Source organism: Oryx dammah, unplaced genomic scaffold, assembly GCF_014754425.2.
Source record: "Oryx dammah isolate SB20612 unplaced genomic scaffold, SCBI_Odam_1.1 HiC_scaffold_16, whole genome shotgun sequence".
NCBI lineage: Eukaryota > Metazoa > Chordata > Mammalia > Artiodactyla > Bovidae > Oryx > Oryx dammah.
The window spans coordinates 41,382,340-41,524,454 of record NW_024070200.1 but is presented as its reverse complement, the minus strand read 5'-3'; the positions used below and the strand labels follow the sequence as shown (position 1 = coordinate 41,524,454).

At 51.3% G+C, this 142,115-nt stretch overlaps 3 protein-coding genes and 1 non-coding gene across 5 annotated transcripts in view; 3 read left to right on the top strand and 1 right to left on the bottom strand.

The window, feature by feature from the left end:
• Positions 1-36,688: 36,688 nt before the first annotated feature.
• KLF13 (Kruppel like factor 13) lies at positions 36,689-80,978 on the top strand. Of its 2 annotated transcripts, XR_005723983.1 has the most exons (3): positions 36,689-37,663; positions 75,215-75,831; positions 76,328-80,978. XR_005723983.1 is itself a non-coding variant. In XM_040257419.1 (2 exons), the coding sequence occupies exons 1-2, from the start codon at positions 37,069-37,071 to the stop codon at positions 75,502-75,504; spliced, it is 885 nt and encodes a 294-aa protein (XP_040113353.1). In that variant the 5' UTR covers positions 36,689-37,068; the 3' UTR covers positions 75,505-80,978. The 2 variants fall into 2 exon arrangements, 1 of the variants encoding a protein (XP_040113353.1); XM_040257419.1 differs by having other exon boundaries at positions 75,215-80,978.
• On the top strand, positions 67,725-68,428 carry LOC120875551 (ATP synthase subunit ATP5MPL, mitochondrial-like). Its single transcript, XM_040257435.1, has one exon. It carries the CDS (start codon positions 68,117-68,119, stop codon positions 68,294-68,296), a length of 180 nt encoding a protein of 59 aa, XP_040113369.1. The 5' UTR covers positions 67,725-68,116; the 3' UTR covers positions 68,297-68,428.
• Positions 80,979-130,870: 49,892 nt separating the features above from the next.
• Positions 130,871-130,977, bottom strand: LOC120875766. Its single transcript, XR_005724067.1, has one exon. It is a non-coding gene; the product is annotated as a U6 spliceosomal RNA (small nuclear RNA).
• Positions 130,978-139,228: 8,251 nt separating this feature from the next.
• The window catches only part of APBA2 (amyloid beta precursor protein binding family A member 2), a 361,135-nt gene continuing 358,248 nt past the window's right edge, over positions 139,229-142,115 (top strand). The window contains exon 1 of the mRNA XM_040257406.1: positions 139,229-139,461. The gene's annotated coding sequence lies outside the window, so the exon portion shown is untranslated. The remainder of the gene's footprint in view (positions 139,462-142,115) is intronic.

Below are 142,115 nucleotides of genomic sequence, written 5' to 3'. Positions count from 1 at the left end.
GCGTGGACAGCTCTCCTTATCCGAGTTCTGCCCTCCTCACTCCCGCATCCTCAGGACCCAGTCCTGCCAGGTCCCACCTGAGCCCAACTTTGGCAGAAAGCCCCTTCCGCCCCTTCTGACACCTGCTCCAAAACAGGTGAATCTGGAAGACCTCATGCTTAGCAGAGATAACCCAGGCACGAAAGGACAAACCGCAGCTGCTTCCACTTTATGCGAGGTCTCTAGAGCAGTCGAATTTATAGCAGAGAGTAGCCGGTGGTTTCCAGGGGCCAAGGGCGGGGGTGGGAGCTGGTGTTTGATGGGGGCAGGGGTTTAGGTTTTGCAAGATGAAAAGTGTTCTGGAGAGGGCGGTGGTGACAGTTTCACAACAGTGTGAACCTACATCACATGGCTGAATTACACACTTAAGGATGGTTCAGATGGTAACTTTGTGCTGTATGTGTTTTACCACAATGAAAAACAACAATTTAAAAGCTCTCCCCTCCCTCTCAGCAGGTCCACGCCTCCCCAGCCGGCTGGGCTGGGATTTAATGCCAGTCTGGCTGCCAGAGGGAGTGAGGGAGGGTGGAGGTGGGTCCCCAGGGAGCCACTGTCTGGTTAGACACCTGCCACACAGTATGAGCCTCAAGCAGGATGCAGGTGGGGGACCACTAGAGCCTGTAAGGGGAGCGGTCATCCACACAGTCCTTCAAGTTCATGGGATCTGAAGTTCCAAGTTCTCATCGGCATCTACCCAGACCTCCACCACGCCCCTCATCAGGGTCCCACCCTTTCAGGGCCCTGACCTTGTGGAAGTCTCCCTCCAAGGTCGAGAGCTCCACCACTTCTGGGAAAAAAAACCCAGCCTCATTTACCCTTCCTTTATCCTCCAAACCTCACCACCCACCAGAGATCAGGGTTCTTGAGATGCCCCAGGGAGGCCTGCTGGCCTTCACCTCTTGGGCTGAATTTGTCTGTCGTGTCTCTCTTCACAACCAGCAATCTCAGAGCAGCCAGCCTCCACCCCAATCCTAGGTCCCTGACACCTCCCCCAGGCAGTCGCCAGGTCCCTTGTCTATCCGCTGTGTCTGGGCTCAACCTCGGTGAAAAAGCTGAGCCCCTCTCAGCTATGTCACATTTCACCCACTGCCTATGCTCAGACCCTCTGTGCCAGCCAGTGGCAAGCAATTCCATGCAAGGGACGCACCCCAAAAATGTCAGGAAGGGAAGAGGGCAGGACAAGGCAGAGGGGGGAGGGACCCAGGATGTCACTGCCTCTGAGGCCTCAGCTGGCCTCTGGAGCCGCCCTAGAACAGAAGGGTGCCAGCTTCTGTACCCATGTGGCAGCAGGTCTTTGGTGGGGTGGAGGGCACACATGGTCTTGGGTGGTCTTTTTCACAGGGGGTGGGTGGAGGTAGGGGCTCTCCAGAAGGGATCTGAACAGAACTCTCCGCTGTCTGTTTCCAGGTCAGCACAGCTTTCCCTCTGGCTTGAGCTTGACTCTCCCTGCTGGTATGGCTGCCTCGGGCTGCCTGGGGTGAAGGCTTGACCCAGACCCCCCAGTTCTGCCCTGGTTCCCCAGGCAGGACTCCCAGCACTCTTAATCTTAGAAAGGCCCCATTAGACAGAGCCAGTTGGGTCTGTGCCACCCCTGCATGGGCCCAGAGCTCAGAAGGGGCACGCAAGTTTCTTCAGTCATCTTCTTGAAATCCTTAACAGTTTTATTCTTGAATTTGTGTTTTATGAGTGAAGTCAGTGGAGGATGTCAGGTGCTTATGCCCTGGGGGGCCCAGGTGGGGTTTGGGGAGGGTGAGGCACACACACCCCACACACAGATGTGCAGAGTCAGGGTGCCTATGAGGGTCTGCACTCCCCCCACAAGTGCAAAGTCCGAGGGAAACCAACATTAAAGAGAAAATGCTTAACCATGACAGGGTGACAGAGGGACCGTGGAAGAATGGAAAACACATTTTCCACCGCTTTTTGAACAAAGGGCCTGCTCTTGGTGGTGGTGGTTGTTTTTGTGTGTGTTCTGTTCTTTTTTTTTTTTTTTTTAACATTTCCACCTAGGTACCAATTACTTATTAGGTCGATACATTTTTGTTTTAAATTGGAGTATAGTTGCTTTACAATGTCGTGTTGGTTTCTGTTGTACAAGGAAGTGAATCAACTATGTGTATATACATATATCCTCTCCCTCCCTCCCATCCTTCCATTCCACCCTTCTAGGTCATCACAGAGCACGGAGCTGAGCTCCCTGTGTTATACAGCAGCTTCCCACTAGCAATCTATTTTATACATGGTAGTGCATGTATGTCAATCCTAATCTCCAATTCATCCCACTCTCACCTACCCACACCGTATCCACACGTCCATTCTCAGGGCCTGCACTTTGGTTTCTCACTGGTGATTTCTCGCTGGTCCCTGCTCTGAGCTCTGCACCCAGGTCTGGAAGCCCACACAGCCTTCCTCACCACCCAGGCTGGGTCTGCAAGCTACCAGAGGCAGCCAGCACAGCCCCCACACCTGGCCAGAGAACCTCACCTTCTTTCCAGGATGTTCTCTTCTTCATCAAGAAAATGTATGGAGCATGTTTATCCTCTGAGCCCTAAACTTATTAAAATGATTCCAGGACCCCATGCTCTTCAGCTGGGAATGTGGGGCTTAACTTGGGTTCACCAAGGATTTCTGCACTTTTCTGATATTAATAGTACAGATGACTGATCTGGGAAAACTGGCAGGGAACCCAGCCACATCCCACCCCGCCAGTCCCGTTCCTGCAGCTTCAATGGTGACCAGTTCATCACTGATGCACACGTGTACATCAACACCCATGTGCAAACCCCACCCCCACCCCAGCCCAGACGTACTGTCAGAGCCGTGAATGCCAGCTCACAAAAGGTCTATCACTGGTTCCCTGCTCTTGGAACAGTGTGTTTGGAGTTCATTGACTGTAGGTTTTCCTTCAGGGTGTGACAAATGAGATGTAGCCCCCAGTACCAGAAGTTCAAACAGGGTTGGATTGGGGGCTCAGCGGGTCCTGAGGATGCCCCACTCTCTTCCCCATGTACTCAGAACCCCTGGGGCCCCATGTTTGTTTGGGTGAGAGCTCTGTGTTTGTCAGGCGGTGCAACAGCTCTGAGCAGAGAAGGCAGTGCCAAGCGGGTAGCCAGCAACAGCTGGGCACATGCTCCAGATGACACACGCCAGGCGGGGGTGGGGGCGGAAAGCACTCCCCTGCTGCCGTCCTGTCCTGGGGGAGCCGCCTCCCTGACAATCCCTCCCGCGGCTCCCCCGGGAGGTGGGAGAACACAGGACGATTGTCATAGATCATGTGCTGGGGAGAGAGCCATGCAGACCTGAGGCGGGGGAAAGGGGGTGATGAAAACAGCCTTTGTCCTGCGCCCGTTCCCTGCACACTGGGCTTGTGTTTCTTGCTTTATGACAATTGGGTGAAACATTAGACCCAGGCATCAATTATTCAGATTTCACCGCGAGGTCAGAACAGCAGCCCTGTCCTGCCCCCTACTCAGAGCAATGGGATGGGAAAGCACAGGCGACTGGTTCCAGGAGGGAGGCTGTGGGGCTTCAGATACACTCAGGCTAAGGGCCTGAGCCCCTGCACCCCCAGGTCTCAGCTGGCCAGCCCTATTCCATCTAACCCTCTTCTGCCGACTCCAGTCAAACCGCAGGTCAGGCTTTTCTAGGCATTTGGGTGGCAGTGAACTCCAGAAAGCATGACTCCATCCTCAGACGCCAAGGGCTCAGGCCCCACCCCGACCCCTGCCCACCACCAGGAACCGGCTCACCTCTCCAGTTCCTCTATTTGCTCAGGACCCTCCGTGTCGAACCCCTCACTCTGCCCAACCTGTGTCATCCTTACCCTCTCCCAAAGTTTCAGGAATACAGGTGTCACCCACCCATCTCCTTTCTTCTTTTAAACTTTTTAATTTAATTTTTTTTGGCTGTGCCCTTTGGCAAGTGGGATCTTTGTTCCCCAACCAGAGACTGAACCCTTGCCCCCTGCAGTGGAGGCATGGAGTCTCAACCACTGGACCACCAGGGAAGTCCCCACCTGTCTCCTATCTAATACAAGTCTTTAAAGCCCTCAGTTTCCCTCAAAACACTATTTATCTGTCTCCTAAGATTTTTGATAGATTGTGTTTTCACTATCATGCTATCCAAATGACTTTAATCCTCTTATTTCTTCTTTTTCTGGTGGAAATTTTAGGAGTGTCCTGTGAAACTTACAAATTTGGGAACTATCCAAACTCTTTCAAGTCATTGATTTCTAGCTGAATTCCACTGTGGTCAGAGTACTGTAGTACTACCTTACTATTTCCAGCTTTTGTTAATGTATTGAGATCTGGTTCATGACCCAAAACACCATCTCTTTTGGTGAATGTCCCGTGAGCACACGAAAATAATGTGCCTTCTCCAGTCGAATGATTAAATGTCAATTAGGTCAAGTAGGTCGATAGTGTTGTTCATGTGTTCTGTATCTTTAATGCTTTTCTGTGCAGATGGTGATGAAATCTCCCACAAATAAGAGATTTGTCTGTCTCTCTTTTCAGTTCTCAGAGAAGGAAATGGCAACCCACTCCAGTGTTCTTGCCTGGAGAATCCCAGGGATGGGGGAGCCCGGTGGGCTGCCGTCTCTGGGGTCGCACAGAGTCAGACACGACTGAAGCGACTTAGCAGCAGCAGCAGGTTTCAGTTTTATATGTATTTGTCTAGTATAGTCTGAGTCACTCAGAATGTGCATATGCATTGAAGTCTGCCTTAGTCTGCTGGGGCTGCATCACAAAAAGCACAGACTTGGTGCCTTAAACAACAGACATTAAATCTGGAGGCTGGAAAGGCCAAGATCAAACTTCATCAGGGTTTGGTTTCTGGCAAAGACTCTGCTCAGTCGTGTCCAACTCCTTGTGACCCCATGGTCTGTAGCCCACCAGGCTCCTCTGTCCATGGGATTTCCCAGGCGGGGATCTGGAGTGGGCTGTCATTCCCCTTCTCCAGGCTATCTTCCTGACCCAGGAATCGAATCCATGTCTCCTGCAAGTCTCCTGCATTGCAGGAGGATTCTTTACTGCTGAGCTACTAGGGAAGCCCAAAGACTGTATCCTAGGTAGTCTTCCCTCCTGGCACACGAAGATAGAGAAAGAGAGAGTCCTGGTCTCCTCCCCTTCTTACAAGGTCCTATGGGATTAGGGCCCCATGGTTATGACCTCACTGAAACATTTTTTAAGGATATTTTTGATGGCAACAATTTTTAAGGTCTTTATTAAATTTATATTATTGGTCTTGCTTTAAATTTTGATTTTTTGGTCACAAGGCATATGAAATCTTAACTCCCCGACCAGGGATTGAACCCTCAGTCCTTGCATTGGAAGGAAAAGTTTTAACCACTGGACTGCCAGAGAAGTCCCACGACTTCATTGAAATTTAATTGCCTCCTAAAGACAATCTCCAGATACAGTCACACTGGGGGTTAAGGCTTCGATTTATCCGTAGTAGATGATTATATCTTTTTTGGTGAATGGATATTTTTATTAACATGAAATGCTCTTCCTTATTTCTAGTGCTATTTTTTTGTATTCCACTTTATCTCATATTAAGGAAACAATTCAAATTATCTATGATCAGTGTTTGCATAATATATATCTTTCCATGCTTTGACTCTTTGCCTTTCTGGGATTTATATTAAAAGTCTGTCTCTTATAGATAACACATTATTTGGGTGTTTTTAAAAATTCAATACAATATTCTCTGCCTTTTAACTTAGTTCATTTATTTTTTAAATTACTGATATGGCTGACTTTAAATTTTTCATCTTGCTATTTGCTTTCCTCTTGTCTACCTGTTCAGGGTTTTTTTTCTACTTTTTTAGATTTGTATTACTAAATATTCTATTTAATCTCCTGTGTTGGCTCATTCTTGTTGTGGTTTTATTGTTGTTTAGTCGTATGACTCTTTTACAACCCCATGGACTATAGCTCACCAGGCTCCTCTGTCCACGGGATTTCCCAAGCAACAATGCTGGAGTGGGTTGCCATTTTCTTTTCCAGGGGATCTCCCTACCCAGAGATTGAACCCGTGTCTCCTGCATTGCAGGCAGATTCTTTACCACTGATCCACCAGGGAAGCCCTTGTTGGCTAATTAGCTATGCCTAATATCTTTATCCTTTTACTAGTTGCTTTAGATTTATAGTGTCCATTGCTAACTTTCAAGTAACATTCTACTTGCTCAAGTAAGATGTAAACCTAAAGGACTTCCCTGGTGGTCCAGTAGTTAAGACTCCATCCTTCCAATGCAGGAGAAGCAGGTTTGATCTCTGGTCAGGAAACTAAGATCCCATGTGCCATGAGGCTCAAAAAGGAAAAAGAGAGAGAGAGAGAAAACTAAAAATCACAGACTTTCATCTCCCTCTTCCACCCTTTGTTATCAGATATATTACATTTACATAAGTAACAAATCCCATAATACATTGATATTATTGTTGTAAATTGTCATCTTCTGAAGAACTTTTTTCTATGTTCCCTGGCCCCCAGCGCTTTAAAGACATTCATTTGACTGTCCTCTACTGTGCCTTTATTCTGACGAGCATTGTTAACTTTGTTCTCCATACATAGTGTGTCTTTTATTCTTTGTTGATTTTAAGATTTTCTCATTACAGGTTTTTAGTGATTTGAATAGAATGACCTTTACTGTGACTTTCTTTGCACTGACTCTTCTCAGTTTTCATAGCACTCTTTAGCTTTGTGTGTTTATATTTTCCCTTCAGTGTCCTATTGTTGTCCAGTCCCGCCCATCCTCCTTCATGCAGGTAACGCCCATCCACAGATGAACGAGGACCATGTGCAGGTTTCCAAGTTTCTTTTCTGCCTAGATCCCTCCTACTCAGATCTCTACCCCACAAATTCCAGCTTCCTCAGCTTCCCCAAACTCCAACCTTTGTCTCTTCAGCTCAATGGGACTGCTGTTCTCTGCTGGGGTCTCCTTTCTGCCCTAGTGTCCAGTAAATGACTATAGGCAAGAAGCCAAGTAGATTATGTGACTCGTTTTATTTGTTTAGCATCTCTGAGGGATCACATTTCCTCTCTGCTTGTTGTTCAATGTATGCAAACACTGGTTTTATGGGTTCCCCCCTCCCCAGTTTTCACCTTGTTTGTAGCAGGAGGGCTAGCCTGCTACCACACGCTCTGTCATATCTAGAAATGAAAGTCCATTTATTTTCAGTGGAATGATGGAATTATCTCACTGCTTTGATGCCACGTAGACAAAGCTCTCAACAGTTTTTTTTGTTTTTTGTTTTTTATTTATTTATTTTTGGCTGCACTGGGTCTTTATCGCTGTGCATGGACTTTCTCTAGCTGCAGAGATCTGGGGCTACTCTTCACTGACTAAGTCAAAGCCTTTGACTGTGTGGATCACAACAAAGTGTAGAAAATTCTTAAAGAGATGGGTGTACCAGACCACCTTATCTGCCTTCTGAGAAATCTATATGCAGGTCAAGAAGCAACAGTTAGAACCGGTCATGGAACAACGAACAGACTGTTTCTAAATTGGGAAAGGAGTACAACAAGGCTGTGTATTTAACTTGCTTATTTAACTTATATGCAGAGTACATCACATGAAATGCGAGACTGCATGAAGCACAAACAGGAATCAAGATTGCTGAGGAATATCAATACCTCATATATGCAGATGACACCACCCTTACGGCAGAAAGTGAAGAGGAACAAAAAAGCTTCTTGATGAAAGTGGAAGAGGAGAGTGAAAAAGCTGGCTTAAAACTCAACAATCAAAAAATTAAGATCATGGCATACGGTCCCATCACTTCACTGCTCCAAAATCACTGCAGGTGGTGATTGCAGCCATGAAGTTAAAAGACACTTGCTCCTTGGAAGGAAAGCTATGACAAACCTAGACTGCCTATTAAAAAGCACAGACATTACTTTGCCAACAAAGGTCTGTCTAGTCAAAGCTATAGTTTTTCCAGTAGTCATGTATGGATGTGAGAGTTGGACTATAAAGAAAGCTGAATGCCAAAGAATTGATGCTTTTGGACTGTGGTGTTGGAGAAGACTCCTGAGAGTCCCTTGGGATGCAAGGAGATCAAACCAGTCAATTCAAAAGGAAATCAATCCTGAATATTCATTGGAAGGACTGATTCTGAAGCTGAAGCTCCAATACTTTGGCCACCTGATGCAAAGACCTGACTCATTAGAAAAGACCCTGATGCTGGGCAAGACTGAAGCAGGAGGAGAAGGGAATGACAGAAGATGAGATGGTTGGATGGCATCACCAGCTTGATGAACATGAGTTTGAGCAAGCTCTGGGAGTGGGACAGGGAAGCCTGGCGTGCTGCAGTCCATGGGGTCGCAAAGAGTTTGACACGACTGAGTAACTGAACTGAACTGAACTGAGGGTTACTCTCTAGTTGTGGTGCATGGGCTTCTCATTGTGGTGACTCCTCTTTTTGAGGAGCAGTGGCTCTAGGCACATGGGCTCAGCAGTTGTGACATGCGGGCTTACTTGCCCCCTGGCATGAGGGATATTCCTGGATCAGGGATCAAACCCATGTCTCTTGCATTGCAAGGTGGATTCTCAACTACTGGGATACCAGGGGAGCCCCCTCAACAGCTCTTTTAAATGTTACCTAATGAAGGAGACAGTGTCAGAAATTTAACTGAAGTAATTTTTGTGCAGTTGGATTCCACTGTAAGAGAAATTTCTGGCTTATCCACATGGAAGCGTCTTATGAAGACCCAGTGAAGCTTTTGGTTAGAAATAGTTTGCCATGCCCTAAACAACTGCTCTGTAATAATATTTGCAAAGGGGATGAGGAAAAAACTTGTATTCCTTATTGTTATTACAAAAGTAATACTTATTCATCTCAGAAAATTTAATGGTAATCAAAAATAAAAGAATCAGGACTTCTCTGATGGTACACTGGATAAGAATCTACTGCCAGTGCAGGGGACGTGGGTTTGATCCCTAGTCTGGGAAGATTTCACACGCCTAGGAACAACAAAGCCTGTGTGCCACAACTACTGAGTCAGCACTCTAAGCCGAGGGCTGAAGCCCACTGCTGAAGCCATGTGCCCTAGAGCCCATGATCCCCAACAAGAGAAGCCACCACAATGAGAAGCTCCAAACTGGAGAGTAGTCCCTGCTCTCTGCAATTAGCGAAAAGCCCATGTGCAGCAAGAAAGACCCCGCACAGACAAAAATAAATACAATTTCTAAAATAACAAAAGAATCATTCATAGTCCTCATCATTTAGCAAATGTCACCCTATTGTAATGAAGAAGCATGTGTACTCTTCATCTATATACCCATACAATTAGGTTTGGTTTTTGTTTTTTTGGCCACACTGTACATCATGTGGGATCTAGCCCCTGAGCAGAGATCGAACCCGCTCCCGCTTGCACTGGAAGGTAGAGTCTTAACTGGACCGCCGGGGAAATCCCATCCACACAAATAGTTTTATATTAAAGTTGACTTCCTTTGTATGAATTGTGCAAATATTTTTGAGGTTTTCTAGCAAGATGGATCTGATGGAAGAACTAGGGAGAAGTTTGTCAGCAATGCCAATTTGCCAGCAAGTTATCACACTGACTTGAAGTGGGTTGTGCCTGCATCTGGGTGGTGGCTGGATGCTTGTCAAGAGTGGAGGAGTTGACTGAAAAGCCACTAGGACTGAGGTCACTGGGGTGGCAGGGGAGTGTCTCTCCAGGGCGTGCGGCAAGGCACAGAGACACGATCCTTAATCATGTCAGCCCCACCCCCGTCCCCACCCTCCAGGAGGCAGGAGGGCAGACGGGGACACTTAGGGACCATCTGTCCCAGCAGTCTCTAGAACCCTCTGGATTCACTCATTTGTGATAAGTTTATAATCATTTTGCCTAAATAACAATGATATTAAGTAGGTGAAATTCGAATCAAAGACACAAATTCAAGAAAGCTATAGGGCACAGATAATTTTTTAAAGGCAAGTTGTAAGAAGACATAGGAAATAGCAGCTTACTCATGTTCTTGCCTGGGAAATCTCATGGACAGAGGAGCCTGGAGGGCTACAGTCCACGAGGTCACAAAAGAATCAGACACTGATTGAGCAATTGAGCATATGCACATAAGAAGACAGGATAATTCGACTTGGAAACTTTACACAAAGACTAGCTGCTGTGAATAAGTATAATCACTTAAACCTGATCTTCTTGGCAACCAGGGCAAAAAAAGGAAAATAAAGCATATTACAAAGTTCCTGCTATTTATCACAGTTCCACTGCTGCTTATCAGAAGGCTTGGGGCAGAAGGCTTTTCTGAATTCAGAACATGTGAATTTTAGACCGGGAATAACATGCATATGCTCTATGTTAAGTTACACCCTTATAAGATTTAAGACAGCAACCTATTATCAAGTGCATTTCTATATCTGTGGTGAAATGGGTAAATTCTCACTCTAAGACATTAACAGACCTTAACGCCTGACCAGGGCAGGTTTTCCCACCAAATGAGTTGGCCACTAATTTATGAGGAAAGTCTTGATTTTTCAGAAGTATTTAGACTTTGGAACGGTGCATAAGAGACTATGGGCCTGTGATAGAAGCTGTTAATTAAGCTCTAGAGAGAGAGAGGAATGTTTTCCTAGCTCAGAATTCTAATTCCGCATGGATCTTAAGGATGTTACCCAACAAAACAGGCGAGTTTGCCCAAGGGTGTTTTACAAGAAATGAATCCTTCCAGCAAATGCTACTGAACACCTTGGAGGTGTTTGGCCTTCAGCCTGCACTTGGGGGGCAGGGGTAGGGGAAGGCAGGGCATGGAATAGGTGAGAGATGACCTCCACCCTAAGGGATGCATTGGGGAGGGCGGTGGGGCTGATTCTGGGAGGGGGCAGAGCTACCCACAGAGTGTGCCCGGGTTGCAAGTGAACAAGACTCAAGCTGGAGAAAGTGGCCGGAGATGGACCATTTCATGGCAGGAAATACAGGGAGAGGCAGGAGTAGCAATGAGCACCATATGCCAAGCCCGGTCCTCCTCAAGTGTGGCTTCAGCCTCAGCTGGTAAGAGATGTGACATCCTGACATGGCAAGTTCTGTGAGGCTATTTTAGCAGAGAAGAAGCCTTCCCTGGGGACTCCCAGGAGATCTGTGCTCCTATCTTGCTGGCAGGACAGAAAGGGGCTGAGGGTAGGATGGCTGCCATGATCCTCAGGGCTGACCCCCGGGTCACCAGGGAGAGGAGGACCCAGATCAAAACTGGTCTCAACTGGATGGTAGGCAATCTCTGTGCTCTCAAGGGTTGGGGAGGACCAAGAAGGAGGTCACTTCTAAAACTTGAGGACAGTATGCAAAGGCCTGGGGTTAATGTGCCTGGAGGGCATGAGGCAGGTGCAGGAGCCGGCACCAGGCAGGAGCTGCTCCTTCCAAGTGCAGAAGAAGCCTGGTCTGGCCTCAGTGTCAGCACCAGGGGAGGAGGGCTGGGGAGTACAGCCCACAGCTCAGGCAGCAATGCCCAAGGGAGAGGATAGGCTTGCCAGGCAGAGAACCTAGCTAAGCCTGCCTGCTCTACGTCCTAACGTGGAGAGTGACCAGTCAAGCTGGATACACTTTTTTTTTGGTAGAGGTGGGGGTTATTTTTTAACTGTTTGGCCACTGAAATCTTAGTTCCCTGACCAGGGATAGAACCTGTGCCCCCTGCCATGGAAGTTCAGTTTTAACCACTGGACCACAGGGAAGTCCCCAGACACACTGTTGATGAAACACCTTCTACTCACTCACCTTGACGTAAAATTGCCTGGATGGCCAGGCCCAAAGGGAGCAAGCACCCTGGACACCCAGCTCAGCCCAGGGAAGCAGCCTGGCCTGGCCACACCTGCTTCTGATGGCCTGAGAAGCAGGTGGGGATGTCTGGCAGGGAACTTGAAGGCCCTGGTGCTGATTTCAAGGGGTGCAGGCTCTGGGTGGATGTGTCCACCGTAGAGAGGGGCCCAGCTGGAGAAGAACTCAGGAATAGGGTCCTCCTGGGGTTCTGGGTGTATGGGGCACTGACCTTCATACAATGTATGATAGAGCAAAGAACAAGAAGAGGAAGGGTGGGGGGCAGAGGAGGATGCCCCAGGCCAGAAGGAGGGCAGTAGCCTCTTTACCAAGACGAGGTCTTCAGAGACATAGCTGGGGGTGTATGCTTTTCACATTGGTTTGTATTCGTTTGTAAGTGCTTTTTCAACAGTGTAGTATTCCATGGTGAGAAGAGGTTTCAATACACCAACTGTCCACTCGTCATTCCAGAGTCTGGAAAGGGAAGGGCTGCTATGGCAGGCATACACATCCTGGGCTCTGGAGGAGCCTCTGCCTTTTGGTTGGGGTATTTGGGGTCCGCTTGCTTTTCAGATGGTGACCACTCCAAGCAGCTCTGGGGGCTCCCTGCAGGGGTCAGCAGACACAAGCAGAACTGTCTTGCTCTTTTCTGTTGTGTGGAAATCGCATTCCTGGGGAGTCACCTCTGAGGGGGCCCTGAGTTCAGGGGCTCTGTTTCCTTCCTGTCTGCTGAACATGGCACAGGCTGGAGGCCCCGGGTCGGAACCCCTGTGCCCTGGGAATGGGCAGGCTTTTGCCCACAATGGACCCTTGGTGATCCCCAGCCCCGCTCTGTGCCTCAGGTCAAGTCTCTAAGAGTGTTAGACTCAGAGTGCCTCTCATGGAGAAGATGTCAGGGTCAGAGGCCAAAGGACAAGGCCCAGATAAAGTCCAGGTCCAGGTGCTGGGCACACCACAGGAAGAATCCCTGTTCAAAGACTGGACAGAGGCCCTCTCACAAGCACAGCAACTCTGGGTTTTCTCCTGTCCCCATGGCCCCTGGCCAGGGCTCCTGTCTCCTGGGATCAGATGCAAGGAATCAGGGCCCGGACCTGGAGGAAGGCCATGGGGCACAGCCGGAGGGCCCACCACCCACCCTCCACAGTCACGTGCTTGCCCACCAGGCAGAGGCCCACAATGCGGCTTTGTGTGGCAGCTGGCTGGGTGCACAGGCCGTGCGTCTGGGGCAGCCCTGGCCAGCAGGCGGTGCCAGCCTGAAGGCCAGAGATGCCAGGCTGGGGAGGGAGGGTGTCTCCTGCTCAGTCCTCCAGGGTCCCAGGCCAGGTACTGTCCAGAAAACACCTGGGCTGGGCCTCACTGCTTCCCTGGACCCCCAGGATCCTGGGACCCCAGGGCAAGGGGGCAGGGGTCAAGGTTGCGTCCAGGGAATGGGCAACTGCAGCAGAAGCCTGGTCATCAGTCCCACTACTGGCAGGGCCTGCAGGGCGCCCTGGCACCACTAGGCCAGCTCAGCCTGCCTTGGGGGCTCCCGACAGAGCTTCCTGGTCTTAGGGAAAGAGAAAACCAGGGCAGCCTGGTCAATTTTTATAAAGCTAAATGTATCTGTTAAAAAAAATTTTTGTTGTTGTTGTTGTTGTTAGATGTAAGAACATTCTTTTTTAAAAAAATCATCATGGTAGATAGAGGCTGTTTTTGGCACAATAATTTTAATTGACAACATAAGAAGTTGGCAAGGACTTCCCTAGTGGTCCAGTGGTTAAGACTCTGCACTTTCACTGCTGAGGGCATGGGTTCGATCCCTGGTCAGGGAACTAAGATCCTACATGCTGTGCAATGCAGCCTAAAAGAAGAAGAAGAAAAAGACACTGGTGACTATTTTCATGCCTTGAAAAAAAATAATTTGGTTCACGGAGGCCCCAAATACTGACTCCACAGCACTGGCCAGACCTGGATCTCCAGAACTGGTACTGGGGGAGGGGTGGGGGTCTCTTGGGGCCCCCAATTTCCTCCCCTCTTGACCAGGGAGAGGGTTGACTGTTGGGGTTCCCCAGTGACTACTGAATCTCTGGGCAGAGCCAGGTGTAGACAAAAGGTGTACCCAGGGGAGATGGTGCCCACTCTGCTCCTGTCCCTGCCCTCACCGGCCTCCATCCTGTGTGGGGCAAGTCTGGGAGCCGGTCAGAGCCAGGGCCCAGATGTCCAGCCAGCCCAGCTCTCAGGAACATCCTGGCCAGGGGGACACCTTCTCAGTTCTCCCCTTAGAGGACAAAGGCAGTACTGGTGGGCTGCTCACATTGTTCCGCCTCCCCTGACTTGCTTGGCTTCCTCTTTAAGTGGAGCAGGGTTGCAGGGGCAATAGGGAGATGCCTTTAGGCTGAGAAACAGCCTGGATCTGAGAAAAACAGCTGTCCCTTGTCCAGTGGGTCCCGACTGTCCCCCTGCCTGCTGGGTCTGAATCTGCAGGGACTTAATAGGACCAAACCCACCACTCAAGACCTTATCAGAGCTGGAGAGGGTCCCACCAGAGCAGGCCCTCAGGAGGGCTGGTCAACAGTGCAGAGTTATCCATAGAAAGCCTGACAGAAAAACAGCTTTTCATTCACTGAAACGTTCAGGAAAGAAATGCAGGGGCATGTCTGTTCTGGTTCCACCTCTCAAATGACATACTCATACGTCAAACTTCATCTAAGAAGGAATACCCTCAGATGTTATTGGATTGCATTTGCAGCAAGCTTTTTAAAAAAATGCAAAAAAGGCCTTTCCACCTGGGCCTGAGTCTCCCAGAGATCTGAACTCATTTCAGTTCTGTGGATGCTTAGGAGACTGGCTGCTGAGACAGACTTCCCCAGCCCTGAGGGCCCCTCTCCCTAACATACACACACAGCACAGCGTAGCAACGCCCCTAGTCAGGGTGAGGTAAGTGGAGAACTGCCTCTGGGTTTGAGGCACCCCCACCCAGTCCAGACCATTCTCTGTGCCTGGCGAGGGGGTGGGGGCACTGTGGGGCTGAGGGAGCTGCCATGAGCCCTGAGCTGGGACCCCATGCCCAGCCCAGATCCCAGGAAGTCACAGCCTGGGAGGAAACCTGGGGAGCAAATGAACAGAAGACGCTCCAGCTTGAAAGTCACAGCGAGAGGAGTGGGCATAGAAGGCCCCAGAGCAGAAAAATATGCCCAGGTGTGCCATCCTTCCAGGCCAGGAGAAGAGTCCCTCATCCCTCACTGACCCAGCCAGGCTCCACCCCCCAGAGACTAGCCTCTGCAGAGCCGGGTTCCCTGGCTCCTCCCCGAGTGTGGAGAACCTGGGGGCCAGGGGAAGGGGGTGTAGCCAGCAGGTCAGAAGCAGACAGGGGTCCCCTCTCTGAGCCAATGTTCTCCTCTGTGCCATGGAGACCCCTGGAAGCAGTCACTGGGGTCTCTACTGGGAGGGAGGGGAGAGGTGTCATGCCCTCAGGACGTGAGTGGGAGGAGAGAAGAGAAAGAAAATGAAAGAGATTCCCCTAGCCTGGGTGGAGGAGATGGACCTCCAGTGCCTAGCTGAGCTGGGGTCTGAGCCCACTCTCTGGAATCTCAGATAGGGACTGGTATGGCCAAGCTGCTCAGGGTCACACTGCCCGGTGGCATTTAGAATGAAAGGAATATAATCTTTAAATAGGTTCAACTTAAAATAGAGTCTTATCTCTAAATGACAGATACTTCAATACACAGTGTCTCTGTCATTTGCTCACGGCAGATAGTCTCCTTTTGTTCAAGACCACGGGGATGTTTTGTGATTGCACATTGTAAAGGAAATCAATCCTGAATATTCACTGGAAGGACTGATCCTGAGGCTGAAACTCCAATGCTTTGGCCATCTCATGCAAAGAGCCAACCCATTGGAAAAGACTCCGATGCTGGGAAAGATTGAAGGCAGGAGAAGGAGGTGACAGAGGATGAGACGGTCGGATGGCATCACTGATTCAATGGACATGAGCTTGAGCAAACTCCGGGAGATGGTGAAGGAGACGAAGCCTGGCATGCTGCAGTTCTTGGGGGTCACAAAGAATCAAACACGATTGAGCAACTGAACAACAACAGTATAAAGGGACCACACCTGAAATATGACTGTGGGCAGCCCTGGTCCAGAGCCAAGCCCATGGCAATCACCCCCACTCCAGGAGTGTGTTATGCCAACAGCCCAGAGCCCTGTGCCTCACCAGGGCCCACCTGGCTGGGAGAGGGGCGTGGGGGTCTGACTCCACCTGGGGGAGGGTGCAGATTGGGGGACCTCAGGCTGCCCCAGTGGCCAAAGCCTGGTCATTCAAACCACTCTCTAGGACAGAAACCCCTTTGAGAAGATAAAACTTTTCCTGCACTGATTGGGGATCATGCAGTAGTACAGGTGTCTGTCCATGTCCCACCTTGGAGACGGGGGTCGGGAGGAGCAGCAGGGAGACTGTTATTCAAACCCACCCCCCACCAAAGGCATCCTGCGAAGCCACCCGCACAAGGTGACACTTGACCTAGGACGTGTGAATTTTCCCCATTTCTCATAATCACTGTAGGAGATGTTGCACACTGGGTGTGGCCCACTGTCCCACTACCCTGAAACAGAGCTGGAGATCCAAGACCCCACCTAATTCCAGCCCTGGTGCCTGTGTGAGTGAAGCACGGTTTCGAGGACGATGGGCACAGGGTGTGGGTGAAGGCAGACAGTCTTGAGAGGCTGATGGGCAGGCTGCAGGGTGAGACAGCCATGAAGAAAAGGGACTGGGAGGTGATGTCTGCAGCCAGCCTGTTCCAACCAGGCAAGGGTGGAGGGGACAAGGCACACCCCCCACCCCAGAGATGGAAAAGCTGCATTAGGAGGGAAGTAGACAGGATATCTCCCAAATCCTTGCCTGCTCCTGCCCTCTGTGTTGATCTACAGGGCTTCTCCATGGGGAAAGAGCCCTGTGTCTCCTGGAGACAAAGGAGAGGCTGCCCACTGGACTGGGGTCACCATGCCCAGGGGTCAGAGATCCCCTGCAGCCCTTCCCAGCAGGGTCAGGCCTGGGAGATGCTGAAAACTAGAATCAGACCCCCGTCCCCGCCCCCATGCCCCCATATGGCTCGCGATGTACCAGGGGAGGTTGACTTCAGGCCATGAAGCTAGACAGGAGTGGGGGTGGGGGAAGGGTCACCTCCTGGGGAGCCAGGGGCAGGGAGGCGGGTGAGGTGGTAGGATGACTTTGCAAACAGGTTCAAAACTGAAAGGACTAGGGTTGGGGTGGAGGCAAGGGGCTTGGGTTCAGGCAGCAGCCCCTGTGGGCGGCAGGGCCAGGAAGCCCCTGTACAAAGCCGTCTGCCTTCTTCCTCTCTAGTCCTTATTTATCTGGAAGAGGCTCTGGGGACGGGAACTCAGGGCTGCACATAGTCCTCTTTCATGAGGGCGACGGGGGACAGAACGTGGCTGAGCCCCTCCTTTGGGCCTGCAGTGGGAGGCTGACAGCCCTTGCATCCATGGAGCCCTGCATCTGCTCTCAGGCCCGCTCCCACTGTTTCCTGAGGTGCAGAGGCCTCATGGGTCAGATCCTCATTTACAGATGGGGAGTCACACTGCTGTGGCCACATGCACATCCAGGGTGACCCAGAGACAGCCCTGCTGAGGCCTGCAGCCTCTTCCTGGGCTCAGGGCCTGCCCGCCTTCTGAAAATTACAACTGCCCACTGTTGCCATGGCGACTGGTTGCATCAGCCTAGCACTGCAGAGCTGGGTGCGCCACTTTGCCCCCAAAACAGTCTGTTTCTGCTGGAGAGACTCTCAACCTCCAGGTGTGTGTGTGTGTGTGTGTGTGTGTGTGTGTGCTCACGCATGCACGCCTGTGTGTCCACTGTCCTGGCCCTACACACTACCCTTTCCTGGCTCAGCTGCCCAGCTCCCTGGGCCGGTCGGCCCTAGACCCCTGTGATGCTGGGCCTCCTCCTTTCCTAGGGCACTGACTTTGCTGTGCAGGGCGAGTGCTCCTACCAGCACACAAATGCATCCCGGTTCTTATTTCAATTGAAATAAAGTGAAAATGAAAGTCACTTAGTTGAGTCCAACTGTTTGGGACCCCATGGACTATACAGTACTGGAGTGGGTAGCGTCTTCCTTTCTTCCCAACCCAGGGATCGAACCCAGATCTCCCACATTGCAGGCCGATTCTTTACCAGCTGAGCTACAAGGGAAGCCCAAGAACACTGGAACGGAAGGGGACTCTTACAGGACTTCCCTGGTTAGGACTCTCGCACTTTCACTGCCCAAGCCCAGGTTCAATCCATGATGGGAAACTAAGGTCCGATAGCCATGCCCTGGCCCATCCCCGCCAAAAGAGGACTGTTACACGAGTGGACAGATCATAATCCATGTGACTGACCCCTGGAGGTGGACACTTGGATAATTTCCATTCTCTGACTGCTGCAAACAAATCTGCAAAGAACACTCTTGAATGTAGGTCATTTTGTTTACATGAGGACAATCGCAGGATAAATTCCTAGAAGTAGTATTACAGGAAAATGGGTGTTTGCACCTCTAAGTTTGATAAATATTGCCACATGTCTGTCCATCGTTATCAGCCACTGCATGCCTGTTGTGTGCTGGGCAATGAACTCAATATTTTATCTGGATTGTCCAATTTCATTTCACCAGGATCCTGTGATAGAAGCTATTCCTATCCTCATACAACAGGCTCAGAGAAATTTGGAAATTTGTGAACTCACCCTTCAGGCTAGTGTGTGGTGGGGCCAGAGGGTCCCCTGACTGTGTCGACCTGGGGTTCAGGCCCTTCCTTTCGGGCATGCAACCCCGGGGTAGGGAACTGGCCCTCCTCCCACTAGCTGTCTCCTCCTAGGACTGGCCATCCCACATCAGGACCTTGTAACATGCTGTACCTCTGCCCACAAGGCCGTCCACTCCTTATGCTGTCCGAAGGCTGGCCAGTGTGGCCTAAGCCCTGCCTGCAGCCTGGTCTAGTATTTCTGGCCAGTTGTGCGGTTCCCTTGCCTCCACTTCTTTTCTCTGGTCCTGGCACCTCCTGGCTGAACCCAGAGACCCTGAGGGCCAGGGCCCGGGTGGCTCAGGGACACGCTGGACAGTGGTCACTAAGCCTGGCCGGGAGGGTGGGGGGGAAGGGCAGGAACAACCTGCCTAGCACGGGAAGCTTTGCTCTATCTGCATCACAAAGGGGCAGGGCCAGGGGCAGGGGCAGGGGCAGAGGGGAGAGGGAGTGCGGGCTTCCCCAACTCACGACTGCCATCGCCACATCTGCATCACAAAAGTGGGGCCCAAAGTGCCCAGCGGCTTTGTTGAGAGCCCACAGCCGAGCCTGGGTGATTGTTCCCTAGCCCAGGTTGTCCCGAGCTGCACAGCCACCCTGGCTGACAAAAGCCACATTGTGGGGCGAGCGGCAGCTGCCAGCATCTGCTACCCGCGCCACCACCCAGGGGCCTCCCAGCTTCTCTGCGGGGCGAACACAGCCCGTGCGAGGGACACAACCAGGGTCAGACCTCAGGCCCAGGGCCAGGGGAGAGGCTGACCTTGCCTGATGAAGTGAGGTCCGGGTCGTCTGGTGACTCACAGTAACCTTAGACTCAAAGGAGGGAGGAACACTGCTCTGAGACACGCACCTGCCACACCCAGGCTGGAGTAGGGCAGTATCTGGAGCCCCACTCAAAGCAAACTTTTCAAATGGGGAAGCAGGTTCAAAGAGGTTCACTAGCCAGCCTAGCGTCACACAGCAGAGCCGGGGACCCAGTCCCTCAGTGGATGGTCCTCTCAGCTGCCCCCAAGGTTCCGGGCCCCTCCTCCTTTCCTGTCCTGACCTCTCAACCTTTTCTCTCCCTCACTCACCCTTCCCTCCCTAGGGAGTCAGCTGCCTGGACCAGGCTGTGGACTCCCCTCGGAGCCCCCTCCTACTCGACCCCTGCCTGTGTGGACCCCCTAGCACATGCCTCTCTGCCCCTGCCAAGCTCTCTAGTGCCCTACCATCAGCAGGCATCCCCTGCCTCCTGGAGCACTGTTCTCCAGCCAGGCTGAACTTCCCGGTCCCTCAAGCTCCTCTCTCTGGTCCTGGGCTGCCTCTGCCGTCACCCCCAACCTTCCATCCTTGGTGGACCCACCCAGCTGCTGCACACTTCTCATCTTCCCTGGGGGCTCCTCTGGCTCCCTGGAGCTCGACTGCCTTCTCCTTCTCAGGGCCTCCTGGCCTGGCTGTGAGCCTCTGTGCTTTGGCGCCCTTGGTGCTGAGCCAGGAAGCCACACCTCAGTGCCTACCCTCAGCCAACATTCGTGGAACAACTGTATCCAAAGAACATTGCCCCTACACTGTGGGCGGCTCTGGCTAATCCGGAGGGGCGAGGGGCGGGCCGGCCACTGAGGCAAACACACCCACATGCCCGGGAGAGTGCATGCGGCCTTGACAAGGACATGGGGCAGGGCATCCCCTCAGGGAAGTAAGAGCAGGCAAGGTGCTCCTGGGGCGTGGGCAGTGCCTAGAACTAGGAAACAGCTGAGTGGAAAGGGGCTCCCTCAAAACTCTGTTGGGGTTTGGCCAGTTTGCATAGACTCCAGAGGAGGGCCCCTCTTCTTCTCTTCCTGTCATTTCCTTCTAGGGATCCCCATAGTCCCAAACTGACCAGAAACCCAAGGAAGGTGGAGGGGGCCTGGGATCCCAGGGTCGGGGGGAGGTGGAAGACCCACTGGAGGAGTCCCAGAACAGGGCCCCTTGTGGAGGCCTGAGCCCAGCACAGCAGACTGGATGACAAAAAGATACGGCCACAAAGGAGATATTGCCCATTGGTCGGGGAAGTCATGGCTGAGCCCGGGTCTCAGGAGGAGAAATGGGGGCCAGAAAGGATCAGAGGCAAGAAAAGAGCTGGAGGCGGGGAAGCTGCAAGCCTGTGTGCAGGTGGGTTGGGCATGGGAGAAGGCTAGCAGGCTGGGGAGCAGTAGGAGGGAACTGGTCACCCCAAACCTCAGTGTCACAGTGGAAAGGCAGCATTTTGAGCCGCCTAGTCCCTGGGCCAAGAACTGAACTCTCGCCAGGGTGATCCCGTGTAACATCATTCATCTTAGCAGGAGAAGGCAGGCCGTGATGCCTAACTGAAGGAAGAAAGACCAGAGAGTCCCCCGTTCCACCCACAAGGAGGCCCTGAGGGGTTCCAGCCACCTTGGCCAAGTCCATGGAGAGCTTGAAAAACCCTCCAACAAACAGGGCCAGCAGCTCTCACCATGAAAACCCTGGAACATCTAGAGGCAGGTCAGAGGTATGGAATGAAAAACCCTCATCCTCTGTTCCCTTTCCACTAGGAAAACAAACATCATACATCAAAGTAGGCTCATTTGTTAGAGATCCAATTAAACCTTATAGGCACTGTGAATTTCAGTGACTTCCTGGACTGTCCCACCTGGTAAACACCCTAAGTCAGAAAGCAAGGTCTAAACAGGTTCTGGGAGGGTGGGGGTAGCAGCACAAGTGCCCCAGAGAATTGCTTCTTCAGTTTACCTAGAATTGGCATGGCTGGCTAAGGTGAAGCAGAAATCCTACAGGTCCTGAGGTTCTGCCTTCTTCTCCAGCCCCTTACCCAACTTCTAGCTCCAACTGTAGACCTAGAGCTTTGGCCAGTGCCTCTACAACAGAAGGCCAGCATTTAAGGATGGTGAAGGGGTGGGGAGAAGGCACTGGGTACCGATGGGCACACTAAGACACTTCTCCAGCCCTGTCATCTTTTCATGGGATACCCCTGTTTATTTAAGTGACAATTGCCTGGGTTCTGTTACTTATAACTCAAACCATCTCTAACTGATCAGTTGGGCTTGGAATCCAGACAGTGCCCTGGGTGTTCCTGAGCCTCTGTGCCTCTCTGGGTGGGTGGGCTTCCCTGTGCAGCGGAAAGTTACCCTGCCTCCAGGTGACTGCAGCCATGAAATTAAAAGACTCTTGCTCCTGGGAACAAAAGGAATTGATGCTTTCAAATTGTAGTGCTAGAAAAGACTCTTGAGAGTCCTTTGGACAGTAATGAGATCAAACCAGTCAATCTTAAAGGAAATCAGCCCTGAATATTCACTGGAAGGACTGATGCTGAAGCTGAAGCTGAAGCTCCACTACTTTGGCCACCTTATGTGAAGAGCCTACTCATTGGAAAAGACCCTGATGCTGGGAAAGATTGAAAACAAAAGGAGAAGGGGATGATAGAGGATAAAATGGTTGGATGGCATCATCAACTCAATGGACATGAGTTTGAGCAAGCTCCGGGAAATGGTGATGGACAGGAAAGCCTGGGATACTGCAGTCCATGGGGTTGCAAAGAGTTGCAACTGAACGACAGGCTGTTTCAGTCAACTCCAGCTACTATAACAAAATACTATAGGTAATTCAGACAACAAATATGAATTTCTCAAAGTTCTGGAGGCTGGATTTCCCAGGTGGTGCAGATTCAAGATCTGGTGGGAATTCTCTTTCTGGTTTGCTGCATCCTTATGTGGTGGAGAGAAAGAGATCTCTTATGTCTCCTCCCCTTCTTTTAAGGGCAGTAACCCCATCTTGGGAGCCCCACCCATGACCTTCTCTAAACCCAGTTACCTCCTACCTCTTAATACATTGAGGTTGGAGCTCCAACAGATGGATGTGGAGGAGACAGAAATATTCAGCCCGTACAACGGAGCCATTTCAGGGACCATATACAAGTGCATGGTGCTATCCATGGATGGATAAACACGGACCATTTGCTAGTGATCACTGCTCTCTTCCATGCATGATCCTCTTTTTTCTGAAGGGGACGCGTGTTCTTTTCTGTCTTTATGCATGCGTGTGTGCTCAGTCTCTTCGTCGTGTCTAACTCTTTTGTGACCCCCATGGACTGTAGCCTGCCAGGCTCCTCAGTCCATGGGATTTCCCAAACAAGAATACTAGAGTGGACTGCCATTTCCTTCTCCAAGTGATCTTCCTGACCCAGCAATCAAACCCATATCTCTTGTGTCTCCGGCATTGGCAGGCAAATTCTTTACCACTGTGCCACCTGGGGAGCTCATGTCTTTATAAGAAGAAATGAGATGGTGACCAGGTGGGTACAGGGGTACAGATGACTGGGGGCTGAGGGCAGCCCTGTAGCTTGAGATAGATGAGGGCAAAGTCCCAGGGCTTGAGATCAAGCCAATTAAAGGCAGAAAACCCCACACCTTTATCCAGACTCAACTCTGTCCGATTAGGGCTGGATGAGGATGACAGGGGGCAATGAGATATCCTGGTCCCTGGTGACTCCCTCACAGCACCCCCCACCCAATGGGCAGCCTCCATAGAAACACCTGCAGTAGCGTGTGTTTGGGAGGGAGTGCAGCTTTCTCAGTCTGGTTGATAAAGAAGAGATATGTGGCCAGAAAAGAGATTAAAATCCATTATAAACAATTTAAATATGGTTTGTATATTATGTAATCATCATTAAAGGGTGATGAACATTTTGAGGGCAACTATGGCTTCTTGGCTTCTCAAAGCCAAGAAATATTTAGGAGTAAGGTGTCAACACTGTACTTTCAAATGATTCAGGAAAAAATAGATACAGAAAGATATACAGAGAGAGAAAGAGAGGAAAGGATGGCAAAAACTCAACCATTGGTGAGTCTGCATAAAAGACGCTCATTTCACTTCTCTTTCAGGGAGAAAACTTTCAAAGTTAAGTTTTAGAGAGGAAAGCAAAAGGCATTTGACCTTCTGCAGTGCCCCCTGAGTTAGAGGAAGCCTGGGACACCTTGCCCTCTTGCCCTTTCTGCTATTACCAGGGACGTCTCTCACAGGCCAAGCATCACCCAGAGCGCTTCCTAACACTGAGGTATTTACAGTGTGATGGAGAAGGATGCTTAGGATTTTAGAATGAGGACGCCAGGTGGTAGAGGTGGTCCACCTGGGACTCCAACCCAGACCCCACTCCCCTCTGCTGGCTGCATGTCCCCACTAAGACATGGCGGGGCTAAGACTCCCTGGCTCCAGCTGCATGCTTCTCCCCATCCTCCCCCTGCAGCAGGCGGGTCTCAGATACTCAACTAGGGCAGCTGCTCTGCTGGCCAGGGCCCTGGGGACACCTGCTGTGTGAGCCACCCACCAGCAGGACTGTCCCTCTGTCCATCAGGCCTCCTCCTGGTGGATCTGTCCCTGGAGCCTCAGAGGGGCAGCAGAGGGTACTGAAGCCAAGCCACCTGGAGACAGTGGAGAGAGGAAGCCAGGGTGCAGGAGCTGATGCACACAGCAAATGGAGAGAGGTGGCCACAGTGCCCTCAGAAGGAAGAACCCAAAGGATGGACAGAGAGCATCTCTCTTGTCCAAAGGTCCTGCTGCTGTGCTTCTCCAGGCCAATCCTACAGAAAGCATCCAGGGCCCAGCGGGCTCTGCTTAAGCATCCTCTCCTGGCTGAGGGACCACATCCACTCCAAGTATTGCGGGAGAGAGGCCATGAGCTGAGGGGCAGGCTGAGTACACAGGAGAAAGCCCAGCCCAGACTGATTCCTCCCCCAGGGAAGCAGCCCAGAGGTTGGGGCAGGACAGGCATGGCTGTTCCCAGAGCCCTAGATTCCAGGCAGAGGTACACAGGTAGTGGAAGGCAACAAGTGTCCACATCTCTCCATCCTGGGGTTTGCTGGACACCGTATCTCCGTGGTCCCCTTAGATCCCATTGGTCCAGATGGAGTCAGAGGCACACCCAGGTCCGAGGGAAGCCGGGAAGACCAGAGACTTCATTTTCCCCTCTAATGCAGAGGCCCTGGGGAGACCCATCTGGGGTGCAGTGGGTCTCTGCCAGAGTCACTCTCAGCACGACCCTCTGGGAAATGGCTTTGGAACCATCTCTCAAACTGCTGGAATCTCTCTCCCTCTCCCGATAAACTCAGATTCCACACGGACCACCGGTTGTCGTGGAGATCTACCTCTCCTTGACACTGATGAAATGAGAGTTTATCTTTAAAGGGAAATAACACCTCTTTTTCTCGAAAAAAAGCTTTGGTTTCCTGGATGGAAGGAAGGAAGGGAAATTGGGCTGTAGCTTTTCAGGCCTCTGCCATGTCCTTCCTGGAGAAGGCAATGGCGACCCACTCTGGTACTCTTGCCTGGAGAATCCTATTGACAGAGGAGCCTGGTAGGCTGCAGTCCATGGGGTCACAAAGAGTCGGACATGACTGAGTGACTCCACTTTCACTTTTCACTTTCATGCATTGGAGAAGGAAATGGCAACCCACTCCAGTGTTCTTGCCTGGAGAATCCCAGGGACGGCGGAGCCTGGTGGGCTGCCGTCTATGGGGTCGCACAGAGTCAGACATGACTGAAGCAACTTAGCAGCAGCCATGTCCTTATGAGCTGCAGAAGAATGTGACACCATCCTGCTTCAGCATGGAAATGCCTTCACTATTGCTCCCAATGGCAGGTTTCATTTGTGGCCACCTCTCTCCACTTGCTGTGCACATCGTTTCATTTCCTGAAGAATTCCACAGCAATACCTCTTGGAGAACCTTGCCACTCACCCACCAAGAGATGTCCTCCCCTTGAAGCAGGGAGGCCTTGTGACTACCCTGGTACAGAGAGTCCTGTGGAAACACTGCTGTGTGACTTCTGGGTGCCAGGTTTGTTGTTTTTTTTTTGTTTGTTTTTTTTGTTTTTATGAGTGGGGGTTGCTCTGCCAGGTATTAGTTGTGGCATGTGGGAACTAGTTCCCTGACCAGGGATTGAACTCAGGTCCCCTGTATTGGAGCTTCCCTGGTGGCTCAGCAGTAAAGAATCTGCCTGCAGTGCAGGAGCCGCAGGAGATGCAGGTTTGATCCCTAGGTCCGGAAGATCCCTTGGAGGAGGGCATGGCAACACACTCCAGTGTTCTTGCCTGGAGAATCCCATGGACAGAGGAGCCTGGCAGGCTACAGTCCACAGGATTCCAAAGAGTTGGACACGACTAAAGTGACTTAGCTTGCATGCATGCATGCATGCACACACCCCTGCTTTGGGAGTGTGGTGTCTTAACCACTGGACCACCATGGAAGTCCCAACAATAAATGTTTATTGCTATCTCGAACAACTGAGTTGTGAGGCATTTGGTTATGCAGCAGTCGCTAAGAGAGTAAACAGTTACCAATGACTGTCACAACGAGTATGTACAGAAAACTGGTCTGTCATTGGAAAAGATGGCAGAAAGGAGCAAAGAAGTGATTCTTTTCATGGAGAGAATGGAGATTATTGGCAATGTTTAAGCTTCATGTATGGATGTGAGAGTTGGACTGTGAAGAAGGCTGAGAGCCGAAGAATTGATGCTTTTGAACTGGGGTGTTGGAGAAGATCTTGAGAGTCCCTTGGACTGTAAGGAGATCCAACCAGTCCATTCTGAAGGAGATCAACCCTGGGATTTCTTTGGAAGGAATGATGCTAAAGCTGAAACTCCAGTACTTTGGCCATCTCATGTGAAGAGTTGACTCATTGGAAAATACTCTGATGTTAGGAGGGATTGGGAGCAGGAGGAGAAGGGGATGACGGAAGATGAGATGGCTGGATGGCATCACTGACTCGATGGACGTGAGTCTGAGTGAACTCCGGGAGACAGTGATAGACAGGGAGGCCTGGCGTGCTACGATTCATGGGATCACAAAGAGTTGGACACGACTGAGCAACTGAACTGAACTGAAGCTTTTTAATCTTTTGAATATTTTTCAAATTTAATAGTATTATACTAAGGATGCCACTGAAGCCTGGGATTTTAGAGTGTGTGTCAGAGGGGCCAGGCTTGGGACAGTCATAGTTCTGGTCACCTTCCGGAGGAAGAAGTTGGGCTGCAAAGACCCCCAAATGGGTCAGGTGCCAGAGGTGTGGCATGGATGGGGGTCCACACAATCACCTCCACCTGGCTTGTCAGAGGAGGGTCTGAGGCAGGGAGCTCGCCACTGGGGTCTCTCCCTGATCTATGAGGGGAGTCTCAAATCAGTCCCTAAGTCAAACACAGAAGAGGTCAAGTCCCTTGAAAATCCCACAGCTCACACATAGAGTCCAGACCTCAGACCCAACCCCACTATCTTGGCTTTTCCTTCACCAAGATAGAAAGAAAACCTTTTCCTTCCTTCTTTCCTCCCTCCCTCCCTTCCTTTCTCTTTACTGTACAACATAGTGAATATAACCAACATTTTATACTATAAATGGAGTATCTTCAAAAATTGTCAATTATTATGTTGTGTACTTGTAACTTATATAATATTGTACATCAACACTACCTCGATTAAAAAAAAAAAAGAATGCAATTCACCTTGAGAATAAAAAAGTAACCAGATCACCACACACAGAGAAATACTTCAATGAATTTGATTTTTCTCATTATGGAATATTATGTTGCTTACAGGATCAAATTTTTATAAAATTTACAACAAGAACAAAAACCTTTTCCTTGAATGAGCATTAGGTCAGAGATTTCTTGGTTTACAGGGACTGTGTTTATTTCAGCTAACTTATTTCAGTTTCCCTGGTGGCTCAGATGGTAAAGAATCTGCCTGCAATGCAGGAGAATCACATTTGATCCCTGGGTTGGGAAGATCCTCTGGAGAAGGGAATGGCAACTCACTCTAGTATTTTTGCCTGGAGAAGGGAATGGCAACTCACTCTAGTATTTTTGCCTGGAGAATTCATGGACAGACCATGGGGTCGAAAAGAGTCTGACACAACTGAGCAACTAACACACTTTGCTCCATAACAACCCTGAATGTAATAGCTTACAGCAACAACCCTTGATTCCATGGATCAGGAATTTCAAAAGGGCTCGGAAGATATGGTTTGTTTCTGCACCACTGATGCTTGGGCCTCATGGCTGCTAAGCCCCTTCTACACTCACACGTTGGCTTCCAGGTCAGGGTGGTAGGATGTCTTACATGGAAGCTCAGGGAAGTCACACCACCTCCCTTTCATTGGGCTCGGTGGATTGAAGCAGTCACCAGTGTCAAAATGTTCATGGCCATTTTTTAAACTGCAACAACACTGCAACAATATTTTAAAGCACCTTGAGAACTTGCAACAATTTCTCCCTTGAAGAGAGCTCCCACAGGCGGCGTGGGTAAAGAGGCTGTAAGTAGAACTGTGTGCATCACTGGGATGGTTCAGATGATGAGCCTGGCTCCCTCCCCCTCAACCCACCCACCAGTCTGGGCTGCAGTCTCTGAGTCGGGTTCTCCCACCCCAGGAGTTACTGCTTCATAATGATGAGTGGGCTGATAAAGGTCTCTAAGGTGAGACTTCAAGGACACAGCAGAACCAGTCCCCATTCACTGAGGACTCGTCTGGGAGGGGCTGCACGCCCTAAGGCACTGCATATGGCATAGCATTGTCCAGTGGCTGGCCCAGAGCGGTGGGCATTCGTGTACCCTTGGAAAGGAATCTTTGGAGGGCCTGCCTCCCAGTGACCTGCCAGAGCCAAAGCACATCACTCAAAGGGCCTCCGTCAGCCGTTCCCAGTGGGAATTATCTCTGTTCTTCGAGGAACCGACTTCTGGTTGGAGATGGCAACCTCTTGGCTGCTCTCGAGTTACCTGAAATGTGATTAAAACAAATTCATGGGACTTCCCTGGTGGTCCAGTGGTTAAGACTCTACATTCCTGATGCAGAGGGCCCAAGTTCAATCTCTGGTAGGGGAACTAGATCCTGCATGCTGCAACTAAGATCCAGTACAGCCAAATAGATAAAAATCAATACATTAAAAAAAAAAAAAAACTAATTCATTTTCAACTTCTCCTTTCCTTTTCCTTGGGGGAAAATATTTCTTTGTCACCTTGAAACATCAACATCCCTGGTTGTGCAGTTCTCTGCTTTATACACGAAGGAAGTTTCATACTAAAGACCAAATCCAAATCCCAAACCAGAAAACTCCGGTTCAAAGACCCTCGAATAAAAACAATCAGCCCATACTACATTTGGAATATTTTAAATCAACCAGTTTAACTATAAAATCAGGTCTAAGAGCTACTGACTCTCTCAATGTATGGCTTCCCTGATGGCTCAGTGATAAAGAATCCGCCTGGCAATGCAGGAGATGTGGGTTCGATCCCTGGTATGGGAAGATCCCTCAGAGAAGGAAATGGCGACCCATTTGGATATTCTTGCCTGAAGGACCTCATAGGCAGAGGAGACTGGTGGACTACATTCCATGGGGTCGCAAAAGAGTCAGACATGACTGAGAGACTGAACAACTTCTCAATGTACTGTCCTACACAGGAAGCCCACAATCCAGGAAACTAGATATGCATGTGAGGATGTGAATGATGGATGGATATTAAAGGTGACCACACAACCCCAGTGCCCATACTAAAGAGACTGGGCACGACCCCACCCCACTTTCTAACTCCCTTCTGCACTAGCCAAAAAAAAAAAATACTGCTTCCCTGTATCCTGTCAACCATCCTTCAGTCCTTCCCTAAGACCTACAAGCAAATAGCCAAGAATTAAGAAGTCTTTATCCTACATTGTTCACTGCAAATCTGCCCAACCCTCTTAACAGGAATACTCATTAGACAGGATTCCCCTGAGAGCCCAGAATGGACTAACCTGGCTCTTATTTAATTGATCTGATAAATTCTCATATTAATTAGCTAGCTTCCCAGAGGCTGGGGATGCAGGCACCAGGACAAGGCCAGAGAACCTGGGCTCTGCCTTTCTCTAGATGCGGCCTCGGGGAAGTCTCTGGACCTGACTGGGGCTTGGTTTTCTTACCTGTAGGGTGGGAAGGCCTGGCCCCAATCTTGTGCCATCTCCAAGCGAGTCAATAAGCCAACATGTCAGGGGAGCTCTGAAGCATTCCCCAGAGGCTAGGACTTACTGACCTTGATGGGTCCTGAGCAAGAACCTCAGAATCAACTCAAAAGGATTAAATGCAGCATTTGGCTCAGAACATCCACCATGGAGGGTATTGCTGCTGCTGCTGCTGCTAAGTCACTTCAGTCGTGTCCGACTCTGTGCGACCCCATAGATGGCAGCCCACCAGGCTCCCCTGTCCCTTGGATTCACCAGGCAAGAATACTGGAGTGGGTTGCCATTTCCTTCTCCAATACATGCATGCATGCTAAGTCGCTTCAGTCATGTCCAACTCTGTGTGACACTATGGACAGAAGCCCACCAGGCTCCTCTGTCCACAGGATTCTCTAGGCAAGAATACTGAAGTGGGTTGCCATTTCCTTCTCCTGGGGGAGGGGATTACAAGTTATGAATGGCCATTCGGGTGTGTGTTGAGGGTAGGGATGGACAGTCCCTGAAAGAACAGACAATCCCCACTGAGACCAGAGACCCTCCCAGATCATCCTGAAGGAGGGCAGGTCTCATGTCGCTTGTGCTCAGGTGTGGAAGCCATTTGCTCCAGGAAGCCTGGAAGAGACCATCCATCATTTTAACGTGACTTCCTCACACATTGTTGCTGATCTTGTAGACATCTCTTAAGTCTCTGGATGGCAGAGTCTCAGAAGCATTTCCCGTTTTCATCTCTCCCCCGTGTAAACCTGTACCAGATGTCACGATAGCTCTCATTGTTCAGGCCCCAATGGATTATTCTGCCCTCCAGCACCACTGGGAGACTGGACGTAAAGAAAGTTTTCTGCTCCATTCCCATGTCATACAGCAGAGAATGGTTTGTTCCCCTACTAGCACGGCAAGCCATCAGTGACTCCCTGGGAAAGAGGAAGGATGATGCCCAGAGTTGTCACCTCACACCCTGGCTGCCACCAGGAAGCCAGCCCCAGAGGAGAATGCTATAGAACAAAGCACAGACCTCACTGCACCTGACACCAAGCTTCTCTCTATAAACCATGTTCTGTTGTTCCCCTTCGGTCACCTCCTCCTCCTTTTGTATTCATGAAGGTGGGCTAAGTTGCAGTAATAGGTAGGCCCTGGATGATTATGGCTCAAACACAGTGACATCTGTGAGCACCCTTGGCTAGATTTCTGGGTTCCAGGCTGCTCTATTTTGTGATTCCATCATCCCCCATCCCCTAGGGCTTTGTTGACATAAGCATCCACTAGGCAGAGGGAGAAGAGAAGATACAGGAGGAGAGATCCACTCTCTAAAAGCCCGCAGCCCCTCTGCTCACAGTCCCACCTTGGGGACTTAGTCACCTGGTCACACTTCACTGCACAGGTGTGTGGAAAGTATGGTTGCTCACTGCTCTAGAAAGGTGGGATGGATTTTGTGGATATCTTAGGCCAGTTGGGCTGCTGAAACACAATATCTGGGGTCTTATAAACAACAAATATTTATTTCTCATAGTTCTGGAGGCTGCAAGTCCAAGATCAAGGTTATCAGCATATTCAATGTCTATTAACTAGATTTTTGAGGAACTAATAGGACCAAAGAAACCATGTCCAAGCATTAAAAGAGTTTGTGTCTGGAACTTAAGATAACCCTTCATCTCTAACCTCCTACAGGCTGGAAGCATGATGGAGAAAGTGCCCAGCCCCCTAAGGGAGGCAGACTCCTGTTGCCCATCACCACTACCCTCACTCCCAGGACAGCCAAGGAGAATGATGGTGGAGGGCGATCCCCTCAAAGTGGAGGAGCACCCCATGGTGACCTGGCCTCCCAGGGAGCGGGGCTGGATTGTTCACACACTCACTCCAGGATGAAGGGCAAAATTTGCCCAGCAGTGTTCAGAATCACTGTGAACACTGTCTGCTGGGGTTGCCCCCTCCTCCCCTTTCTGAATTGGTCTGTTTGTTGTGTATTCTGTCCCTTCCCATCACTGCACATTGGGGTTGTGTATTGGGGCTGGGGGTTGGGTTCAGCAGCCTACAGAGGTAATGGATCTCCAGTCGATGCTTGAATCTCTGTCTTCCTGCCTGTCTCTGATCTCTAGGTCAGGATTTATAAGGTTTCCCACCAAGGGAGGGGGACAGTGTATTTTGTGTATGGAAAAGAAGGCATGAGGGACACTCTGGGTCCCTCTGCCATGGCAACCAGCATGTTCTAGACAGAGGCTGCTCCATCAACTTGGGTGTCCCCAGGCAACTCACAAAGGAAGTGTAGCATTGCCAAAAATTAACATTTGAGATTTACAGGCAGTCTTTCCTGCAGCATGGCCCAGCTTCTCCTGACAGGTACATGGATCTTGTCTACATCATCTCCTGAAGAAGTGTCTGTGGAGCTTCTGCCCTGCTCCAGCCTGGCCTGGTGCCTCTATGCTCCTCCCTTTCCTCCTGTGTTGAATGCCTCTTTCCTGTATCACACGCCTCCCTCTTTCTCAGTTGGCTTCTTTATTTTGGTGAAATAAAATTTTGAGACCTCATTCATCTCAAAGTACTTGATTTATACTTTTGCTGGGTGATGACTGGAGAATAATTTTCCTTTAGATCCCCAAGGCTTTGCCCCTCATCTTCTGACTCTGACCACCTATCTGTGACCTGCTTCTAATGTCAGGACACTTCTGTCCCCATTATTCTGCACTCCAACAGTGAAATGCCTTTGGGAAGAACTATTTTTTCCCTGTTGAGCTTCTTGTGGGTCTTTCAACACATGCTCTAGAGTTTGGGAGATTTTTTTAAAGGTTGAATTCATTGATGATTTCCTCCCTTCCACCCCCACCCCCGTGTTTCTCTGATCGTTCTTTTAGGGTTCCTATTATTTCATTAATGGACTTTCTGGATGGTCCGCCTTTGTTTTTTCTTTCCTGCTTCCCATTTTGGAGGTTTCTTTTTGTTTTGCTCTCACAGAGATTTCATCAACTTTATCTTCCAATCCCTCCTGGCAGTATTTTTTTTTTTTTAATTTTGCATGTGCAGTCACTAAGTCATGTCTGACTCTTTTGAGACTTCACAGACTGTAGCCCACCAGACTCTGTCCATAGGATTCTCCAGGCAAGAATATTGCCATTTCTTCTTCCAGGGAATCCTCCTGATCCAGGGATCAAACCTATGTCTCCTACACTGGCAGGCAGATTCTTTATCACTGAGCCACCTGGAAGCCCTTTATTTCCACTACTTCAAATTTCTATGAACACTTTTTGTTTGTTCACCAAAAATTTCTTTATACATGGCCTCCCTTCCTGGGTTGCTGTATTTTCTTTAGCTACTCTGATGACATGACTTCGATTGATGATTACATTGCCGTGTACTTCTCTCTGCACAGTCTCTGTTTCCTCCAAGTTGCTGTTAAAAAATCTATTGGGGCTTTAGATTTCATGACACAGGATTTCCTGAGATGCTGGATCAGCTCTGGCCACCTGTGAAAGCTGGATTAGAGGCTCTGTATCTGTAGGGGCTCGGGAAGTGCAGCCTTCCCTGGAGTGTGGTCTGGTGGGTGGTTCCACTGGGCAGCTGCAGATGTAAGGAAACTAGGGTGTTCCCCTTGGCCTGTTTTAATGCCCCGGGAAAGACCCTTCTAGCCTCTTGGCTGCCCGTGTTCTGAAAACGCAGAAGGGAAGCTGGCGCATGGCTTCAGCATCTGATATCTGCAGGTTCACTTCATTCCCCTGTTCCTATTATGACACCCCTGCCCTTCACTGTGCATGGCATCTCTCATCCCAAGACGCTTCCATTTACCTTATTCATACTATTATTATTATTTTAACTTGACCATGCTGGGCAACATGTGGAATCTTAGTTCCCTGAACAGGGAATGAATCCATGACCCCAGTATTGGAAGCACAGAGTTTCAACTGCTGTACTACCAGGGAAGTACCCTTTAACCTTCTTTAGATGACAGACATCCCATCTTTGGTCAGGACGGGGAAGGCAGCACAGATCTGCTGAGACAGTCTGGGTGCTTCTTAAGCAATTCAGTTCAATCAGTCATGTCCGACTCGTTGCGACCCCATGAACTGCATCACGGCAGGCCTTCCTGTCCATAACCAACTCCCACAGACTTTCAGTCAATTATTATCTTAGCCCCCATTCAAACCCCCATCCAGAGGTGCCTAGTGCCATCCATTGGTGGACCTTTTGGGGACTCCAGAGTTTTTTTTCTTGGCTCCCCACACCCTATCCCACCCCGCTATCATTTCAAGACTTCATTGTCTCAGGTCTGTTTAGTATTCCAGCTTCAACAACTGTGTTGCAGTTACTTGTTCCCTTGCTTGCCCTATTCTTGCCAGTTTTTTTCTGACAGCAGGCAAACACTGCTGTGAAAGGAGGTTCCACAAGTCAGAGTCAACACGCACCATCCATCTGCCATCTCCAGTGGAAACCTCAGCCCCCTTTCCAGCCCAGCCTCTCCACTCTCCAGACACATCCCCATTCACTTGCTCTGGGCTGATCTTTCCCACCCTGAATTGTGTGCTCAGTCGTGTCTGACTCTTTGTGACCCCACGGACCATATACCCCACCAGGCTCCTCTGTCCATGAGATTTTCCAGGCAAGAATACTGGAGTGGGTTGCCATTTCCTCCTCCAAGGGATCTTCCCACCCAGAGATTGAACCTGGGTCTCCTGCAGCTCCTGTTTTTGTTTATTCCATTCCTTCCACCTGACACTTGATCCCCACCCACCCTCAGACATACAGAAGCCACATCTGTCAAAATCTGATGAAGCAAGAATAACACAGGCCAGCGGTTATGGTGAGATTTTCCCCTGAGGAAGAGAATGTATGTATCTGGAAGACACTCACATGTGGGGCTGGGATGAGGGTTGCTGGGCCCCAGGACCTCCTTCTATGAACAACCGTTAAAGGCTGGAGAAGCAGGCCTAGGATGTGAGTTTTGCCCCCAGGATGCTCTGAGAGTGCAGCCAAAACACTCAGGGAGGCTGCATCCATGCAGAGACCTGGGACTGTTCTGTGCTGTGGCTGGGGGTGGGGGGTGTGTGCCTATGGAGGACCCTTGACCCAGGCCTATGTCTCTCACCCAGAACAGAGGATGGTCACTTGTAGCCCAATGCCTAGAAGGCCCCCTACTCCTAAGAGGCCTGCCAGGGTGTGCCCAGGCTGGAGTGTGTCAAGGAGGGGGGTCATGGAGCTAGTGGTACCTTGGAGATTGAGCAGAATTCTGCTTGCTGGACAGAGTGGGGAGGGGGGTGGATGGCTGGTAAGTCAGCACAGGGCCAGCTCCATCCTTAATGAAGTGACTGATTGTGACATGTGGTGAGACTGCAGGAACATTCTGAATCATTATTTGGTCAGAACACAAATCTCTTAAATGTCATCAACACAAGTTGGCTGGGAAAAGAGAGATTACTTCCTGCCAGTAGGAGACCCTCTTAGGGGAGGAGTCTGACCCAGTGGCCCAGTACAGAGCCCCACTGCTGCAGAGCACACTGTGTGGTCTTCGCAGGGGGCGCCCACCAGTGAGCTGGAACTTTAGGGTTTTAGTCACAGATTCCCAGGGAGCCCAGACGTCCACACCAGTTTACAGGTCACCACAACATGCAACCCAAAACGCGTTTGTCCTTGGTGACCTGGAAAGTTTTTTCTACCCAGGCCCCAAGATAATTTGGTGTGAAATAGCTGCTCTTAATTTTGTGCGCAGAACGACTCTGTCCCACCCACCCCTCTTCTCCGGTCCGAGGGATCCAGTGCCTGGGCTGCCCTCCTTCCACTCTCCCTGCGTGGGCAGCTAACACGTTTGAATGTCCATTAAGGGCTGCAGACCCCGGCCGGTCTCTCCGGCTAGGGGCTTGCTGCGCTCGGCTTCAGCCTCTAACCTCTTGGCTGATGGCGTAGGCCTGGAGAAGGGCGGTGGGGTGGTCTCGGAGACAGCGAGGGTGAGGGCGCCGGGGAGCGCCAAAGGCAAGTGGGCGGGGCAGGGCAGGGAGCATTTCCTCTGCGGGGCCAGGCAGCGGGTGGGCGGGGCGCTGTGGGCGGGGCCCGCGCAGTCGGTGGCGTCGGAAGCCTCCCAGGCCGCGAGGGAGAGGGGCAGCGAGAGGAGAAGTTGGCAGCGGGCCTGGGGAGGGGAGGCAGAGGAAGGGGCCCCGCGTTCCATGAGCAGCGGCGCCAGCGCCCCGGCACGTAGTTCACTCCTGCGAGCATGGGACGCGGTGGGCACGCCACCCACGCTGCCAGGCTAACCACCAGCCTGGTGCCAGTCCGCCTCCAGTTGACCCAGGCTCAAGGGCGGTGCGGCCGGTCCCAGTTCCCGGCTGCCCGGGACGATCGGGAGCTCCAGGTCCCTCCCGTCAGTGCATCCCCTGCCCCACCCGAGACCCCGCTCCCTGCTGGGCCGCGCCGAACACCGGGCTCGACAGGGGAGGAGCTTGCAGCGGGCGAGCGGCCCGAATCTCCGGGCGCGGCCGCCCAGGAACCCAGCTTCGGCGGGGTGCGGCGGGGTTGTTCCGAGCTGGCCGGAGCGGACACGCCTCCTCGCTGGGCACCTCGCTCGGGAGGGGAAAGGGAGAAGCGGAGGCGAGCCCCGCAGGGCGCGCCCACCCGGCGCACGGCAGAGGCGGGGCGGGAGGGACAAAGGGGCGCCCTCCTGAGCGCTCGCCTCCGCGTCGGAGTTCAAGGCTGTCATCGTACAAAAGCTCCAGCAGGAAAATACCCCGCGGGGTCCCAGCCGCTGAGGGGTGGGGCAGCGACCCGCGCGGCCACGCCCCGGCCTGCCGCCCTCGGACGTGGTGCGTCAGCGTGCCCGGCTCACGGCTCTAATTTCCGCCCCTCCTCCCGCCGCCAAGGGGGCACGCCCATTGGCACGCGGCAGGCCCCTAGGCCGAGTGGGAGTCTCTCACTGTGAGGATTGGCCGGGCCGCGTACCCGCGAACCAATGGCGATAGTGCTTGTCCTCGACCACGCCCCTTCCCCAGAGGCAGGCGCGCGACCGCTCCATCCCGCCGGTGCGCGCTCCAGGATCCCCGCCCCCTCCGCGTGCACGGCTCCCCGCGGCCGCCGCCGCCGCCTGTAACCTGCGCCGCCAGGATGTGGCTGGGGGCTGACGTCGGGTCCAGATGTGGCCCCGGCCCCGCCCACCCCCGGAGCCGGGCCGCCCACACCGAGCCGCGGCGCGCACGGCTGCTGTCCCGCCTGCCACAATGCGCGGCGAGGCTGCGGCCGCGACTTGGCGCGGTCGTCCCTAACGTCGCTGCTCGGCATCCTTAGGACAGGCCGCCCCTGACGTCGCGTGGGGATCCCACTCGCCCGCTCCCCCCATGCGTTCACTCTTCGGAGCCCAGCCGGGCGGGCGCCTAGCAGACGCGGAGCCGCGCGGGTGACGGCAGAGGCGGCTGCGCGCCCAGCCCAGCCCGCGGAGAGGGCGCGCCTCGCCCCCGCCCCCCGCCCGCTCTCCGGAGGCCGTGGGTGCGGATGCGCCGCTGACGACTCGCAGCAACCAGCAGTGCCGCCCGTCCGCCGGCAGGATCCCCCAGCATGGCAGCCGCCGCCTATGTGGACCACTTCGCCGCCGAGTGCCTCGTGTCCATGTCGAACCGCGCGGTCGTGCACGGGCCGCGGGAGGGGCCGGAGCCCGGACCCGAGGGCGCGGCCACTGTCGCCGCCACGCTGCCCCACGTCGAAGAACGCCGCGACGGCAAGGACAGTGCCTCGCTCTTCGTAGTGGCGCGGATCCTAGCGGACCTTAACCAGCAAGCGCCGGCTCCCGCCCCGGCGGAGCGCAGAGAAGGCGCCGCGGCCCGGAAGGCGAGGACCCCCTGCCGCCTACCACCGGCGCCGCCACCCGCCCCCGAGCCCGCCTTCCCCGGCGCCAGTGGCGCGGCGGCCGCGCCCCTCAGCCCGGCGTGGAGCGAGCCCGAGCCCGAGCCCGAACCCGAGGCGGGGCTGGAGCCCGAACGAGAGCCGGGGCCCGCGGGGAGCGGCGAGCCCGGCCTCAGACAAAGGGGCCGGCGGGGCCGAAGTCGCACCGACCTCGAGTCCCCGCAGAGAAAGCACAAGTGCCACTACGCGGGCTGCGAGAAAGTTTACGGGAAATCCTCGCACCTCAAGGCGCACCTGAGAACTCACACAGGTCAGTGGGGCGGCCCGGGAGCCCCGAGCAAGCGATCCGGGGCGAGTGCTAGTCGCCCGGCCACGCCCCCGGAGCCACCAGCTGGGTGCGAGGGCGATCGGGCCGGGAACGGTCGGGGCCTCGCCCCTTTCCCCTTGGCTCCCGGCTGCGGGCGACCCTGCGCGCCGCGCGAGGCGGGTCCGTGCGCTGGGAGCCGGCACCCGCCCGGCGACCGCGCCCCCGCCGGGCACGCCCCCTCCTCCGGCGCGCTCGGGCGGGGCCGCGGGGGCGAGTGTCGTCATCGGGCCCGGGGGCGGGGACCCCGCCCAGGCCCGGGGGCGCGCGGGCAGGTGCGGGCGAGCTGCATGGGGGTCGCGAGTGGCACCCGGGGAGATTGGCGGCCCGGACGCCCGGGAGCCGCGGGGAGCGGGTGTCCTCTCCTGGCCCCTCCCCCGTCGGTCGGGCGCGCGCTCAGCAGGGGCGGGCCCGGCCCGGGCGCGCGGCGGGCGAAGTTCACGCGGGGACAGGGCTTTCTCCAGCCACTCGGCACATTCTTCGCTCTCCTCTTCCTGTAATTTTTCCAGCGCTCTAAGGTTTAATTTGTCGAAACCGGAGCCAGAGACTGCCGACGCGGGGGGCGGTCCCGGGTCCTCGTCCGGGGCTCTTTGTGGGAGCCCCGCCCATCCGGCCGGCGGGGGCGCGTCAGAGCCTAGGGGCTCCTTGGGGCCGCGGCGCTGTCTCCCGAAAGGAGCGCACTGCCGTCTGGCCGCGGATCTGCGCCGCCTTTCTCCCGGCCTCGCTCTCACCTGCCGGGGCCGGATGCGGGCGGGCAGCACCTGCACGGGGGCGGGTGGCGGGAGCTGACATTCTAGGAGCCCCGGACCGCCGCCCGCCCCCCACCCCAGGGCAACATTTTCCTCTCGCGGGCCCAGGACTTTGTCGTAGATTGCTCTGTGGTTGTTTTTTGTCTTTTAACACAAAAGTGGAAACAACCTTTCAATGGATGGCATGCTTTCTCTCCCAGTTTGGTTTAAAGAATTGTGTATTTCCTCTGAGCCCACGCGAACTCTTCTGGACACAAGTCTTCCACTTTGGGGACCGGTTCAAAACTCTTATACCGTTAACCTTGTTTCAAAAGTTATGCGTCTCATTTGTCAAACAGTTCACAAGCTGATTAAATGACTGATTTAAAAGCCGCAGTTTTCAAGAATCTAGAGCTGAAAAGCTTTTTCTCCCGATAAATTTGCAAATGAACCGCGCCATGGTGTGCAGGTGTCAGGAACCGCGTATCTCACGAACTGCACCTCCCACACCGGCCCCCCATTTCTCGTCCGCATTTCTATGACTGCTCAGCTTGGCAGGTGGTGGGGTCGCGGGTGAAGGCGGGGCCATTTCTAGGCTGAGTCAGAATTCGGGCTGTGTGGAGTCGGGGGTGGGGACGTTGTTGCAAGAGTGGGTGTGGTCGTGGGGGAGGGGCCACGCTGGATTTTGAGCGAGGTGGACCCCGTCCCCTGGTAGCGGGGCCGCGTTTGGTTTGTGGCTGGAGTCGAGCACTCGGTTGAGAGCCAGGCCAGTACCAAACAGAGGACTGTATTGGAAAAGCTTTCTGAATCCTGTGTTACTGTGGCTTCCCAACCCGGTAAAGAGTCTGCCTGCAGTGCGGGGACCCGGGTTCGATCCCTGGATCGGGAAGATCCCCTGGAGAAGGAAATGGCAACCCACTCCAGTATTCTTGTCTGGAAAATCCCATGGACGGAGGAGCCTGGTCAGTTACAGTCCATGGGGTCGCAAACAGTCGGATACGACTGAGCAACTTCTCTTTCTTTCCCAACCCGGCAGCAGCCGGTAGCCAGATTCGCGAATTGCGGAGGGATCGGCCCCGGGGCGGGGCTCACCCGGCCCTCCGGCTGGGGCTGCCTTGCGGATTGCCTCAGCCCCCCGAGTCCTGGCTGCCTGTGCCCTGCGCGGCAGGGGGCAAAATGGCTAGATGTTTAGGGCAGGGGCGCTGGGAACCCGCGCCTTCGCAGTGGGGCGGAAGCCAGCCTCTTCGGGGTGCCTGGAAGCCAGAACAGGATGAATCCATTCTTTGGCCTGCAGTGTGCTAGTCTGTTCATTCTTAGAGCAGGGAGCCGGCCCCGCCTTCCAGGTGTGCAGAAACTCGAATCTCTGCCTCCAGAGCAGATCTCCAAGTCAGGAGTGCACAGTGTTCCTTGGGGCCTTTGGAAATGTAGGTTCCTAGGTCCCAGATGCTGACTGAAATTTAAGGGGTCCCTCCAGGTGCATCTGCTTATGAACTAAGGACCTACCTGTGGCCCAGGGCACCTTCAGGAAGCCGGAGCCCAGGTGTGCAGAGTATAAGTAACTAGTGATCATAGAGGGCATAGGGGTAGCCCACAGAAGGGAGAAGCTAGGCAAGCTAGCTGCAGGGGCTGACCCAGAGGCGATTTGCGAAGACCCAGGAGGCAGACCCTGGTTTGTGGGCTCCCAGAGTGTTCTGGTGGGGAGTGTCTCTGCAGGCAGTGACTCAGGTCACGCTAGGCCTTTCAAACTGTTAGGGACCCCCAACAATAGTGATTGTATGGTGGGGGGCGTGAATACCAATATGACTTTAGCCAAGGAGGCAGTTGGAAGCTTGCTTTGCCTAGCTCTGTGACCAGGGACTGATTCCCATTACTCCCTTGGCCACCTGGAAGGTCTGCAGGAAACGGGTGTGCATATGTGAAAATCCTCTGGGAGGTACTAAGGTCAGCTTTGACTTCGATCTCCCACCACCACCCAGACCAACTACATGCAAAGAGCCACCTGTCCTGGTTAGCTGTGTGGCAGTGTGGTCCCCTGTTACATCCCCCACTGGTCATCCTCAGGACTGATGACCCTCTGTCACCTTTAGGTAACTGGTGTTAGAGCATGCACATGCTAGAACAAAACACACGATCATCTTTGGAACTGAATCCCCTTACTGTTTGGTTGATTATAACTTCCCAGCCCAGACCTGGGAAGTTTGCTTAACCTCACTCTGGGGACTCCCTAAACCAGGAGCAGATTTTCTTGGAGTCTGAAGGGCTTTGATTTGAAAATTCAAGGACTTGGAGAAGGGAAGCACTGGATCCCTCTGAGGATACCCCCAAGCCCTCCTACCTGGCAAAGTCACACATATGAGGGTTCCTGCCTGCTGGGCTTAGTGGAGCTCAGGCAGAGTGGGCCCAGGCTTTCTTGCCAGACACATCCTGGATCCATTCTTCCCTGTGGGTTCTCACAAACAATTGTTTTCAGATAACCTTTGTACCCTATTCGCCCTTCAGCTCCAGCAGCCAGAACCTCTCCTTGCACCCTGGGCTGGGCCGTCTCAGCAGGTCTGGGGGCCTGGCTAGAAAGGTGGATCTAGCCCTGCCTCCTGTGGTCCCAGAGTTAGTTGCTCCTGCTCACCTGGCCTGTGTGGGATGGAAAGTAGAGAAGGTTGCATTGTCTCAGCCATTTCCTGTGATCACTTGGGGCAGGGTTTGTTTAAAATTTATCTTGACCCCCTGAACAGGGGATTTGATTCCCAGGGCCATTACGGGGGCCAGGATTTATTCCTAACTCTCCCCTGACTTGAGCTCTGGCGTTAGAATGTGGTATTCCAAGCACACTGCCCGCCTAGACCCCTGGCAGGTGCTCCCCAGGCAGCTGTGTTGGGAAGGCAGCCCATCAGCGTGGAGGGTGGCTGCCAGGATCTCCTTCACCCAGAGCAAGCCATGCTGGCAGAGGGCCAGCACTTTGTCTGGGCCACAGCCAGGCCAGTATCTCCCGCCCCTGCTCCCCCACAGTCCTAGCCTGCCAGTCGGCCTGGTTGTGAAACTCTTCAAACAATGCAGAAGTGTGCAGGCAGAATTCGAGCCCTCCCCTCCCCCAGCTAGGCACTGTTACTCTATGTTATAGATACATCTCTTTCCAGACTCCTTTAATGCATTTTTATGTATATATACATGCACGTTTATCCACGGAGTAGGTGATTTAAAAACACACATGTAGGATCCACAGAACACGTCCAGTCAAGGCTTTTGTCCTGTGTGTTTGCTTAGGGAGGCAGCTTCATTCTTTTTCCTGGCTGCCTCATACTCCAGGGTGCAGCTCTGTGGCGGTACTGTCAGTCACCTAGCCTCTTACCTGCTGCAGGCACAGCTGTGCTGCTTTTCTCATTTGTTTGCTGTTGGAAACCATTTAGCAGGGGACTCTGGTGTGTGTCTTGGTGTCCACCTGGCATTTGTGGGGGATTGAGACCTAGCGGTATTAGTGACAGCATAGGTGGCGCGTGCGTGGTGCAGCTAGTCTGTTGACTTAAAGGACAGGTTATGTTTTGAAAGGAAACAGACCAAAAGATATTGGTCTCCCCAGGGCTAAGGGTCCTGTTATATTGCTGGCTGCCCTTTCTTTTTTTTCTAAAAAAAAAAAAAACTTCTTCCAGTTCTCCTTTTGTACATGTGAAAGCACCACATCGAGAACATTTTTTGAAGGAACCTCAACAAAGCCATGTTAGCCATGCCTCACGACCAGCCATCCTGCTTTCCTGACATGGCTTACCCGCTGGTGCTCAGCCACCGCTGCAGTGAGGTATGCCCTGTGGGCCACCCGGCACAGCCTGCACTAGTGGGGGAGTGTCATGTGAGCTCTTTGCTCCCCACTCCCCTGCCTGAAATCAGACTGGAACCCTCCACCCCCCCGCCCCACACACATACCCCCTTCCATGTGAGCGGCTGGTAGGACCAGGTTTTGCTTAATCAGAGGCCCTGTCTGTGTGTGGCCTCTGGAACCAACAGGGTTGGGGGAGTCCCCCCTTCAGAGCAGGTGCTGCTGCCAAGTCCACTCATTGAAGGGGGCTCGTGGGGACCCCTGGCTCTCAGGGCCTGTCTGCCCCAACATGACTTCGAATGTCGGTGGTTGTCTAACTCCTGGATGTAGTGCATCAGAAGGGCAAAGGTGAGATGCACTGCTGGTGGCTAAAAGCCTGGGAGAAAGGAAACCAAAGGCTTATTCACGTGGTAGTAATGTGTTTAAATGCATAACTTGAGAAACCCCACAAACCCCACAGCACTAGAGCAGACAGACCCAGGGTGTCTGCAGAAGCCATGCCATCCTCCCCACCATCCCCAGGGCCTGTGCCGCATGACACCTGATCTTCCCAACAGAGGTCTGGAGCTTTCAGGGCATAGTTAAGGTGTGTCTGGTTTGGGCTGAAAGAAGGCAGTGAAAAGAGTTTTCAAAATAAAAAAACCTGTAGAATGACACACTCAGCTCTTAGGTTGTGTCAAGCATATCCACACTGCTTGCCAGGGGCCAGGCCTTCCATTTGCAATAGGACCCTATGGAACAGGCATTGCTATTGCTACTCCTTTTTAAAGGACAGCCAGGCTCAAACTGGTTAAGAAATATGCCGGAAGTTGCAGAGCAGGTGAGGGTGGAGCTGGGACCTATACCAGGCAGCCCCGCTCCAGAGTATGTCTGCGTGTGTGACAGCTGCGCCCATGTGAACCTGGGGATGGTGGGTGAGCAGGGCCTCAGGGTGTCAGAAGCCCATGTGCCCCTCACACACTGCTTCCCCCGCAAGTCCTTATTACTTCTGAAACATTAAGAGATGGTACAGTGTACTTGCATATATTCTCCTAGTCGGTAGTTAATATTCTCTCCCAGTTTTAAAAAAAAGTCTTTCTTCCCTCCTTCCTGCCTCCTCTCTCTAAATATTATATATTCTGCCTTCTTTACCTCTCAAAATACTATTTACTATGTAACATACAGTCCATATTCAGTTTCCCTGATAACCGTCACCCACCCCACCCCCCCAGGTGGCCCACACAGGAGCCAGGATGTGGTTAATCACACATTGCATTTGGTTGTCCTCATTCATCATCATCCCTGGGTCTGAAAGCACCCCACCTCTCTACATCATTGGGTCTTTGGTTCATTGGCATTTTAGGACCCAGGCCAGTTGCCTTGCAGAAAATTCCCTCCATCTGCACTTGTCTCATAGTTTTTCTCATGATCAGATACCATGTAAACCATCTTTGGTCAAAACTACAGCGCAGGTAGTGCTGGTGCCCCAGAGGGGGACATGCGGTGCTGTATCACAAATGAAGTGGTGTTTGCCAGGCTGCCCCACTCTACAGGAATGTCCTGCTCTCAACAATAAATACCACTCTGAGACCGTGGCTTGCCAGAGGGTCCCGCTGGTCCTGCGTGGAGCCAGGTGCCATGCTGGGGCGCCGTCTGCTCACCTGCACTCAGCCCCTGCTGCCCGGTCCACCTGCCTGGCTTCTGTGCATCCCCCAGCCTCCTTGCCTGGACCAGTGCTGGTTTTTCAGGTTTGTTGTTGGAAGTCTTTTTTAAAGTCAGAGGACAACTCGGAGTCCCCTAATGTTAGGTTGAATCAGATGTTTCTAGATGGTCTTCGTCACGGTTTAGGAGGTGGTTGTGGGTGTGTTCTTCATAGTCAGCGCACCCACACCCGGCTCTGTGCCCAAAGGGATCCGTCTCCCAGACCTGGGTGGGCAGGTCCTGCAGCCCATGGCACCCTTAATGTCCTAGTAGGTCTCAACATACTATCCAGAAAAACCCAAATCTGAATCTAAGTCCACACTCCTGAGCCTGCTTTCCATTCCTTTCACAGCCCCAAGTTGGAAGTCAGTGTCCTGTCAAGATGGGAATAAACTTGTTAGTTAAGTCAGGAGCACCTGCTCCTGTGTGACTGGAAGCGGTTGGAGAGGACAGAGTCCCCTGGAGCCGAGCACTGGGCTCAGAGGCCTCGGTCCCTGCCCTGGGCCAAGACAATGGAGGCTGGACCTCTGAGTTTTTACTCTGAGGGCAGTGATCTAACATGAGGTACTTAGTGTAGGACAGGAGAACCCCTCACCCAACCCCAAGTTCTGCCATTTACAAGGTATTCTGTCCCTTGTAGCTGGCCTGAGTATCTCAGCCTGCAGTGTGTTTCCATGGAACCTGTTTCTATGGAACCCATGACTTCTGGTCCTGGTTGTCTGTTTTACACGTTGGGGCCCACACCCGCCCCCAGCCCTTTTCCAGCAAGGAGGCTCTGCAGTGGGCAGGTGGGCCCTGGAGGGGAGACAGCACTCCTTGGTCCTCCAGTGGCCTGGCTGTCCCGTGTCCTCCACCTGCTCCCTGTCCCCACTGAGTCAGGTGGGGCAGGGCGTCCTCCCCATTCACTGTGGGCCTTGTGTGTGCAGTAGGGGGCGGCCTGGCCTAGTGTGGCATCTGCATGACATCATTCTGAACCTGCAGCATGGATTGGGGAGCCACACTCCAGGTTTTTACTGTATGCAGAGGGGGTGGGGGTGGGAGTGATCTGTTGATTGTTCTCCTTTTCTCAAGTTCATCACACAAAAACACTTGCTAACCAGGAACTTGGCCGCCCTCCGTGGCCATCAGCCAGTCTGTCCCAAGGTGACCTGTTTGGAAAAGTGCTGAGATTTGAGGCCTTGGATTAAGCGTCCCTGTGCCGTGGCCTGTCCTGCACAGGTGGGTGGCCCATGGTTCCTGAGCACAGGCCTGCCTCCTGGAGCTGGAGAAAGAGCTTTGCAAGAAATAGTTTGGGGCCCAAATTGGTGGTCACTCACTGGGGGATATGAGGCTTGGCCTGTGCTGGGTCCTGTCTTGGAAGGAGCTTCCGGCAAGGCCCATGTCCTGCAGACACGGCCAGCTGGAAGGAAGCACAGGTGTGGGAGAGGGAGGGGGCTTAGGAGTTGGGGGGGCTTCCTGGCCCCCACCTGGGGCCCCAGCAGGGTGACAGCTAGACAGCCTGGCAGAGGGTCTAGGGCCCAGGACGGGGCTCCTTACATCCTTGGGTTAAGTTGGATGTCATCCTCCGATGGGAGCAGGACAGGAACTTCCTTCTCCTTTATATTCCTTCTCTGAGCTCATTTGTTTTTAACTCTTTTAGTATATTAACACTCACTTTAAAAAATGGAGAGGGAAATGGCATCCTACTCTAGTATTCTCGCCTGGGAAATACCATGGACGGACGAGCCTGGTGGGCTACAGTCCATGGGGTCGCAGAGTCGGACACAACTGAGCAACTAACACACTTCCACTAAATAAAAAAGGTAAAGTGTTTGGGGGCTAGAGGAAGAAGCTAAAGTTAATGATAGATCAAGAGTGGAGGTTTTTGCAAGAAAGTGTTGAGAAACAGAGAGGAACCATAAAAGGCACACACAAACCTCAGCACTCAGCCACCAGGAGGGACCGACCAGGGCCTGGGAGGCCCAGGCATGTCCTTGGCAGACAGTGGTGTTTTGCCTGGGCCTTTGGCCGGCTGAGCTGTTCGTTTGAGATGGGGGGAGGGTCTGGAAGCTGGGGATTAGCATCTTATAGTAACAAACCTTACAGGTTTTCACTAGAGGGAGAGATAGTAAGTGTGGAATTCATTACACAGTTGCCACTGATACTAATCTAAGCTGTATGGTGAGTGATAGGCAGTCTGGCCACTTAGGGGCCCTGCCTGCTTCCCTGACTTCTGCCCTTTGTCCTCCTTCCTACTTCGGGCCACTCTGGTTTGCCCACTGGTTGTGGGTGATCCTCTCCCACTGGGGGTGAGCACGGTGGGGCAGGCAGGTGGGCCTCAGGCAGATCTCCATCCATCACTGAGGTCTCGCCCAGTTCCCATTCTGGAAGGACTTCCTCATGTTTGTTCATCAGTTGTCATTTTTGTCCCCGAGGACAGGGAGTGTAGGGTCAGGAGGACCACTCGAGACTCCGCTTCTGCAGCCGTGGGTGCTCAGGGCCGTTACTCAGGTTTCCTTGTCTTTTCTAGAGAACCCCTTTGGGCTGCTTGCCTGAAAATCCTGTGGCCTTTGAGATTCCCTGGCAGCCCAGTGGTTATGGCTGTGCACTTCCACTGGAGGGGTTGCAGGTTCAATCCCAGATCAGGGAACTAAGATCCTACAAGCCTCACGGAGAAGCTAAAAAATAAAAAATAATAATGTTGCCTTGTTGTTTGGCCTAAGGCACCATGGTATTCCCTGGGATAGTCTGAGGGACTTTGCAGGATGCCATCTTTTATGATCATGAAATGTCATTCAGTGTTTCCTCTGAGCCCTCTTCTGGGTGGGGCCTGAGCATTCACTGCACAGGCGTCGTGCTGTTGTGTTGGTGATAACTGTTGTGTTGGTGATCGAGGCGGTTGCCCTGAGTTACCATCAGGCCTCTGGGGTTTGCAGGAAATTCAGCCTTGTCTTCTTTGTTGTTGTTCAGTTGCTAAATCATGTTTTACTCTCTGCGACCCCATGGACTGCAGCACGCCATGCTTCCCTGTCCTACACCATCTCCCAGAGTTTGCTTAAACTCATGTTCATTGAATTGATGATTCCATCCAGCCATCTCATCCTCTCATCCCCTTCTCCTTCTGCCTTCAGTCTTTCCCAGCATCAGGGTCGACTCTTCGCATCAGATGGCCGAAGTATTGGAGCTTCAGCTTTCAGCATCAGTCCTTCCAATGAATATTCAGGGTTGATTTCTTTGATAGGATCTCCTTCCTGAACACTGGACTGGGTATTACCTGCTCGCATCCTGCTTTGGACAGGTGGCATCCGCCTTAAGTTCACTCACTTGAGCCTTTGAGAACTGTCAGTATTGATCTCCCTTCCCCTGATCATCTCCCTAACTTGTGAGCCAGTTGTTTTAACTTCTTCCATCTTCAGCTCCTGCCATCGTGTGTTCCGCTCTGCACAGGGCCTTGTGAGATAGACACTGACATGCATGTGTGCACGTGCTGTGCATGCTTATGTGTGTGAATGTGGCCAGCCTCCTGCCAAAGCTCAGGGCAGTTGTTTCTTTGGAAGGAGGCCTGTCAGGAGGCCTCTGGCCAGGTGGCTCCAGCTGCAGCAGGTGTGTCCTCACGCCCAGCATCACCCTTCAGGATCCTGGGGAAGGCACAATGTGTCCAGAGTGGCTGCAGGGGCAGCAGGGATCCTGGAGCCGTGCTGGAGGGTGTGACTCCCTGGGTGCCAGTAGGTCAGTTGTTCTGGGCTGTTCTGTCCTGATCTGGGCTGGCAGCCTGGTATGGGGGTCTGGTTGTGGCTGACCTGAGCTAAGCAGCAAGTCCAGCCTGGTCCTCACATTTCCTCCTCCTTTTTCTCCTCCCTTTCCTTCACCTCCTCCTTCCCTTCCTCTCCCCCAACCTGGGATCTACACACACTGCCAAGCGGTCCTCAAGGGTTTCCAGCCCTGGGCAGAGGCGGGTGGGTGCACTGGGGAGCAGGCCCAGGATGCTGGAGAAGCCCTTCCTTTGTGCTGTGGCCTGGCTCAGCCTGGGAGAGTGGTAGAGGGCTGGGGTGGGGCTGTAGCTTCCTCTTCAGTCTTCTGGGCCCCTGGGGACACCCAGGCGGCCTTTCCTGTGAGGTGTTGGAGGTGGCAGCCTAGCTGTTCCCAGTCAATGGTCAGCATCCTCCTACACAGTGGAGGGAGAGGTAAACACTGGGTTGCCTTGGCAACCGGCTGAGCCAGAGCTCAGAGTGCTTGTGGTGAGAGAAGCTCTCATTGTCTCAAGTTTCTGGGATGAGCTTCTATTTTGATTTTTTTTTTTTCTTTAATTAGCTGGAGTGACTAAGATACCAAGATGCCCGACCTGGTTCCTAGAATTTCTTAATAAACATTTATATTCCTTTTATAGGAAGCATGTTTCTTCCCATGATTCATAGGCTTTTTGTTTTAAACTGTGGAGAGGCCCTGGCATGGCTGGGGAGGGGGCAGGGGGTGCGATGGCAGGGTCCTGGCCCGCGAGTGCTTACTTCAGCACCGCCCAAGGACTGTGTTGACTTTGAGGTTGATGAAGCTCTCTGGAGAGATTTGGGGAGATACCTCTCTCATCTCAGGGTGTTCAGAGCCCCAAAACATGCATCCAGAAGTCTGTCTAAGCCCAAACAGTACCTTTCCTCCCACCCCCTAGATGCCAGACTCTCCTGGGAGGCCAAGATAGGAGCTCGTGTACACCTTAATACAAGGTGTACTTTGGTGTTTGCTCTTAAACCTTGCTGCTCTCAGAGGTGGCTGGGCTGGGTATCCCTGGGTTCGACAGGGTCTAGCCAAGAGGGGGCACCTCGCTGGGTGACACTCAGTGACAGGCTCTCCTACAGGCCTCTCCCTTTACCTGGCACTGCCCTGCTCCATCCGCCCCCACTGAGGAGGTGCCAGGTGAGTCTGCAAGGAAGCTGACCTTGTTGGCTTTATCACGTATAAAGCAGACCCACATGGCCATCTACAGAGTTGGCCCAGGCCTGTGTCCAGGGCCAGTCTTTGTAGTGGGTATGCAGGCCTCTTGGCTCCCTTCCCTTAGCACAAGACAGGGCTGCCTTGTGGGCCCCCACCCCTGGTTTTCCTGAATGAGAAGCAGCTCCCTGAGGAGGCGGCTGTTGGGGTTGCAGGGACAGTGTGTTGGGGGTCCTGCCATCTGTAAGTCCTGACCATCTGGGCTGTGGACTTGGAGCCATGGTGTTGCTGTATCTCTGGTCCCGGCCCCACAGAAGCTTGACTGCACATGCCCTGTGTCTTAGTAACCTCGGTCAAGAGCCTCTCAACGCTTTGTTTTCATCAGAGGAAGGGCTTTTTGTCTGATTATGTGCTGTTGTTTTAACGGACGCAAAGTGCAGTATGGTGTTGGCCTGGGAGGGAGAACAGATGGAGCCTGGCTCCACGTTCTCAACTGGGCAGCAGGTTGGGCCGTGAGAGCGGCCCTGAGAGCGTGCACAAGGCATGTGGTGTTGGGAGTATGTGTGTGTCTGTGAGTTTGTGTGTGTCTACAAGTGTGTGTACGAGTGCATGTGTGTCTATTAGAGTCTACTAGTGTGTGTGTGTCTACAAGTGTGTATGTGTCCACGAGTGCATGTGTCTATACGTGTGTGTGTGTGTCTGTCTGTCTGTCTGTCTGTCTGTCTACCCCATGAGAGCAGGATTCCCCCCACTGCTGCATTGCTCTTGGGCACCTGAATTAACAGACATTTTTGCTGACTTCTCTTTTGGGGAGAAACAGATGACTTAGAATGACTTTTTGAAGTAGGTTCCAGCTTGTGCATCAGGGCCTCCCAGAACCACCCTGGGGCTCATTGTGTGGGTGAGCTGTGTCCCAGCCTCAGCTCGGGTCTTTTAAGGGCCCCTCCATCCATTTTGGGCCGCAGAAAGGCGGTAGAGATCCTGTTGCTATGGAGATGTGCTGCCCAGAGTCTGTGCTCAGGCTGGGGAGTGGCACCCTCAGAGGTGAGCCTCACTGGTTACTGGTTACCAGGCACTCAGCCCTGACCACACACTGTAAGACAGAAGCCGCCGAACTGGAGCCTTGAGGTAGAAGCCCAGGTCCCTGTCCCCAGAGCAGCTCTGAACATGCCCAGGCCAGGGGTAGGAGCAGGGGTGGCATCCTCCACCTCCTCACCACTGGGTATCACTGGTCTTGACCATCTCATGGTGATGAGCAGCAGTGCCAGTCCTGCCAGGGCACTCCACCTGGATGGATGGGCCCTCTGGGTGGGGCTTCCAGAAGCCGGCTGTGTTGGGAGAGGGGCTCACCTTGGGGAGGCCCCTTTGTAAACCACAGCCTCTTCAGTCGGAAGGACAGAGGTCTGGTTGGCAGTGGCTGTGGCCCCTTCAGGTGAAGGGCTCTGTCCCCATGGCCAGGGGAGCGCCCTCAGGACTATGGGCTTCCTGAGCGCTGGGTCTGAGCAGCACCCGGGGTGTTTCCAGGGTGACTGTTCTCATGGACTCCAGGCCATCAGGGGATTTTCTCCACTTTCTTCTCTCTCTTTTGGGGCTGCAGTTCTCTGTTTGCAGATTCGAGAGTTGTGTCCTAGAGGGAAGTATGGGAGCTTTGTTGAGGCCAGCTCATCAGCTGCGGAACCACAGTTCTGTCCTTCTGCTCGAGGCTCTCACCCTCGTATCAGTGCATTTGGCATCGAGGTGCTTCCTGTGCAGTCTGAGGGGCCACGTGGAAGGAGCACCTCTGTGCTGAGTGACACCTCAGCACCTGTGTGGCCGTCCTTCCTCTGTCCTGCATCTGGTTGTTTCAGAGGACATTTGTGGGCGTCCAGGTGGGGCAGGGGCTGTTCCACGGGGTTGCTGGACAGAGGAGGACGCTGAGTGACCAGGCCGTCGGTGTGTGAGGTCCCCAAGCCAGATGCCTCCAGCAGCCCTGTACCTGCTCAGCCCCGCCCCTGTCTCCGCCCTCGGGATGCTCACCTGCTTGGAGCTGGTGAGGAGGCCAAATGGGGTCCAGCCTTCTGCAGGGCGCACAGTGGGACGCTCCTTGCGTCAGCAGCACCCTGGGCCACAGTGATGCCAACCAGGTTTCTTGTGTTAAGGTACGATTTCTCAGCACAGGAATTGACTGAGAACTGTTTACTGCTCACACAGTCCAGAGCTTCTGGGAGCTGGTCAGCTGGGTCCTGGGACACACTCTGGTTTGCAGGCTCAGATGGTGGCCCTGTGAATCCCATGGAGGATGGAGTCTTGCAAACCCTGGGTCAGGTGGCCAGAGGGCGCCTTGGCTCCCAGGCCGGGCCTGCCGTCTCCTGGTCCCAGTTCCTGAATCACTTGGGGACGGGGGAGGTGTCTGCTTCCCCGTCTCACTGGAGGCTGGAGTCATTCATCCCTCAGGGGGGCCCCAGCCCACTATGCCTGGAGCCTATCACTTCTGTCCGGAGGCTGGCCTCACTCCCTCCCTCCTCTGCATACGGGACCAGTCTGTGCTGACCTCCTGTCCCCACTCTCATACCTCCGGCAGGGCTGGGGGGTCAGCAGAATGGTCTCCTGAACATCTTCATCACCACCCTCACCTCTGTTATCAGGCCGGGGTCAAAACATGTCCCTGAGTCCAGCCAGGGGTGCCGGGGCGCTGGAAACTGACAACAGCCGGGTACTTGGCTATTGGGGTGGCCTACCCCTGCCTCACCGACATGGGGGCCTAGGCTGGGGGACCTGTTTCCAGAGGTCAGCAGGGAGAGCTCAGGGAGGCCTGGGCTGTCCTTCCAACCCTCCCTGGGGCCAAACCCGGTCATCACAGGATCTGTCCTAAGAATGTGGAGAATGAATTCTGGTTCAGAGGTTTATGGATTTTTTTCCCCTAAAAGCAGTAGAACCTTTCTGTCAACAATATCTCAGTGGATTCCAGGACAGAAATGAGCCTGAAGGAAGGCTGGCAGGGCAGGGGTGGGGGTGGTGAGGGCGCTGTGGCCAAGAGCGCTCCGCGCCCCTGGAGGACAGTGCCAACCTCCCCAAGGCTGGGCAGGTTCCTGCCCCCACACGGCGGCGGGCACCAAATGACAGGCTCCAACACCCGAGGCCATGAGTGGGGTACACTGATCCTTGGGGCCAGCCCGGGGACTGGGGCCTGTGTTCTTGGGAAGATGCTTCTGTGCTGGGGATCTTCGTCCTCCCAGGCCTTCACAGACTTGGCTAGAGTGATGGGTCTGGAGGAGGCAGCACTGAGAACCCAACCACACCGAGGAGCAGGGTGGGCTGGCCAGGAGTCATGTGAGGTCCCACGTCCTCGGGCAGTGGGGTCCTAGCCACACTGTAGCCAAGGTCAAGGCAACAGGGCTGAAGCTAGGGGCTGGCCTGGCCAGTGGCACACATGGACCCGAGTGTAAAGCCACATGTGTGGGGTTGCCCCACAGGATGGTGCCAGGGCAGGGGGGTCTTTGCTGTCCTGAGTGCCTCGAAGGCCCCGGCTCCCACTGGTGAGGGAGGCCTGCACCCCCCAACTTCCTCTCTCCTGGACTGTGGAGCCCTGTGCAGGTGTGTGGTGACGGGACCCTTGAGAGTGAAAGGAGGCACTGGGGAGGGGGAGGAGCAGATGGAGTCTGGAAAGTGGGGAAGCTGAGTGGGGCTGATGTCCCTGCTGGGCAGCACTTGCCTGGCTGGGGGTGTCACCGCCACGAGGCCACACTGAGACCCCGTGCGGGGGTGGGTTGGTGCCTCCCGTCACGAACACCGCTGACCTGGGGCATCTGTGACAGGCACTGTGCTCAGTAGGTATGATAACTTGGAGGCTGAGAAACCTGCCAGGCAGGCATGGAGCTGGGGTTTGGTGTCCCCCTTCCCCAGCATCCCAGGCACCCCCCTGGAGCTCCACTGTTGGTACCACGGCTCCTGAGGAGAAGGCTCCTAGGGCCCACCCTGGGGACCACCTGGGAGGCCAAGGTCACGGGCACTGGCCCCTGTGCCTAGACCTTGCTGGGCTGACAGCGGTTTGGAAAGTGCACTTCCTGGCGCTTGTGGGTGGAGAGAGGGGAAGGGCGGGTCTTTCCAAAGCTGTGAACCAGTCTCCAGTAAGGCGGGGGTAGGGGGATTGAGTTTGGACTGTGGGGGTGTGGGAGCAGAGAGGCACTGCCCCTTCTCTGGGGGATAGTCCAGAGGCAAGTCTGGGCCAGAGGGGCGTTACCTTGGTGATGAGAGCCAGGCTCAGGGTATGGGCATCCAGGAGCCAAGAAGGGGTGGTGGGAAGGGGGAGTCTTGTGGGGGTCTTCATCAGCAGAGTGGATGGGGCCCCTGAGGAAAGGGGTGGGTGACTCTGGAGGCCAGGGAAGAAGAAAGGAAAAGTGGGTGTCACCGATGCCCTTCGTGTCCCCCAGGGCAGGGCCCCAGGGCTGCATGCATACCCCTCCCCTCCAAGGGTATCTTTGAAAGAATGCACAGGAGGAGGGAAGGCTCTGGCAGCTTCTTCCTGCTCTTTCTGGGTGCCCCTCATCTATTTCTGAAGACAGGACCCGAACCTTAGGTTTCCTGCTGATGGAGGAAAGTGGAAAATCCACAGGACGTGGCGGGATGTCAGGCTACCCACGGAAGAGTCCAGTCTAGAAAAGAGACAAGGACACAATGGACATAAACAGGAGCAGCCAGCAGCCCCTTCTATCACTTCTGACTTGGCTTTGTGCTCAAGTGACAGCAGAGCCCAAGGTCTGGCTGTATCAGCCCAGCCTGGTGCTCTCTGAGAAGAGGAGGGCCATGTGTGGCACACACACATACATGTGCAGACACACGTTTTTATTGAAAATGATAATATTAACTGCAGACAATTTTGGAAAATTTAGAAAAACTCAAAAGAGATTATGTGACACCCAATTTTACCTCTTCAGAGCAGTTGTCTGACTCTGTCCTCACCTTTAGGTCTCTTCTCCAAAACTGGGGATAGTGGACAGCCAAGTGGAGAACTCCACAGCATCTCCTGGAAAGACGTGTCTTTTCAGATGACCCAGATCCACCATCCGTGGACCTGAGGGCAGTTTCTGAGTCGGGTCCCATCGACAGTTGGAGATGTGTGCTCCACCCATTTATGACTTGCTGGTAGTGCTCTGGGACCGGGTCAGATGTGTTCCTGTTTCTTGTAAGAAGTAGGTTTACTGGAAACTGTGATTTTAGCGCATTGCACTTGTTTTTATTTCTGATTATAAAAGCCAAGTGTGTTCATGAAAGAGGATTTGGGAAATGGAAAAGCATTAAAAGAAAAAGAGGAAAAGCAGTAACTTTAATCCCACCTCCCACGAGACACTATGTTAACACGTCTGCCTGTATCTATTTTAACATGAAATGTAGGATCATCCCACACAGTCATTTTACGTTTGGCCCTTTCCCACTGTGACATTCTGTGGTGGTCATATCTCAAAGTGCCAGCAGGCCCCTGGACCTGGCTTCTCATGGTTGCCCTGCACATCCTCGTCTGTTCGTCCCTGGTGTCCTTACTAGGCCCTGGGTTGGGGGCTGTGATACCTCCAGTGACTTGCTTTCCTGGAAAGCCTGTGACTGACTGTCACCCATGGTGGGCTTGTCCTGGTGAGCAAGCACAGGAATGCTCACTTAGGGGCAGATTGCCTTCTAGAAAGGAAGAATGAGTGACACTACCAGTGATGCATGGGAGTACCAGTCCAGCACCCTGGCAGGAAGAAGGGTGCTCTTAGATGTCCAAGGTCTTCACAGTGAGCTGAGCTGGCTGGTAGGGAAGGCCCCAGACTTGCTCTTTACCCCAGGCCCCTCACACTGCTCTGCTGTACCTCTGGGCCCTCAGGGCTAGAGGGCGTGAGGCCTCGGACGCCGAGATCTCCTGGCCCTGGGAAGCGGCCACGGAGGCTGTGTTCATCGTTGGCTCAGGCCACACCCACAGCTCTCCATCTCTTCTCAACATTGGTCTCCATAGGAGACCCTCCACCTGGACTCCAGTTCCACTCCTCAAATTACCCGGGCTCCCCACTCTGTACCCATGGACCTGGTGGCCCGCGTGGCGGCCAGCCGAGCCCTGGTCAGAGTTTCTGGAGATGTAAATGGCACTGAGCTCAGTGCTGGGCGACCATGGGTCTAGGCCAGCCTGGCTAGGTGTGGGCCAGCGCTCGCCCTGTGGCGGTTTCGAGGACTGAAATGTGCACATGTGTGGTGGTGGAGTCACTTGCAGTGCCTCAAGCTTATGGCCCTGGGCTGGCCCTGGGGAAGGGCCTCCAGCAGCTGCTCTGACTTGGGAATGGGCGCCCCATCCTTGGGGCCACAGCCACCCCATGGCCTCTGTGTTCCAGGCCAAGCCGAGCACCCTTAGGAGCAAAGGGGGGCTTTGTTTCCCCCTTCCCAGGAGCACTGGGTGTGACCTCCAGGGGAGCAGAGCTCCCTGACCGCCAAGCAGCAACAAGACCTGGCCCCCTCCCTCCTCTGTCTGCAGCCACTGTGCAGCCCAGCCCCTCTCAGGGCAGTCAGGAGTCACAGCACCCACCTCCCAGCCATGCCTGTGTGCTCAGGGCCTCTGCCCGCCCAACCGTGTGACCCAGCATGTCACAGACCCTTGGGCCCGGTTTCCTGGTGTGTTACTGCCACTCCCCCTGGAACCAGGGCAGGGGCTCGTAGGTCTGGCTTCAGGGCACAGTCACGGGGGTTTATACCAGCCCTCCCTGGAGCAGAAGTCAGCGAGGCTAGTGCCAGGGAGGCCGTCCCTGTGGCCGTGGGAGAGAAGGCCAGCTCGCAGGGCAGCAGCAGCAGGAAGTCCCCGTGGGCGGGAGGAGGGGAGCCCCAGGAGGGGCCAGGCTGGGCCCTGCCATCTGGCCGCCCACCCCTGGGTGCCCCCTGTCTGGCTGGTCCCAGCAGGGCTTGGGTGGCGTCCAGATTTATTTTCATTTTCAATTCCCTTTATTGCTCAAACCACCTCAGGGCCACAGAAAACAAACTGTTATCCTCAGCCGACCTCAGTTCCCTGGCCTCAATTGTTTGCCATTTGCTAATTTTAGCTTCTGATCATTTCCACCCTCATCCTCCCCCCAAAGGGAGACACACACCAAGAATAGCGCCTAGAAGAGGGGCGGTGTCTGCGGCCAGAGTTCCCACAGCCATCTGGCCGCAAGCGGGGGTGGCCAGGGCCTGCAGCAGGACCCCCAGGTCCTCTTGGTGGGGATCCTGCACCCACAGGGCTTGGATGTGAGGAAGAGGAGGAGGACTCTTCTGAGTCTGTTTCTCCTTTTAAACAGAAACCAGGCTCTTTCTGGGAAGTCCCCCTCCCCCATGGCCCGACCTGGCTCTTGGACCCCTGGAGAGAGCAACTCCATAGCACTCCCCACTTCCGGGCTGAGGGGACTCGCACAGTCCAGGGGCCTATGTGGCGCTTGGCAGGGAAGGCTCAGCCCCCACCCCAGCGCCAGGGCTCCTGCCCAGCCTACAGGCCGCCACCCTGGCCTCCATAGGGCGGACCTGGAGCCGCTAACCAAAGCCCAAGCCTAGGGTGCGGCAAGTGGGCCTCAGGCATTGGAGGAGGGACGAGGTCCAGTGAGCAGGTTGGCCTCTGAGCCGGGCCTGCTGGAGAAGAGAGCAGAGCCTTCAGCCCTTGATTCTCTGCGGGGTCTCCAGGCGCCCCTAACATGTCAGGGCCCTGATCTGGAGACCAGAGTCTGGCGTGTCTTGGCCTAGAGTAGTGCTTAGTAAGATGGAATAAAGACACAGAAGCCTAAAGCTCCCCATCCTCCGGTGGCCACGGAGCTGTGGAGTGGGGAGCCCCCCACCCCACACCCATTGACAGAGCTGTGTGAGGGGAGCAAGCAGCTCCCAAGACAAGTACACTGTCAGAGCTGCTCTGGACATGGAGTTTTACAGAAATCAGGAGCAATGACTGAAACAGCCGAGAGCTCATGGGGTGATGCAGGCTGGTGGGGGTATTCTATGGTGGGGTGGGGCAGGCACCGCGTCCACCCACATGGTGCCCTCCATGGCTTTTGCAGATGGGTGATGAGGCTAGCACAGCAACTCTCCGAGGAAAAGGCTGGGCTGCCAAGAATGCTGGACCTGTCCCTCCAGTATTATCAGAGTCACTCGGGAGGGGGGGTGGCGGCGGGCAGGACCCGAGGTCCGCATCCATGTTCTGGCTATGACCCGTCCAGAGGCAGCCATGTGGCCTCTTTGGTGGTGACCACCTTGCCCCCTGCCCCGTCGCAGTTTGGGGTGTTATCCCACTCACCTTCAGAGGTGCTCAGGAGTAACAGATGCTGCAGGCATCCCAAGTGTTGCTCCCGTTTCTTTTCCTGAGAACTAAAAGTTGCCCTTCTGCCTGGTTTTCTCAGCGCTGATATTACTGCCTCGAACCCTCGCCCCCAGCCACGTGGCCCGCCGCGCAGGGTGGGACCTGCAGCCTGTCCTCTGGGGGACTCCTCTCCAGCTCCCTGAGGCCCTGGACTGGTGGTGCTGCTGTCCTGGGACCTGCCGCCATCTAGGCCCTGTTTCTTGGAGCTTCTGCTCCTCAGTGGAGTCTAGAAAGGCACAGGAGGCTGTTTCTGGAGACTCGTGTATCTGCAGTGTTTTGCTCCTGGCCTTGCACCTGAGTCCTCTGGGCTGGATGTCTGGTCCTGGGTCTCCTAGTCAGCTTGGAGTTTGGGGGGCCTTGCTTTGCAGTCTTGAGCCTTTGCTGTGGTTGCTGGCAAGGCTGCAGCCACTCAACTCTTGGCACCTGACACGCTCCCTTGTCCTTGGAACTGTGGATGTGGTTTCTGTCAGGGGTCTCTATGGCGGGGGGGTGCACCTGTTCACCCTCCTCCCCACCGCCCCCCGAATAGGCTCCGTTCCTGAACTTGGCCTCACACTTGCCCACCACGGGTGACAACCCACCCATGTGTCCTCCTGCTCTCTGGGCTCCATACCTGGATCCTTTCATTTTCTTACCTTTGCCCTCTTGTCATCCATTTTCTCATTTTTTGCTCTTTCTCTGTGGTGCTGTCTCCATGTTCTCTGACAACTCTGAGATTGGATTTTAATCTCTGCCATATCCCCGTATTGTGTGTCTTTGCTTTCAGACTCAGTTTCTGGGTCTCTTCTCTTTAAGGAGCATCCTGTTTTTGCTTCCAGATGTCGTATCTTACCTCTGAGCACCAGTGACAGCTCTGGGAGTTGCTTCTTCTCACCTCTGCATCCCCCAGGCTGCCTTTTTCCTCTGGCCTGCCACGCATGTCAGAGGCTCTTCTCATGTGTCTGGTGGCCAGTGGTGATTCTGCCCAGAGGCTGGGAGCTGCCTGGGGGGTGTACCTGCCACACCACTGGGCAGGACAACCCCTTCCTCTCACAGGCGCCACTGCTGCTTTGGGCCATACTGTCCAGCGGGTCAGCTAGGGCCCTCCTTTCACTCTTGTCCAGAGATGTTATCCAGGAGGGACAGCTAGAGCCCCAGCCAGAAGTCTTCTCAGGGTGCACAAGGAGGCAGTCATTCAGGAAGAGGAGAATGCTGTCCCTGAGGCCGGTGATGGTATAACCCTGGTGGTCCTCCAGTGTTGGAACCCACATTGTGGGTGGGGAGGACTCGGTCCATGTAGGGAGGACATGGTCCAGACAAATACGAAAGGCAGAGTGCATATACCCCCCTCTATCATGAAAATGCACCCAGTGGTTTATCTAGAACTCAGTCACCAGAAATCAGCCCTGAATATTCATTGGAAGGACTGATGCTGAAGCTGAAACTCCAATACTTTGGCCACCTGATGCAAGCAGCCAACTCATTGGAAAAGACCCTGATTCTAGGAAAGATTGAGGGCAGGAGGAGAAGGAGGTGACAGAGAATGAGATGGTTGGATGGCATAACTAACTCAATGGACATGAGTTTGAGCAAACTCAGGGAGATAGTGAAGGACAGGGAAGCCTGGCCTGCTGCAGTTGATGGGGTCGCAAAGAGTTGGACATGACTTAGTGACTGAACAACTACAACAAATTGGGCAGAATCAGTTCCCAAAGCCCATTGTAGCTACAAGGGAGTCAGGCTGGAAGCATTTTCCCCTGGTGCATTGTTGCTGCAGAAGCTAAAGTTATGTCATCTAGAGAAAAGAAGATCCAGATAGCAGGTGTTGGGATATTGAGCACTTGGCTGTTTCTGCCACAGTCACCACTGGGCAGTTCCTGCACATTCATCCTTGGAATGGGCAAGCATTCAGCAGGGAAGTATCTGGCTGGCAAAGGTAGCCACTGTGTGAGCCAGTCCTCCTAACACATCTGAGGAACCTTGGAAATCTCTCACTTTCACCAGCATTTACTTTATTCCCCAACAAGTGGGGCTTTATTAGCTCTTTGCACTAAGAAGTACTGAAAGATGATGCTGTCAAAGTGCTGCACTCAATATGCCAGCAAATTTGGAAAACTCAGCAGTGGCCACAGGACTCGAAAAGGTCAGTTTTCATTCCAATTCCAAAGAAAGGCAATGCAAAAGAATGCTCAAACTACCGCACAATTGCACTCATCTCACATGCTAGTAAAGTAATGCTCAAAATTCTCCAAGCCAGGCTTCAGCAATACATGAACCGTGAACTCCCTGATGTTCAAGCTGGTTTTAGAAAAGGCAGAGGAACCAGAGATCAAATTGCCAACATCTGCTGGATCATGGAAAAAGCAAGAGAGTTCCAGAAAAACATCTATTTCTGCTTTATTGACTATGCCAAAGCCTTTGACTGTGTGGATCACAATAAACTGTGGAAAATTCTGAAAGAGATGGGAATAGCAGACCACCTGACCTGCCTCTTGAGAAATCTGTATGCAGGTCAGGAAGCAACAGTTAGAACTGGACATGGAACAACAGACTGGTTCCTAATAGGAAAAGGAGTACGTCAAGGCTGTATATTGTCACCCTGCTTATTTAACTTCTATGCAGAGTACGTCATGAGAAACGCTGGGCTGGAAGAAGCACAAGCTGGAATCAAGATTGCCGGGAGAAATATCAATAACCTCAGATATGCAGATGACACCACCCTTAAGGCAGAAAGTGAAGAGGAACTGAAAAGCCTCTTGATGAAAGTGAAAGAGGAGAGTGAAAAAGTTGGCTTAAAGCTCAACATTCAGAAAACTAAGATCATGGCATCCAGTCCCATCACTTCATGGGAAATAGATGGGGAAACAGTAGAAACAGTGTCAGACTTTATTTTTTTGGGCTCCAAAATCACTGCAGATGGTGACTGCAGCCATGAAATTAAAAGACGCTTACTCCTTGGAAGGAAAGTTATGACCAATCCAGATAGTATATTCAAAAGCAGAGACATTACTTTGCCAACAAAGGTCCATCTAGTCAAGGCTATGTTTTTTCCTGTGGTCATGTATGGATGTGAGAGTTGGACTGTGAAGAAAGCTGAGCACCAAAGAATTGATGCTTTTGAACTGTGTTGTTGGAGAAGACTCTTGAGGGTCCCTTGGACTGCAAGGAGATCCAACCACTCCATTCTGAAGGAGATCAACCCTGGGATTTCTTTGGAAGGAATGATGTTAAAGCTAAAGCTCCAGTACTTTGGCCACCTCATGTGAAGAGTTGACTCATTGGAAAAGACTTTGATGCTGGGAGGGATTAGGGGCAGGAGGAGAAGGGAACGACTGAGGATGAGATGGCTGGATGACTTCACAGACTCGATGGACGTGAGTCTGAGTGAACTCTGGGAGATGGTGATGGACAGGGAGGCCTGGCGTGCTGCAATCCATGGGGTCACAAAGAGTCGGACACGACTGAGCGACTGAACTGAACTGAAGAAGTACTGACTGACTTCTCAGAAATAAGCCAGGTAGCCTGGATGAGAGGGGAATTTGGGGGTGAGAATGGATACGTGTATATGTATGGCTGAGTCCCTTTGCTGTCCTCTTGAAACTATCATAACGTTGTTAATCAGCCATAGTCTAACACAGAATAAAAACTTAGAAAGAAGTCACTGCTGTCATGATCCCACAATGTGACTGCAGAGTTTTCTGTATTTCACTGTCTTAACTACTATAGTAGTCAGCTCTCCTGGGCTTCTCTCGACTGGGACAGATTCCCAGACTTCCCTTGTTTCCCTTGACCTTGACCATTGTGAGGGGTGGTGGCCAGGGATTATGTCAAATGTCCCTCACTTTGCATTTGTCTGATGTTTTTCTTGGAGTGAGACTAGGTTTATGGCTTTGGGGGAGAAACACCATAGAGGAGGAGTGCTCTTCTGTGCTCAGTCACTCATGTCTGACCGTTTGCAACCCCATGGACTGTAGCCCACCAGCTCAGACTCTGTCCATGGGATTTCCCAGGCAAGAATACTGGAGTGGGCTGCCATTTCCTAGAAGGGTTCTTCTAATCACTTCATATTGGTAGGAGAGCGACAGCTGGTATGTACTTTGTTACTCAAACATTCCAGCCTTGGCCAGGGCCAGGTCAGGTTGGCTTCTGGGTCCCTTGCCCCTGTCATGCTGACTTTCGTGCACTTCTTCACTGTCTGGCATTACAAGCTGCTTCTGGCTCATCTTGTATGTTTATCACTCCAGTCCCAGAGTGAGCCATGTCTCCAAGGATCCCCATTTATATTTGTTGTAAAGTAGTGTTTAGAGACCAAGATCTAGGTGCCATGGGTGTTCCTTGTTCCCGGGGGTGTCACTGCTTCTTGCTCTTCCTGGTGGACAGAGCCAGGATGTGTCCTCGCCCACAGTCTTCACTCACTTAGCTCTCTGTGTGAACACAGGACTAAGCATGAGTTCACACCATCTCAGATTTGGGGGTATCCCTCCCCCATCCCCCAGGAAGGACTCACTGCCTCCCCTGGTCCAGAGGCTGTTGCGTCTCTTGACAGCAAGACCCAGGCTCCCTCCCCCTGCCTTGTATCCACCTGTTTGTTCAGCCCTGGAGCAGATCTGAAGCACTTTGGGATGGTCTGCCCTGGATTCTCCTCTAAGAGACTGCAGCTCTGTTGAAGTGTGGCCTCCTTCCTTGCCCCTGTCTCCCCACCCACCCAGACACCATGTCATGTGTTTGTAATATGGCGGGTGTCTACTGTCCCAGCCAGCCCCCATCCTGGGATCTCCAGCCTTCTCTCCAGGCTAAACATTTACAGACATTCCAGTACATTCTTGTTGAAGTCCAGTCTATAGATTTTGGCAAAGCAGAGAATCTGTAGCCACCCTCCCAGTACCAGGGAGAAAAGTTCCATCGCCCTAAAAATTCCGCTCTGTGGTCGGCCACAGCCCTCCAACCCCTGGTACATTTTCTGTCCTTACAGTTTTGCCTTTGGCGGAATGTCATATGAGTAATCATAAAATGTATAGACTTAGGGGTCTAGCTTCTTCTTCGTAGCAAGTTGCATTTCAGCTGCATCCACTTAACCAGTAGTTGCTTCTGTTTTGTGACTGAATTGTGCTCCACTGTGTGGACGCAGCTCATGTTAACCCCCTCACCCACTGAAAGTGCTGACTGCCAGTGTTGGCTGATGGTGAATTCCCTTGATGAATGCCTAGGAGTGGGACTGCTGCCTTGTCTAGTGAGTCTGTGTTTAACTTCTTAAGAAACTTCCCAGCCATCTTGTAAAATGACCATCCCACTTTGCATTGTCACCAGTAGCAAACAAGTTTCAGCTACTCCACCAGCAGGGTCAGTTTTTTTGGATTTTAGCTGCTCTCATTTGTGTATGGGCTTCCCAGGTGGGGCTAGTGGTAAAGAACCTACCTGCCAATGCAGGAGACATAAGAGATGCGGGAAGATCCCCTGAAGAAGGGTATGGCAACCCACTCCAGTATTCTTGCCTGGAAAATCGCCATGGACAGAGGAGCCTGGAGGGCTACAGTCCATGGGGGTTGCAAAGAGTAGGACACGACTGAACACACACACACTTGTGTAGGGTGCCATCCTCTTGTTTTCCTTTGGTTTCCTTGATGACAAATGATATTGAGTACTTTTCACATAACATTTGCCATTTGTGCATCTTTGATAGTTGAGTTGGGGTCTCTCATCAGTATTATTATACAATCAAGTGTTCGCTTATTGTTGAGATTTTAACATTCTTTATATATTTTGGATATGAGTTCCCTTTACTTACTTTTTATTTACTTTCAGGGGTACACTGGGTCTTCATTGCTGCGAGTGGGTTTTCTCTAGTTGCGGCAAGCGGAAGCTTCTTTTGTTGTGGACCACAGGCTCTAGGCACATGGGCTCAGCAGTAGTGACTCACCGGCTTAGTTGCACCACAGCATGTGGGATCTTCCTGGACCCGGGATTGAACACGTGTCCCCTGTATTGGCAGGCAGACTCTTAACCACTTTACTTTTGATTAGCCTTACATGAAGAATATTTTTATCAAGTGAGTAAAGCTGGGTCTTTACTTGTGGATCCTAAACACGTGTCCTCACCTTTCTGGGATGTTTGAGGAGATCTCCAATGAAACTGACTGAAATGTGATTCCTGGGCTTGGGCTGGGGTGCCACCAATCACAGACTCCCAGACAGGCTGTTGACGGCACACTGCTCCTAAGGCGGGAGGATTCTCCTTCTGAGACGGCAGGGAGAGGGCTGGGCCTTGACGGAGCTGCTCCCCTCAGCTCAGGGAAGACGCTGGTGGGTTCCCTTTGGAGGCAGTTAGTGACATAACCACCAGAACAGAGAGGAAAGAGATGGAATCATCTGTTCTTGGGGTTCAGCTCACATGAGTTGTTCATGGCATTACGTCCCCTGGAGGAGATCCCCTGTGTGGAGCAGGCTGGGCTCTGGAAGAATTTGGGGGAGCGGGGGAGGTGACACACCTCACCCAGCTTGCCCCTTCAGGAAAAGTACGGGGATGTGAGTCGAGTGTGTGTGTGACACACAGAGATGGACTCAAGCCCTTGTCTGGAGTGGCTGCTGGCCGCCTGCTGGCAGGAACCATTGGTATTTTATTCTTGCTGTTAGTAAGGGGACCTTGGGTACAGAAATTTTCAAATGTGTTTTGTAACCCTTAGCAAAAGCAGGAAAAAGACCTTTCTGAAATGCCTGGTGTGTAGTCCTTCTGACCTTCACAGGCATGTGCACCCATGCGTGTCGGTGAGTACTACTCCCACGGCAGAGGCCTGGGTGCTGGCTTCCACGGAGACAGGCCCAAGTCAGAAATATCTGTTAAGTTTGTTGATCCCCCGTGTTCAGTGGGTTAAGAATCTGCCTGCAGTACAGGAAATGCAGAAGACCTGGGTTGGATCCCTGGGTCAGGAAGATCCCCTGGAGGAGGAAATGGCAACCTACTCCAGTATTCTAGCCTGGAGAATTTCATGGACAGAGGAGCCTGGCTGGCTACAGTCCACAGAGTGGCAGAGTCAGACACGACTGAGCGGTTGAGCACACACACACATGTAGATAAGTGTAAATGCGCATGTACATCACCATTGTGTTGCATTCTGACTGTAGAAAGCAGTGCAGCTGAAAACCATAGTGATGGCAGGATGAGATCACCCCAGATAGCAGTGGGTCCTCCACGCAGTGACAGCTCTGGGGCATGTACGTCTCCCCTGTGCACAGGACAGTGGGGCTTGACTGCTCAGGTCTGTGTTCCTGGTTAGCCGGTGGGGACAGAAGTGTGTGAGTGGACCCCTGTTTAGGGGGCGGTCCAGAGAGATAACTGGGTGGCTCCACACCCAACTACCCCTCCCAACACATGAATCCTGGCTGTGGTGACCTTGGGGGGTGACTCCAAGGAGCGCCACCTTGGGGCAGCTTTCACTGGCCATCCTCCGCGTCAGTCCCTTGCCAAGCCATAGAGGAAGGGGGCACCCCAGCCCAAGGCTTCTGAGGACACTGCCGGGAGTGGGGGCTGCAGAGTGGCTTCTGCTCTCCGTCCTGGCCCAAGTCCCTTGGAAACCTGCTCCAGGATGGGCCAGAGAAGGCAGAGGGCCAGGCAGGGTGTGCGGAGAAGGGCCAGCCTTTGTCCCTGGATCTGGAAGGCTCCCAGGAGGGCACTTCTCCCCAGACAGCATGTATATCTTAAGGAAGGGAGACCAGGAGAGTGGGTGGGGGTGGGGATGGGGGTGCAACGGGTGGCCTCCCACTCCATGTGTGCAGCCTGATGTGCTGACTAGCACCCAGGCTTGCAGCAGGGCAATGCCCCTGAATTCCTGCTATGGCTTCTGCTCCAGCAAACAGAGTCGGGTGTAACTACCCCATGTGACCGAGGCTGGCCAGACATTGGCAAGTCTGGTGACCTGGGCTCCTTCCTGAGCATCTTGGGTAGGTCCTCTTGAGTCTCCCAACTGTCATAGCAGAAGTAGGTCAGTGACAGGATTTTTTTTTTTGCATCTGCTCCCTCAAAAACGAAAAGCATTTTCAGATGATAGTAAAATGGCTTACTTGTTTTTATTCTGATTTACTTGTTTTATGAAGTCAGCTCTGAAAAGTCCACCGTTTGGCTGTGTTCTGTTCGAGCCTCGTGACTTTTTCTCTAAGGGAAACGGCCTACTTCTTGTCTAGGCTGGCTGTAGGCACCAGGCCTGGAGGGATAGCCCAGGCTCAGGTTTTGAGGGTGCAGCTTCTGGGCGCTCAGGCCTTGCAGACAGACAGGCCAGCCTCTCAGGAAAGAGAGCTGCCCGGCTCCTTCCACATGGTGGGTGCCAACAGGGACGCCCTTGCCCAGGGTTGGGGGTCTGCCGGCCCTACCCTGAGGAGCTGAAGGGGGGCTTTGTGGCTCTGTGGGAAAGGTGGTCGTGCTGGGGCAGGTGTGGCTCCCCAGGCTGTCTGGATGATGGGTGGTGGCTTCCAGGGTTCCTCTCCTGCTGTCACCCCAGATGTTAGTGGCCAAGGTCAGCATGAGCGGCTGGCCATAGCCAAGCCTGGTCCGTGGTGAGGAGGGAGGCAATCCTGACATGCCATCCCCTTCTGTGAGTTGGGTGAGGCCATTCTGACATTTGACCTCAGGCCCCATCTTACAGATGGTTCATCCTGACCCCCCACCTGCCTCTTGGGGTGGGTGCGGTCCTGAATGGTGCACCGAAGCCCATGTACCTTAGGGACTGGTTCCCTGCCTGCGAGGCCCACCCAGGAGGTACAGGGGGAGGAACCTGAGGGCTGAGGGCTGGGGGAGGGGACACAGGAAGCGGAAGTAGGGCCAGAGTGCTTGCATAGCCTCTGCCTGAGAGCAGGGTGTGGTGTGCCCCGCCCCGTGGGGCCCCAAGTTGGCCGAGGGCTCATCTGTATCAAGCAGCAGTCTGGTCCCCGTGGGAGTCTCCGAGGACTTCTGTGCAGCTACTGCTGACTGTTGTCACCCCAAGGTCTCCCCCACCTCAGAGGCTTTTCCATGCTATTCCTGCTCCCCTATCCCGTACACGCCCTACCCTCATCCTATCTTTTTTGGTCCAGGAGGAAAACCTTTCCCAGGAGCCTGCACAGGACACCCAGTCCCTCCCTCTTTCCTGCCCTGGCAAAGGACTCCCACTCTCTTGCTATGAACTTGGGGTTTTCATCCTGGCAGTGGGATGAACTCTCCTGGGTTGCAAGAGGATGGGTGGCAGCCGGTGTCTGCCCCATCCACCCAGGCTCATGCTAAATGGTCAGCTGTGGAGAGTGGACAGAGCGACTTTTATGGCAGGAACCTGGGGGGCCTCCAGGCATGATTACAACCCTGGGTCTGCTGCTGTTGGAATGCATCTCTGCTGTCTTTTAAGCCATACCAGGTCTGTCACACTGTTTATCAGGGAGAGTCCTCCATCCAGCCGGGCTGTGGAGTCTGGGTGGAGTCCCAGTCCTGCCCTGGGAACTTGTAGAAAGGTAGAATTTGTGGCTGCCATTTCCGAGTTTGCTACGGATTTCTGTTTTTAATTTTTAGGTAAGCACACCGTATGTTTCAAAATCCAGGGCATTAAGTCCCTTTCCAAGGAAAGTTCTCCGAGTCCTTGCCCTCCAGGCACCCAGCTTTCTGCCCCCACAGAATGCTGGTCCTGCGTCTTCAGGTGCCCACCCGGAGCATCTGAGATCCAGGCCGACCTGCACGCACGTGAAACTTGGCCTCCAGACTAAGTGTCCTGCTTGGGAGCTCGCTTTTCTCACTCAGTGCCATCCCCCAGAGATTTCCATCTCAGTTCAGAAAGAACCCGTTCAGCTCCTTCTTCATAGGAGTGAGGGTCTGTTAAGTGTATGTAACAAAGCCTAGAAGAGCATGAGTTGTTTTGAGGCATTCGCCACACTGCATGAGCAAGTTCACATCCCATTTTGTAGGTGTGCAGGTGTAGTCTGCAGGATAGCTCCCCCAAGTTGCATTGTGAGTTCAAAGGATACACAGGTCTGTCATTTGAGTAGTCATTGCCAGGGTGTCCTCTGCAGAGCTGGTGGCAGTATGTACTTCTATCAATAAAGAGTGGGCGTGCCAGCTCCCACCGTCTCAGCACCCTGATAGGTATGAAGGGGAGTGTCTGGGGTTTCACTTGTATCTGTCTCCTGATGGGCAGTATTGAGCATCTTTTTGGATGTTCAGGAGTCATTGTACCTCCTGTTGATGAACTGTTAGTGCCCTCCCTGTTTTTCTATTGGGCGTTATGTTTTCCTTTTAATTTCTATCATCTCTTCCAGTATTGGAAATTAGTCCTTTGTAACAAGAGCTGCAGATACATTTTTCTCAGTTTGTTATTTTTTGCCTTTCCTTGTGACTTTGTTTATGGAGATGTATTTTATACTTTTGTAGTCAAATTTATCAGTCTTTTCATTTATGGCATCTAGATTTTGATTCATAGAAAGAACTTCTAGCATTTAAAAGGAATGTTCTCTCATGTTTTCCCCTAAAACATCTGTGGTTTACTTTTCCCATTTAAATCTTTGACCCTTTCAGAGTTTATCCTGGTTTAAGGTATGAAGCAAGAGGTAATTGTTACTTAGTTATCCTGAGTAAGACATTTTTGGACCCTATCCCTTGAACCCTGCCTTAGATGTCATTTTCTTCTCCATAATTTCCACGGTCCTAGAATCTGGTCCAGGCATTTCTGCTGTGCTCTGCTGCCAGTCAGCAGCCTGTGCAACGAGCAGCATGGTAGATGTGGTGGTCATTCCCCCCACTTCAATATTATTTTTCAGAGGGTTTTTTTTTTTTCTTTTTCTATTTTTCTACATGAATTTTAGGACCAACTTACCCTATTCCAAAACAAAGCAAGGCAAAGCAACAACCCAGAATGCCTACTTTAAAAGTACACCTGCATCGGGAGTTCCTTGGGAGTCTAGTGGTTAAGAATCCACTGTCCAGACCTTTCCGAGTCTGCAGTTCTGAGCTGGGGCTTCCTGAGCCTCTGGTCCTTGGCCGAGATGCTTCAGAGTCTTAAGAAAGTTTGGATCCCCATGAAACCCTACTGTACCCAAGTTTACCAGGAGATTTGGATAGGAACGGGGTTGATGGCTTACATCGTTTATAAAATCAGGAGTGCTGATAAAAGAAGTAAAGCCTTGAAAGCTTCCAGCCCCGCACCAACTCATGGTCATCATTAACCAGCTTTCCGCGGACGGGACATCAACCTGGCTGTGCTCTGGGAATGTGGGACCCCGTGTTGATGTGCCGTGTTGTCGTTGCCCTCGGCCCTGAATAAACATACCTGTCAGACCACCACCACCACCCCCCCCCAAAAAAAAGAATCTGCTCTCCAATGCAGGGGACACAGGTTTGATTCCTGGTCAGGGAACTAAGGTCCCACATGCCAAGCCCTTGAGCTGCAGCTAAGACCCAACACAGCCAAATACATATTTTTAAAAAATACACCTGCACCCACTGTACAAACAAACGTGGAGACGCATGGGTCTGCAGAAGGCAGATTTGCTTGTTTAACTCGAGCCCCCAGGCTGTGTGTAGCAGTCTCCAGCCAGGTACCTCCTCCCTTCATGTCCTGCCAGCCCTGGCATGTGCAAGAGTGCACAGGAGCGTGTGATGAGCCAAATGCATGCACCACAGCATTGCTGAAGGAGAGCAGCACCCCAGGCAGGGCCAGACAGTTTCGGCAGAAATGAGCACTGGCTGGTTGTCTAGCCAGGGAAGCTCCCAGGAGCTCCGCCCATGATAACCGCCTGTCTTCTCAGAACACATGTGTGTTCTCACACTAAACCTTCAGTTACTGTGAGATGCAGCCAAGACAAATGAGCAGGAGTGCAGGTGCTGGAGAGGGACAGGCGCTGACCTCTGCAGGGGCGGCTTCCAGGCAGAAATCACTGCTTCTGCCTGCTGAGTCCCAGAGCAAGGGGGATCCCACCAGGTGGCAGTTCTCTCTCCTGGGCCTCACCTCCCTCACCTGTACATTGGTGGGTAAGAGCTTCCAGCCTGGACTCCCCAGGACACAGGCATCCAAGTGTCAGCTCCATGTGGGTTTGTAGGACACCAGCAGAGGAGCCGAATGGCCTCCTAAAGAAAATAGAAATCAGCTTCCCCCTCAGAGAACAGGCCTTTCTGTTGACCCTGAGGCTGCCGGTCTGGCTTTCTTCTCGAGGCTGGCAATTGATCGGCCCCAGTGGTCAGCCATCTGCCGAGATGCCCGGAGTGGGAGGGAAAGCAGGCCTCCCAGGAGTGAAGAACGTGGCCGTTTTGAGGTTAGAACTGGAAGCGGACACATGCCGGAGACCACAGATTGGAGCGATCTATTGATGAATGACAGGCCGCTTGCTGGCAGCCAGTAACTGGAGCCTGGGAGCAGCTGTTTCTCTATGGAGGCCTCTGCCCCTGCCTCCCTCTGACTGGACCAGCCCCGCCCCTCCCCCATCATCCTCCACATACCCGCACGGATGCCCTGTGCTCACCGAGGTGTGCTCTTGTGGATCTGGGCACCCCTGGACCACCTGCTTTTCTGTCCCGGGGCCCCGGGTCAGACTTCTCCTCCCTTCTCCCTTCCCCAGGCTCCCCGAAGCTGGGGCCGGTAGAGCCCAGCACTCACTGCCCAGAAGGGGCCCTGGTCTGCAGGCGCGGCGCTGGTCCTGGCTCAGGGCACCACCACTGCCTCGACTGCCCACCAGGGGCTCACACACAGAAAAGAACCACGACGTAGTTGCTCTTGGAGCCAGCACCTCCCTCACTCTGTGGAGGCTGGCAAGTTTGGCCGAGGCAGGATGGGCCGAGTGAGGTCACGGGGCGCACACGCCCTTGATGGAGGGCAAAAGGGAGGCCGTCTCCGGACCCGTCCGAGCGGAGCATGCGCACTAGTGAGCGCGGCTGCACCTGCGCAAGACGGGCCCCGGGGCGGGGCGCCGTTGCGGGGGTTGGGCGAGGAGAGCCCTGGGCTCCCGCCCGGCCTCCTGTGGCTTCTCAGAAAGAACAGGCTGTCCCCGCCCAGGCCTGCGGCTTGGGCAAGAGTGTGGGACGCCCTGTTCCCTGATAAGATGAGGCAACCGCTTTCGGCTGCCTCGCAGGGCGCCAGGGAACATTTATGTAACCCCCGCCCTGCGTGCCCCTACCCCACCCCCACGACCCGCTCACTGCGGGACCGCGTTCCCCGCAACTGCACACCGCCAGGCCCGGCCCCCCACCTCGTCCCCACACTACATCCCCAAGGATCAGCACCCTTGGGTCCTCAACCTGCCTCCAGTTACCCTCGTCCCTCAGTCCTGGCTCCTTGAGGCCTAGCATTCACTGGCGGGTACCCACCCCTCTAGCGTGGCAGGCCTCTACCCCAGTCCGTGGATCTCGAAGGCCCGTCACTGTGACCCTGGCCCTCCTCCAGTTTACCTCTCTCCTCCCTGAGCATCCAGTCCCTTTGCTGTCACCCTGCCTCTCTTCACAAGGTCTCGTCATCCTGTCCTATGGCCCCCTCGGCCCACATACCTGCCGCCCTCCTGGCTTCTGAAGTTGGGGGTGGTGGGCAGAGAGGCTACAGGAGACCTGGACTCCCTTCAGGGGTCTGGGGTCTGAGTCCTTTCTGCGCTGGGCCGAGCGCCCTCCGGTGGTAGCTCGCGGTACCGCTCCTGTGTCCTGATTACATCCTAGGAAGAGGCAGGTGCAGAACTTGAGCTTGGTTTCCTCTCGGCTTTACTTAGTGCATGGGTGGACCCCCACCCCCACCCCCCCGCGGCCCGACCTGGGTCTGCTGGCCTCCCGCCCGACTCTGGGTACACCCCTCACATACACACACACATTCAGCTCAGCCACCATGCCACCTGGGGCCAGTCTTCGGAGCCCCACCCTCCAGAGGTTTTCAGTGAGGCCCAGAGACATCTGCAGGTACTGCAGACCCTTCCAGGGAGCCGTAAGGTCAGAACTATTTTCATAACAGTAACATTATTTGTTCTTTATTCTCTCAAAAGAATACAGCGGAATATCCCAGAGGCTATGTGATTATGGTGACATCACCCCTCTGACAGCTACTGGAATGTGTGCTTGAGTTTAAATATTTTGTTTTAATTTCTGTGATAAATGTCGATGGACATAACCCAGGTGAACAAAAGCTCCCTTCCTGGGAGGGAAGCTCCCTCTCACCCTTCCTAAAAGGGTGAGCAGCGCTGTTGGGGAGGACAGCACTGATGGGGAGGACCCCTGTCCGTGCTGCCTTTGCCCCACGCTTCTGGTCCACCTCCTGGGTGCCGCTTGAATGTCACCACTCAGAGGCCAGCTGAGCCAGACCCAGTGCCGCTCGAAGCCAGCATGAATCATAACTTCTGAATGGTTTATCCGTCTGTCTATGGACCGGCTTATTGGTCGCTGGGAACAGGCTGCTGGAGGAATAGAGAAGGGAGCAGGGAGAGCTGTGTCTGTGGGCATCACACCCACATCCCCAGGGCCAGGCATTATGTTTGTACTCCATCGTGCTGCTAATGCCTGGGCAGGCTGAGGGCTGCTGGCTGGCTGAGTGGTGATGCTGGACCCTCCCACCTGCTGCCACCAGGCTGCCAGGCACCAGCACTCTGTCCTGTTGAATGTCGCCCCTCCCTACTGCCCTGGGATCATGCAACCCTCTCTAATTATATCCACCTAAGGAGCCTCTCAGAGTTGCAAGCAGAAGGACCCTGAAAAGGACAAGGTCCCAACGAGGACAGAGGGGCTTATTAGGAAGCAAGGCTGAGTGTGACTTTGGGTTGGTTCTGTGCCCCCCCACCCCTGGCTCCTCCAAGCAGGTCCAAATTTGAGAAGACTAGTTGATAAAAATAATAGATAAAAGTGACAACAGCATCTCAGGAGTCATCACTGGGCATGTGCCAGGCCCAGTGCCAAGGGCTGCTTGAGTGCAGTCCTGTAGAATCACCACCTCACTATGAAGATGGGGCACTGTGTTCATTTCCTGTGGCTGTTGTAACCAGTTACCACAAGCTGGGTGGCTTGAACACCCACAATAGAAGTGTGCTCTCTCACTGTGGAGGGCAGCAGTCTGAAATCAAGGTGTCGGCAGTGTCAGTGCTCTCCCCCAGTGTGTGGTGGCCACCCCAGATACCGAGTCCCTTGGCTTATGGGCCCATCATTCTCTGGAGTCCTTTTCCTTCTCTTCTGGTCTTTGTGATCTCTTCCCATGATCTGTACCTTATCATATCTGGAAAGACATTTTTCCCAAATAAGGTCACATTGCCATCTTCCAGGGGTAAGGACTTGGATATATTTTTTGTGGGGCCACTCTTTACCCCATGGCGGGCAGTGAGGGACTTGTCTGAGTCCTTAAGTCAGTACATAGTGGAGAGAGGGGCCGAGCCTCACCTTGAGGCTCAGCACTGGTCATGTGAAGGGCACCACCATTTTTTTTTTTTTTTAAGTTAAAAATGTTTTCATCACGTGGGATTTTAGTTCCCTGACCAGGGATCAAACCTGTGTCCCCTGCAGTGGAAGCACTGAGTCTTAACTGCTAGACCTCCAGGGAAGTCACCTCGTTTAGTTTACTTCTAATTTAGACAATTTTCTTGTATGCCTTCTGTTTTTCCTGGAGTTTCTAATTGCCTCTTTTTCCTTTTAACCAAAGAATACTATGTGGTTTCGCTGCATCCTGAAATTCATTCAGCCTCTTAACTATACTCTCTGGTGTGTGGAACTCCCTATTTTGTAAACCTCCTTGTGTGATTCCTGGCCCACAGCTCCAGTGCCCCATTAGGTCTCTTCCCTCACTCCTGTCCGGAGATGACCCTTCATTGTTCACTCACTTCCCTGGCTTCTCCTTTTCTTCTTATTTTTGCTAGTGTGTGAGAGGTACTCTTGGGAGGATCTGTTGGTCTGTCATCTAGTGCGGCTTATAAGACGGTTGCTGTCTGTCCCAGCCTCTTTCCCTTTCGGATGACCTGCTTCTCTCCTTTCTCTCAAGTAAGTTCTGCAGTCTCTTCTAGTGTTCTAACATTGCAGATACTCTTGGCAGGAGCCTTTGTTCACTATTCCGCCCACCTCTATGATAACCCTTTCCATGTTAGTTTCCTGTCTCCTTCTTTTACTGTAACAGATTGCTGTGATTGTTCAGTTGCTCATTAGTGTCCGACTCTACAACCCCATGAACTGGAGCACAGTAGGTTTCCCTGTCCTTCACCATCTCCCGGAGTTTGCTCAAACTCATGTCCGTTGAGTTGATGATGCCATCCAACCATCTCATCCTCTGTTGCCCCGTTTTCCTCCTGCCCTCAGTCTTTCCCAGCATCAGGATCTTTTCCAGTGAGTTGGCTCTTCGCATCAGCTGACAGATCCTATTCTATTGTTTCTTTGGTAATTTCCTCTCCTCCCCTTTTTTCTGTTCTTTTACTCAATAATGTCTTCTGTTAGATGTTGCATGGTCAGGATCAATTCCCTGTGAATCTGAACTGTGACCTCCTGCTGTTTGTAACTATCAGATGGGAAGTGGTTTGCTTGCCTGCTTGATTGTGAACCCCCCTGCCCACACACCCTTCTACCCAAAACAAAGTCAGTAAGGAGAGCATACAGAGCCATACAGAGCTCTTAGCTTCAGCACTGCTAGGAGACAGAGAACACTGCAACATTCCCATATTTTCTAGAGCTGTTTCTGTTGTTTGTTTTTTCTATTTTCCTGGGATATTTCCTTGAGTATGTTTCTAGTTTTTCTATGGGATTTTTGTTTGGGCAACAATACTCTCAATTTTTAAACACTTATTCTCTGTACTCTGAACTTCCTTTTTATGGTATCCTGTTTACACATAAAATTTTGTCTGAAATATCTTGAGAATGCTAGTCAGAATTTTTAGGTTAATATTCTCTTCTGTTTCCTGGCTTTACTCTTTTTCCTCTGGAGTCAGTGGTTTTGTTGCTCTTGGCCTTGCCCTTTCGTGCCACTGGTTTTCCTTGGCTGCCTGGCCATCATTGGGTGTCTGTTTGTATTTAAGGTTGATGGCCTCATTAGGGGTGGCCAGTGTCGATTTCCTCCTTTGGGCCCTGATGGAAGGGCTTCAAAGACCAGCTCTCAGCTTGAGGGCCAGAGTCTGGGAGGGAGGGGGAGAAATACAGCAGGAAGGGGAACTCTGTGGCCACCACCAGTGCCAGAGGCTGCCCTCTAGGGTGCAGGAACTCCCTGCTGGTTCTCCCTGTGCAACTAATGCCTGTTTTGTGTGTGGTTCAGAGTTTGCCTGGGTGAAGGCTGGCCTGCCTCTTGCTCTAAGCTGTCCTCCCCTTCCTCTCTTGGGTGTCACCCCCAGTCTCCTCTGCTGACTGTTAGCCAGGTTGGAACTTCTCAGAGAGGAACAGCAGCAGACTCTAGTTGGAGCTGCAGTCAGTCTTTTGGGCAGTGCCTGCGTGCTCAGCCATGTCCGACTCTTTGCAACCTCATGGACTGTAGCCCACCAGGCTCCTCTGTCCATGGAATGTTCCAGGCAAGAATACTGGAGTGGGTTGTCATTTCCTCCTTCAAGGGATCCTCCTGACCTAGGGATCTAACCTGCATCTCTTGCATCTCCTGCATTGGCAGGCAGACTCTTTTTACCACTGCACCACCTGGGAAGCCCATAAACAGACTCTTAGTCCCAGAAAATTGTCTGTCCTGACCTGTTCATAATACAGATGAGGAGATTGCAGAGGGTCTGAATGGCTGGGTGCTGAGGTCGGCAAACTGTCTGCAGATCCTGCAGGATTTGAGGCTCTGGAGTTAGGGCTTCCATGGGGTTAGGGTGATCTTTGGGATCAGGGTGATGTGGCGAAACTTGCAGGCTTGCGAGCTCTCCCGGAGCCTTCCCCGATCCCAGCTCCCATTCTTAGAGCCCAGAGACCAGCCTGTGCTTCCCGCCGCTCAGGCACAGCTGACCCAACACAGGCTGCTGGGTAGCACGCACTTGAGGGGGCCGCAGCACCTGGGATCCTGTCATTTATTCCCGGGAGGGGTCGGATGGAAGCAGATGGGACGGGACAGGAGGTTGCTGGCGCCCACATGGAGGTTGGCGGAAATGGGGCGCCAAGGAAGGGGCGCAGGGAGGGCGGGGCAGCCTACGGTGTGCTCTGAGACTGACCCTAAGCCCTCTCACCCGCAGGAGAGCGCCCCTTCGCCTGCAGCTGGCAGGACTGCAACAAGAAGTTCGCGCGCTCCGACGAGCTGGCGCGGCACTACCGCACACACACGGGGGAAAAGAAGTTCAGCTGCCCCATCTGCGACAAGCGCTTCATGCGCAGCGACCACCTGACCAAGCACGCGCGCCGCCATGCCAACTTCCACCCGGGGATGCTGCAGCGGCGCGGCGGGGGCTCACGAACCGGCTCGCTTAGCGACTACAGCCGCTCGGACGCCAGCAGCCCCACCATCAGCCCAGCCAGCTCGCCCTGAGCGCTTGCTTGCGGGGCGGGGCCCGTGGCAAGCCACGCCCCCACCAGGCCATGCCACGCCCTGAGGCCCCGCCTCCTTACCACAGCCATGAGCAGATGCTCTCACTTCTCGTGATTCCGTGTCTTTTCCTTTTGTAATAAGAAGAGAGGGAAAAAAAAGAGAACTTTATGAAGTCGACGACAACAACAACAAGGAAAAAAAAAACAATTTTCTTCACCTCAGGTGTCAAATTTGTAAAAAACAAAAAAACAACAACAAAAAAAAACCACAATGAAAAAAATTCCAAAAAACACCATCCACAATTGCACAAGAGACATACCCACGCAGGTGAGATTCAGCGGCGTTGAGGCCGCCCCGCCCCACCCCCACCCCCCCACTTTCTCAGGGATGGACATGTTCCATGAGGTCAGTGAGGACGCCCCCTTCCTGCCGCCTTATTCTGTACATAGATTTCCACTCTGGAGTTTCCTTTAAGGTGTGGGCACACACGGGGGGCGGAGCAGTGCAGGTGGAGCTCCCCACGGGCGGCAGATGGAGCGGTGGTCTCCAGCCTTGTGCTTTCAGGGCAGACCCCTGAGCAGGGCCCACGACTCCCTCTTCCTGCCCCCTGCCCAGCCTCAGGCTTGCCCCAGCGGCAGTGGGCTAAGAATGCAGAGGTCTCCGAGGGACACCTCAAGCCGTGATGGGCAAGGGGAGCAGTCCTCACCTCGGGGACCCTGCCCAGGTCCCTCTCAAGCGCTGGAAGCAGAGATGCAATCCTGGGTTGGGCAGACCGATGCACCGTCTGATGTCCACACGGCTATGCGATGCTGTGTCCCCGCAGAAGGCGCTAGGACCTTCCACTATTATACCACGTCCTCTGACTGGCCTCCTACAAGGATGTCCAAAGGTGTCACCGGTGCATCCAGGTCCTACATTTTTCCCGACTGACCCTGCTCTTGAGACACCTTTGTTTGACACGGTGGGTAAAGCAGGGCTCTGTGCGTGTGGCCTGTGGTGGCCTTGCGTAGCACTCCACGGAGACTGTTCGGTAGCAAGAGACCGGAACATTGTGACTTGGAACTTTGAGGGATAGCAAGGCGGACGCTATGGGAAATGCAGTCGGACAACATACATTCTCTTTCCTCCCCGGGGAGCACCGGACAGAAGTTGTGGGAAGTACTTTTTTTCAGACCCACCGTATCCCCAGCTGAGACTCAGTGAACACTCACCTTCTCCGTGAGCTGTGTCCCCTGGACTCCTCCCTCCCTGGTCTCCCCCTCCCACCTGGGAGGCCCCAGCCCACCCCCAGCCTTGGGGCACTGGGGTATAGGGTCCCCATTGCCAGCCTTCCCGAGCAGAGAGCTGGGGACATCTCTCCGGGAGCCCCGACCCGGGAAGGTGGGTCAGGCAGGCTCCATCATGCTCCCCTATGGAGCACTGGGGCAGCCCCCGCCCAGGCACCTCCCTGGCCTTCCTCCAGGGAGTCAGGGCCTGTAAATACAAGTCCCCAGGACAGTGTGTGTATGTGTGTGTGTGTATGTGTGTGTGTGTTGGGGCAGGGGTGTGGGTTTGGGAAGGACTTGGGGTATCTTGCAGAGACCTCTGTTCATTTCGATGAGGAGGAATGACCCTTGGGACCTCAGAGGGCCGTAGCAGGGCTTCCCTGAGCCCAGAGTGCCTTGGTTGTGGCCATCTTGCTTCTGCCCCCACCCGATCACAATGAGGGGTACAGCATGGAGGAGCCCCGGAGACCCAGCCCCAGCTGGTGCTCATGGGCCCTGGGTGGCTCCAGAGTACATGGGCACCCCATGTCTTTAGCAACTGCTGTCCTCTGCACTCCAGGTGCCCATTTCTAACTCTGCTATGTCAGCTGGGGTCAGCCAGTGGTTGTGATAGGGGCTTCTGAGAGCATGGCAGGTACGAGGTGGGCAGGTGTATTGCTCTTGCTGTGCATGGGAATCAGGCAGAAGTGGCATGGGGGTGAGGCCCCACCCTGGCCTCTGTTGGGGCTGGGTGACAGCCCTGCTCGCATTTGGTCCAGGACAGAGAACAGAATGTGCTGGACACCTGAACAGAGCAGTGCCCTGAGCACCAGGGGTGAGAGCTTTTCACGCCCAGTCCCCAAGTGAGGCCGGCAGGGCCCTTGGAGGTCCCTCCCAAAGCCGTTTCTGTGTGGGGCCGAGAAAGCCACACTCCGAATACATTTCATGTCTCAGGAACTCACATTCCAGGTTCAGGAATTTTATTCCAAAGTCCTTTGGTGCGCTCACTGCCTACGCGGTCCCCAAAGTCAGGGAGGGGGGCCACGTGCCCTGCGGGAGCCTGGTGTCTTCTCGCGACCTGGCTGTGGCATTGCCGAGGAAAGAGGGTTTCAGAGCCCACGTCTCTCTGCACATAGGAAGAGGGGAAAGGACTCTAAACCCAGTCATCTTGGAATAAAAGAAGAGCTGGTTTGTTTTGGAGGGGGGAGGGGGGTGGGGGAGGGAGGGAAAGTGGGCGTTTGCTGTTCCCAAAGAGAGCACTTAATTTAATTTTTCCTCTAAGTGACCCAGGGCTGTTCCGTCTGCTAGATGGAAGGGTAACATTGCCTTAAAACAGAAATATGCAGGCGCGGGCTATTTTTGGCAGATGAGTGTGTCCTCGTTCCCAAAGCAGTTTTGGTCTAATGGCAGGGTGCGGACCTTCCAAAGTGGGCCTGGCTCAGGACACGGGCTGCTGCTTCTCTGCCTTCGGGCATCTGGAGAGAACTGGCTGGCACTTGGAGCACTTGGCCTGGAGCTCCAGCCAGCAGGCCATACTGGCTCATCTGAGGCTAAAATTCATCTCACTTGAAGGGTGGGGAAAATCCATGCATCTCAGGCTAGGTTCAAATGGGCTTTTGCTAGCATCTCATCATCACATGTGGAAGGAGGGAGTACGGGGCCTCCTTCCCTCAGACCCCCGTGGGAAGCGGTTGCACGGTGGTAGGGGTGGGTGGAGGACCCTGCTGAAAAACCTGCATTTTTTTTCTAAGAAGTAGAATGTCTTCCCTGCCCAGGTCTGTTTCAGGGTCTTTCATTTTTCTGGTTTATGGCCATGCTTGCTGGATTCAGTGTGACAACTCCTAGAAAACAGTAGTGAAAACTCCAACCTTTGTGTGCTGACTCTAGTTCTTGTAGGCCAAGGGGGCAGAGATCTCAAAAGGAAGGTTGCCCGAGGTTCCCCTCCAAGAAGGCCTATAAGTGACCCTGGGCTCAACTGGCTCAACACCAGTTTGGCCCTTGTCCCAAACAAGGAAGCCCTCAGCGTCAGCCATATTAGGGTTGTCAGCACCCCAAACGCCTACCCTGTACTATAGCCATGAAGAAAGATGAGCCCCGTCCACAGCAGGCCATGGGGTGCTGTGTGGGGATGGGTAGTGGTGCCCTTGATGGGAATGTGATCCTGCAGGTGCCCGCCTTGCACCCTGCTGCAGCCCATGCACCGCACTTGAGGTGCAAGGCGACTCCTGTAGCCTGAGGCTAGGCATCCGGGCAGGTGCAGGATTCGCCAGGGTGCGGCCTCCAGGTGCACACTTTAGCAGCAGCACTGGGGTCCCCAGACCTCCCCACGCTCTTGGTCACAGCTTAGACTGGGGTGGCGGGGTGGGAGGCAACTTAGAGGCAGGGACAGACAGCAGGCCCCCAGTGGCCCCCAGCCTGTTTGTTGGGACATACGGACAGGGCTGGTGGCTTTCTGGGGTCCAAGTGAAGTGCGGCAGAAGCAGGGTCTCCATTCAAGTCTCCTGCCCCCCAGCCCACTGTCCCCAGAAGATCCAGTCGCTTTTCTTGCCAGAAGCAGGGCTAAGGTGGCTGCAGGGTCAGAGCACCCCAAGGGACTCACTCCTTGAGTTCAGCGAGCGAAGGACCACCCAGCAGGGAAGCATGACCTGAGCAATAGCATCCCCTTGATGCTCTAGCTCCTGGTTTTGGCTGTGTTTACAAGGCTACCTGATTTTTTTTTTTTTTTCTAACAGCTGTCACTTTCTCTTTTTAATTTTCTTAACCCTTTTACAAAGTCATTCAAAGACTCAGTGCTGAAGGGTTTGAAGATTGATGGGTTGGTCACACTGCAGCCTGTAAGAAATGCTCTGCAGGTCACCCACATCTTTGCTGTCCAAAGATCCCACATTCAATTCTGGTGACATATATCTTCCAAAGCTAAAACCAAGGGTGTGGGCCGAGACTTTTCTTGAATTCAGGATTGCCCTGGGGAAAGCCAGGTCCTGTAACTGATTATCCTGACTCCAAGACTTGAGCTTCAAAGGTTTGTCCCAGACACATTCCAGAGAATTGTATCAGAACTCAGATGCACCGTCCGGCTTACTACTGATAAATGCCTGAACACTGTTCAGGGAGAAGACCTTCCTCCTGCCTGCTACTCTGTCTCATCAGTTAGAAGAGTTGGATGTGGTGGGAGGCAGGAGCCCAGGGCTGTGCTTGGTTTCTACTGAACCCTTCTTGCCATATGGGGCTTGCAGTGTGCCCCCTGGCCCCGTCCAGCCTCTCCCCTTCTCGTGCAGCTTTAAAACCTTACTACTTTTATGAGGGACAGATGAGAGCAAATTGCTTCCCCTGCCCTGAACACCTTGCATTCCCTGTGGGGGACACAGGAGACATGGGGGTGGGGGAGGGGTGCAAGAACAGCCTTCTCCCAGGGCTCCAGGATGTCTTCCTGGTGATATGATGACAGGCTGCTGCACATATTTGTTTGGAAACCAAGCCGAATGCCTGCCAGGCAACCAGAGGTCTGGGTGAAGGCTGTCTCCCCTACTCAGCCCAGGAGTGCCTGTCCCAGGCCACCTTGCTATCCCTGGAGCAGGGGGCACCTCCCAGGGTCCATTCCTGGGTCAGGGTGCATGTCTCTGGGCGTGTGGGCAGGAGGCTCACCTTGGAGAGTCCCTGTGCCAAGCACCGAGGACCCTGAGGGCTGGAGAGTAGCTTAGCAGCTGTGCATTGTTGGGGGCAGGGCCGTTACGGCTCCCACAGGCCAGGAACCCGCCCGGGGAATCTCTGTGTGCTGGGTGCACTAGGGGTCTCAGCCACCCTAGACTTCACAGACGGCCCCTCCTCTTCCCAAAGCCATTGATGGAGCTTCTCTGGGATTGTTTGCCAAACCCCATGGTAGACTCCAAGGGTCCAAGACCATTTCCATCGAGCACACTTTTCTGTAGGAACTTTTGGTTTTGTTTGGTTTTGTTTTTTTAACCAGCACCACACCATGCTTCCGAAGGCCACGTCTCGTCTTTCCCGGATCACTACAGTGAAGTATTACAGTTGTACAGTTCCCAATCTGGCCTTGGCTTGCTCGGATAAAACTTTGTATGTATTTTGTAAGGCATAGATTCTATATTGTAATGATGTCCTATGCAAAAAGAAAAAAAAAAAATAACGAAACTGTAAATTTTATTGTTTTAACGTGTATGCATGTTTAGTGACGTTTACATTTTGAAATAAAATTTATGATTCATTATTTGCCAGAACTGCTTCTCTGATGGGTGAGGCCCTGGAAGGGAAGGGAACCAAAATGGCCCAGTTTAAGAAATTGGATATAACTGGCCCAAGGGGTAGACACCAGCTCAGAACTGGCAGGCCTTACGTGGGGGAGGGGGAGAAGGCTTTGCAGGGGACGAGTACTTTGGCTACCTGATGCGAAGAGCCGACTCATTGGAAAAGACTCTAACGCTGGGAAAGATTGAAGCCAAGAGGAGAAGGGGGCAACAGAGGATGAGATGGTTGGATGGCATCACCAACTCAATGGACATTAATTTGCGCAAACTCTGGGAGATGGTCAAGGACAGGGAAGCCTGATGTGCTGCAATCCATGGCATCACAAAGAGTCAGACATGACTGAGTGACTGAACAACAAGCACAAATTGTTCTGGTGGCCCACTACCCTGGTGCCCTTGGCTCATCACCTTCCCCACACCCCAGAAAGCTCAGCCTCACCGATCCAGTCCCCAGGAGCTCTGAGAAGGCAGGTTCCTGTGCAGGGTGCAGTGCTTGTTCCAGAAAATGCTCTGTATGCAGCCAGCTCGGCCCCTAGGTCAGCCTGGAAGCCGACCCTGAAGTACACTGAGGGGGCCAACCTAAGACCATGGGGACAGGGACAGGAATCCCAGAATATGGGGTGCAGGGTGATGTCTGTTGATGCCAGTGAAAGTCGCTTAGTCATGTCCGACTCTTGGCGACCCCATGGAATTTTCCATGCCAGGGTACTGGAGGGGGTAGCCTATCCCTTCTCCAGGGGATCTTCCTGACCCAGGAATCGAACCAGGGTCTCCTGCATTGTAGGCGAATTCTTTACTAACTGAGCTATCAGGGAAGCCCTAATGTCCAGTTGATGCCAGAGCCCACTTGAATTTGCGGTCATGAACTGCCCAGCTGCTCCCTGCAGCAGGCCTGGTCTGTGCCAGGCAGGGGTGGGGGAGGGTCCTGGACCGCAGTTGTGCTTCCAACCCACAGTCACAGCCCACCAGGTGCAGACGCAGAACGGGTTTTTCCATGATCACCTCTCGTTCTCCATAGGCTACATGCAAACCGTGAACAAACGTAAAGTAGCAATAACAAAGGAAGGCCTTGCAGGTGACCAAAGATGCCTTTTCCTAAAGCTCCATCCACACTCTCCAGGCATTTCCTGATGAGAGCTTGTTTTCTGTGTCATAGAGGAGGAGGAGGGGTGGGGAGGGAAGCCCCCTGCATACACTGAACTGTCAGGAAAACATGCACACATTTTCAAACAAAAGTCTTTCTGGAGCCCAGTCTCGGTGGGAGGGAACATGTTCCCTAGATGACTGTGGTTGTGCCTTACAGAGATAGTTCCTGGTTGCTCACAACTCCCTAGACAGCAGCAAGCTCCTGGTTGCTCACAACTCCCTAGACAGCAGCAAGCAAGATGGAGCCACTTCCATAAACAATCATGTGCTAAGAGCCTGAAAGCTTCAAAAATATCCATGGGAAAAAAGCAGCCATAGGTTGTGACATCGGTCCTTTCCAGGCAGGGCCTGGCATTCAGATAGCCTCCATCTCAGGAACCTGGGATCCCTGGAGAACCCCAAGAGGTCTCCAGTGGTGAAGAAGGCGGGGGCGGTGGTGGGGGGCGGGTACCAATGGGTTTTCCCTGTTGCTTGAAAAGCAAATGTACTAGCCTGTGTCCACAAACACAGCACATCAACTATGGGGAAAGGGGCTGTACAGATGGGACTTCAGCACCGGGTCCCGCTCCCTCTGCATTTTTATCAGGTAAAAAGCTCAAACTGAAGGCAGTCAGGTGCAGTGCTGAGGGTGTGGGGAAAGTGCACATAGCTGTGCACTGGGCAATGACTTGGTTACCAGAGTGAGAATTCTAGCACCAGCAGGCCAACAAGATGTCAATGAGAATGTGACCGCAGCGGAGCCACCAGCATGTACCACTCCAGACTGGGACAGACTCATCTTACCCAGCCAAATACTGGGGGTACACGGCCTGGCCAGCCTGGCCTGCAGTGGATCTCTGGTGCAGGGAGTTGACCAGAGAGCTGTCTTTGAGTGGGTGTGTGGGGGGTGGTGGCTGGTGGAGGGAGTATTGACTGGGAGGACAGAGGCTGGCCAAGCATTTCCCATCTCCTGGCACTGGCCTGCCAGTGGTCCACTGTCGGGGGGAGGGGTTCCCAGCACAGGCAGAACCTGCCAGGACTGCCAGGTAGGGATCTGGATTCTGCAGGGAGGCCTGATTGGGAGGCAAAATGAGGACACTGTATTTTGGAGAAAATCCAAAACTATCTCCTCGTGGCCTTGGCAATCCTGATGGGATGTGGACTGGCCTTTGCTGAGTTGGGCTCAAGGCAGAGGGCCTTGAGGTGCAGGCTAGACTGTGCAACTTATTCCAGGCACATGAGTGACTCAAGCAGCCCCCCAGTCAAGCCTCTTCTGTCCTCTGGGGAACTTTCTGCCATTAGCAGAAGGAGGAAAGCATATTGACCTGGTGACAGCCAGGGTCAGAGATCCTGCAGTAGTGGCCCCCAGAACAGCAGGTGTTGACCGAGAAGCATGGGGACCATTGTAGTTTCACATCGTGGTCACCCTCATTTAGGAACGCAGCTCCACAGGAGTGAGTGGCCCCTGAGGTGAGTCCTTTACTCCTGCCCTGGCAGGGTGTCTTCCATACCCAATACCTATTAATACAACGGGGCAACAAGCTATCTGTGAATTCCACAGGAGTCCTGCGTGAGTACCAGCAATAATTATCAATATGGTTTACAGTCAATAGGCTTCTCCTTGGACCTCCCAGGAAGAGTCATCAGCACACACACCAGCCACACAAGGGCTGCTGCTTGGTGATCCATTATTGCTCTGGGAAAATGAGTATCAAACTCTGGCCCTGATGAATATAAGCTACTCCCCTCTCTGTCTGTCTCCTGCTCTTCCTTTCTTTCCTTTTTATTAATTTTTTATTGATGTATAGTTATTTTACAATGTTGTTAGTTTCTGCTATACAGCAAAGTGATTCAGTTATACATATATCCACTCTGTTTTAGATTCTTTTCCATATAGGTCATTACAGAGTATTGAGTATAGTTCCCTGTGCTATGCAGTGTGTCCTTGTTGGTTATCTGTTTTATATATAATGCATGAGTTCTCAGTCGTGTCTGACTGCAACCCCATGGACTGTAGCCCTCCAGGCTCTTCTGTCCATGGAATTCTCCAAGCAAGAATAGTGGAGTGGGTTGTCATTTCGTATTCCAGGGGATCATCCTGACTCAAGGATCGAACCCGAGTGTCCCGCATCTTCTGCATTGTCAGGCACATTCTTTACCTGCTGAACCACCTGGGAAGCCCCATCTTATGTATAGTACTATATATATGTCAATCCCAATCCTAATTTATCCCTCCCCCCTTTAATAACCATGTATGTTTTTTACATCTGTGACTCTATTTCTATTTTATAAATAAGTTCATTTGATCTACTTTTTAAGATTCCACATACAAATGATAGCATATATTTGTCTTTCTCTGCCTGACTTACTTAACATTTGATGACAGTCTCTAGGTCCATCCATGATGCTGCAAATGGCATTATTTAATTATTTTTTATGGCTGAGTAATAGTCCATTGTATATGTGCCACATCTTCTTTATCCATTCCTCTGCTGATGGACATTTAGTTTGCTTCCATGTCCTGGGCTATTGTAGACAGTGCTGCAATAAATGGTGGGGTATGTGTATCTTTTTGAATTATGGTTTTCTCCAGTTATATACCCACGAGTGGGATTCCTGGGACATATGGCCTCTATTTCTAGTTTTTTGAGGAACCTCCATAGTTTTCTACATAGTGGCTATACCAATTTACATTCCCACCAACAGTGTAGTAGGGTTCCCTTTCCTCCACACAGCCTCCAGTATTTATTATTTGTAGATTTTTTATGCTGGCCATTCATCTCCTGCTCTTTGCAACCATAAGCACATTCCAGAGGGTTAACTGCCTGGACCCAGATCTGGGAGGGTGGCTCCTCCAGGACTCCGCCACTCTCTCCCAGCCACGGTCTGGGGGATTTCTTCTGTGAACTTTCCATTTGGGAACACAGCTGCTAGTGTTCCACTTTGACTGCAGTGGAAGCGCACACCCCAAATCCTCTGTGGCGGGGGACACGGGATAGGGAGGCGCACCCAGCAAGTGTCAGAGATGAGATCTCGCTGGGGTGGGGGGTCGAAACTTCCATTATATATATATATATATATATATATATATTTTTTTTTATTTTTTCTTTTTTTTTTTTTTTTGGCTGTGATAAATCTTCACTGCTACATGGGCTTTCTCTAGTTGTGGTGAGCAGGAGCTACTCTCCAGCAGTGGTGCTCAGGCTTTTCATTGCCGTGGCTCCTCTTCTCTTCTCTTGTGGAGGATGGGATCTAGAGCACAGGCTCAGTAGTTGTGGTGCACAGGCTTAGTTGCTCCAAGATGTGTGGGATCTTCCCAGACTAGGGATCAAACTGACATCCCCTGCATTGGTGGGCAGATTCTTAACCACTGGACTGCCAGGAAAGCCCCTTCTACTACACATACTCTTATGAATGCAGCAAATGTTAAATGATAAAAAAGTTAGTTATTTGTTAAAATTACCAAAACGTTTTAAATAGCATAAATAGGAATAGGGGGTAGTTAAACAAACCATGTAACATCCAGTATGTTCCATATCCACTATATTATTAAGTGAAAAGGCAGGTTATAAAAGCAACATGCAACGTATAATCAAATTTTTCTTTTTGGCCATGCCATGTAGCTTGTGGGATCTTAGTTCCCCAACCAGGGACTGAACCTAGACCCCAACAGTGAAAGTAGAGTTTTAGCTCTTGGACCATCAGGGAAGTACCCACATTTTATTTTTTTAAAATGTTCTTTATAGCTATGTAATTGTGATTACATATTTGTAATCACAGAAAAAAAATACTCGTAAAAGAAAAAGCTCAAGCATTTGCTATCTTTAAGTAGTGGAAAGCATAGGTTACTTTCGCTTACTTATTTGGCTAATTCTCTAAATTTCGAAACTACTCAGGTATAATGTTTGGAGAGATCTCTGGTCTTTCCAATTCTGTTGTTTTCCTCTATTTCTTTGCACTGATCACCGAGGAAGGCTTTCTTATCTCTGCATGCTATTCTTTGGAACTCTGCATTCAGATGGAAATATCTTTCCTTTTCTCCTTTGCTTTTCCTTTCTCTTCTTTTCACAGCTATTTGTAAGGCCTCCTCAGACAGCCATTTTGCTTTTTTGCATTTCTTTTCCATGGGGATGGTCTTGATCCCTGTCTCCTGCACAATGTCATGAATCTCGGTCCATAGTTCATCAGGCACTCTGTCTATCAGACCTAGTCCCTTAAATCTATTTCTCACTTCCACTGTATAATCATAAGGAATTTGATTTAGGTCATACCTGAATGGTCTAGTGGTTTTCCCTACTTTCTTCAATTTAAGTCTGAATTTGGCAATAAGGAGTTCATGATCTGAGCCACAGTCAGCTTCCGTTCTTGTTTTTGCTGACTGTATAGACCTTCTCCATCTTCGGCTGCAAAGAATAAAGTCAATCTGATTTCAGTGTTGACCATTTGGTGATATCCATGTGTAGAGTCTTCTCTTGTGTTGTTGGAAGAGTGTGTTTGCTATGACCAGTGCGTTCTCTTGGCAAAACTCTATTAGCCTTTGCCCTGCTTCATTCTATGTTCCAAGGCCAAATTTGCCTGTTACTCCAGGTGTTTCCTGACTACCTACTTTTGCATTCCAGTCCCCTATAATGAAAAGGACATCTTTTTTAGGTGTTAGTTCTAAAAGGTCTTGTAGGTCTTCATAGAACCGTTCAACTTCAGCTTCTTCAGTGTTACTGGTTGGGGCATAGGCTTGGATTACCATGATATTGAATGGTTTGCCTTGGAAACGAACAGAGATCATTCTGTCATTTTTGAGATTGCATCCAGTACTGCATTTCAGACTCTTGTGTTAACCATGATGGCTACTCCATTTCTTCTAAAGGATTCCTGCCCACAGTAGTAGATATAATGGTCATCTTTGTTAAATTCACCCATTCCAGTCCATCTTAGTTCGCTGATTCCTAGAATGTCGACGTTCACTCTTGCCATCTCGTTTGACCACTTCCAATTTGCCTTGATTCATGGACCTGACATTCCAGGTTCCTATGCAATACTGCTCTTTACAGCATCGGACCTTGCTTCTATCACCAGTCACATCCACAACTGGGTATTGTTTTTGCTTTGGCTCCATCCCTTCATTCTTTCTGGAGTTATTTCTCCACTGATCTCTAGTAGTATATTGGGCTACCAACCTGGGGAGTTCATCTTTCAGTGTCCTATCTTTTTGCCTTTTCACACTGTTCATGGGGTTCTCAAGGCAAGAATACTGAAGTGGTTTGCCTTTCCCTTCTCCAGTGGACCACATTCTGTCAGAAAATTCTCTTTTCTTCAAGAAAATTAGAGATACCAAGGGAGCATTTCATGTAAAGATTGGCTCAATAAAGGATAGAAATGGTATGGACCTAACAGAAGCAGAAGATATTAAGAAGAGGTGGCAAGAATACACAGAAGAACTGTACAAAAAAGGTCTTCACAACCCAGATAATCACGATGGTGTGATCACTCACCTGGAGCCAGACATCCTGGAATGTGAAGTCAAGTGGGCCTTAGAAAGCATCACTACGAACAAAGCTAGTGGAGGTGATGGAATTCCAGTGGAGCTATTTCAAGTCCTGAAAGATGATGCTGTGAAAGTGCTGCACTCAGTATGCCAGCAAATTTGGAAAACTCAGCAGTGGCCACAGGACTCGAAAAGGTCAGTTTTCATTCCAATCCCAAAGAAAGGCAATGCCAAAGAAGGCTCAAACTACCGCACAATTGCACTCATCTCACATGCTAGTAAAGTAATGCTCAAAATTCTCCAAACCAGGCTTCAGCAATATGTGAACTGTGAACTTCCAGATGTTCAAGCTGGTTTTAGAAAAAGCAGAGGAACCAGAGATCAAATTGCCAACATCTGCTGGATCATGGAAAAAGCAAGAGAGTTCCAGAAAAACATCTATTTCTGCTTTATTGACTGCCAAAGCCTTTGACTGTGTGGATCACAAGAAACTGTGGAAAATTCTGAAAGAGATGGGCATACCAGGCCATCTGACCTGTCTCTTGAGAAACCTATATGCAGGTCAGGACAGTTAGAACTGGACATGGAACAACAGACTGGTTCCTAATAGGAAAAGGAGTACATCAAGGATGTATATGGTCACCCTGCTTATGTAAATTATATACAGAGTACATCATGAGAAACCCTGAGCTGGAAGAAGCACAAGCTGGAATCAAGATTGCCAGGAGAAATATCAATAACCTCAGATATGCAGATGACACCCTATGGCAGAAAGTGAAAAGGAACTAAAAAGCTTCTTGATGAAAGTGAAAGAGGAGAGTGAAAAAGTTGGCTTAAAGCTCAACATTCAGAAAATGAAGATCATGGCATCTGGTCCCATCACTTCATGGCAAATAGATGGGGAAACAGTGGAAACAGTGTCAGATTTTATTTTGGGGGGCTCCAAAATCACTGCAGATAGTGATTGCAGCCATGAAATTAAAAGACGCTTACTCCTTGGGAAGAAAAGTTATGACCAACCTAGATACATATTCAAAAGCAGAGACATTACTTTGCCAAAAAAGGTCCATCTAGTCAAGGCTATGGTTTTTCCTGTGGTCATGTATGGATATGAGAGTTGGATGGTGAAGAAAGCTGAGTGCCAAAGAATTGATGCTTTTGAACTGTGGTGTTGAAGAAGACTCTTGAGAGTCCCTTGGACTGCAAGGAGATCTAACCAGTCCATCCTAAAGGAGATCAGTCCTGAGTGTTCATTGGAAGGACTGATGTTGAAGCTGAAACTCCAGTACTTTGGCCACCTCATGTGAAGAGTTGACTCATTGGAAAAGACCCTGATGCTGGGAGGGATTGGGGGCAGGAGGAGAAGGGGATGACAGAGGATGAGATGGCTGGATGGCATCACTGACTCGATGGACATGGGTTTGGATAGACTCCGGGAGTTGGTGATGGACAGGGAGGCCTGGCGTGCTGCGATTCATGGGGTCTCAAAGAGTCGGACACGACTGAGCGACTGAACTGAACTGAACTGATGTTTAGAATGAAAGACATATAAATACCGATGGCTGATTCGTGTTGATGTATGGCAGAAACTAATAGGATATTATAAAGCAATTATCCTCCAATTAAAACCATAATTTAAAATATTTCAATAGCAGTTTTGTGAGGCTAAAAACTTGCCCAAGCTAACTTGGGAGCACCTTCTCCACCGCCAGGAGATGTCCACAAGCTTTCATAGCAGTGCCTTCCAGGAGAGCAAAATTTGGACACACCCAAAGGCCCCCTCATGCATCCACATAAGGAGGGCCATGTCCACTGGCTGTCTGCACATCTGTGCTATGACCAATGCAGAATGGAGGACATTAACCTTACGATATCCAAAAACACTGCTGCACAAAGAAGGCGAGCTGTAGCGGCCAGCTTGTGAAATCTGGAGAGCATCTGAAGCCATGACCCTGTTCCTCGAGCCTCAGCAATGGTACCCATGTCCTGGAGTCCAGAGGACATGGGGAGGGCAGGCTCAGGTGGCTTAGAAGGGCCCAGGGGCTTTCACGGGTACCTTCAACACAGCATTTATTTAGGAGTTGAGCTGGGTGGTGGGAGCTCTGGGGTTGTCAGCTTCTCCATATTTGCTTCAGGTGTGAAATGTTGGACAATTTTACATTGTCCATGGATGGGGCCTGTGTGTGTCATTTGGGCTCCTCCAGCAGGTCAGTAGGCTGTGCCTGTTCCAGGAGGAGCTCTGCTCCTGAAATATGGGTGCTACCAGGGGGTCTGGCACCGGGAGCACAGCCACTGGCTGGGACACAAGCCATAAGCAGTGACCAAAAATAAAAATAAAACTGTGAGAAGAGGAAGCAGGCACTGGGATCCTCAGAAACAAAAGAAAGATTCATTGATATGAAACTATGGAGGATGCGGCCCTGAGGTCAGGAAGGGGTCCTGTTACCTGCTCTGGTACCTTGAAGCATCCACCTGGGGGTTGGGGGGAGCTGTTATACTTATCATTATTCTTCTTCTTCACCCACCCCACCCCCAGCCCCTCTGGCACTGTGCTGTTAGGTAAATATTTGAAACTGGTCTTTTTTCCCCTTCTCATATACAATAGGGTATACAGGATGCATGCTCCTTACACATGGGCTATAAAACTAATTGCAAAAGTGCCAGTGAAAATGCTTTACAAAGTAAAACAGCAAAATGTATTTACTCTGTGGATCATGGCATGGTGAACTTTGGGAGTCATGTGATCATAGCTTTCCTGTTTAACAGTTATGAATTTTAATCAAAGTAATACATATGAACAAGATTAAACAACCAAATGTGCATGTGTGTGTGTGTGTGCGCTCACGCGTGAGCATGAATGCTGTCATGTCTGACACTTTGTGAGCCCATGGACGCTACCCCTCAAGGTTCCTCTGTCCATGTGATTCCCCAGGCAAGAATGCTGGAGTGGGTTGCCATTCCCTTTTCCAGGGGATCTTCTCAACCAATCAAATCTAACATCTCCTGTGTCTCCTGCACTGGCAGGCAGATTCTTTACCACTGAGCCACCGAAACAACCAAAGAATACCCTAGCAAAACGTAGTGATAAAATATTTCTCTCTTCCCCACTCACCCTTGACCCTCCCCTGGAAAGTTCCACCACTCCAGGGATAAGCCTTTTATATCATTTCTGTTTTTAAATATCTTGTTGGTTATTCCCTAAAGCCTCAGGGGAACATTTATCTGTCCTCAGGTTTTTGTGATTAATGGGCTTCCTGATATGGCAGAGTCTTCTCTGTGAACCTACAGTCATCCTCATCTTGGACCATTCCAGGAAGATATTTTTAGCATCCAGGGCAAATTGGGTGAGCACATTTTACACACCAACAGTAGTTAAAAATCATATCTCATTTTAGTTTGCCTTGTATCTGGAACTTAATTTTGTAGTATACCTGTTTTTCTCTGTAGTTTTAATTTTTTTTTAATTAACTTATTTACTTAATTTTTGGCTATGCTGGGTCTTTGTTGCTCATGCAGTCTCACTCTCTGGAGTGGGAGCTACTGTTTGTGGCAGTACTCAGACTCTAGAGTGTGGGCTCAGTAGTTATGGTACACAGGCTTAGTTGCTCTGTGGCTTGTGGAATCTTCCTGAACCAGGGATCAAACTCGTATCCCCTGCATTGGCAGGCAGATTCTTAACCACTGGACCACCAGGGTAGTCCCTCTCTGTAGTGTTTAATGCCTTCTTCCTTCTTGTTAGCAAACTAATAAGATGCCTTGGCCTGAGCCTCAGTTTTAAGACCTCCTCCCCAGCCCTTTCCCTACTCTCGCCCCTACCTGGCTGTGCTGAGCTGTCGACTCCGGGACTTTCTTTCCTGCCCCAGGACAGTAATTTTGGAATCCAAATACCATGTTTTTCTGTTTTCTTTATCACTTTGCTGAAAAACATCCTCTAGTAACTGTCCAATAAAGGATGTGTGGGAGGCTTGTATGTTTTTGAATCCTTGAAGGTGTGACGATACTGATGTTCTGCCATATACGTGACTGGTAATTTGGCCGAGTACAAGCAGACCTCATTTTATTGCATCTCAAAGATATTTTGATTTTCACAAGTTGAAGGTCTGTGGCAATGCTGCATTGTCAGATGACAGCATTTTTTTTTAGCAATAAAGTATTTTCAATTATGGAAGAGGAAATGTCAACCCACTGCAGTATTCTTACTGGGAAAATCCCATGGACAGAGGATCCTGGCAGTCTACAGTCTGTCCATAGGGTTGCACAGAGTTGGACACGATTGAGCAACTAAACAACAAACAATTTTTAATTATGTGTGTACAATGTTAGACAATGCTACTGCACACTTCCTAAAGTATAAATATAAATTTTATATACACTGGGAAATCCACAAATTCATGTGACTCGCTTTATTGCAGTATTTACTGTGGTGGTTGGGTCTGAACACTCAGTCTTTCTGAAGTCTGCCTATATGGAAAACCGGGTTCAAAATACTATCTTCTTACACCCAGTGCTTTTGATGGGAAGTCTGGTCCCACTGTGATTCTTGCTCCTTTGCAGTGAACATTTCACTTTTACCCTCTGGAATCCCACTCAAATCATGTTCATTATGTCCCAGACACTTCTACACCCCTGACCTGTGCCAACAAGCTTGATTCCCACAATAGCCGGTTTACAGATGAGAAGATAGAGTTGTCTTTGGACAAACACCATCTGCATGGCTGAAAGGAGAGCAAGCCTGTTCTGTGGCCACAGTGGGGAGAGTACACTCTTAGATCAGGGCACCTTCCCTGGGGAATCAAGCCACAGGCAAGCCTGGGTGTTCGCCCCCACCAGGGAATATGTGCACTCATCAAAAAGCAGGGCACAGGGACTTCCCCAGTGGTCCAGTGGTTAAGATGCTGCCTTCCAATGCAGGGGGGCGAAGGTTCAATCCCTGGTCAGGAAACTAAGACCCCATATGCCTTGCAGTGTGGCCAAAAAATAAACAATTAAAAAAAAAAAAAAAAAACAGGGCACAGATGGGAACAGCTAGCCTTAGAAGGTCTAAGTTTTGTGTGTGTGTGTGTGTTTTTAAGGTAAAATGTCAAATAGTACCTATAAGGTACTACCACTTGTGTAAGAAAGTAGAGGATATTAAAAATTTTTTGTATATCAGTTTTTGCAAAAAGAAGTCATGTGACTGTGGGCAGAGGGGATTCGAGTGGTAGCAAGATTTCTCTAGGTATACTTTTTTCCTATAACAACTTTATTGAGATATAATCTATATATCATACAGTTCACCTATTTGATGTACACAGTTCACTGGATTTTAGTATATTCCCAGACATATGTAACCATCACTACAAGGTTAGATCATTTTCATCCAGTCTTAAGGTGCCCCCTGCATCTACTTTTCCTTCTCACCGCCATCGCCCTTCTCTTTTCTCTCTTTGATGTTCCCTGCCTCCCCCATTGGGCTTCCCTGGTAGCTCAGCTGGTAAAGAATCCTGCTGCAATGCAGGAGACTCTGGTTCAATTACTGGGTCGGGAAGATGCTCTGGAGAAGGGATAGGCTACCCACTCCAGTATTCTTGGGCTTCCCTCAGGCTCAGACAGTAAAGAATCCTCCCACAATCCAGGAGATCAAACTCTCTGGGCTGGGAAGATCCCCTGGAGGAGGGCATGGCAACCCACTCCAGTATTCTTGCCTGGAAAACCCCCATGGACAGAGGAGCCTGGTGTGCTACAGTCCACGGGGTCTCAAAGACAGGATGGAGTGACTAAGCGCAGCCCAGCCTCCTGCCAAGTGTCTGCAGATGGCTTCTGGGTGCCTGGGGCAGCGTCTGATACAGGAGTAAGTTGTTGTTATTGTTGCTCAGTCGCCAAGTCGAGTCTGACTCTTTGCAACCCCATGGATTGCAGAATGCCAGGCTTCCCTGTCCTTCACTATCTCCCAGAGTTTGGTGAGACTGTGGGAGTAAGTGCCTAATACATATTCACCCAAGTTCACCGAGTGCAGGTATGAATAAAGGACAGTGTTGAAGGCATCGCTTGGCAGGTGAGAAAGGCTCCTGAGCTCATTTAGCCAGTGTCATCCTACCCCCAACCCCCACCCCTACCTTGTGAACCCCCTGGGCCTCCTCCTTCCTCCAGTCCATGTCTTGCCCTTGACTCTGCGCCCAGACAGCCCGGGGTTATTTCCCACGGAGTCGAAATTGAGAAGGTGCCTGGGGTGGGGGAGGGTGTTGAGGGATGCCAGGGCCTGGAGGTCAGGTTAGGGCAGTGGTGTGCTTGGCGGACAGGTAGGTCACCTGGCGCTGGGCCCAGGCCACGGCCGGCGTAATTACCTAATTACCGTAATTACCAGACAGGAGCCAAGCTTGCTGCTGGACCGCGCCCACGGGGACTCCATGAGCAAGGCCTGGGGCGCGGCGCCTCCCCTCCCCTCGGGACTCCGCTTTGGCTTCTGAGCTGAGAAGTCCAGCAGGCCGGAAGCCTGGGGGCCCGGTCCTCCAGGGAGGGGCACTGGGCGGCTCTGAGGCCACATCCCACATCCCACTCGTTTGTCTCTTCTGGTTCTGGCAGGTTCTTGGGCCTGGCTCCCCTTCCCGGCAGGCGCTGCTTCTGGGTTCCCGGCTCTGACAGCTAGCTAGGCAGTCACTCGACCTCGCCAGGCCTCGGACTCCTCATCTTTATGGGTTCGTTGCCAGGATTAAATGTACTGATCTGTGTACAGCTGGAAGCCAGTTTTCTTAATAACATTATTAGGGACCAAACCCGGTTCTTGGCACCTCATACTCGCAGAGGGATGAACTTGACAGATGAGGGGGGGTGGGGGGCAGAGTTTGGGGACCAGTGTGGGGTCTGCAGACCCCTCCTGGGGTCCCCACCCCCTCTTCTATCTGTCTCCCTCCTGCCTTTGGCAAGACTCCTCCCAAGGCTAACACCACCTTAGATCTGCCATCCTGGCTAGCGCCAAGATTGTCTTCGTTTCATGCCGTATGGGGCCGCAGAGCCGTAATTAGCCTAATAAGGAGCCTGCTGCACGCACGCCTGCGTTTGGGCTCCGCTCCGACAGCTACCCGGTAATTTGCCAGACCGCTCGACTAAGGCCTTTGCCTGGACAGGTCCCACTACTAACCAGGCCAGGTTCGGGCGGGGCGGTAATGATGTTATTTTTCAGGCTTCCCGCCCCCACGCGTGAGAGCCCAGCCCCAGGGGCAGGGCCGTTTCCGCCAGGGAATAAGCTTCAGGGCACCCGGCTGCGAGGACCTATGACAATCGGAGGGGAGAAACCGCCCCCCTAACTCAGAGCCAGCTTCTGGCTCTGGTGTGCTCAGGTGGGGAGGTGGGATGGATAGTGGGGAGCCGCCCGGTGTGGGGGCCAGCCCTTCAGTCAGCACCTGGACTCCCATCCCGTGCCTGTTCTGGGCAAGTGTTCAGGGTGGCTTCCCCTTCCCACAATGGTGCAGGAATGGCCTTGGAGGAAGTGGCCAGTGCCCACGTGCTGTGCAGCAAGTCGCCAGTGCCTCTGGGGGCTGCTCACATCCCCAGGGCCCACCCAGGACCCTCTGAGCCACCTTTGCCCTGGGATCACAGTGTCAGGTACGTTGGCCTCAGTCTCCAGACACTGGAGAGACCAAGCAGAAAGCCCAAGTTTTAGAATCCACGAGTCAGGTGGTAGAGACCTCACCATGGCGCCCATCTCCCCGTCTGCCCAGAGCAGCCACACATGCCCCCGTGGGCAGAAGGGCCCTGTAGCCAGGCCTGGGAAGCACAGGGCCCGCCCAGAGGCCTACAAAATGCTCACTCACTGGGGCTCTTTGATCCGCCCCACTGGGCAGGCCTGCATAAGCAAAGAGGTTTCCATGGAGACGGTGCTGAGGGAGACAGCCTCACCCCCAGTCCTACCCCGAGCATCTTGTGTGTTCCGGGCAGAGCGCTGCTCGCTCCCCTTCCCAGCCTTCCTGGAGGAGGTGGCGCCAAGCCCCGCCCCCTCTGCCCCCCACCCAATCCCCCTCCGACGGAGCAGGGCTCCCTTTGGAAGTGGAAGGGGTCCCTCAGCCCAGCCCCTCCTGAGAAGGAAAGCTCACCAGGCTAGGTATCTGCTCCCCTGCATTTTCTGGAGTCCATGTGCCAAACCACCAGAGAAGCTGCCCACGCTGGTGCCGGGCTGGCCCCAGGAGTTCCTGGACACCCGCTGCTCCGGGTCCAGGCCCAGCCCTGCTGCCTTTATACCCAGACCTGGCCCAAGGTACTGAAGACTAACTGCCATCCACGGGCTGGGTGCCAGACAGGGGTGAGCTCTGAGTCAGAGTGGCTCACCTGTGTGCATGTGCGGGGTGTGCCCGCTGCGCGGCCCAGGGGCGCCAGCCACTGGAAGGGAGGGTCCTGTGGCCCAGGGAATCATCGGGCCTCAGGCCTGGCCTGTCCTGGCACACCAGGCAGGGAGGAACTGAGAGCCTGGCTCTGAGCCCCATACGTCCCTGCCTGGTCCTCTCAAGGGGCCTTTTCCTGGATGACCTTCACAGCTCTCATGATCCCTTTGTTCTACTGTGCTACCCATGGAGAGGGTGGTTCAGACCACCGAGCATCCATCAGTGTGGCCTGGACCCACAGGCCACTCAAGTGGTTCTCAGTACCTATCAGGGGTGGTCCTACTCCCAGGCCACCCTCCCCTCCCTCTGCCTGGGGTTTCTCACTGGGAAAGGGATGTCTTCATAGTCATTCTCTCCCAGCATCGCTGGTGAGGGCCACCTTCACTTTTTTTTTTTAAATTCCTGCCATTACTTTTTTTTATTTTAAGATTAAAAAAAAATATGAACCATTTTTAAAGGTTTTATTGAATTCATTACAGTATTGCTTCTGTTTTATGGGTTGGTTTTTTTTTTTTTTGGTCACAAGGCATGTAGGATCTTAGCTCCCGCCAGGGATTGAAACCCCACCCCCTGCCTTGGAAGGTAAAAAGTCTTAACCACTAGACCACTGGGAAAGTCCCCCACCTCCACTTTCATGCTTGTATTTTAATTGGGGAAGGGGCAGTAAACCTCTAAGCCTGCATGTCAGGTGGTGATTAGGATGAAAAGAAAACAATAATGAAGAGAAGGGGACCTGAGTGGAGGGGGCTCAGCAGCCATAAAGGGGTTGATCAGGAAGGCCTCCCTCAACAGGTGATGTTTAAATAAGGACCTGGATCAGGTGAGCTAAGGAGCCTATCAGATACCTGGGCAGAGTTTCCAAATAGAGAAGGGCAAAGGCAAGCTGCAGAGGTGGATGAGGCTGGTGAGAGGAGGGCAGAGGGTGACGAGGCCCATGGGCTAGGAAGAAATGTATCTGGTCTTAGGGTTCACTTCAGTTCAGTCACTCAGTTGTGTCCGAATCTTTCCGACCCCATGAATTGCAGCACGCCAGGCCTCCCTGTCCATCACCAACTCCCAGAATTCACTCAAACTCATGTCCATCAAGTCGGTGATGACATCCAGCCATCTCATCCTCTGTCATCCCCTTCTCCTCCTGCCCCCAATCCCTCCCAGCATCAAAGTCTTTTCCAGTGAGTCAACTCTTCACATGAGGTGGCCAAAATATTGGAGTTTCAGCTTCAGCATCAGTCCTTCCAATGAACACCCAGGACTGATCTCCTTTAGAATGGACTGGTTGGATCTCCTTGCAGTCCAAGGGACTCTCAAGAGTCTTCTTCAACAACACAGTTCAAAAGCATCAATTCTTCGGTGCTCAGCCTTCTTCACAGTCCAACTCTCACAACCATACATGACCACTGGAAAAACCATAGCCTTGACTAGATGGACCTTAGTCGGCAAAGTAATGTCTCTGCTTTTGAATATGCTATCTAGGTTGGTCATAACTTTCTTTCCAAGGAGTAAGCGTCTTTTAATTTCATGGCTGCAATCACCATCTGCAGTGATTTTGGAGCCCCCCAAAATAAGGTCTGACACTGTTTCCATTGTTTCCCCATCTATTTGCCATGAAGCGATAGTGCCAGATGCCATGATCTTCATTTTCTGAATGTTGAACTTTAAGCCAACTTTTTCACTCTCCTCTTTCACTTTCATCAAGAGACTTTTTAGTTCCTCTTCAGTTTCTGCCATAAGGGTGGTGTCATCTGCATATCTGAGGTTATTGATATTTCTCCCAGCAGTCTTGATTCCAGCCAGTGCTTCTTTCAGCCCAGCGTTTCTCATGATGTACTCTGCATATAAGTTAAATAAGCAGGGTGACAATATACATCCTTGACGTACTCCTTTTCCTATTTGGAACCAGTCTGTTGTTCCATGTCCAGTTCTAACTGTTGCTTCCTGACCTGCATACAGATTTCTCAAGAGGCAGGTCAGGTGATCTGGTATTCCCATCTCTTTCAGAATTTTCCACAGTTTAAGATGTGGTTATACATACAATGGACTATTACTTAACCATAAGAAAGGATCAAAACTGGGTCATTTGTAGAGATTCCTGATTTAGTCTCTGTAGATGGACTTAGAGACTATCATACAGAGGGAAGTTAAGTCAGAAAGAGAAAAACAAATAATGTATATTTAACCCATATATGTGGAATCTAGAAAAATGGTACTGATGAACCTATTTGTAAAACAGAAATAGAGATGCAGACATAGAAAATGGACATGTGAACATGGGCAGGGAGGGGACTGTCAGATAAACTTGGAGAATAGCATTGACATATATACACCACCATGTGTAAAATTAGTGGGAAGCTGCTGTATAACACAGAGGGTGGGATGATGGGGGGTGGGGAGTGGGAAGAAGAAAGTTGGAAACAGCATTATCATCTGTGTGTTGTTGTTATTTAGTTACTAAGTCGTATCCGACTCTTTTGTGACCCCACTGACAAAGGCATGCCAGGCTCCTCTGTCCATGGGATTTCCCAGTTAAGAATACTGGAGTGGGTTGCTATTTCCATCTCCAGGGGATCTTCCCAACTCAGGGATCGAACCCACGTCTCCTGCATTGGCAGGCAGATTCTTTACCACTGGGCCACCAGGGGAATGGGAGGGAGGCTCAAGAGGGAGGGCATGTATGTATACATATAGCTGATTCATGTTGTTTTACAGCAGAAACTAACACCACATGGTAAAGCAATTTTACTCCACTGATAATAATCATAAGAACAATGAAAAAAGGAGAGGACATGTATGTAATCTCACCCAGGGCCTGGCAGAGCTCCTAAACCTTTGGAATGTCCTGAGTGGTGAGTGTCTTCTGTTCTTCATCAGGAGCCCTTGGAGCCCAGGTGAATTTATGCAAATGGGGTGACTGAGGATGCGGTCAGCATCAAAACCAAGAATAACCTCTTGGTTACTTGGAACTTGCAGCCCCACCCGCTGACCCCTGGGAAGAGGTTTAGTGAAAGTCATTCAGTCATGTCCGACTCTTTGCGACCCCTTGGACTATACAGTCCATGGAATTGTCCAGGCCAGAATACTGGAGTGGGTAGCTGTTCCCTTCACCAGGGGATCTTCCCAACCCAGAGATCGAACCCAGGTCTCCCTCATTGCATGCAGATTCTTTACAAGCTGAGCCTCAAGGGAAGCCCAAGAATACTGGAGTGGGTAGCCTGTTCCTTCTCCAGGGGATCTTCCCAACCCAGGAATCGAATCGGGGTCTCCTGCATTGCAGGCGGATTCTTTACCAATTGAGCTATCAGGAAAGCCTGGGAAGGGGGTTGGGGCTACAGATTAAGCTCTATAAAAACTCTTTAACGAGGAGATGGGATGAGCTTCAGGGTGAGTGAGCATGTCCACCTGTTGGGGTGTGATGCAGCCCAGCTCCACAGGGACAGAAACACTGGCTTTTGGACCCCTCCAGGCCTCCCCCAATGTACCTCCTCACCTGTGTCCTTTAAATGCCATTTACATTGAACTAGTGCTTGTAAGTCAGTGTTCCTCTGAATTCTGTGAGCAGCTGTAGCAAATTAATTGAACCTGAAAAGCAGGTTTCGAGACCCTCCAATTTATAGCTAGTTGGTCAGAAGCACAGGTGACAACCTGGGCTTGGGACTGTCTGAAGTAGGGGGTGTCTTGCTTGGGTCTGTCTGAAGTAGGGGGTGTCTTGCAGTACTGAACCCCTAACCTGTGGCATCTGGTGCTCTCTCCTGGCAGATAATGTCAGGAGGGAATTAAATTTGTTGTAGGAAGGGGTCCCCTTCCAGGGCTCAAGAGTAGGCTGTTGTCTAACACTCAGAAATGAATTGTCCAAGGAGATACACATGCTGAAAAAGCAAGAGACTTTATTGTAAAGAGGCTCCTGGGCAGAAAGGAGGTTAAGAGAACCCAGGAGGACTGCTCTGCCATGTGCCTCCCAGTCTTATATTTTATGGTGATGGGGTTAGGGTCTGGGTTGTCTCTGGCCAATCATCTTGCTTGGCACGTGAAAGGGGACCTTGGGCTTGGGACTGAATCTTCTGAAGAGTTGACTGCCTCACATGCCTCTGGGACAGTCCTGTGCATGCGTGCTAAGTCGTTTCAGCCATGTCCGACTGTTTGTGACCCCATGAACTGTAGCTCTTCAGGCTCCCCTGTTCACAGGATTCTCTAGGCGAGAGTACTGGAGTAGGTTGTCATTTCCTTCCCCAGGGGATCTTCCCAACCCAGGGATCAAACCTGGGTCTCCTGCATTGCAGGTGGATTCTTGACTGTCTGAGCTGCCAGGCAAGTGGTACAGAGATGCTGGGTAGACAATGTGGGCCCAGGTTCCCCTAGGCAGCCACAGATAACAAAGGCCCTGGAAAGGCAGCTTCAGTCAGCGGAGGCGGAAAGGCTCAATGGGGGGGTGGGGGGTTGTGGGGGGTGGAGGGGGCTGAGCTCAAAGCCAGCAGGACCCAGTGCTTCCCTCCCCCAGCCAGCAAGCCCATGTTCCAGACAACCAGCCTGGGATGGGAGCTGTACCCCCCACGGCAGGAAGCCCAGGGTGGAGCTGGGGAAGCAGACACTAGACAGCTTGTTATCTGGAATTCTCTGCAGGGCAGGCCTCCCAGGGAAGGAAGAAAGGCTCTGGCCCAGCCCACAGCATTGACAGGGCCTCATCCAAACAAGGGCCAGGAAATGTGGGGAAGCTGCTGTGGAAAAAGCTTGCACTGAGGGGTCGGGCCAGCATCCCCGTGACCCATCCTTTCTTTCTTGGGGACCCTTGCAAGCCCAGCTCCTTCCACCAGAACCGACGCACCAGGCCCAGGCCCCAAGGAAGGGAGGAAGGGTGGGTGGTTTTCCGTTTACTTTCTCTGCACAGCACTGTCGTCAACTCCACCGGATGGCCTCCCATGGCCCCCGTGACGTCTGGGGACACAGAAGTCCCTGATTCTCTGAGGGCTTCTTCTGCTGCGAACCACCCTGGGGGAGAACCTCCACTCCAGGCTTGGTAATGTCTTCAAAGCTTCAAAGGCTGCAATGAAACCTGGTGCCTGGCAAGTGATGGCTCATTAACTCTGGCCCCATAATAATTATTTTTTTTGATTAATTTATTTATTTTGGTTGGGCTGGGTCTTCACTGTTGTGCAGGCTTTTCGCTAATTGCTGAGATCTAGGGCTACTCTCTGGTTGTGGTGCGTGGGCTTCTGTTGTTGCAGAGCATGGGTTCTAGGTCACACGGGCCTCTGTAGTTGTGGTTCCTGGGCTCTAGACCACAGGCTCAGTAGTTGTGGCACCCGGGCTTACTTGCTCTGCATTGTGTGTGATCTTCCTGGATCCAGGATTGAACACACCCATGTCTCCTGCATTAGCAGGTGGATTCTTTACCACTGAGCCACCAGGGAAGACCCTGGCCGCAGAATTCTTGTTTCCAGACAGAGAATGACAGGCCCAGAAAGGGTGTCATCGTGCTTTCCAGCTGCTGTAACAAAGCACAGACTGGGTGGTTTATGAACAATAGAAATACACTTCTCACTGTCTGGAGGCTGGAAGTCTGAGATTGAAGTGCTTATAGGGTTGGGTGAGGGCCTTCTTCTGGGTGGCAAACTTCTCATTGTGTCCTCACAAAGGCAGAAGGGACAGTCTAAGGAGCTCTACATCTCTTATAATCTCTAATGAATAATCTCTAAAGCCATTGATGAGGTCTTCACGACCTAAGCACCCACCAATAAACCATCACACTGACTGTACAGATTCCAACATGTGAATCTGGGGGGGACAGGATGCTCAGACCATAGCAAAGAAGGTAGGGAGTGACTGGGCCTTCTGAGCTACGGACAGTGGACTGGCTGTCTTCCCAAGTGCCCGGGGCATGCAGGCCACTGGGAGAGTAAACTCAGGGTGGCGATATGTCGCCTGCCTGGGCTCCCTCAGTGGGCCCCACTATATCTACTCTTTCCTTAATAATGGGACCCTTGATTTTGAGAGTGATACATGGCTATCTGAACCAATTCTGACCAATGGGGTATGAGTGGCATCACCAAGAATAACTTCCATTCCAGGAATTGGGTGTTTTTTCTTTTTAATTTAATTCAATTTTATTTTCCAGGAAGTAGTTTTAAAAGGATAGGGCAAGTCCTTCCTCCCTTTTTATCCTTCTGCTGCTAGAATGTCAATATGATGGCTGGAGCTGAAGCAGTCACCTTGGGCCATGAGATAATCCTAGGAATGAAAGCTGCACGTAGGTGAGCCTGGGAGGGGTAGAGCCAGAGCCTCAATATGCTGCAGCCTCCTTAACAGACCTTCCTTCTCACACATGGAGAAACTGGTGTCTTGTTTAAGTCACTGTTGTTTTAGGATATCTTTCACTCACAGCTGAAGACAGTCCTAGCTGCTATACCACTCTCAGAGGTTTTAGAGTGAATTATATTTTCTTTCTTTTTTTTTTTTTTTGCGTTGGTTGATTGTTTAATGTTAAACCACTTGTGCATTCCTGGAATTAACCCAAATTAGCGGTGACGTATTATTCTTTTTACATATAGATGGACTGGCTGATATTCTATTTAGGGCTTTTTTTTTTTTTTTTTACTTTACAATATTGTATTGGTTTTGCCATACATCAACATGAATCCACCACGGGTGTACACGTGTTCCCCATCCTGAACCCCCCTCCCACCTCCCTCCCTGTACCATCCCTCTGGGTCATCCTAGTGCACCAGCCCCAAGCATCCTGTATCCTGCATCGAACCTGGACTGGCAATTCATTTCTTATATGATATTATACATGTTTCAATGCCCTTCTCTCAAATCATCCCACCCTCTCCCTCTCCCAGAGTCCAAAAGACTGTTCTATACATCTGTGTCTCTTTTGCTGTCTCGCATACAGGATTATCGTTACCATCTTTCTAAATTCCATATATATGCGTTAGTATACTGATTGGTGTTTTTCTTTCTGGCTTACTTCACTCTGTATAATGGGCTCCAGTTTCATCCACCTCATTAGAACTGATTCAAATGTATTCTTTTTAATGGCTGAGTAATACTCCATTGTGTATATGTACCACAGCTTGAATTACATTTCTCATGAAAAAAATCAGCCAGTGATTACAAGTGGTCTCACTGCACAGGAGCACCATAGCTAAACTCAGGCAGTTTAGTTAGGGATGACCCTGGTCTTGTCAGGGACAAGGCCTCCTACATGTGGCCATGTTACCATGACTGCAGTGACAATAGTGTATGTCTGTGACTTGTTCAGTCACTCAGTCGTGTCCAACTCTTTGTGACCCCATGGACTGCAGCACCCCAGGCTTCCCTGTCTTTCACTATCTCCCAGAGTTTGCTCAAACTCTTGTCTATGGAGTTGATGATGCCATCCAATTATCTTGTCCTCTGTCATCTGCTTCTCCTCCTGCCCTCAATCTTTGTCAACATCAGGGTCTATTCCAATGAGTTGGCTCTTCACATCAGGTGGCCAAAGTATTGGAGCTTCAGCTTCAGCATCAGTCCTTCCAATGAATATTCAAGACTGATTTCCTTTAGGATTGACTGGTTTGATCTCCTTGCAGTCCAAGGGACTCTCAAGAGTATCCAGTACCACAGTTCAAAAGCATCAATTCTTTGGCACTCAGCCTTCTTTATGGTCCAACTCTGAGACTTACAGGCGCACAAGAGAAGGAAACCAGCTCAGGTGTCCAGGGGTAGATGGAGCACCCTTTTACTCTCCTCCCCTCTCCAACCCCCTGGAAATGGCAACTGAGCACCATCCCAAGCAGACCCGAGGGATGGGTGAGGGGCACAGGTGAGTAACGGTGGGCTCCTGCCTGACATACTTTCAGAAAATAAAGACAGGCATGACTGTATAGATTTGTAAGCCAAGGTAGAGGAGACTGCAGCTCAGCCCATGTGCAGGAGGCAGCCTGGGTAGAGGTGCTAGGCTCCCCACTACCTGGGGAGGCTGCGAGCACAGTTTGCTATTGATGAACAGGACTGGCTGGGGGCTTTCCTGCAGGGAAGGGGAATGATGGTGGAGGGACAGACCACAGAGCCTCGGGGTGAGCACTCCGCTTGCTTGGAAGCTCCACCAGAAGGCTGGCATTGTCCGGTTTGGGCTTGTAAGTGACCCTGGGGTATCACTGGCCAGGTCTCTGGGGTGAAGAGGCCCAGCCCCCTCCACTGAAGGCTACAATGAGTCACTCTTTGGACGGAGCCAGAGCCAGCCTTCCCAGGAAGGGGCGAGGCCTGCTGAGGAAACAGCCCTAGACCACAGGGGAAGCCTTGCTGGCTGTCCAAACACCTCAGTCTCGGATGTGCAAACTGGCAACTGAGAGAAATAGTCACCACAAGAGAGGAGGACCCGGATTAACCAAGTGAGAGTCATCCTAGGAAGACAGATAATAAAGGCGATGAGCAGAACTTAGAAATCATAGTTAATATCTCAGAGATGTTTGAGGAGGTACTGCATTCACAAAACAAGAACAGGTAGCCAGAAAAAGGAAAAGTCAAGGAACAAGAAAAAGTTCAGAGAGATTAAAAATGTGATTGTCATACAAAAAATCAGGAAAAGGACTGGAAAACAGAGTCAAGGAAACTTCCCAGACTAGGGCAAAAAGATGAAAAATATGAGAAACAGTTAAGAGTTGTGTGGTGTCAGTCCAGGATGTCCAAAATATGTCTAATAGTAGTTCAGAAACTAATAGGATTCAGCTTAAGCAGTGCTTAGGGAGAAATTTATAGCTTTAAATGCCTACATTAAGAGAGGGATTTCCCTGGTGGTACAGTGGTTAAGATTCTGTGCTTCCAATGCAGGAGGCACAGGTTCTATCCCTGGTCGGAGAATTAGATCCCACATGCCATGAGGCCAAAAAAAAAGAAAGAGGAAAAACCTCTAAATCAATAATCTAACATTTAATCTTCCAGCTAAAAACACTGGGGGAAGAAAGGAGCGAAATAAATCTTAACAAGGCAGAAGGAAAAAAATAATAAAGATTACAACAGAAATTAGTGAAACAGAGAATCTAAAAATAATAGAAAATTCAGTGAAACCAAAAGCTGGTTCTTTGAAAAGTTCAACAAAATTGACAAACCTTTAACTAGATTGACTAAAAAAAAAGAGAGAAGATTTAAATTACTAGAATCAGAAAGGAAAGAGAGGACATTACTACCAACTTTATGGAAATAAAAAGGATCATAAAGGAACACTATGAACAGCTCTATGTCAGCAAGTTAGAAAACTTAGATGAAATCAACCAACTCCTAGAAAGATACCAGTTACCAAAACTGACATAAAAAGAAATAGATGGGGCTTCCCTGAGAGCTCAGTAGTTAAGAAGCTGCCTGTCAATGCAGGGTACACAGGTTCAATCACTGGTCTGGGAAGATCTCACATTCCTCAGGGCAACTAATGTGCACACAGCTACTGACCCTGTGCTCTAGAGCCCGTGCTCTGAAACAAGAGAAGACATCGTAATGAGAAGCCCCAGCATGGCAACAAAGAGTAGTCCTGGCTTGCCGCAACTAGAGAAAAGCCCTCGCAGCGACGAAGACCTAGCACAGCCAAAAAATAAATAAATAAAGTTATTAAAAGCTCATTTGCCAAAATCCAACACCCCTTCATGATAAAAATTACTCACAAAGCTAAGAAACAGAAGGAAATATCCTCCACCCAATAAAGGCATCTGTGAATCACCCACAGGTAGCATCGTACTTGGTGAAAGACTGGACCCTTCCTCCTCAGATCAGGACCAAGACTGCTTTTGCCACGTTTATTCAAAGTGTGCTGGAGACTAAGCTGTGTAGCTGTCCTCACTGGACATAAGAATGCCTGGTCAACCATATAAACCATTTCAGGAAGTGCTTCCTGGGAATGCCAGGGGCAGAAATCCAGGGAAGGGGGACCAGAAATCCAGGGAGGGAGGAGGGACTGCTGGGATGCGTCTGGCTGGTGTTGAACGCTTATAGTTTTTTGTTTGTTTTGAGGTTATTTTTTCGCCATGTAGCATGTGGGATCTTAGTTAGCCAACCAGAGATAGAATCTGTGCCCCCTGCAGTAGAAGCCTTTAGTCTTAATCACTGGATCACCAGGGAAGTCCCTGAGCACTTATGTTTTAAGCGTTTTTCTGGATGTTATATTATATTCACAATAAGGAGGGAAAATAGGAGAGAGATGAGAGCAAGTGTGAAACCCTTCCATGCCATGTTATTGGAGGCAGATGTGGAGTTGAGACTTTTTCCCCTGGTTCATGGTCATATTTGAAGACCTCTTCCCCACCCTGACCCCCTCACCATCCCCCAGGAGAGGGGACCCTCCTGAACATTGTTCCTACATCGCTGCCACCCAGGCAGACACAGCCTCTGACCCAAAAAGACGTTCTGTGCTGGCCAGCCAACCATGCCCAGCTATCTTCCTTAGACATACATCTTCCTGCCTCTTCTCAGGGAAAGTCATCCTATTTTTTGTTTGTTTGTTTTTAATTTTTTTCCCTTGGTTTGTAAAATTGAAAAAAATTTTTTTGCAAGTTCATCTTAATTGGATGTTAGGTAGTGTGGATTTTACCAGATTGGAGGCTTGATATTTTTGTATTTTGAGAAATATTCTTGAGGTTTTTATTCTAAGATGCAGTAAGTTACTGAGAAACTTTTTGATCTTTTTTGGTCTTGCTTTTGTGATTTGTCAGGTGAGTTTGGAGCTGAGCTCAGTCTAGACGGGAGAGTCTGGTTTAACCCTGAGCACCCACCCACTCCTGCTACTCAGGGAATCTGTTACTTAGTGAATGTGAGGTTCCAGTCTGGCTGGTGGAGGTGGAGCCCCATGGGAACAGCCGGCACTGGTCTCTTCTTACAGTTCTCTTCACAGGCATGTGTGAGCGCCCCCAGGGAGCACTCTGCACACCCCCACGGCTCTGTCTCAGCAGCAGTCCCCTTGGGCTCCTCTGTCCTAAAAACTCTAGCTGTCTTTATCTCCTTGGATGTCCAGCTCCATCTTCTGAATTTGGGGAGCCCTCTCTATTCATCCAGGAGGCCCCTTGTGTGCTCTGCAGCCCATAAACCTCTCAGGCAGTGAGTGGGGCCACCACGGGGCTCACTCATCCATTTCCCATCTCCCAGGGACCACCGCCCTTCCTTGACCAATGTCCTGTTGTTCACAAGCTTGTCTGGTTGTGTTGGTAGTTTCGGGAGGGAGGGTAAATCTGTCCCCTGCAACTCCATCCTGGGTGCACCCATGGCGGGTGGGCTGTACCACGGGTGGACAGGGCAGGCAGGGGTCTCAGAATTTCTCTCTGCTGCCTTTTTTCACAGGCAGGAGTTGGAGAGGGAGGAGGCCTGAGGAGACAAGAGAGTCCAGTGGGGAGAGGAGAGCCAGAGCATCAGGGGACCCTGCGTGATGTCAGCAGCACAGAGGCCCAGAAGCCCCTCTTTGACCAGAGGGCCGGGCGAGCCCCAGCACAGCTCTGGCATTCAGGCTGTGGTCCATGCCTAGGTGGGGTGACCAGGTCCTCGCTTTTGATCGCCAGGGAAACATGATTCCCTGGGTCTACCCCACTGAGATTCTCCTCTATAACCCTTCTTTCAAAGTCACCCCTCTTCTCAGGCCCCAGTGCTGGATCAATCCATCCAAGGCCAGCCTCTCAGCCTTGGTCCTGCCGGCCTCTGTAGTTCACAAGCCTGAGAACAGTCCGTTTGTTTGGGTAAAGCCAGAATCCCTCAACAATTCTCTGTCCTGAAATTCTCAAGAAGAACTTGTTTGTTTTTAACTTGAGCCTCTGCCTGGAAAATCTGAGTGACTTCAGCAACAAAACCCTCGACAGCAGTACTTGCATGCATGCTAAGTCACTTCAGTTGTGTCTAGCTCTTTGTGATCCCATGGACTGTGGCCTGCCAGGCTCCTCTGTCCCTGGGATTCTCCAGGCAAGGATACTGAAGTGGGCAACCATTCCCTTCTCTGGGGGAATCTTCCCTACCCAGGGATCAAACTCGGGTCTCTTATGTCTCCTTCAGGTAGGTTCTTTACCACTAGGGAAGCCCCCAGCATCAGTAGGATATTCAAATGAACCACACAGACCACCGGCCCCCACCTTTCTATGAATTTCATCAGGACGTGCAGGGCTGTCTGTCCTGAGGCAGAAGACTGGCCCACAGGGAAGTTCAGCCTCTGCTGGTGGTGGCCTGGCTTCTTGTCCTAGTGCTTCCACAGCATAGGACAGGGCCCAGCTCCTATTCTCCCTGGACAGATGTGTCTGGCTGTCGGTCTCCTTAGACCACATGGCAGGCCCAGTCACCCCATGCCAGGCCGAGACTGCCTCCCTCTTGGGGTCTCCCTTGGCCTGAGCATACTGCAGGGCCCGGGAATGCCGGCCTTCCATCCTCCTTCCTTCGCTGGCCTCCAGAGGATGAAGACAAGCATCCAGGCTCCTCTGCCAATGGTGGCTGCCCCGTGTTCACTGGGGCTGTGACAGCCCAGTGCCCTGGTCAGCACTGGCCTCTGCGGGTAAGTGTGCTTGGTTTCTCCCTGCTGGTGGGTATGCTTGGATTCTAGAGTCCTTGAGGGCCCCAGGGATCATCAACTAAGACACATCCACACTGGACGCTCAGCCTGAGAGGTCTTCCCAAGCCCTCAGTCTGGACGCAGGCTGGCCTGGCTGGAGGAGGGCCGACGCTGATCGTCATCTTTGGCCCCGAGCCAGTCCCTCAGGGACGCAGCCACCCCAGCTGCTCCTGCCCATTCCATGGGGGGTGCTGTTCACCACGATCTGTGTCTCAGCTGCCCTCCACCCTGCAGGGTTCCCAGGCCCCAGACAGCTAGGAGACACAGCTCCTCACCTTTCTCTTTTGAGTACCTGCTGCATGCAGGGAAGATGGAATGAGGCCCAATGAATCCTACTGCAGGAGATTATGCCTGTCAAAGGATGGAAGGCCAGTATCCTCCTGACGGCTGGTACTGGAGCCTGGGGTACCGCGCATCGGCTCAGTGCCTTGCAGCTTTGATCTTGTCCCAGCTGGCATCTTGATCATCCCCATTCCACAGATGGAGAAGGAGGCTCAGAGGGTTTGTCCGCTTGCTCAGACTCACACAGGCAGACAGGTGCCGGCCGACATGGTAAAATGCCAGATCAGTCCCAGCAAGAGACAGGCAGGGCGGGTACACAGAGGAGGTGGCCTTGACCTAGGCTCCGGGGATGGGCTTGCGGACGGAGAACAGAGAGGAAGGGCGGAGAACAAAGGGCATAGACGAATAAGGGTGCTGGCCATCCACTGAGCCTGGCCCTGGGGTATGTGGCAGGGGCAGGACGGGCTCAGGTCTGGGTACCCCCCACCCCACCCCAGGTCGCAGGGGTGTGGAAGGTATTCTGCTAGGTAGTGACTCCCTTTATAGGGCTAGACTTGCTGGGGCCTGAAGCTGGTTATGAAGAGAAATCTAAAACAGGTTTGTGGGTGAGTCAATAGCTGGGAGTGCACAAAGAAACAGGCCTCTTGGAGGTCTTCCCTCAGCATCTGCAGACCGGGTGGCCACCCACGCCTGCTTGCTGGATGGCCAGGACCACAGTGACCCAAGGATCACCGGGAGCAGGTTTGCTGTGCTGCAGGGTGCCTTCCTGCGGGACCTGGCCTCACTGTTTTGTCTACAGTACTGGAGGGGGTGGGGGAAGGGATGCTGGCCCAGGCTACATCTGAGACCTTGTTCCCAACCACAGACGGGGCGGGTTGGTCGGAAAATATTCCTTTCCTGAGACATAGAAGCTCAGCCTCTTTGAATCACTCGGCCACTTCCTTCCTGTGTGTGTCTTACGCACACTGGCTGGGGGACCGGGCGGGTTCAGGGTGTGTTGTTGTTGCTTGTTTTTAAGTGTATGTCTACTGTCTTGTTCCTTTTCAAGTTGCACGCGAGAGGGGTGGGGTTCGTCCTAAGAGGCCTTTGTCACTGAAGCGGATGTCGGAGATGACTTGGGTTTTCTCTGCAAGTGAAAAACCTCTGCTTGTGAGAATGAACAGGAAGGAGGGTCTCCTTAGGGCCACAGGTAAGGACCTTCACAGGTGACATCATGCTTAGTCTCAAATCAGCCTCAAGATGCAGGTAAGACAGGTTAAAGAACGTGAGGACCAGGGCAGCTGTGGTCGCATCTTGGGGCCACTGTTGCCTGCATCTTAAGTCCAAGTTGCTCCTGGACATCCATGGGCCATGTCAACGTTCCCTCCAGTGTCTGTGCCACCAGGCACCCAGTCTTCCCCCACCCCTTGGCCCCACTCTGCTAAATGTGTCTGCTAATGGTTTCCTGAGATCAAGGGAACTTTGGCTTGCTAGTGTTCCTTTCTCTTTAGGTAAACAGAATACAAAGGGGTTTCTCCAACATCCTTGGCTGTGACTCACAGGAGATGACACAGTTCACATGGCAACCCCATACACACACACACACACACACACACACAATTGTACACATGTATATATGCATGTGTGTATAAACATGTGTACATGTGTAGACAAATGTTTATCTATAACAGAGACAATTTTCACAAGAAACACTGGCTGTATGTGCCACGCATTCAGCCTCTCTGTGATACATGCACATTTTCTGTATAGTTGCACACACACAAACATAAATGTGAACCTATAACTGATGTAAAATTTAGGAAACATCAACTCGCCCTGTGTGTGATACACTTGATGTGTGATCCACCCCATTTCCTGCCAGCTGTCTCCTACTAAACTGTGTCCATACATTAGAAATCACAGTTGATGTGTCGATGGTTAGCAAGCACTGAAAGGGAAGTGGTTGTGTTGGTGGGCCTCATAGTCCCGCACCCGATCCCCTGGCACCTGCACTCTATGCAGTCAGGGATACCTCCTTGCCAACGCTTGTTGTAATTTGATTTTTATTCAAGTTGGATCTCGTCTAGTGAGTGTGAGCTAGTATCAATTATGGATTTGATTTGTACTTCCCTGTCAGTTAATGATGTTGAACATCTTATGACTTTGTTGAAATATCTATTCAGATCCTTTGCCCATTTTTAATTGGGTTATTTGAGTTTTTGTTGTTGAGATGTCATGGTTCTTTGTATATTCTGAATGCAAGTTCCTTATCAGATACACGATTTGCAGTTTTTTCCCTCCCATTCTCTGGATTGTCTTACTTTTGTTGCCTTTGCTTTTGATGCTATATCTAGTCTAACCCAAGGTAATGAAGATTTATTTCTGTTTCTTTCTAAGAGTTTTATTTTCTTAGGTATTTCGTTTGGATTTATGTTTCATTTGGAGTTAATTTTTGTATACCATGTGACACCTCAACAACTGATAGAGTCATTTCCTAGGCAGGTTGATAAGAAGTCTAGGGGTCCCCAAGTTTCTCAAGGAGGAAGAAAGGACAAACCTTTTTTCCTCTACATTCCTTAGGATTATATAACAATAATGTATCCTGCTTGAGGACAGTCTCTGGATTAAACCTTCTGGCTAGTTCTGTTATCTTAAAATGTAAATTATGGGAGTAGGCCTGGTCTTTACAAGGATTATATAACAATGTATCCTGCTTGAGGGCAGTCTCTGGATTAAACCTTCTGGCTAATTCTGTTATCTTAAAATGTAAATTATGGGAGTAGGTCTGGTGGAGTCTTTACAACCTCCAGACATTCTTTGGATTCATTGGAGAGTATATAACTCCATTGCTAACACTAGCAAGGGGGTACTCTTTCTACCCTCTTCTGATGTCTATGTCAGAAGCGTTCTCTATCTCCTTTATACTTTAACAAAACTTTATTACACAAAAGCTCTGAGCAATCAAGCCTCGTTTCTGGCCCTGGATTGAATTCTTCTCCTCCGGAGGCCAAGAATTCTGGCATCTTTGCGTGGTTCAACAACAACCTTTCACAACCAAAGGGACTTCAACTGATTGGGTGAGGCCCATCTGTTTTCCAGAGGATAATATGCTTTACTCAAAGTGTACTGATTCAAATGTTAATCACATCTAAACAATATATTCACATATATATCCATATATACATATGTGTGTATGTGTGTGCTTAGTTGCTCAGTCATGTCCAACTCTTTGCGACCCTTTGGACTATAGCCTGCTGGGCTCCTCTATCCATGGGATTCTCCAGGCAAGAATACTGGAATGAGTTGCCATGCCCTTCTCCAGGGGATCTTCACAACCCAGGGATCGAATCGTGTCTGCTGTGTCTGTTGCATTGCAGGTAGATTCTTTACCCATTGAGCCATCAGGGAAGCCTATATATATGTATATGTATATATCAAGCCCCCATACATATATATATATGCTGCTGCTGCTAAGTCGCTTCAGTCTTGTCCGACTCTGTGCAACACAATAGACAGCAGCCCACCAGGCTTCCCCGTCCCTGGGATTCCCTAGGCAAGAATACTGGAGTGGGTTGCCATTTGCTTCTCCAATGCATGAAAGTGAAAAGTCAAAGTGAAGTCGCTCAGTCGTGTCCGACTCCTAGTGACCCCATGGACTGCAGGCTCTCTGTCCATGGGATTTGCCAGGCAAGAGTACTGGAGTGGGCTGCCATTGCCTTCTCTGTGTGATCTTGCAAAGGGACTCAAAACAGTGAAGGCAAGTGACAAAGAAGGGCTTGTTACCAAAGAAACAAGCTCATCAAGAAGCACAATTTCAGGCTAGGGCTGTCCACTCACACAGTGGGCCGTGTCTGCTGCTGGAAAGCAGGATTCTGCTTCATTTTCTTAATGATATTTTTTTTGATGTGGACCATTTTATAAGTTTTTGTTGAACTTGTTGCAATATTGCTTCTGCTTGTGGGACTTTAATTCCCTGACCAGGGATTGAACCTGCACCCCATGCATTGAAAGGTGAAGTCTTTTAAAATTTTATTTATTTATTTATTTTTGGCTGCGCTCAGTCTTCATTGCTATTCAGGCTTTTCTCTAGTTGCAGCAAGGAGGGGCTACTCTCTAGCTGTGGTGCATGGGCTTCTCTTGTTGCGGAGCACAGGCTCTAGAGCACAGGCTCAGTAGTTGTGGCACACAAGTTTAGTTGCTCTGCTGCATATGGGATCTTCCTGTACCAGGGATTCAACCCATATTCCCTGGATGCCCAGAAGGCAGTCTTAACCAATGAACCCCCAGGGAGTTCCCAGAATTCTGCTTTTGATGTTGTATTTGATATGCACACAGTCAGCTCGCATGGGTGGAGAAGTTCTCACCGGGCATCTTCATCCTGGCTCACACCAGCCAGGACACCCAAACAACATACACACTCTGCAGGTGGGCGGATGCTGCCTTGGAGTGTGGGTGACCAGACCCCAGTTCCCTGCCTCACTGTTCCCTTTTCCTAAATCTGGTTTCCACCCCTTTTCAGATTGCTTTCCATGTCCTTCTATCATGCATGTGTAAAGTCTATTCACAACTTTATCAAAACATCTCTTTGGGAAAAAGTGAGCTCGGGAAGAAAGTGTGAACATTGAGTCCTGTTTTTCCAAAAGACTCTCCATCTGCACCCCCACTGGACGCAGAGTCATTTTCACGAGCTGCTTGGGAATTTCCTGTTTATTTACCCGGGCTTCCAGACAAACTGGGACTCCGGCCCGCCTCCCCCCACTGCAGTCAACTTGGCGCAAGGAGATGTCTGGGCCTGGGAGCTAAGAGTGACTCACTCAAACCTTCCCACCCCAGCGGCCCCTGCCCACCGTGGACTGCAGCAGACAGAAGCTCCAGACACCTGGGACCAGAGGGAAACCCCCGCAGGACACCTTCCAGCAAGAGAGAGGAGACAACCAGATCTCAGCCTGGAACAGAGCAGGCCTGTCGCCCCTCTATCCTCCCTGCCACAGAACTGGGGGGTGGCTGTGGAGGAAGGACTGTACTCCCCTTTCAATGGCGAAGTCGGAGGTTTCTCTTGGTAACAGTCACATTGCACTTGAAAATATGTGGGTTATTTTCAAATATCTTTTGATATCAATTTCTAATATAATTTCACTGTGATAAGAGAACAGACTGTATGATTTCATCACCTTTAGACCAGGAAATTTTTGCACCTTGTTTTACACCCCTGGATATGTTCCAGTGTCTCCTGATTTATAGTCTATGGGAACTTGAATAGAATTTGTATCCTGCTGTTGTGTGAAAATTGTATAGATCTTTATTATATTGAATTGGTTCATGGTGCTTTTCAGATCTAACTATATACTTCTACTTCTCTGTCTATTCTTTCTATTAATTTTTTGTGAGTCTGATATTGAAACTCCAGTTAAAAACTTAATTTATTTACTTAAAAAATAATTGTAATATGTAGTGGAACTATATGTGACTTTGTTCTGTATTTTCCAAGTTTCCTGTAAATGTTATCATACTTTCATAATTTAAAAAAGAAGAAAAAAGAACCGTGCCCCTGAGATGGGTATAATGTGTACACAGGAGATCCCCAGAGAGACCAGAGACAGCTCCCTGGGCAGACGTGCTAGCAGGCATGGACACGCACATGCACATGTGCACACATGCGCACGCACGCGCACACACACACAGAGGCACTCATTCCCCTCAGCCAAGGCCTCTTGTACACTCACTTCCTCTTCCTTCCGTGAAGGCCACATCACAGCCAAGCTTGTGGCTGCCCTGCCAGGCCTGACATTGGGAGTCTTTTCTCTTGGAGGCTTGCAGGCAAGACCATCAGACATGCCAGCCTCACCCCTACATCCACCCTGGGGGCAGGGAGAGGGTTGTAGGAAGGGTTGGTCCCTTCCCTGCTGCTGCCCCTCCCCTTGCCTGTGGCCTCTGAGCCCATTTTGAGCCCCTGCTGCTCTGCTCTGCTATTTCTCAGACTTCAGTAAGTAATTCCACAGTTAGGAGGGAGCAGCCTCCATGGTTCAGGGCTGCAGAGGCCAGGAGGTAGATGGTCCCTTGGAGCATGAAGCCACAGGGCCCTCAGCCAGCGCGTCCTGGGTCCCCCATCCCCCCAGCCCCACCAAGCTCACCCTGCCCACAGGCCTGTGGCCGGCCGAGCGGTCCAGTGATGGGTGATTAGCAGTGGCAGGTTCTCTTCAATTCTTTCCTTTCTCCCAGGTTGATTTCCATCTCAAGAGAAGTCCCAAGATTCAGAGGATTCAGATATGAAGAGAGGTGAATTCTAGGAACGGAGTTTTCATGATGGTTTAACGTCAACAGCGGAGATGGTCCTACTCCCACCTCTGTGCCTGGGTAGTTGAAGGGGACACCTGTCCCTCAGGTCACTAAGCTGGGCTTGCCAGAGAAAATCCTGATGCCCACATGCTGTTGACTCAGTTTCTATGTGACAACCCTGCACCCACAATTCCTACCTTAAGCCCTAATCTCCTAGGTTATGGGATGAAGAGGGGGCCTTTGGGAGGTCATGAGGATGAGGTCTTCATGAATGGGATTGGTGTCCTTTAAGGACAGCACAGAGGAACTTCCTTGGTGGTCCAGTGGCTAAGAGTCTGGCTCCCAGTGCAGAGACTGGGGTTTGATTCAACGTGACACATGTCGTGCGGCGTGGCCAAGGATAAATAAATAAATAAAATGCTAGGAAGTGGGCTCTCACCACACATGACCCTGCTAGCACCTTGATCGTGGGACTTTCCAGTCTCCAGAACCATGAGAAACAAATCTCTGCTGTTTATAAGCTGCTCAGGCTCTGGAATTCTGTTCTAGCAGCCCCAACAGATTACTGCTGCTGCTGCTGCTAAGTCGCTACACCAGTTAAATTTGAGTGGAAAATCAACGGAAAGCTGTTGTTAGTGTAAGTATGTTCTAAATATTATCTTCATCATTGATCAGAAATTCAGATTCAACTGGGTATCCTACATTTTATTTTTTCTTTCTAATCTGGCCACCCTACCCAGACCTTCTGTCTGAGGCTCGTTTCTCCTCCAAGAAGCAGCTGACTGGCGGATGCGTGCAGCCCTCTTCCCTCAGGCCCTCTACCCTGCCAGGGGTAGCTCCTGGTGGGTCCTGCCCCTTTGTCAGTCCTCCCAGCCCTGCTGTTCTTCATTCTGCCCAGCTGGCCCTCCCCACCCCATCCGGCCCTGAGCCTCCGGGGGCTGGCCTTCAGTGCTCCTGAAAGGTGTGCACCCTAGCCGTCCCTCTATCCCTGCTGTCCCCTGGCCTTGCCTCCAGCTCCTCCACCCTCTCTGGGCCTCTCCTCCAGCAAAGGTTCTCCGAGCACTTTCTCAGCTCCAGGCTAGGTGAAGCGGGGAGCAGTGGGGGGAAGCAGGACTCCAGGGCCCAGGCCATCTACAGGGTTTGCAGAGGGCCTTCTCCTTGCTGTGTTCTCACATGGGGGGAGGGGGGAGGTGGAGAGAGGTGGAAGGAGAGAGAGAGAGAAGCAGCTCTGGCCTCTTTTATAAGGACCTTAATCCCAACACAAGCTCCCCACCCCCATGACCTAATCACCCCAGAGGTCCCACCTCCAAATGCCATGATATTGGGGCATAGAATTTCCACATATGAATTTTGATGGGGACCCAAATATTCTGTTCATCACCATCTGTAACAGAAAGCAAAGACAAAGGAGCATTGCAACTATTACCTGACCACTTTCAGGAGACAGGGATCCCCAGCAAGCGTTCTTCACACCCAGGTTCTGCTCAGGGGCCTGCTGCCCTCTCCTGAGGCATGGTTTTCACCACCCACCCTTGGGCATCTGGGAGTCCAGGGCATCCACAGGAGATGAAACCCAATGGGTTTCATCCATGGTCACAAAGCACCTGCCATATGGCTGCCAGAATCACATTACCTGCAGTAGGAAATAAGCACAAGCACTGACCAAGTGGGAAAGGGCCCTAGGGGTTTTTTTAGAGGGTGGAAGTGGTGGAGCTGCTGCTGCTGCTGCTGCTGCTGCTAAGTCACTTCAGTCGTGTCCGACTCTGTGCGACCCCATAGATGGCAGCCCACCAGGCTCCCCCGTCCCTGGAAAGTGGTGGGGAGGAGCCTTCAAAAAATATTCAAAGGTTAAAGCTACTTTTAAAACATTTTTCCTTTAGAGGCAGTGATTTGTGATTATATCTATTGCATCTCTCTTTCAAGCACCCAGAGAAGAAATTTTTAACACATGGTATCAAAAAATCTAACTGATGGCACTGATCATTTTTAAATAAAAAGTTGTTTTTGAAGTGGATTGCTTGGTGTCATCATTCATTTGTTTCTCAGCAGGGAAATGAATGGATCTGGCATATCCCCAACCCTCTTATTGGTGGCAAAGAGATTGGTCTTTGTTTTATCATAAACAAAACGTTGAGGACTTCCTTGGTTGTCCAGTGGTTAAGACTTCACCTTCTATTGCAGATAATAGGGGTTTGATCCCTGGTCAGGGAGCTAAGATCTCATACGTTTTGCAACTAAAAATCCAAAACATAAAACAGAAGCAAAAAGAGACAACTCATTGGAAAAGACCCTGATGCTGGGAAAGACTGAAGGCAGGAGGAGAAGGGGATGGCAGAGGATGAGATAGCTAGATAGCATCACCAACTCAATGGACCTGAATTTGAGCAAACTCCAGGAGATAGTGGAGGACAGGGAACCCTGGCATGCTATAGTCCCTGGGGTCGCAGAGTCGGGCATGACTTACAGACTGAACAACAATTGTAACAAATTTAATAAAGACTTTAAAAACAATCTACATCAAAAAAAATCTTTAAAAAAATTGTGTGTTGAGTCCAAACTTCTGATTTAATTACTGTTGAGTGCACCACAATCCGTTACATGTTTCAGATCACAGAGCACAAACAGCAGCGAAATCTAGACCTACAGAATTAACCAGCCAAAAGATTAGGTTTGAAAGATGTGCATGGTTGGTTTGCTAAAGACAACTTGCAGAGGTTTTTGTCCCCCTCTGTGTGTAGGAAACAAAAGGATGAAAACCCTGCTGTGGATCTTCTGGCAGGCCTGATGTCTCAGGAAAGACTTTGCCTGAGGGACCCTCCTCCACAGCCTCCCGGGAGCCTCAGGTCCTGACCACCAGGGGGCAGAGCTGGGCACGCCGTGGTGCCTATGTGGTCACCTAGTCTGTCTCCAGGGAGGCTGGCAGGTTACCTTCCCTCTTTTCTAGAAGAAAATACAAAACTCACATGTAATCTCCAGCTGGGTCACCTGTGAAGGGCAGAATGAATAAGTTCACTACTGTAGATGTTTAAAATGATTAATCAGATTTAGAATTAGTCACCAATCCAAAGGACACCTTAGCCCCCAGTTGGGGCAGTGTCATTTACACTTCCCAGGACTCTTTCTAGGTGGCACTGGTGATAAAGAATCTGCTTGCCAATTCAGGAGACATAACGGATGAAGGTTCGATCCCTGGGTCGGGAAGATCCCCTGGAGGAGAGAAAATGGCAACCCACTCCAGTATTCTTGCCTGGAGAATCCCATGGACAGAGGAGCCTCGTGGGCTACAGTCCATAGGGTCGTGAAGAGTCTGATACAACTGAAGTGATTTAGCACAGCACACATAGGACCCATCACATTTTCTGAGTCGTTTGCTTGTCCTTTGGGCTCTCCGTCCTCTCCTCCCAACCCTTCTCTTCAGGTGGCCAGGCTTCTAGAGGCAAAGGACACACACAAATACCATACATTCCTGAGTCCCACACACTCCTGACCCTGTTTCCACACTGAGTGGTCATTCCACTAGCTGTGCTGCTTTTACTGAGATCTGTGAGTCCAACGTTCGGACCACACATTTGGACCTACTGGATATCAGGCCTCTGCCAGGGCGGAGGGGGCCCTAGGAAGGCAGGACTATGCCCATCACTTTGCCAGGGGGCCTTGACCACTTCCCTGGGGCTTGTTCTAAGGGACGTCTCCTGCCAGCCCTTGGTAGAGAGTGCAGACAGTGCTATGCATAGTTATGTGTGTTCCACTCGGACAGGCATGGGGCAGAGACAGCAGAGTGCAGTGCAGGGTGGGCCATGCTGTCTTCCTGGGGGCAGCCTGGGCTGGGGCGAGGACTTGCCTTTGGGGCCCCCAAGCGGGTGTGTCATTGACAGGTGGAGATCCATCAACCCAGAGAGGATGCTCCTCTTGGCCCCCCACCTCCAGTGCAGGACAGCAATGCCAGCTGCTGGACACATGGCCTTCCTGAGACCCCCAGCTTCCCCTGTCTCTGCAGGCATGTCTGGGACAAATGTGGAACTCAGGGCTGGTGGATGGCACTGTGTGCAGCCCAAGGTGGATGTTGTTACTCTCAGTGGGCCATGGTTTCTTGGTACGCAAGTTGCCATGATGATCCTCTGTGGTGGTGTAAGAGTGGCCAGGCCATGCCAGGACACCCCCAAGCCTCCTGCAGGGGCTCCCTGAAGCCTCCCCTGGCCCTGGGACCCAGGGTGGAAGTGGCCACTGCCACGAAGCAACTGTCATTGTCCATCCTCTTGCCAGGGGCTTCTACAGTAATCGGTCACTGCCCCTTTCCTGACCCCAGTGGCAGGAAGCTGGTCTGTCTTCTTCCCAGGCGGGTCCCCAGCGTGAGTGTGCCCAGCACAGAGCAGTCTCCTGGTCGGGTCAGGTCAGTGTTTCTGTAAGGAATGCTCACTCCACCTGCCAGAATACCCTTAACCCCTTCTCCATCTGATGCAACTCTCCACTCCTTATCCAGAGATTCCTGCTTGGAGACCAGCTGGGCTCTGGGAAATGCAGAGGGTCCTCAGCCCCATTCCCTGGGCAGCTGCCTGCTGGGCTCACCTGGCACACAGGGGAGAGCTCCTTTTCCACATGGAGGGGAAAGGTGTCATTACACCCATGGGTTGTGCCCCCTGGGCATTGGGCAAAATCAGACAGACGTCCTGATGTCCCAGAGCCAAACATGCAAGCATGGAGATGTGCTTGTGTGAGTGTGGCCAGGGCAGAGAACAGACGGAGCTCAGCTTCCAGGAGAAAGGGAGCCATGGGGAGAGGGCAGAGGCAGGAAAGACAGATGGCACAGCTCTGTGCAAACACACCACGGGGCCTGACCAGTCCTGTGCTTCTACACACATGCCCACTCAGGTGTGTAAAAGTCTGTATATACCAGGAGTCCACATCCACCCAGGCTGCTCCAGAGATGGGGTTGGTTGGAAGGTCGAGGGGGCTATTGCACAGGGATCCAGAAAAGATGGACTGGGTATGTTCATGTCTCAAGTAACCAAAACCATTACTGGTGGGACTGGAAATCCAATAAACATATTTAGAAACACTGTTTGGAATTTTTTTCTTTTTTTGGCCTTGCAAGATGTGGGATCTTAGTTTTCCAGCCAGGGATTGAACCCACATGCCCTGTGTTGGAGGCATGGAGTCTTAATCACTGGATTACCAGGTAAGGCCCTGGAAATTTCTAATAAAGTGAAAAATATACTTATTCTGTGGGACAGGAATTTTGCTTCTTTTGTATTTATCCAGAAGAAATGAAACCTAGTGTCCACAAAACATTCACAAAGGCACATGGTGGCTTTATTCATAATATCCCAAACTGGAAGCAACCTGTTCACTAACAGAAAATTGGATACACAAATTGTGGTACAGTCACATTGTCCAGCCATAAAACAGCTACAAATGACCAAGACCCACATTAGTCTGGGTGAATCCCCAAAACCTGTGCAACAAATGAGAACTGGCCCCAAACAGGACATATTTGGATTCCCTTTGTGTGTTTGTAAGAAAAGAGCAAATCTAGAACGGCCTGGATAAGAGCTTATCCAGAGAGTGTCCAGGGAGTAGACATTCGTCAAAACGTGCCCAAATGTAGTTGAATTTGTTACAATATTGGTTCTGTTTTTTTGTTTTTGTTTTTTGTGTTTTTTTGGCCCTGAGGCATGTGGTATCTTAACTCCCTGACCAGGGATCTAACCTGCACCTCCTGTATTGGAAGGTGAAGTCTCAACCACTGGACCACCAGGGAAGTCCCCATTTTTTGGATTTTGAAGGCAACCTGTGAGCCATTTGGGCCTCCCAGGTGGCGCTAGTGGTAAAGAATCTGCCTGCCAATGCAGCAGGTTCAATCTTTGGGTCGGGAAGTTCCCCTGAAGGAGGGCAAGGCAACTCACTCCAGTATTCTTGCTTGGAGAATTCCATGGACAGAGGAGCCTGGCGAGCTACAGTCCATGAGGCTGCAAAGAATTGGACACAACTGAAGCAGTTTAGCACATACACATGCATGTGGGCCATTTGGCTGTGCCCTCCCAAAGCCTTTACCAAGGAACCTGTGAGGCCACCAGGTATGGGTATAGGCCCCTGACTTCATCTCCTAACAGACCCAATGGCACTCAGTATGTGAGGCCAATAGCAAGGCTGCAGGGAGCCCAGGGGGCAGACCACAAAGCAGAGAGTCGTGTTCTGGACAAAGCCAAACCCTCCTCTCTGCACATGACAATTCCTCTTTCCAAGAAACAGCTCCTGGCTACTACTGGGTCTTGGTGGGGACTGAACGGCTGGCTGGGATGTCAGCAAAATGCCGTCCTGAGCTCAGTGCATGATGGACTGAGTGTAAGCTGGCCCACCCTTCCATGAATTCCGTTCTACCTGGCGGCATTCTGTCATCTCATGGAGGTGATGCATAGGAGCCTGAGAAAACCCAGAAGGCACATGTCAGTTGAGTGAACAGGTAGCTCAAACCCTGCAACATGTCCTCTTGCTTGTGAACTCTTTTCCCTCCATTGACACCTCCTGGGACGTTCCCAGGGACCAGATGGTCAAGGCAGCCTAATTTCAGATTGTTCTCCATGACGCACTGGCTCTGCTGAGAGCAGGCTATGAGGGCATGACAGCTCCAATGTCAAGTGTCCCTGGAAGAAAGCGGGGAAGGGAAACCATCCCCATGCATGGCGCTTGAGCAGAATGACTGATTATTGCTTTTCTGGATTGAAAGATGGCCAGAAGAATTCACGTATACAAGTGATTCTTTCCCTTCCCCTACCACTTTGGAGACCTTTGGCAATGTCTGGCAACATTTTTGTTGGTCATATTTAGGTGGAGGGAGCTACTGGCCTCTAGGGGGTAGAGGTCAGCCAGGGATGTTGCTGCACTTCTTATAGTGCACACAGGACTTTCCCCTAAAAAAAAGGATGGTCTAAACCCAAATGTGATTAGCACCACTGTAGAGAAATCCTGATCCAACATATATATATATATATATATATATATATATATATATGGCTGAGTTCCTTCACTGTTCACCTAAAACTAACTCAACATTGTTAATTGGCTATACCCCAATACAAAATGTTTTCGGTGTTTAAAAAACTAAGATTTAAAAAAAAGAGAGAGAGAAAAGAAATCCCAATCCACACTGATTTATGGGCAGGGGAAAACAGTTTACTGGATGGTCAGGAACTTGAAAAGAACAGGATTCAAAGATCTGTGACCAGCAGATGTGGTGACAAAGGAAGACATCTGTACACAGCTCTCTTAACGTATGGAAATATTATGTCCCATGTTTATGCTCATTGCAAATACCTCATTCAGGGACTTCCCTGGTGGTCCAGTGGTTAAGACTCCAGACTTACAGTGCAGGGGGCTCAGGCTCCATCCCTGGTCAGGGAACTAAGATTCCACAAGCCCAGGTGGCCAATTTCTTTTCTTTTTTCTTTTTTTAAAGAAAGAAATGCAGAGATCTCAGGCTGCTGCACACCTAAGTCACAATCTGCTTTAAAGATTCCAGGGGACTTGTGTGCATCTTACAGTTCCAGAGGCCTTCAACCTGAGAGGTAGGCTGTCCGGAGGTGCCCATTCTGCAGTCGCTGGCAGTTCTGATGATGTGTGAATGTCGCTGTTGAGTTGAGGGTGTAGGAGGAGGTTTTGCTTATGAGATGGAACCAGTGCTCCTAAAGGGGCTAGTGGACATCCAAGCACCCTCTCCTCAAGGGGCCCGGGGAGAGGGATGGGGGCACAGGTGGGAGGCCAGGGCAGAGCTGCCACCCGCATCCCAGGGAGGCAAACTCGCTTCAAAACCCTGAGTGGGCCCGATGGCACTCAGGTGACCGCTCCATGGAAGAGGCCAGTTGCCAAGGTTAGGGGGGAAAAGCCCCTCCCCCAAAGCATGTAAAATATACCCATCAAAAAGCAAAGGGCTGTAAATGTCTTTATTTCTCTCCCCATTCAACGGCTGTTGAGTTCCCACAGGCATGAGGCAGACGCCAACTAGCACACCACTTTCCGCAGCATGACTTGTGTCCTATCTTTGTACTTACTACCTGGGTGGCTGGCATCAGTGCAGGTTCCGGCACCATTAGGAACTTGTGACTAAACGCATACACAGCACGGACGGAGGATCGCTGGCCTCCGGGTGGACCAGACCGCGAAGGAGACACTGACGGCGTGGAGAGGACAGCCGGGCAGGCAGGGTCGCGTCGCGTGCTCAGGATCTAGGCCGCAGGCTCCTTGCGCCGCCTCCGCTCCCCGCAGTTGCAGCGTGAGCTGCAGCGCTGGATCTCGGGCGCCAGTAGTTCTCGCCCTGGCAGCGCCGCTGCGCCGGCCCCGCACCCCAGCTGCCCTAACAGTTCAAGTGCGCGGCCCGCGCGTTGGCATTGGCTAACTCCAGGCCGGCCTGCGCCAGGCCAAAGCCCTCGGTGTAGCTCTGCGACTTGGGTTCTTCCGCCCCGCCGCCCCCGCCCGGGTGCCTGGCTGCAAGCGGTTCTGCTGCCAATACATGGCACACAGCCACAGCGCGCCCACCACCTGCACCTGAGGGACGCTCTGTCTCCCCAGCGCCCAGAGGCTGCAATGGAGGCCTGAATGTCGCCGCCCGAATGCCCGCCACCGGTACGAGGCTCGCGCGCTCCTTGAGCTTGAGCACCGGCTCGGTGGGCAGCCGGCCCCTCGGGCCCCGCGAGCCCCGCGAGTCCTCGGCCTCTGGCCTACCCGGCGGCCGCTTGATCTTGGAGGCAGCGAGGGAGGCTTCGCGGCGCCGCTGCTCCTGAAGCACTCCTGCGCGCGGATCAGGTAGTAGCCGATCACCTCTTCCTGTAATTGCTTCCGGTGGCTGGTAAGCAGCAGACCCGCGAAGATGAACCTTTACTCGCCCTGCACGGCGGCGCGCAGGATGCTGAGCTCAGCTTCACGTCCATGCTGTACTTCCAGCTGTCGCCTGGGGCCCGCCGCCTTGTACGTGGGCGACGGCGCGGTCTTCTCTAAGGACACCCACGACCACGTCACGGTATAGCCCAGGATCTGGACTCTGGGGCCACACTGCCACCGACTGACACTTGTGCAATCAATAACACGGGGACCTGCCTTGGGAGCCTGTGAAGACGAGATACACGAAAATGCTGAAGAAGGAAAGCGCCCCGGGGAAGTGCCAACCTGTCCTGGATACTGTGTGCCAGTCATGCCCCTCACTTGCTTTCCTCTTGAAACTTAAAAAGTATTGGTTACAGGACTTCCCTGGTGGTCCAGTGGCTAAAACTCCGAGCTCCCAGTGCAGGGGTCCCAAGTTGGCTCCCTGGACAGGGAACTAGATCTCGCCTGCTGCTACTAAGATTCGGTGCAGTCAGTCAGTTCAGTTGCTCAGTCGTGTCCGACTCTTTGTGACCCCGGGGACTGAAGCACCGTCAGGCTTCCCTGTCCATCACAGACTCCGGGAGCTTGCTCACACTCATGTCCATAGAGTCGGTGATGCCTTCCAACCATCTCATCATCTCATTTATATTTGCCACGGTGCAGCCAAATATAAATAAATATTTTTTAAAACATTGGGTAGGAGACCAATTATTTGTAAGCTGCTGCTGCTTCTTTTTTTTAAAAGCAAATCCTTTTTCCTGGGGCTTTACTATTGAGATCGCGCGCGGGAATCAGTCAGATACTTAGAGCAACCGGAGGCAGATCGAACATGGGTCCTCCCTGAGGGTAGGGGGGTGGAGTTGCAGGGGGTGGAAAGCACCTTTCTCACTGCCTTCCCCTCCCGGGAGGAGGAGAAGAGAAGGAGGTGTGCCCAAGAATTACTCCCTCGGTTCCCAGCTTTTTCCAAGGACCCACACAGTGTTATAATTAACTCCCCTCCGTGGCAGCATATCGTGTTCCGATCTCGGCAGAGAGAGTTTTGGTTGTGACTTGCCTACGGTTTGGTTTCTGCATAGGCGTGTTTATGCCTCTCCTTCTGGAGAAACTAAGGGGACAAAAACTCCCCTAGCCGGAGCGCGCGCCTACGTCCAGACCCGCCGCACACAAGCGCACAGGCAGGCGTTCCAGACGGAGCCCGGGCGGCGGCGGCCGAGGGCAGGCCTGGGAGCCCCCGCGTGGATGAGGATGCGCCCCGCCCGCCGGGCCGTCCCGGCGCGCGCCAGGCTTCCCAGGGTCTCGGAAGGGATCCATAAACGCGTCACATTGATGCGGCTGCGAAGAAGGTCCAGGTTAGCTTCTAGCGACAGGATCAGGATCGGTGTTTGTAGAGAGGCACACCGAGTGAGACGGAGCCCAGCTCTCCAGCGTGTACCCCGCCTGGCCGCAGGCCGGCCAGCCCCAGGCACCGCCCCCAGCCTCTCCACAGAAACCGGAGACAGCCTGCCGCCCTGTATGGCGCTCGGGGAGGCGTCATAGGATAGGATCTTATTAGGCCCGCCCTGCGGGCGTTATCCCACCCCTAGTCCAGCCCAGTGTCCACTGCAAAGTGCAGAGTCCCTCAGAGGGATCCCGGCTGGAACGCAAAAGAGAGACCTGTACCAGGAGGCCCAGGAGAAGACGGAGGCTCAGAGCCTCTGCAACCCTCACTGAGGACAGGAAAGGGCCACAGAGACCAGACGTCTCCATGATTAAAGAAACTGTATGGAGGGCTTCCCGGAGGAAGCTCCAATGCAGGAGCCACATGTTCAATCCCTGGGTGGGGAAGATCCCCTGGAGGAGGAAATGGCAACCCACTCCAGTATTCTTGCCTGGGAAATCCCATGGACAGAGGAGTCTGGTGGGCCACAGTCCAGGGATTCCTAAAGAGTCAGACATGACTGAGCACACACACACTGATTTAAAGGGAAATTTCATTAAGGATGTTAGGTTTCCAAGTGAATGATTGCTTAATTTCAGAAGATAAGAATGCCCAGAAAAGGCCTCTGTGTTGGCTCAGTGGTAAAGAATCTGTCTGCCAATGCAGGAAACACAGGTTCAATTCCTGATCTGGGAAAATCCCACAGGCAGTGGAGCAACTAAGCCCAAACCGCAGCTACTGAGTGTGTGCTCTAGAACCGGTATTCCACAACAAGAGAAGCCACCACAATGACAGGCCCTTCCACCCCAAGTAGAGAGTAGCCACCACTCACCACAACTAGAGAAAAAACCTGTGCAACAAGGAAGACCCAGCACAGCCAATAAAAAGAATAAGAAGGAAACCAAATGGGGGTGTACACAGAATGTCTGCATCCGTATGGGCATTGTGGCTAGAGCTTTCAAAACCACCACTAGCCGTTTTAAGTATTTCCTTTTTACTGTGGACACTAAAGAACAGTTGGAGACATCACCTGGCTGAGACGTGGGCTGAAAAGCAGGTGCCTTCCTTGGGCAGCAGACCAAAAAAGCTGTTACTGCTGCTGCAGTTTCTGAGGAAGGACCTGGGTCAGATGGAGTACCACACATGGTCACCCAGGAGGGGGCTTGGGGCCAGAGAAGGGGAGAGAGGGCTGGCAGCCCACCTGCTCCTACATTCATTCATTCAGCAAATGTGTGTCGGTGCGGGACCCAGGGATCCAGGGACCCTGGCCAGAGGAGCTCACATCCTGTACCCAGGACAGGATAGACAGGTGGCACACTGCTCAGCTGTCAGGTGGTGAACTGCAGACCTAGGGAGCTTTGGCAAGCCTTTCTAGGGCAGGCCAGCCAGCAAGCCTTCCCATGAAAGAGTGTGTAGGTGGACAAGGCAGTGACGACGAGAGATGGGCCCCTCTCTGCCCCGATGGATTGATTTAGGCTGGGGGGAGGAACCTGGGCCCACATCAGAAAGGCTGGGGTGGAGGCCTGTGTTTGCAGGTTTGTCTGGGATCTGCGGGGCCCTTCTGGGCCTCGTGAGATCAGCACCCTAGTGATGTGCTGACCCCTGTTGTCAGGGGCAGAGAGAATGGGGAGAGAGAGTGGGAGTCACCCCATTTCTGCCTTTGAACAGAGCAGCAGCCTCTTTGGGGGGTGGGGGGCAGGCTGTACTAAGATGCCCTGCAGACCCCCTGCACGGCAGGCCCAGCAGAGCAGCACAGCCCGGAGCCTGGCCAGGCCACTGCTTTGTTTGCTGGAGGTGGGCTTCCCGGCTCTGTGCCAGTCGCTGGTGGAGGGAGAACTGGGTATGAAATTCTGCTGGGGATGGTACACATGGGTGCAGGGTCTTGTTGCAGCCTCACACAGGCCCTGCCAGGACCTCCACCAGGAGGTCTCACCTTTGCTGTCCCACTGGCTCAGGCGGCAGGTGTGGCTGGGCCCATTCATCATTGGGGAAGTGGATGAGGAGCTGACAGCTGGTGAGGTGGGGGGGCCTCCCTGTTTTGGGCTCACCCTCACCTGTTCCTGCCCTGGAGCTCCTCTCTCCCATCCTGACTGAGCACCTGGGGTCTTTTGCATGCTGCTTCCTTTGGCACCAAGAACCCCATCTCTGACACTGAGCCCCCAGGCACCACTCCAGGAAGTGGGACCGGGCTCCTGCTGAGGTTTACCTAACATCCTCTTCCTTACTTCTCCTCCTCTTCCCCATCCCCAGGTGCTGGCCTTGAGTCTGGTGTCATTTCCCCAAGATTCATGGCAAGTGTGTCATAGCATAAAAAGAAAGGCAAATCAATAAATAATAAATGCATAAAAATCCAAGATCGAATACCATGAATAGTGTTTTCTTGTAAATCGGAAACACTGGCTCAGTGCTGCCCTCTAGTGTTGACAAAGTTACACAGATAATCCTCTTAACCAACTCATCCCCCACCACGCCCCTCCCCCCATAAGGGAAAAACAGGTTTGCCCCCGGATTTTCCTTTCCAGGTGGATGGGGCTGGGCGGCACTGTGCTCAGGTTTGGCAGATAAAGGGCGGCTTGCCCTGCCTCGGCCACAGACTGGCTAGGTCCTGCCTTGTGGTGTGACACACAGGCCACCCCTCCCAGGGCTGAGCTGCGGCGAGTCAACGCCCAGGGAGACTGCCGGCTGGCTCCCAAACAGCCGCCCTTGGACCCCTCCCAGGAGCCACTCCCAAAGTTCCAAGAGTCACCACGACAACAAAGAGGGTTGGCCCAGCATCCCACCCGTGGGTGGGGGCAGGGGGTAGAGGCTCCCTCTTTAGATGGGGCGCATGGCTCCCTGGAGTGCTTGGTAAAGGCGAACGGACCCAAGGACTCTTATTTTTTTCTTTTGAACTTTTTATTTTGTATTGGGGTCTAGCCGATTAACAATGTTGTGATAGTTTCAGGTGAACAGCAAAGGGACTCAGCCTTATATATACATGTATCCATTCTCCTCCAAACTCCCCTCCCATCCAGGCTGCCACATAACATTGAGCAGAGTTCCATGCCAAGTACTCTAAATAAGCATCCTCTATGGGTCTAGTCAAGGCTATGGTTTTTCCTGTGGTCATGTATGGATGTGAGAGTTGGACTGTGAAAAAAGCTGAGTGCCGAAGAATTGATGCTTTTGAACTGTGGTGTTGGAGAAGACTCTTGAGAGTCCCTTGGAATGGAAGGAGATCCAACCAGTCCATTCTGAAGGAGATCAGCCCTGGGATTTCTTTGGAAGGAATGATGCTAAAGCTGAAACTCCAGTACTTTGGCCACCTCATGCGAAGAGTTGACTCACTGGAAAAGACTCTGATGCTGGGAGGGATTGGGGGCAGGAGGAGAAGGGGACGACAGAGGATGAGATGGCTGGATGGCATCACTGACTCGATGGACGTGAGTCTGAGTGAACTCCGGGAGTTGGTGATGGACAGGGAGGCCTGGCGTGCTGTGATTCATGGGGTCTCAAAGAGTCGGACACAACTGAGCGACTGAACTGAACTGAACTGAACTGAACTGAACTGAACTGATGGATCTTCAAATCAAGCCAATCTGGGAAACACTGTTCTAGAACAGTCATCTATTAGGAGCAGTTTCTGTGAGTTCCACATGGGTTTGTGACCGTCATGCATGGCAGGTGATCCAGGGGCAGCAGGTACAGGTTTTACCCTCTAGCACATTTTGCTAGGAGTGTGTTTTAAACTTCAAATTCATTTTATTTTATTTTGTATTGCCTTTAAAGGAACATCAAGTGGGGTTCGACCTCAAGTTAAACAGTGTATTTTGCTTTGTCGCTCAAAAGGGTATATCATGCTTTAATTTAGCACTAAAGCATCCCATCCGTGAAGGAAAACCTTGAAGCAGAGACGTATGAGCCCACAGGGAGATGGGAAACAAAAGTTGACTAAACTCAGGGTAAAAGCAAACCAAAAAAAAGGTTAAAATAATTTCAGAGATGAAATCCAGTTATAAGGGAGCAGAGAGAGAACAGGGACAGCCAGCATAGTAAGGACTGTAAAAAATGAAAATTAGTAAAATGAACAAAATAGAAGAGTAATAAACTAAAGTGAAAGTGAAAGGCGCTCAGTCATGTCCGACTCTTTGTGACCCCATGGACTACATGATCCATGGAGTTCTCCAGGCCAGAATACTAGAGTGGGTAGCCTTTCCTTTCTCCAGGGGATCTTCCCAACCCAGGGATCGAACCCAGGTCTCCCACATTACAGGCAGATTCTTTACCAGCTGAGCCACAAGGGAATGAAGTAAAGGCTAGAGGCAAATGGCACAGAAGAGACTAGAGGTAAAGAAGGGCTTCCTAGGTGGCTGCCTATGAGTGCAGGAGATGCAAGAGACAGGGAGATATGGGTTCAATCCCTGGGTCAGGAAGTCCCCCCGAAGGAGGAAGTGGTAACCCACTCCAATATTCTTGCCTGGGAAATCCCATGGACACAGAAGCCTGGTGGGCTACAGTCCGCGGGGTCGCAGTGTCGAACACAACTTAACAACTAAACAACAACAACAATCACCATGCACATATATGGCTTTATCTCATCATTTCAGAAAAAACTGCTTGCACACAAATGTAAATACTAAAAGAATTTAAAATGTACAATCCCCTTAATATCCTTTCATTAATTAGGAAGAAACAAAATGAGGGATATATGTACAAAGATAGCTGATATACGTTGTTGTACAGCAGAAGCTAACACAATATTGTGAAGCAAGTATACTCCAACAGTAAAATTTTAAAAAATAATTAAAAGAATAAAATAAAAATATATGATGTCTGTGCTGGAAAAGAAGAGACAAAAATGGTTAGCCATCGTAGAGTGATCTTGGATATTCAGTCAGGGAAAAGTGGAGGAGAATCAAGGGCAGCAGAGATGGCAGTTTTAAAAGAGAAATTTAAGACCAGCACTCAGATTTAGCCTTTCAAAAGACAGAACTGACGTAAACACTCGATCTACACACTGAAAGGGCACACTGTATATAAGGAAACTGTCCTAACATAATTTTCACCACGATATAGCCTCATAATATTATTAAGTTTTAAAGATAAAAGAGAATTATTTGAATATGTTAGCTACAAAGAAAGTCAGGCTGGTAACATACTTCTTGGCAGCCAAATTCAATGCCTGAAGACACAGGGGGCCACATTTACAAGATACTGAAAGAAATAAAGAGGTGTGAGCTGAGAAATGTTTATACCCATCTAGGCTAGACTGCAAGAAGATCCAACCAGTCCATTCTAAAGGAGATCATTCCTGGGTGTTCTTTGTTCTTTTTTTTTTGAAAAGCAATTTTTATTGAAGAATTTGGAGGGAAAGTCTCATAATAGTAAAAATACTAAAGTTGAGTATAAAAAAATGCCTTGGTGCAGCGCAGCGTCTGGCCAGGAGGTGCACAGGGCACAGCGATAGCTCCTGCAGAGGGCGCCGGGCAGGGCCGGGGCGACAGCAGGAGTGAAGCTTCTAGAAGGACAAGTGCTACCGGGGGGAGCCATCGGGGAGACAGTCCCAGTGGGAAAAAATATGGAACGCTTCACAAATTTGCATGTCATCCTTGAGCAGGGGCCATGCTAATCTTCTCTGTATCGTTCCAATTTTAGTATATGTGCTGCTGAAGCGAGCACCTGGGTGTTCTTTGGAAGGAATGATGCTGAAGCTGAAACTCCAGTACTTTGGCCACCTCATGGGAAGAGTTGACTCATTGGAAAAGACTCTGATGCTGGGAGGGATTGGGGACAGGAGGAGAAGGGGACGACAGAGGATGAGATGGCTGGATGGCATCATCGACTGTATGGACATGAGTTTGAGTGAACTCCGGGAATTGGTGATGGACAGGGAGGCCTGGCGTGCTGCAATTCATGGGGTCGCAAAGAGTCGGACATGACTGAGCGACTGAACTGAACTGAGGCTGTTTCTTCATGGATAAAGGCTACGGACGCATCATTTAAAAACATGTATGAGTTCTGGAAATACTAATCAAATGGATGGATCTTTCATGAGAAGAATACTAGAAGATGAGTTCCAGTGGGTCAAGAACGAATGGAGTTTTCGTAAAAGGCAGTTGAAGCAAAGGGTGCATCCAACCACAGGGGCCAGAATGGGCAATGCACCCATGTCCCCACAAGGGGGAAGCAGACGGCCAGGCATAGTCTGTGAACAGCATGAACAAAAAGGATGTAAAATTGACACACAGGAAAAATAGCCTTCATGCAGAAACGAAAGCCGGATGCTTTTGAATTGTGGTGCTGGAGAAGACTTTTGAGAGTCCCTTGAACTGGCAAGGAGATCAAATCATTGAATCCTAAAGGAAATCAACCCTGAATATTCTTTGAAAGGACTGATGCTAAAGGACTCATTGGCCAATACTTTGGCCACCTGATGCAAAGAGCAGACTCACTGGAAAAGACCCTGATGCTGGGAAAGATTGAGGGTAGGAGGAAAAAGGGATGACAGAGGATGAGATGGTTGGATGGCATCACCAACTCAATGGACATAGTTTGCAAACTCTAGGAGATGGTGAAGGACATGAAGGTTGTGGGCATGCTGCAGTCCATGGGGTCACAAAGAGTAGGACACGACTTCATGACTGAACAACGACAAGAGACAAAAAGAAGTTAGAAGATATAATGAAAGAGCATATTTCGTTTATAGTGTTAATTAAAGCAAAAGTATTGAGAAGTGAACTTGAGATGTGTGAAACACATATATGGGAAAATGATACTATTGCCAAAAGGCACACAAGTAGAACCTCACACACTATGTCCTAAATGTGGAAGACTGTACTTATTGTTTCTTCCTAAGCTCATTTGTAGATTTAACATGGTCCCATAAGAAATAGAAGCACTTTTGTTTCTTCTTGCAGTCAGACAAGCTGATTTTAATGTTCACTTGGAAAACTAAATGAGAAGCTCTATACGGTAAAAGACGCTTCCCTAGTGGCTCAGATGGTAAAGAATCTGCCTACAATGAGAAGACCCAGGTTCAATTCCTGGGTCAGGAAGATCCCCTAAAGGGAATGGCTATTCACTCCAATGTTCTTGCCTGGAGAATCCCATGGACAGAGGAGCCTGGTGGGTCCATGGGGTATCAAAGAGTCAGACACAACTGAGTGACTAACACTTTCACTTTCATACTGTAAAAAAGAAAACAAAAAGATAAAAGTGTCAATAGCACATACACTATGAATTTCAGACACAAGAGATCAAATTGACACTATTATGAGAAACATTGGCCACAGAGACAAAGGGTGAGGGGTTCAGAACAACCCTCAGGGACACCGGCACATGAGGCTGGACTCTAGACTTGACTCCATTCACTACTGCCACCTGCTCCCCTCCCATCACTGGCTGAGCCACCACCCCCATTATGTCCTAGCCTGGCATCCTGGTCTGACCCACCAGATCAGGTGCTAATTCCTTGAGGACTGGGGGACTCAGGGTGGGAGGTGCTGGCTGCAAGGGAGGGGTGTCTTTGGTGACAGGCATGGGGCACCTGCTCTCACTCTTGGTGGCATGACTCTTCCCACCAGATCTGAGACAGCAGGAGGGCACGGGGGCCTGTCCCCACCCACTGAACCCATCCTGCAAGGTTCAGGGACTGACTCAGTCCACTCCAGAGGTGAAGACTGGCAGTCTGCAGGTTACAAGTGATCTGCAGGTGGGTTTTGTTCAGCCGACACATACTGGCATTTTAAAAGAGTTGTCAACATTTGTAAATCAGGCCTTTCTGCTTAAAATGCAGATTTCTGGTTCCTTTTTACATAAAGTCAGAAGAGCTGGTGGTGCTGGGCCTGCCTGCCCGGCAGTGGCTCCCCTGAGGTCAGACCTCTAGTCTCTCAGGCAGCCCTGGTCCCTTCACATGTCTGCCTGGCTCTGCAGCACCAAGCCCTTCCAATGATACTTAATTCCTTTTCAGCCAACCAAGACTGAGGACAATGCTGGGCCATCATCTCTGGACCTCCCATCTCTCACAGTGTCTTTAAACGTTAACTGTGAGGGACTTCCCAGGCAGTCCAGTGGTTAAGATTCTGCACTCCCACTTTACAGGCTGTGGGTTTGATCCCTGGTTGGGGAACTAAGATCCTGCATGCTGAGCAGCATGGCCAAGAAAAAAAGAAGAAAAACAAGAAGTACATGTGGCATCCTGGAAGCTTGAAAGTCCACTGGGCTTTGCTCTTTCTAGCCCAATGTGGCTGGAGCATCTAGTGCAGGAGGGGATGGGTAATCAAGACCAGAGAGGTAGACTGAAGCAAGAGCAGGCTAGGACCACACAGGTCTTGTTAAGGTGTTTGCACCTGGGGATTGATCCTGAGGCAGTGGACAACCTTGGAGAGTTTTAAGGGAAATAGCAGAAAGATGGTGTTGGCTACAAAGATCTCCCCAGATCACTAAGGAGTGGGGTTTAGCTTTGGTTAGTTCACCCAGAGGGAGGAGAAAAGAAGATGCGAGTACCAGGGTCTTCAGAGTGCTCATCTCACCATGTCCATGGTGACACTGGAAGATGCTACAGTTCCTCTCAAGGCGATTTCCTTGTTACAATTTCAAGAGTGTTTGGATTGCAGACACACCTCAACCCTGGCTTCACCTTCTTCTTCTGAACACAGACAGGCAAACTGAGAATTGGAGGGAGGAGAGGAGGAAATGCTGGACTGGGACGCAGTGAAGCAGAGGGGTCCCAACCATGCTGCCAGGCCAACTGGTGTAACCTTGGCCACCCATCCTCCACCCTGTAATTCTAGGGGTCCCCAGAAGTGTCGAAATCAAGTTGTGTGTTTCCTTTTTGTAATAAGGAAAGCTTTCCTCCTTACACTCAGTGAGACTCAAGGAAGGGCAACCAGCACGTTTGTGGTAGCTTAGACGGTAAAGAATCTGCCTGCAATATAGGAAACCTGGATTCAATCCCTGGATCTGTAAGATCCACTGGAGGAGGAAATGGCAACCCACTCCATTATTCTTGTCTGGAAAATCCCATGGACAGAGGAGCCTGGTGGGCTACATCCATGGAGTCACAAAGAATCGGACATGACTGAACGACTAGCACTTTCACTTCACTTTCCCAGGTGTTCACGAATTTCTGAGCTTCTTAGACCTCCTTAAGCCCTGCCTTATCTCAGCCTCCCCTCTCATTTCATCTTTCCCCTCCGTCTCATATTTTGTAGAAGAAGAAACAGAGGCCAGCACTATGGAGGTGACTTACAATAGAGGCTAAAGTTCCAAAGGAACTTCCCCCAAAGATTACACATAGAATTACCATGTGATCCAGCAATTCCGTTTCTGCAAAGACACCCAAAGGAACTGAAAGCAGAGAATTGACTGGATATCTGTACACCACATTCAGAGCAGCATGATTCACGAGAATCAAAAGATGGAAGCAGGGGAACTTCCCTGGTGGTCCAGGGGCTAAGACTACATGCTGACAATGCAGGGAGCCTGGGTTCAACCCCTGGTCAGGGAACTAGATCTGACATGCCGAAACAAAGATGGAAGATCTTGCGTTCCTCAACTAAGACCTGGCACAGCCAGATAGGTTGTGATGGTTTTAGTCGCTCAGTCATGTCCAACTCTTTGTGACCCTATGGACTGTAGCCTGCCAGACTCCTCTATCCATGGAATTCTCCAGGCAAGAATCCTAGATTGCGTTGCTATTTACTTCTCCAGGGGCTCTTCCCAACCAAGGGATTGAATTCAGGTCTCCTGCATTGCAGGCGGGTTCTTTACTGCTGAACCACCAGGGAAGCCCTGGGTGCAGCCAAATAAATAAATATTTAAAAAGTAGAATGGTGGCTACCAGGGGCAGAGGGGGAATAGGGAGGTGTTTAATGTTTAAGAATCCACCTGAAATGCGGGAGACCTGGGTTCTTCCCTGGGTTGGAAAGATGCCCTGGAGAAGGGAACAGCTACCCACTCCAATATTCTGGCCTGGAGAAGTCCATGAAATGTATAATCCATGGGTTCGCAAAGAGCTGGACATGACTGAGCAACTTTCATTTTTTCAATGATTTTAAAATATTTTGTATTCAAAATGTTAAAACAAGACATGTACCTCAGAGTTTTGGTGTGGTGGTGGGGTCGCCAGGAGGCCCCTGCCTCTTTCTTTGATAGATGCTATACAGAAAAAGGGAGTGAGGGTTCTTTGTGCGTTTCTGTGGTCAGAGAAGGGGTTGTATTAAGGGAAAGTTGAAGGAAAAACTGTAGTCAGATAAATGAAGAGGGGTCTGGAATTCATGGGGTGCATAGCCTGTTTACAAGAGGGTTTAGAAAGCTGTGAGGACAAGAATAAAGCCTGGAGGGACAGTTGGGGGCTGTTTGGACTTCAAATACCAAGGTAAGGACTTTGGGATGTGTCCTCTTTAACCGTTTGTTGAGCATCAGTTCATCATTCAGCCTGTCTATGCAATTCTCACAGGAAACCGATGGGAAGGTAGTCTTATTCTCCCCATTTTGCAGCTGAGCAAACTAAGGATTTTTTGAACAGGTGAACGACAGGAGAAAATCCTTTAAATTCTGTGCGTAGTCTCTCAGTCGTGGCTGACTCTTTGTGACCCCATGGTCTGCAGCCCATCAGGCTCCTCTGTCCATGGAATTCTCCAGGCAAGGATACTGGAGTGGGTTGCCGTTTCCTTCTCCAGGGGATATTCCCCACCCAAGGAGCAAACCTGTGGGTGGCGCTTGTCCTGCATTGCAGGTGGACTCATGTATATTCAATAACAGCACCCAACTGTCACCTAATAATAATTAAGTGACAAAAAATTGCACAAGTAAGACAGGTACAGAACCCCAACATCGGTATCATGTAGTGTTATTCACGGTCACCTCTTTCAGTGGCGGGCAGAGCTCCATTATCTCAAAAAGGCAGAGGTCGACCTCTCAGCCTGCCCAGTGTCGCCTTCTTCATCCCATTTCCGCAAGACCCTGGTGAAGGGAGGCGCAGGACCCCACAGATGGCCGTCAGTCCCATCAGATAAAATGGCAGTGAGGTTGCTGAATGATGAAACATCCAGAGGCAGACTCTATGACCTACCCCCTTTCTGGCCAGATTGCTGGCCCTGAAGCTTACCTGTGCAGAAGCTGCTCAAAATGCTATTGACCAGGGGCTTCAGAAGCTGCTATTTCTCTCTGGCCATTCCCAAGCCCACATCATTGCAGTCCTATATTGGCGACAGACTTCTGCAACTGGGCCTTTCCCCTACTTTTGTTTGATTTAGGCAAAGCCTCACTTTTCCTCGCCCTGACAATAATGTAAAATCAAATCTAGGCTGTAATTAGAGAGACCAAGGGAACATTTCATGCAAAGATGGGCACAATAAAGGACAGAAATGGTATGCACCTAACAGAAGCAAAAGATATTAAGAAAAGGTGGCAAGAATACACAGAAGAACTACATAAAAAAGATCTTTATGACACAGATAACCACAATGGTGTGATAACTCACCTAGAGCCAGACATCCTGGAATGCGAAGTCAATGGGCCTTAGGAAGCATCATTACAAACAAAGTTAGTGGAGGTGATGGAATTCCAGTTGAGCTATTTCAAATCCTAAAAGATGATGCTGTGAAAGTGCTGCACTCAATATGCCAGCAAACTTGGAAAACTCAGCAGTGGCCACAGGACTGGAAAAGGCCAGTTTTCATTTCAATCTCAAAGAAGGGCAATGCCAAAGAATGTTCAAACAATTGCACTCATCTCACAGCTAGCAAAGTAATGCTCAAAATTCTCTAAGCTAGGCTTCAACAGTACATGAACCGTGAATTTCCAGATGTTCAAGCTGGATTTAGGAAAGGCAGAGGAACCAGAGATCAAATTGCCAACATCTGCTGGATCATCAAAAAAGCAAGATAATTCCAGAAAAACATCTACTTCTGTTTTACTGATTACGCCAAAGCCTTTGACTGTGTACATCACAACATACTCTGGAAAATTCTTTAAGAGATGGGAATACCAGACCACCTTACCTGCCTCCTGAGATCTGTATGCAGGTCAAGAAGCAACATTAGAACCAGACATGGATCAATGGACTGGTTCCAAATTGGGAAAGGAATATGTCAAGGCTGTATATTGTCACCCTGCTTATTTGGCTTATATGCAGAGTACATCATGCGAAATGCTGGGCTGGATGAAGCACAAGCTGGAATCAAGATTCAGTTCAGTTTAGTTGCTCAGTCGTGTCCAACTCTTTGCAACCCCATGAATTGCAGCACACCAGGCCTCCCTGTCCATCACCAACTCCCAGAGTTCACTCAAACTCACGTCCATCAAGTCAGTGATGCCATCCAGACATCTCATCCTCTGTCGTCCCCTTCTCCTCCTGTCCCCAATCCCTCCCAGCATCAAAGTCTTTTCCAATGAGTCAACTCTTTGTATGAGGTGGAGTTTCAGCCTCAGCATCAGTCCTTCCAATGAACACCCAGGGCTGATCTCCTTTAGGATGGACTGGTTGGATCCCCTTGCAGTCAAAGGGACTCTCAAGAGTCTTCTCCAACACCACAGTTCAAAAGCATCAATTCTTCAGTGCTCAGCCTTCTTCACAGTCCAACTCTCACATCCATACCTGACCACTGGAAAAACCATAGCCTTGACTAGATGGACCTTTTTTGGCAAAGTAATATCTCTGCTTTTTAATATGCTATTTAGGTTGGTCGTAACTTTCCTTCCAAGGAGTAAGCGTCTTTTAATTTCATGGCTGCAGTAACCATCTGCAGTGATTTTGGAGCAATAAATAAATAAATAAATAAATAAAGTCTGACACTGTTTCCACTGTTTCCCCATCTATTTCCCATGAAGTGATGGGACAAGATGCCATGATCTTAGTTTTCTGAATGTTGAGCTTTAAGTCAAGTTTTTCATTCTCCTCTTTCACTTTCATTAAGAGGCTTTTTAGTTCCTCTTCACTTTCTGCCATAAGGGTGGTGTCATCTGCACATATCTGAGGTTATTGATATTGCTGGGAGAAATATCAATAACCTCAGATACCCAGCTGATACCACCCTTTTGGCAGAAAGTGAAGAGGAACTAAAGAGCCTCTAACGAAAGTGAGAAAGGAGAGTGGAAAAGCTAGCTTAAAACTCAACATTCAAAAAAGGAAGATCATGGCATCCAGTCCCATCACTTCATGCCAAATAGATGGGGAGACAATGGAAACAGTGACAGACTTTCTTTTCTTGGGCTCCAAAATCACTGCAGATGAAATTAAAAGACGCTTGCTCCTTGGAAGAAAAGTTATGACCAAACTAGACAGCATATTAAAAAGCAGAGATGTTATTTTGTCAACAAAAGTCCTTATAGTCAAAGCTGTGGTTTGTCCAGTAGTCATGTATGGATGTGAGAGGTGGACTATAAAGAAAGCTGAGCAATGAAGAACTGATGCTTTTGAACTGTGGTGTTGGAGAAGACTCTTGAGAGTCCCTTTGACTGCAAGGAGATCCAACTAATCCATCTTAAAGGAAATCAGTCCTGAATATTCAATGGAAGGACTGATGTTGCCACCTGATGCAAAGAACTGACTCATTGGAAAAGACCCTGATGCTGGGAAACATTGAAGACAGGAGGAGAAGGGGACTACAGAGGTTGAGATGGTTGGATGGCATCACTGACTCCATCGACATGAATCTGAGCAAGCTCTGGGAGTTGGTGATGGACTGGGAAGCCTGGTGTGCTGCAGTCCATGGGGGGTCACAGAGTCGGACAGGACTGAGCGACTGAAGGGAATTGAACTGAAAACGCAAGCGCCTCGGGGGCAGGGGTGGGGGTTGGGCATTAAGGGTGGAGAAGTGGGGAGGCCTCCGACCCTGCCCCGCCCCACCGTATTCCTCAAGGGCGTGGGAACTACCAATCCCAGCGTGCCCCGGTCGGCGCGGGCGCAGCGGCCCGTGCGCGGTGGGCAGCCGTTGGCTGGACCAGCTGTTGCCTGGGTTGCGGAGATGGGCTCTGCGGACGGTGGCAAAGCCGGCCTAGTATGTAAAGTTGGCGGTGCCTGATGGCGCCTCTGACACGAAGCTGGGTGGGGTAGAAAGTAGAGGGCTATAATTGAGGCACGTGGGAGAAGGAGGGAGGCGGCGGCGAATCACTTATAAATGACTCCGAAGCAGGACCTGGAGATTAAATTCCAGGAGGGTGAGTCTGAACCCTCCTGGGAAAGCCATCTAACGGCGCCGGGATGGCGGGGGTCGCGACCTGGGGACCCGGTGGGCAGGACTTTGTGCGGGGGAAGCGCATCGCGGCGGGGTATTTCTGTGCGTCGTGAGGATAAAAATATTTTGGGAGGCGGAAGCGTTAGGCAGGTGTTACAGTGGTAGAGGGAGCCCTTGCCACGTGGCACAGCCTTGGTACCGTGATTGTCGTTGAGAGGAAGAGGGCGCGGAGAAGGTAACCTATTGTAGGGTGGCGGCGGCGGCTGTTTCGGGCGCCGTGCGGGGCTCCCCTGTCCGCGGCTCCCCCGTCCGCGTGGGCGTTCGAAGGTTGGCGCTCCGGGGCAGCCGGAGCCGGGAGGTGGGGTACCTCGCGGAGAGCAGGAGCTTTGCGCCTCGGGGTGGAGAACTGCGTTTTAAGATGGCCGCCCCATCACAGGCGCCGGCGCCTGGGTTCCCGGCTCGCGGCCGCACTCGCGGCTTTAGGGCAGAGGAGTGCCTCCTCCTTCCCCAGTCTCGGAGCTGGAACTCGTTCTTCCGCAGTGGCCGGCGGGGAGGTGGGTGGGGACAGGAGAAAAAAGCGCGAGCATCCGAGTCGGCTTTTGTGTCGCCCGAAGGTATCCTTTTGCCGTCCGAAAACCCGAGTGCCAAGGTCCTATGGGAACGTGAGTGCGCTCTCGGTGTGCTGTGGATTGTAAAACAATAACTGAAAACTGTCTTAATATGTTTTCATTTTGAAGTCCCGTTGCCTTGATGTCAGCCTTTTAAGTACGGCAGTGGTTTCGCTAATTGCGGTAATATTTGATTAACAGTGATTTGAAAGTTGAGTTTTTACTGTCTCCGATCAACGTGTAGGCTGACTGTAGAGAGCTTGATTTCCAGGGAAGACTGCGCTGTGATTTTCACAATTACTGCCATCTATTAATTTACGTTGAAGTGGAGACTTAACAGTAAACTAAAGTGGAAGTAAAGTTTTGTAAGGCTAGCAACTTTAAAATTCTCCTTCATTATTATTGTTAGTTACCATGGATGTCAAGATGTCTGCAAAAAATTGTAGGGATTTTCAAACTTTGATGTGCGTTAGAATTACTTTTAGTCATATACACAAAACCCAAGTGTATTGTAACTATGGAATATTTAAGAGGTTGCCGAGTGTGTTTTCCCCATAACTGACTCTTAATACCTGCTTTCTCCCACTGGGAGAAGCTATGTGACTACTTCGGTGGATTGCTTTTTTAAAACCAGATGTTTTAGAGCAAGGATTCTTGATGTAGGGTGTTTATAATTCAGAACACCCCTTGAACTTTGACGGGAGAAAGTTTTTTTTTCTATTTTATAACTAAAATTTGTAGTTCAGTTATGACTAGGTTTCCTCCCCCACAAAAAAGCAAAACAACCCTCCCACAGCAGTATTAGCTGTATGTTTTCACATCCCAGCATAAAGTTGTGGGAGATACATTCAGGTGTAATGTATGCTGTTCCTTGTTTCAGAATTGTGGTAGTTCGTGGATCAGCAGCTAAATGTTTGTTGTAGCAATTAAGGAGCTCATAGAATACCACAGCACATGATATTCTAAATGCCTTTATAACTCTTTCAATACAGTTGGTTTCTTTTGTAGTACTGTTTTACATGTTTGTAGAAAAATTCTGGGTAAACGCCCAAAGACAACTGGACTGTGAAGGATCCATGGCACAAAAAATTAATCCTCACTGTAGTACATCAAAGGAAAATGACGCAGATTTGGGATAGTTAAGGATGGCTTTCTGGAGGAAGTGCTTTACTTCTAAACTGGCGGAATGATAGCGGGAGAGGAGATAAGAGTAAAGGTGTATCCTTACTGCAGCAGTGAATTAGAGAAGAGGGCTGCAGAGGATGAGATGATTAGATAGCATCACAGACTTCAGTGGACACGAATTTGAGCAAAGTCTAGGAGACAGTGAAGAACAGGGAAGCTTGGCGGTGCTGCAACCCATTGGGGTCACAAAGTTAGTTAGTTCCTTTCTCGTAAGGAGAAAGGAATATTCTTTTGGAACTAACAATTTTATTAAAACACTGAAGAAGAAATGAGCTTCTGTAATGGTGAAAATATGCATATAAGTTAAATAAGCAGGGTGACAATATACAGCCTTGACGTACTCCTTTTCCTATTTGGAACCAGTCTGTTGTTCCATGTCCAGTTCTAACTGTTGCTTCCTGACCTGCATACAGATTTCTCAAGAGGCAGGTCAGGTGGTCTGCTATTCCCATCTCTTTCAGAATTTTCCACAGTTTATTGTGATCCACACAGTCAAAGGCTTTGGCATAGTCAATAAAGCAGAAATAGATGTTTTTCTGGAACTCTCTTGCTTTTTCCATGATCCAGCAGATGTTGGCAATTTGATCTCTGGTTCCTCTGCCTTTTCGAAAACCAGCTTGAACATCAGGAAGTTCACGGTTTACGTATTGCTGAAGCCTGGCTTGGAGAATTTTGAGTGTTACTTTACTAGCATGTGAGATGAGTGCAATTGTGCGGTAGTTTGAGCCTTCTTTGGCATTGCCTTTCTTTGGGATTGGAATGAAAACTGACCTTTTCCAGTCCTGTGGCCACTGCTGAGTTTTCTAAATTTGCTGGCATATTGAGTGCAGCACTTTGAGTACAT

Coding starts and splice junctions, on each gene's coding strand:
- KLF13 (XM_040257419.1), top strand. CDS start 37,069: ATGGCAGCCGCCGCCTATGTGGACCACTTCGCCGCCGAGTGCCTCGTG. Junction 37,664..75,214: donor GCACCTGAGAACTCACACAG/GTCAGTGGGGCG, acceptor TCTCACCCGCAG/GAGAGCGCCCCTTCGCCTGC.
- LOC120875551 (XM_040257435.1), top strand. CDS start 68,117: ATGCTTCAGAGTCTTAAGAAAGTTTGGATCCCCATGAAACCCTACTGT.